At 35.6% G+C, this 144,179-nt stretch overlaps 2 protein-coding genes across 5 annotated transcripts; one reads left to right on the top strand and one right to left on the bottom strand.

The window, feature by feature from the left end:
- The first annotated feature begins 72,365 nt into the window (after positions 1-72,365).
- LOC137394025 (uncharacterized) lies at positions 72,366-74,229 on the top strand. The gene is made up of 3 exons (XM_068080740.1): positions 72,366-72,456; positions 73,353-73,712; positions 73,820-74,229. The coding sequence occupies exons 1-3, from the start codon at positions 72,366-72,368 to the stop codon at positions 74,227-74,229; spliced, it is 861 nt and encodes a 286-aa protein (XP_067936841.1).
- A 14,276-nt stretch (positions 74,230-88,505) lies between these two features.
- LOC137392735 (acyl-CoA synthetase short-chain family member 3, mitochondrial-like) lies at positions 88,506-139,008 on the bottom strand. 4 transcript variants are annotated; one of them, XM_068079053.1, is made up of 14 exons: positions 138,891-139,008; positions 137,862-138,085; positions 137,083-137,227; positions 136,124-136,312; positions 133,945-134,082; positions 131,166-131,387; positions 128,450-128,656; positions 122,405-122,445; positions 121,113-121,312; positions 117,007-117,149; positions 114,502-114,624; positions 110,353-110,452; positions 103,331-103,503; positions 88,506-89,028 (listed from the first exon to the last, which is right to left on the bottom strand). In XM_068079053.1, exons 2-14 carry the CDS (start codon positions 138,071-138,073, stop codon positions 88,930-88,932), a joined length of 1,992 nt encoding a protein of 663 aa, XP_067935154.1. In that variant the 5' UTR covers positions 138,074-138,085; positions 138,891-139,008; the 3' UTR covers positions 88,506-88,929. The 4 variants fall into 4 exon arrangements, with proteins under 4 accessions (XP_067935154.1, XP_067935155.1, XP_067935157.1 ...); XM_068079054.1 differs by having other exon boundaries at positions 138,920-138,937; XM_068079056.1 differs by lacking the exons at positions 137,862-138,085; positions 138,891-139,008 and adding an exon at positions 137,577-137,589.
- Between the last annotated feature and the right edge of the window lie 5,171 nt (positions 139,009-144,179).

The raw sequence follows: 144,179 nt of genomic DNA, 5'->3' as shown, positions 1-144,179 counted from the left end.
AAATTTTTGGAAGATAAGACTGCTCCATGTCCCTGGTCTATTTTCTTGTGCGTGGTTGGTGCTTCAGTTTCTTCCAATATGCCATCGAGTTCAGTCAACAATTGCTGCAGCTCTTTATCTTTGTAGGTTGAACTTCGCGTATCCATGTGGCTAAGATAATTTCGAACTGGTTGGAGCAGAAAGCTATCTCGGAGTGACGCGTGAATGTACTGGCTAGGAGCCGCGCTGTGTTTGAATGAGGGTAATGGCGGCCAGTTCTCGGTGAGACCTCGTCCTTGACCCTGGTCAACTACGTCGCCGGTATTCCTCGGGCTAGATCGTGCCTGGCCGGAAAATCTCTCTGCCTCCGAGATCTCCATGGCCTCTGTGATCTTCGCCTCCTCTTTCAGGATCGTTTGTCCTTTTTCTCTCGTTCCTGCGGTTTGGCCTTTGGTGGTCAGTGCCCTTTCTAACACCTCCATCGAGTCCTTCAGCGTTCAATACTGCAGCTCTCCTTCCTTGTCGAGGCTAATGCTTCCTCCCTCAAGTAGCTTCTCTATGTCTCCCACCCGGGTTCTTAACACCTCGTACCTTTCCCTGGCCGCTATGTTGCTCCTAACCTCTTCAGGGAGCCGGGAGCTGTCCATGTCTCCATTCTCGGGATTGACCTGGTGGCACACTGCCTGCCCATACCGTATGGGCGGTCCTGTTGTGCGTCGAGGTCTTCCGTCCCTTCTGATTTCTTTGGGCCTTTCTGTTCCGGTGGGCTCCGGCTCCACCTGAGTCTCTTCCCCGGCCGGAACCGGTCTAGAGTCAATGGAGGGTGCCGGATCCACTCGCTTGGGTCCTCTGAGGGCCTGGGGCCCTGAAATCGCTGCCTCTTTCATCCCATCTCCCATGGAATTGGGCCTGATAGGCTCAACGGGGGCTATTGGGTCGGACTCGGTTCCTGGGTCGTCCTGCTCTAGTTCTGAGGTATCTGTGGGTTCCGGAACGTCGTCGCGCTACCCCCAATACCGTTGTCTACTGGAAGAGGGCTCTCCCCTTCCGTCAGGGCCTCTAGCATTCGTCTCCGGAGCATTTCCCTATTAATCGGGGCGGGGAGAAGGTCCATGTCTCCGCGCTGCAGGGGTGGTTGGGGAAGAGGTTCCCTTCGCGGAACTCCAGTGTGGGCAGCAGCTCCACCAGCTCTCCCCTTCTTCTTCTCCTATTTCCGTTAGCCCCTCGCATGTTGGGGCGCCGAGCAGGCTCTTTGGTGGCCGGGGCCCTACCATCTGCCTCTGGGCACGCAACATATGGCTTCAGGCGTTCTTCATTCTGCACGGACACCTGACCCTGCCGCTCCACTTGGTATGTATTGTTGGTGTGACACTTGGTAATTGTATATGGCCCCACATATTTGGGTTGGAACTTGGGATTCTCACCCCTCCTTTGCCTCTTGTTTACCAGCAACACCAGGTCTCCCACTTCAAACAATGGCGGCTCCTCCTCATCCTTAATCCTGACTTTCATCTGTCGTTCCCGAAGGATTTCGTACGTTTCTTCCAGTCGATTGGCCAACTCCAACACGTAGGGTTGTATGGACCAGCTGTCCGTGGCCACTGGTTCTGAGAGCTAGTCGGGCAGTCGTAGCTCCCTACCCATTATCATAAAATTGGCGGTTTCTCCCGTGGTGGAGTGGGGTGTGCCTCAAAAAGCCCTCATGATTTGGGGTAGCAACAGATCCCATTCTGTTGGTCCTCGGCGGAGAAGTAGGGCTCTCAACGAGTCCCCTAGGCTCCGGTTGTTCCTCTCTACGACCCCATTTTCTTGGGGGTGGTACGGGGTGGTCCGCGTCTTGTTGACATTCCATAGCCCACACAACTCGCTCATGAGCTTGGACTCAAACTGGGCTCCTTGGTCCAAATGCAACTCCTCCGGTAGGCCAAAATAGCAGAACACCCTCTCATCCAGGGTCATGGCCACCACCAGAGCGGTTGCATCCGGAATTGCTATGGCATCTTGCCATCTGGAAAAGTGATCACTAATTACAAGGATCCACTTATTTCCTCGGTCCGTCTCTGGCATCGGTCCCACAAGATCAATTGCCAACTTCTGCCAAGGTCGCCCGGCATATAGCCGGTGCCTGCTCTTGGCGGCGGGATTTCCTCCGGCCCTTGCTACTTGGCAAACCTCACACGTTTTGATAAGGCGTCGCACGTCTGCGTTTAATCCCGTCCAGTACCAATTCAGTAGGATCCTCTTTGCCGTCTTGTGCACTCCTGCATGGGCCAGTCTATGTGTCTCCCAAATCATCCGGTTCCGGTCTGCCCGGGGGCATAGGGTACACCATCGAGGGTGACCATCTAGCCTGACTTCCAGTACCCCGTTAGCCGACAACCGCATGGCTTCCCGCCTTCTGTGTAGGATTCGGAGCTCATTACTCCCCAGGGTTAACTCTTCCTCCGGTAATTCCTGGTCGTTTTGTATAGCCCAGTACATTCGAGCCACGGCCTGGGTTCCTTCCATCTGGCTCTGCACCAACTGACGGAAGTTTTGCTCCCCGGGCAGCTTGATGGCTGCCACCTTGTTGGAACCTTCCTTCAGCATGGCCTGCTTGCTCGGACCCCCATCCCTCTCCTCTATTCGGGTGCACTGCCGGCAGTCCTCTGGGCAGGCTTGCCGGCTCAATCCGTCGGCGTTCCTGTGTTTGATCCCCGGTCGGTGCTCCAATGAAGTGGAAATCCTAAACACAACTTATGGCATCATGCTATAAGATTGTGTCACTTCTGTTTGTGTTGGTATGAGTGCTACAATAGGCTATGTTCATGTAAAGAGATACGCATATCATACACTTATAATTTGTTTCTACCTCTACCTATAAATTCAACAAAGGTGTTTATTAACATTCATAGAATTTCATCCATAATTATATCACCACAAGCATGTTCAAGACTCATCACCGAGGACAAATATTAAGTTTAGAAAGTAAGATATTGTGAAATTACAGATCACCTACATGTATGACAGTCTACAGCACCTAATCAATAATACTGATATTAGCTAATGATCTGAGGACATTCATTTAATATGGAAAATTGAACCATTTCTGGACACAGGAAGCCAATGGAAAGGCAGCAATAGAACAAACCTTTATAGGCTTACTTGCCTTGGCATGTTGGGTCAAGGATGTTTAGCTTATAGCCTGTGCTTTGTAGTAAGACATCTGTAGTAAGACTATTCACACCCCTTATGGCCTACGAGGGACTAACAAGGCTATGTCAAAATCAATTTAAAAGTATAAGTCTAACCACATGAGCTTCTAAATAAGCTGGTGGCAGAGCAAGTGAACAGAAGTTTTGCTACATTTTATATATATTTTATATATATTTTATATATACTTTACTTGCTTTATTTACTACAAATAGGATGAATGTCATGGGTACAAATTTAGTGTCTAGATTCTAATCTAACACCCCGAAGAAGTCGGGGAAGTCTGGTAGTTTGTACCTTGACTAGGTTATAGGAAGGTACAGAGTTGGGTGGTTTATAGTAGGGTCTGTTGCTTGTAGCTGACTGCATGCGTGTTGGAGGTTGGTATTAGGTACTAGAGAAATCTGTTGTTAGTAGCATGTACAGTGCACCCTCAGGATACGATGTTGATCCATTCCAAGGTTGGCATTGTATGGTGATAAAGTTGTATGTAGGGTATATAAACCATTGTAATTATACAATGCAACCATCCCTGAGTAAAAATCATCAAAATTTTATAAAAAGGCTGTACATATTGAAAATTGGTAACAAAATATTATGTTAATTTTAGCAACTATAGTTACTTGCAGTAACTGTATTGTATCAAATAGTTATGATCTGCAATAAAATGCAACGGTATATTGTGTATACCAAATTCAGTTTGTATGGTAAGGAGTTCTTACTCTGAAAACGCCCGTACATATAATATAAACTGTGAATTCAGTTCAAATAAGTTTGAACTAAACACACGGTTAAAGTTAAGTATTAGCATGTATTTTCAACTATTTTACTGAATTTCAATTTTTTACCACAAATATTTTATCATTTATCAGTTTTTGTCATCACTTTCACTATCACTTTTACCGTGAATGGTTAAAACCTTTTTTAACCTAATTTGACAAAAAAGGCCGAGCGATGCAGTTTTCGAAAGCGGCCTTTTGCACATTTGACCATTTGATAGCCATCAAAAAGAAAAATGAAATTTTATTTACTAAACAGTATGTTCATACCTTTGGAGTAATGTTACTTGAACTGGTACATTTAGCGAGTAAAGCAGAAAAAAGGTAAAAACAAATCATTGCTAATTATGTTACTGTACACTTGAAAATGAATTTAATACGTTTTGAAATGGAATTTTTAGCAGATTAGAAGAAGTTGTCTAATCCTGTTGGAGGGATCGCGACTCCAATTTCTCTACTGATCTTTAGAGAAAAAGTTTAGCGATTTATGGGTCCTGAAAAGCCAAAATGGTGAGGAAGACACAGCTTTTTTGCTGTTGCAGAAAACACTTGAAGAAAACAAGCTAACATGGTGCAATGTAGAAGATAGTCTACTTGTTCACCTATTATGGATGATGTTTGCTGGTGCACTGTAAATGCTGGTGTAATGCAGACAATTGCTAGCAAGCTACATGTACTTTACATAGGAATAAAAATAATTAAATTATTTGTACTCAAATTAAGCTTTCACATATGTAAAACGCTTGACACTTTTCACTACAATTGTGTACATGTATTCCTCCATATTACCAAAATATAATTGTTACCCTGTTAACAGCAAAGATGTTTGAAATAATACAGCATGAGGACTCAGTCATGGTGGAGTTGGGCATGCTCTACAAGATGGATACAATAAAATGGTTGAGGTTGGTAAATACAGCTGTCATATTATACAGAGCACCTCCTAATGAATGTCACTCAAGCAAGTACATCAGGTTTAAAGTTCAGTAGAGTGTGTGTGTGCGTGTGTCCAATGAAGGTATGTTTATCTTGATCATTTGATAATTTGTAATATCATGTATAATATTAGAGTATTAACAGTAGCACTGGTGAGTTCAACTACTGTTTCTTTTACCAACAACTCATTTCTCTAATAGGTTGTTTCCATAAAGGTTTGACTGTGTTTGATATGTTTCAGCTGTCGACAGCATGGTGTGTGTCTGCCATGGCGATAGATGGTAAACAGATGAGTATAGATGATGCCATTATAAAAGCTAGACCAAATGACTCCAGGTGTAAGTAACATCTACTTTACATAGGAATAAAAATAATTAAATTATTTGTACTCAAATTAAGCTTTCACATATGTAAAACGCTTGACACTTTTCACTACAATTGTGTACATGTATTCCTCCATATTACCAAAATATAATTGTTACCCTGTTAACAGCAAAGATGTTTGAAATAATACAGCATGAGGACTCAGTCATGGTGGAGTTGGGCATGCTCTACAAGATGGATACAATAAAATGGTTGAGGTTGGTAAATACAGCTGTCATATTATACAGAGCACCTCCTAATGAATGTCACTCAAGCAAGTACATCAGGTTTAAAGTTCAGTAGAGTGTGTGTGTGCGTGTGTCCCATGAAGGTATGTTTATCTTGATAATTTGATAATTTGTAATATCATGTATAATATTAGAGTATTAACAGTAGCACTGGTGAGTTCAACTACTGTTTCTTTTACCAACAACTCATTTCTCTAATAGGTTGTTTCCATAAAGGTTTGACTGTGTTTGATATGTTTCAGCTGTCGACAGCATGGTGTGTGTCTGCCATGGCGATAGATGGTAAACAGATGAGTATAGATGATGCCATTATAAAAGCTAGACCAAATGACTCCAGGTGTAAGTAACATCTACTTTACATAGGAATAAAAATAATTAAATTATTTGTACTCAAATTAAGCTTTCACATATGTAAAACGCTTGACACTTTTCACTACAATTGTGTACATGTATTCCTCCATATTACCAAAATATAATTGTTACCCTGTTAACAGCAAAGATGTTTGAAATAATACAGCATGAGGACTCAGTCATGGTGGAGTTGGGCATGCTCTACAAGATGGATACAATAAAATGGTTGAGGTTGGTAAACACATGTTTTATATCATACAGAGCACCTGCTAATGAATGTCACTCAAGAACTCAAGCAAATACATCAGGTTTAAGGTTCAGTAGAGTGTCTGTTACATGAAGGTATGTTTCTCCTCTACAGGAAATGGTACCCATCGATGCTGAAGAGTCTAGCAAGAAGAAGAGAAATGCTATAAGAGCAGCCAACTACAAATGGACCAACTAGAAAATTCCATATGAGATATCTTGTGAATTTTGTAAGTTAAAATATGGGAACAGTTTTACTTTATATCACTTCATTATCAAGTCACAGCTACCAAGTTAAGATAATCAGAATAGACTTTCAGGGTCTTTAGAGTATTTATACAAAAACTTTTTGGTTGTAGCTACCAGTGACAAAACTTTGGTATATCAAATACTTGTAAGGCACTTTTTATACTTGTGGAGTTTGTTTTTATTTACAGCTGCCAGTGACAGAACTACAATAACTTCTGCCATAAATGATTACCACAAATACACCCGTTTAAGGTTTGTACCTGCAACCAGTTCTGACTACAACAAAACTAGATTCTAGAATGGTGGGAGTTGTTCTTTCTATGTGGGAATAATTGGAAACACTCAGCCCATCAGCTTAGCACCTGGTTGCGGACTTGTTACAGTTTTACGATAAACAATATTCGTAGTTGTCTTTATGTCAACTTTAAAAGTTTGGTTTACCAGTTGATACCCACCTTGAAGCTGTTTCTGTTGTTAACATTTGTATAAAGCACAAACCTTCCAATCAAAGACATTGTATAATTTTGTGTACACGTTTAAACATATAATGGTTATGGTATGTTAAGGAATAGATATACTCTGGCTATATTCTTCGTTAACCACAACTCTCTAGTAAGTATAAACTATTGTTCAATCTATTAGAGTTTGTATACTTTTAGGTTTACTATACTATTACAATTACTATTAGATCTGCTATAACGGTATCAATAATGCTATGTACATCGAGTGTATCTCATAAGTAATACACAGGGAGTAATAACTCCATCTTGCTAGTCTTTAATATAAAAGGAGCCATGTCAGTCCATTTGAAGCCACGCTTAGAGCTTTAGTAAAAAGTAATGCTTTGCATGAGAGACAACCTCAGATATTCAACTTCCAGCCGAGTATGCTACTATTTAGACCATTCAATCACCTTCTCACACCTAAGAATAACATGACAGATGTTAATACACATAACAATCTGTCAGGGCGCACAGAACTACCAGAGCGCTAGTATTAGTGACAACTGTCAGCATCGCCACTTTATGCAGAGAAACTAGTTGAATTTTTCTTGTTCAACTTTGGCTAACTTCCCTAATTTTTGCAGAGCCTAGTCCACACAGATAGTAGTTCACGTGTAAAATACATATGATATAAACAGAAATGTTTAACCAGACCAAACAGAAATCAAGGTACAGGAAACCCTCAAGATACCTTGAGGGACTACCCTGATTACCCTGATATACGATATTTTTCATCGTACGAAATTGAACATTGTGTGGTTTTCACCTTACTATACAAATTTTATTTCATCATACGAATTCAAGAAACTTATCGCCCAAATTCAAATTTGACAGTTGGTGTGCTTTTTATGCACTTTGAAATAACAAAGACACCCAAATGCTGTTTGCCGAAAGCATTTTCACAACGTTTGGAAAAGACACGTTGACCATTTTTTTAGGTTGGCTTTCTACATGGAAAACTTTGTAAAAAGTACATAAGCGAGAGCAAATATTCATTTTAGCATTATATTCATATTTATTAAAAACTTTTATTCGGCATACGTATATAACTACCAGTATCTACGTATATTAAATTTGATAATTATGGATTCTGAGACCAACACAAAAGTTACAAGTCGAAGGGAAAAATGATTTCCATGACAACAAAGTTAAAGATCATAAATAAATATGAAGAAGGCACCCGTATTGTTAATATTGCCAAGGATTCTGGTTGCAGCCAATCAACAATTGCAACTATTACTAAAAGCAAAAAATCTATTGAAGCAAACACAGGGTAAGCAGGGCAGTACTGCTTACCACTGACGACATGAAGAAGTTGGCGGCCATGCACGGCATCAGCATTCAAGAGGGGCAACAATTTAGTCGTGGCGAGGAAGTAGAAGAGATAGAAAATTTGTCTATCGGCGGAAATAAAGGAAGCTATACGTTGGTATGAAAACCTTACTAAGTTCATTAAAAATAAACATACAATATAAAAAACGTTGTCGCAGGTCGTGTTATGGACAATTTTAATGAAAGGTGCATGAGCTATTTTAGAGAAATTTTGAATGAACAGAAACAGTCTTCATTGGATATGAAGGATTATCGCATTGCTTAAAAAAGTCTTCAATAGTAAAACTAGAGCTGACTAAAATCAAGTTTGAGTAAAAGTTACCAAAATGGTTAAAGCATTTTACTACTAAATAGTTTTGTGCATAGTAGGTGCACTGTTCAGGTGAAAATGACCAAAGGTTGGTAAAATGTATAAACGCAAGATTTAAGCAATTATGGGTTTAAATAAGATTAAAAGACACCATAAATAAATGATGTATGGAAACAGAATTCATATTATGTGACCCAGACTGCTTTCGTGCATGTCTACCTGTCGATATCATTTCTACTCTGTTGTTTAATGTTGATAACTGTGCCTCGTGAACCATATAAAACTTTTCCCATTGACAAAAGTTGCAGAGTTTTGTAGACCGATTAAAAGAAGATGCATGCTTGAGAATTTTCCAGCTTGGATAGATTTGATAGATATCTATCCAATCATCATTGGATAGATAATTTTTCAAAAGAAGCGTCAAAAAGCACAGATAATAACAGTAAATATAACAAAAAAGCTAAAGATGAAAGTGTACCGGAAGAAATGCTATTAGATTAAGTTTTTAAAAGAATTTTTAATTGTAAATGTTTAATTTACTGATGTGGACTGGTACATAGAAACAATACTGTACAATGCATGTATAGTGTTTATCATTATTTATTTTTATTTCATGTTTAATCATGTTTTTGTAGGCGGGCTTGTTTCTTACTATGTAAATACAAATCATCGTATGGATGTAGCTCATATATAACTAGCTACTCAAGATAGTTGACCCATCCATGGCAACATTATCTTCTAGAACTTGCTGAAGCCCTGCCTTCAAGGGAAAAATGCGTACAAACTTCTGTATGTAAGGTTACATTGACTTTTTTGCACATATTGGACAAGACAAACTATAACCTTCTCTGAATCTTTTTTATAATTACATGTAGATGTTACTTACACATGGAACCATTTGGTCCAGCTTTTATAATGGCATCATCTATACTCATCTGTTTACCATCTATCACCATGGCAGACACACACCATGCTGTTGACAGCTGAAACATACCAATCATGGTCAAACCTGTATGGAAACAACCTATTAGAGAAATGAGTTGTTGGTAAAAGAAGCAGTATAGTTGAGCTCACCAGTGCTACTGTTAATACTCTAATATTATACATGATATTACAATCACTGTTATTATAGCAGTTAGTAAATGTTATGCCTTGTTAGCTGACTCCTTTGATGATAAATGATAATTTCTACTGCAGATCCTGCGTTTATATGGCCGCTACTAATAACCTTTGATCCTATGACTAAGGACTCAGTCTAACTCTTCTTGATGATTTATTAGTATCCAATGACGTAAAAAGACATAATCATATTCTCTAAGTAAACATATGAGGAATTTACAAAGATCTTTTCAAACACAAAGAAGTATTTTAAAGCAGTCACCAAAAGTGCCCTAGTAAACTAGTTAGTCCATCAATACAAATGGTTAATCATGAGAAATCAAATGTGCAGAAGGCATGTGTTCTAAGGCTGGTATCTTTTGAATCTTACCAGGCACCAATCGAGATGAAAATCTATAAGCACAGCTTTAGCTTTAGTAGTGAAATACATACTGTGATGCTTTGAGACTTCGTTGGAGTACTCATCAAGTTCTGACATCAATGATCCAACTAAAAAGGTCATAAGTTTAACGAGTGACTATTCTAATTAAAATTCATACTGGAATTAGCCTTAGTTTTTAATAAATTTTAAGTTCATTTCATGTTAAGGAAGTGCAATTTAATTTTGTTTTAAAATGTGTAAAAATAGTGTGTAGAAAATTCATACAGTCCGTATTACCCCTTATTTCTGCCACAGTTCCTTCCTCTTCAATGCATTTGCTGGTGTATTTGCTTGACTTGAAGGTAAAAATATCATATTCACTGCGACGATAGTAGTTCGAGGTCGCTGATAATATGATTTATTTATTTCTGTTTATGATAGTCTCTGCGAGACTAGTATGCAAAGCATACTATTCAATTGTATTCAATTCAATATTCTATTCAATTCAATTCAATACTAATTCAAGCATGCAAAATCAAAGAGGTTTCTTTGCAAAAAAATTAGAACATTACGTAACGGATTATTTGCTGATGCAAACGTGAATGGCTCTGGGATAGTGTGAACATCGTTATCATCGACGATGCCTGAAGCATTGTGGGATAATTTGGCATCATGGCCAAAATACAACGATTTATTGTGAGCCAGTCTATAATGAACATAATTAACATGTAAAACTAAAGTATATCATGCATCTTACATGTATAGACATAGTAGGAACTTACAACTAATAACTCATACAACTTCCTAAAGTCACCTGAATGTTTGTCTCTCTAACTTTCTCTACCAATGCAGGTACAAGTCACACACTGCATATCAATATATCTTCTGACAATAATAACATGAGTTCCTTGATGGGGGCTCACTTTTCTTTGTGATCATCAACTGATAAACCGTTGAAGTTTGACCTTCAAGCTTGAATGACTTACTCACAGTTAGAGTATGTTAGATGCGCAAACGCATACGATGGCATGGCGGGTTTTACCCATAGAACAACCGCGCATGTGCACAATCTTCAATCAATATCAGTGGTGATGTTATTTAATGTTTATGAAATTTTATCGCTTCGTCATTTGCATATTATTGCAAAAGACCAATCACACCTCATATCAATGTGAAGGACCAATCACTACCAACACCTATTTTGCACTGAGCCAAAGACAACTAATCATACAGACCTCACACTTACATTTAAACTGAGCAACTGAGAAGACCTGTGAACAGGAGTCCTGCTCTGTGATAAACTCAACTACAGTTGAACTGTATCTATATTCAGAGGTTCAACATATCAACTGCCTGTATAACACTAACTGCTGCCAGTCATGTCAGGAGAAGAAACAAATGAGGTAAGAACTGGGATGATGGGTATAATATATTTTAATTAGACAGTAGAATTGTCTGATGGTTTATGTTTTATTTTCAACTTTATGTTAAATATCCTTTTATGAGACTTTTATTTCTTCTTCTGTTCTTCGAACATCATATTTTAAATGGCTTTAATTTTCAACTGTTTCTCCATGTTTGGTCAAGCTTGTCTACCTGACAACATCAGAATTTTCTTCTATGATCACAATATTGGCAGCAGTACTCTATATCAATGCATAAAATACAGCAGCAATTTAACAGACAGTTACTCTTTTCAGCAGCACAAACACAATCATTACTGACATTAGCTGACCTAAGTAGGCTTAGTTCGATGATGAGGCAGCAAGGTACTGACACCACTCAAAGATCTCTGTACCTTCCAGAGTCATCCTCTCTTGTGGATCCTTTCACCTTGACACAATTTTCTTTTACCTCCATGAACTCTCCGCTCTCACTCTCTGGGTCATTTCATGTCTACCACCTGATCAACTCTCATCTGTTCCATATAAGTGTATGACCATTAATTGTAAGACAATCAAAGTCTGGTTATGGCTACTGTGTATGAATTCTAATACTTTTAACAAGTGAAAAGTTGATTCGCTATTGAAAACTGCTACTTTTCACTCAACAGTTTTTCCAAACAAACAATATAGCCCTACGGTAAAACCTCTATTGAAACACCACCTCTATTTGAATGCCCCTTCTATTTGACCGCTTCTATTTAACATTCTTGACATTTACGAACCCATAATATCAAGCGATCAGTAGACAGGTGTCTACAAAATCGTACAAATAACGATTTGATTACACCAAGAACAATTCATGTGTTCGTTGTTTCCGTCCGTAGCGAAGACCGTTTTCAAACTCAAAGTTTTCACGGTTTTCTTGTTAAAACTTTTAATGCAAGACCATAGAAATAATTAATAACTACAGTATATCAGGCTAATACCAGTTCTTTTTTAGTTTGCAGATTTATAGCATATTATTTGATAGCCCCATAGCGATTATCTAATTTCGGCTTACAATGGATCAACACTCATTACTCTTCTATTGCACAAGAAACACCAGTTTTGGCTGCAAACTGTAGCAAACATATCATTGAGTGCAATGAGCTTATATGCAACATTCTTAAATATAGTTATAAAATAAAAATAAGTCTACAAATGTGGAATAAAATAAAAAATTGAAAGCACCAACAAATTGAAATGCAGGCTACAAGATCATCATAAGTTAATTGCAAGCAATAAACATCAACTGGTAGAGATATCACTCACCTTCCTAATGTATATTTATTTAGAGATTGTTGTCGTGATAGTTACTACAAATTGGAGGTAAGTTATAGTAGATCTATTGCATCCAAAAGGGTTAATATCGCTCACCCGAAGGAGAATACAAAATACAGGTGAAATTTGCTTAAGCCAAAAAAACTTTGAATTTATCTTCTCAAAATGCTTGCAAAATATTTTAAAAATACAACGCCACCCTCTACTTAAACATTACCTGTAATAGAGCTCCATTATAAGAAAAGGGTTAAAAAATAGAGTGCCTTGACATTGAACTAGGGGTTTTATGGTTTATTTAAAATGTTAATATTGAGCTATAACAATCTAACTATCTAATCTTGTAACTATACTATCTGTAACCACAGACTTCGTGGCTAATCTTTTACAAATATATATTTTGGAGAAAGTTGAGTTTTCTATAGTCCTTATTTCCTGTGAACATCAACATGAAGATGAAGTTCCCTTTATCAATAGCCTGTGTACCCAAATCTGTAAACTCAGTGGAGAAGTAATAACATCGTGATAAACCCTAGAACTGTGTCTGGTCTATAGTGGAATGATATCAGATAATGGTCATTACATATACAGGTAGAAGTTTTGCAACGATATAATCCTTGTCAGCAACACCCTGCTGACCTATCCAGTGATGAGGAGGAGGATTTTGACAGAAGTAGTCACCAAGCCAATCAAGATGGTGATATGAACAATAGCCTTAGTGTGGCTGGTGTTGGATCAGCCATTAGAGAAGAAAGTATAGATGCTGCCAGAGCTGCTGTGAGTGGAGATATGACAGAATTAGGGAATACACATGGACAGGTTACTGAGTTATAGATATGACTAGATAGCAAACATTATCATCCATATACCCCACTCTTTTATATTACGTTATATTTTATACAGAACTTCTCTCACATTTATATATTTCTACTGACTATTTTACCATGCAAAGTGCAGTACAACTATTCCAGTACTTCCTCCAAGAATCAACTGATTAGTGAGAAAATATATAACTAATTTATATATAATATATATATGAATAACATATAAATATAATATATTTTGTAAGGTAAACTGGTAAGATAGCACACATACATGATACATGTATAACTTGATATTTATATATATAATATAAACCAATAAAATTAGAGAACTATCAGGAGCATATTATTGTCGTATCAGGAAGTAAGTTCTTCATCAGATCAATTGATGAGATCCACCAGACTAACATCAGAGTAGATGGAGAGTAAGACTGTCTACATATCAGTGTATAACATAAATAAAAACAGTGTGTATTCAGTTGTAAATAAACATATGCTATTATATACACATTCTTACTATTTGATTTGAATTAGTTGGAAGAGCCACCAATATAAAGACCCGCTGTTTCTCTACCAGTATGATTAGTTGGAGATAGACATTCTACTCATGCCATATTCCTATAATTACTGTTGTACCTATAAACTATTTAACAACAAATACATGTATTCATTATCAACAAGAGTGTTGGAATTGTTGATTGGAAAGTAAAGACTTAGGGTCCTAAAAGTCTGCATCCATGGGACAGGCTTAAATTCCTTTACAACATAGCCTGAGGGCAAGCTCTGTTAAATAGAGACAATCAAGCAAGATTGTTCCAATCAATATTAGAAAAATGTAATCTGACTGGTGACAATTATAGTATAGTGTGATAAACTTGATAATATTGAGTTGTCCTCTCTCTGAGTGATAGCGTTGCTAACTCCAGTATCCATCAGAGTATGCGTAGAACTTTCCTGAATGTTGCCTTGTAGGCAAAAAATTGATTCCAGAATGTATGGAACACACTTTTTAATTGTTACAAGTAGCAAGTACTTTGGTATTCATCAGACACCATTGTGCAGCGGTTATTTATTTTAGTCAACCAGATATTTTTATAACATTTATTATATGTATTATAACATATATTTAGCATAAACATGCTCATTTTAACGTTTATTTTAAAAATTTCTTTTTTTATTTGCTCTTCATCCATTAATATTCAGTGTGCTATTTCATGTGCCACATTCTACATGAAGACTTTACTGATTGTAAAGCATTACTTATTACCAACTTATATCAGTATTCCAATATTACTAACACTCGAACTCACAACTGTCAGTAAAGTGAACTAACACACTAACAAGTGCACCAATCTACCAGCTCATGCTGCTCCAGAATCACTGTACGCATTGTTATTACACCAGACAATCTCTCACGGTGTACGAAAAAAGTGCCAATTAAATAACCAAACTTAAAATTTGGTTTAAAGACTGTTTCAATTTACTTTGTTTTAATTTCAATTTTATATTTTTCACCTTACACTCAGCTTTGTCAATCCTTTTGATCTGATTAATTTCCTTGACCTCTTCAATCTCACCAACATCTTCAATTGGAGATAATAAAGATGCTTGATGATAAAATAATACTTGATGCAAGCGGAGTTGTCTTTTTAAAAGTCTAGTCTCCATTTTCTTATCATAGTTGTATCTAAATAACACAATAAAATTTTAAGTCATTGTCACAACTATATAAGCTGTATTAGCTATGTGAGAGCAACAAGGAGTTATCCTCACTTTGTTGTAATAAGTTAATTTTACCAGTTCGTTAAAAACTATCATTTCATTGTTACTTAACCAAAATACTATTATTTGCTTAACCCAACAATAAAGATTTTCTTCTCTCGTGTAACAGATATTAATATTGTACAGCATGATGTTCCTTTGATATGATGTTGTGGCAATGATGTCATAGAGAAGGTCAGCCTACACTGGCTACTGATACGTAGGCAGCTGCTTTTTTTTATTTTTGTGCAAGCGTTACATATTCAGTAAGTTTTTCGCAGTTACACAAAACAAGCCTAAGTAAACTACGATCATTTTCAGCATCACATTCAGCAGAACATAACTAGTGTTACGCCCAAACCGCTGACATATTTAATCAGATGATTATAAGCTAATATAAACTTTCTGTTTGATGACATCATCAATGTAGGGAATGGTAGATCTATAAAGCAACATGCCTTATTCTATCACAGCTGTTACAGGAGTGTTCAATGTTATAGAAAGTTCTTTATTGTTCTTTGCTTCTGAATAGTAGGTTGCATACTAATTGTTCTTGGAAGAAACAAGAAGAATGAAATATTAGCCTCATTCCTATAAGATACACACAGTGTATCTAGTAGGTGTATCTTAGTAGCTAGACCACTGTAAAATAATTTCTTATCTAAAAACTCAGGCTATCTCATAAATATCGACTAACATATTCAAACAGCGTAAGCCCAAGTAATGCTCTACTCACCTCAGTATGAATATTATGGGAGGGCAGACAACTCCGAATATAATAAGTTGCCCTACCATACTGGCAACCATAGTGCTAACAGAGGAAGGCATGAATAATGCAAAGAGGAAAATACAGAAGAGAATGTCTGTCTGAGCTTTGAATGAGCACATCTTGCTTGTCGCATACTAGAATCTCGAGTGAGTTTGATTGTTGGCACAAAGTAATTATGTCCTAGTCGATTGTGGAACAATTTAAATTCAGGCTTTATGTACTCCATATTTCAGTGTTGTAGCTAGTAATATGTTTTAATGTATACTGCTAACATATAGTTCTTAATTTCGGTTAGGATATTCAGTATTTTAAAATAGTGAAAGCAGTTATTCAAATCTGGATATAGTGTACAGGAATATGCCGTGTTACATAGATTGATTTACACTATCTATTATTTGTTAAAAAGAAAACACAATTAAATGGTTTAGTAATAATTTTATGTCTGTCTTGCATGAGTCAAATTATATTCTATGTATTAAAGCACATCAATTTCATCAGTACTTTTATCATATATTTCAGTACTTCAGAGTCTTGGCTTTCGAATGAGCCTATATTCAATACACAAAGAATAATAGAACCATGAAAAACAGGGTGTCAAAAGTATGTACTGCAATAAAAAAACACTTGGTTGTAGTTCCCACAATGTGATGTCATAATTAGCATTTAGCCATTCGCTGCTATTGAGACTGCGCTCTTCTGTGACAATCGGTGCTCTTAAACCCAGAAAGCGCTAATAATAAACTAGGATTCTAAATAATCAACAAGGCCTAGGGATCGTGCTAACGCCTGACCAATATAAACACATGTTCAGGGTTAATAGATTTTGGGTGACTGCTAAAGTTTGCTTTTTTCATCCTTAGTTATAGTAATATTATTATCTAAAAAATTCGTGTATATTTCCATGTTGCTTTCTAAATATGATTATGCTTCAAAAAATATACTGTCGCTGATAGAGGTAATGAAATCACATCAGTTAAATTGTGACCTGCAATGACATGGCCCTCGGACTATATGTAAACTGCCCTCTTGCAAGATCACGCAATGCTTGAAATTAATTAGCCTCAATCATGCCCCTCAATATCACAATAAAAAGGGAAGGCTAGTGCATAATATCATTGGGAAAACATAGCATGGTGCTTGGAATCTGAGCTATTTATCATAGAAATAATCTGTACATGGAGAGCTAATGACACTGATTCCTTTGTCATTACAATTGGTTCTCTGGAGTTGTCCTATCTTTACCTGCTACTAGCGTCATTCTCGTAGTTGATAAATATAAGCGGTGAGCGATAAAAATAAGCGATAATAGCACACAACACCGAATATCAAAATTGTGACACCATAATTTGCGAGCCTATACTATTGAACACTTCTGTGGTAGAGCTCTAGAGAAATCTTATAAACACCAACTATATACCCCCTTGTACAAACTGTAGTGAGCACTAAAAATTAGAACAATTGTGTGAATGAGAAAAATACACAACACATTTTGGTCTTATGAACAATTATAAACTATTATAAAGCCTGCCACAGTAATAGAGCAGTAGCAAGTACAGATACACATAATCTAGTATTATATACTAACTTGCCTCAGTACCAAAAAATGAAATAAAATTGTCTTTCAAACATTCATTTTATACTTTGAATGATATCAGCGAGGCTCATTTCAATCATGCGCAGATAACTTCTTAATTTCGCTGCAAGATTAAATACAGCCTGAAACCTAAGTTTTAAAAGTAGGTAGTTATATGAACTAAGATATTCTATCACTTGTTTAAAGACAAACATGTTTGGTGAGCCCTAAAAACATTCATTAGTAGGTACAATTATGCACCAAAGAGTAATTACAGTATCAATCAAATCTTACTGGAAGCACTGAGTAGAGAGGATAACTCCAAGTTTATGAGTACAGGTAGGCTTCAATGGTTCTTCATCACAGACCACTGCTAGTGACAGATATTTCTCATGCACACGTTAATCTTAATTGGCAGAATGACAAATTTTTAATTAAAGAAGAAAAAGTTGCCAAATGCTTTTGAAAAACTAGTTATAAAATGTTGAAATACTCAGAAGTCACCAAAGAATGTTGGAAATCACGTTTTTTTATGAAATACTGGTGTGCTACCTGAAACCAATAAAAAAATGCAACAAATTCTGAATCATTTTATAAACATTCTTATCAACTTTAACAAAATATGTATAATTTAAAACTGAGTTAATCAATCACTTCCCTTTGCTATGTTGATAGAATTACTTTAACCGTAGTGGAGTGTTGTGACTTGCAGAAGCCATGCTTTAGCTGGCTAAAGTCAGAAACTAGGAGTTGTTCTATCTATGAAGGAACAAGAACTCATAGAACTATCCTGAGTTTACTAATGCCTGTAAAGAGCTAACTCACCCACAGGACAACTCAGAACAGAACTTGATGAAATTTTTATAAAGCAAAGTTCGTGCAGATTTATTTTTAATAATATGGAAAAATAAACAACCTTTTCATTGTAAGATAATACTTATTAACGAGAAGAGAATATAATCCTGCATAGATTACTGCTAAATGTAGCTCAAAGACAACAGTTAGATAAATACTAATGAACATTTGTAAAAGACATCCCCAGTTGTGAACAGATGTTACTGACATAGCAGTTCACGTTCCTCTCAGCATATTACCTTATATAATGTTATCAACTCTATAACAGAAAGTATATTTCGCTGAATTCAAAAAATTGATAGAGTAATTCAGCTCTTCCTATTACATGAAAGACTTTATAGTTTAGTCAAACATGGAGTTGTCTCTCATCTCATTTCCATATTAGTAGACAGAAGTACTTAAGATAATCAGCCTGTGAAGGGCATCATAATGCCTATTATAGTTAGGGTAGTAGTTGTATTAACATTAATAATATTTCTATGTTTACTACATATACTGATACACTCTACCTTTCACTAACTGTAATTGAGGATTTACAGCTCAATAAAGATATTACAGTAGTGGAAAGTGAACTCTACACATCCAACACTAAATAAGAATGCCACAGAAAGATCCAGGATTTTCTTGGAACCACCATTGCTCCTACTTTACACTTGACTGCTCTTAATGTACAACCATTGTTTTGGGTTTATGTCTTATGTTTGCTGTTTAGGCTCTAGTGAGTTAAGGTTACTTCATCTACGAGTCTGCAACCAGAAACTGAGTTTAAAGCTGGTTAAGAATATGGTTAAAGCTGTCCATTATGACTTGACCAAACTGTAGCTGCTTGGCCTTATATACCTTCTGAGCTGAAATTAGATTCTTCAGGGCCACCCACTCTATCGAAGAGTTGTCCTCTCCATTAATCAGTTTTGTTTATTTTGTTTTTGTTTTCAAAATAAACAAGACTTAAATATACATTTGTACATTTTTACATTTGTATATTGTATATTTATACATTTGTACATTTGTACAAATGTACAAATTTAAGCTATTTGTGCAATTCAACTTGTAGACAATAGAGTGCATATTGATATACCATTTGACAATAACATAATACTGTAAGTTCCTGAATAGCTGAGGATTTACAGCTCAATAAAGATATTACAGTAGTGAAAAGTAAACTCTACACATCCAACACTAGATAAGAATGGTACAGAAAGATCCAGGATTCTCTTGCAACTACCATTGCTTCTACACTTGACTGCTCTCAATGTGCAACCATTGTTTTGGTTGTACATTGAGAGCAGAGGAGCAGAGTTCCTTTGATATGATGTCGTGGAAATGACATCATTTCCACGACATCATATCAAAAGAACACCATGCTGTACAATATTAATATATGTTATTCGAAAGAAAAAAGGTTTACTGTTGGGTTAAGCAATTGATAGTATTTTGGTCAAATAACAATGAAATGATAGGTTTTAATTAACCAGTAAAAGTTACCTTATTACAACAAAGTGAGGATAACTCCTTTTTACTCTCACATAGCTAATACAGCTTGTACAGTTGTGACAATGACTTAGTATTTTTATGGTATTTAAATACAGTTATGATAAGATAAAAGAAATTAGAATTTTCACAAGACAACTCCTCTTGCATCAAGAAAACTCCTCTTGCAACTACCATTGCATTTTTACACTTGACTGCTCTCAATGTACAACCATTGTTTTGGGTTTATGTCTTATGTTTGCTGTTTAGGCTCTATTCACGTGAGTTAAATTACATGTGATTGGGTGAGTGATCAGCCAAACGTGAAATATGAAGTGACTGGGTTACGGAAATCGAAGTAAGCGCTGAATGGAGCGCTGAATCCTTGAATGGAATTACCCTCTAGCAAGCGCGCATAAGCACAAACTGCTTATCAAATCTCAGAATAAAACAAACATATGCTCTCTCCAAGTCAGTCATTAAGCTAGCATTTGATTGGCTACAGTTAAGTATGATATTATAATGAGATTGTCGCACAGCATTTACACTCCAACTGACCAACTGACAAGACCTGTTAACAGGAGTCCTGCTCTGTGATAAACTCAACTACAGTTTAACTGTATCTACATTCAGAGGTGCAACATATCAGCTGCCTGTATAACACAAACTGCTGCCAGTCATGTCAGGAGAAGAAACAAATGAGGTGAGGACTAGGATGATGGATATAATATATTTTAATTAGACAGTAGGATTGTCTCATTGTGGTTCATGTTGTATTGTTAACTCTATGTTAAATATCCTTTCATGAGACTTATATATCTTACTCTGTTCTTTGAACATCTTATTTTAGACAGTTTTATTTTTCAACTGTGTCTCCGCTTTTCTCTAGCTTGTCTACACGACAACAGCAGACTTTTATAGGTATGATAGCAATATTGACAGCAATATTTATATCGATACATGAAACACAGCAACAATTCTTCGGCAGTTACTCTCTCCTGCAGCACAAACACAATCATTACTAACTACTGCTAACCTAAATAGGTTTATATAGATAGTGAGGCAGCAAGGTACTGACACCATCTACACATCTCTGTACTTTTTAAAGTCATCCTTTCTTGTACATCCTCTCAGCCTGACGCAACTTCCTTATTACCACTCTGCACTCTCCTCTCACACGCTCTTGGTCATTTCATGTCTGTCACCTGATCTATTGTAAAACCTCTATTTGAACACCATGACATTCTATCCTTTAACCTTTCTCCTATGGTGGCACTTTACTAGAAGTCTCATTCAAATGAAAAGTGGCGTTGCATTTTTCAAATAGCTCGTCAAATAAATTTAGCCCTTTTATCGTGAAATGAATTTGCCTATATTTTGCACTTTCCTTCGGGTGGAGCAACATTCATCCTTTTGGATGCAAGAAATCTGCTAATTTACCTCCAACTTGTTGCAGATCTACAAATATGCAGTGGGAAGCTAAGAAATTTCTCTACCATTTGAAGTTTATTGCTTGCAATAAACCTGTGATAATAGGTTTATTTCATTTCTTTTTATTTCATTCCGAATTTGAAAGCATATTTTTGTTTCATAAGTATATTTAAGAATGCTGTGTAAAACTCATTGCACTCATTACCCTACAGGATGAAAATATTCGTTGGTCATAAAAATTCGCGATTTCGCGAACAGTCAATCCCGCGAATTATTAAATTCAGTGAATAATTAGTTCTATTTTTAATCACAAGAGAGAATAACTACTGCATCAAATTGAAAACTAGTCGTTAGCCTAGTTTTTATTGTAAATATTAAACGTAATTGAGTTCCAAAACATTTTTAAAATCATTGCCTGAGCTTTGAGCTAACACATTTGGCAATGCATCACATTTATTTACAAAATTATTCGAGGTTGTCACAAGATATGCAGAATGGCGTCATCGCGAAAATAGCCGCGAGGCAGAAGTACTAAACGTAGCCGAGTTCCAAAACTTCTTTAAAATCATCGCCAGGCTTCGAGCTTTATTGCCATTGCGTTAAACTTTACAAAATTATTCAAAATTTTTACAAGTTATTCGGCATGGCTTCAGCATAGCAAAAAAGCTCTCCTAGTCTTTCTACATTAAAATCAACTTCATCAATCTCTAATACCGAAATCAAGGACGATCATGATCCGGACATTATGGTATGTATTTGATTTGCAGTGCAGATACGTTTTTCCATAATCAACTGCATTAGTTAATTATTTTGTTTAAAAACTGATCGCTTTCATCAAATACTTCAGCTATTGTTTTTGTACTTCTTCAACACTCGTTAATATTTTTTTCTTTTTTGTGTTTACTGCAGATTGAGAATGAAACAACCTACTCCGATTACGAAAACTAGAGACAAGTAGTAATATTCATCAAGGCAGGAATATTGGCAGAGGCAACCAGTCAACCTAGACCCCTTCATCAACAACTCCTTGATATCGCTGTAGCAAACATGATCAAATTATATATTTTATTTCATGTACCACCAGATATATTATATTTTATTACAAACTTGTGTGTACAAATAAAATATTTCAAATACAAATAAAATTTTACAAACGATGAATGGAGTAAATATAAACAGTTTAGTCCACGTGGCGGTTGTCTAGCAATAAAATTAAACTGGTGTTCTTGATATGTGAATACTAGCGTGCAATGGTGCTTTCTGACTAGCAATTTTACTAATAGCAGATCTGTCACTGTCTTGGGGGATGTTGAAGGCGATTCTCTCGCTACTACATGGCTGGTAAGGAAGTTATCATCAGAACTCTCCTCGTGGCTTACTTTTGCAAAGTTCTGCCGATTGGCCAAAGATTTGTTGTCGTAGAGACGTTTTTGTTCCTTTTTTAAAAACAGATATATTCTTCTCGTAAGTAGCTGCGGTCACTTCAACCTCAATTTCCAGACCTCCCTGAATGATTGGTGATCTTCTACGAATGACATCTACCACCCTTGCAATCATTGTTCTTCGGTGTATGATGAAAAATCTCTCTCTCACACTAAAACAAATAATGAAGCAGTAGGGATGGAAAAAAATACGGTAGTATTGCGTTTTACCAAAGAACCAAAGTAAAATTCAACTAATTTAGTAAATGTAAAAACTCATTACTTACCACAAGTTGTTGGCTTATCAAAGGCCTCCAAAGCGATGAATATTCGTGAAAACCTCTGGATGCAGCAAAAATTGTTTACCGTAGAATAGCATGATCGCCTCGCAGTTGTAAGCTAAATATAAACCGGAACACGCGGTGTGCGCGTGCGTAGTAATAACGGACCCGTAATAACTATTCCTAGCCGCAATAGAGTTAACTTTTCCTAGAGAGCGGCAGTTTTCAGCCGCGAATAAATTCATCCGCGAATAGGCATGAAAAGACATTTTTCGCGAAATATAACTCCGCGAATAAATTCATCCTGTAGGGATACGTTAATATGTTTGCTACAGTTTGCAGAAAAAACTGGCTTTTTATGCACAATAGAAAAGGAGTTATGAGCATCGATCCATTGTAAGCCGAGCTTAAATAACCGCAATTATGTTATCGAATAATACGCTATAAATCTGAAAATTTATAAGTTATACAAATAAGCTGCATAAATAAAATACAGTAAGTCATTGACTTAAGACTCTTGCGAAATACATCTACCCAACTTTACTACCACATCCATGAGAAGGTCAGGTAGCTTAGTGCGAGGCATATAGCAAAAGCCATTCTTCGTTATTTTCGTTAAGAATTTTTGTTATTTCTTCGTTAGGGCAAAACTTTTCTGCTACCTGATGTCAACAATAATTTCTTTCAAAATTATAATTTGGTGATTTGTGCGCTGATTTTATACGTTATTAAAATATATACGTTGCTCGCCATGGCAAGTTCAGCGTTATCCGCTCTGGTAAAACTGGATTTTATCATTTATACGTTCGCAACTCTGGTATGGTAAAAATGGATTCGCAAACAGATAAACGATAAAATTTTAGTTACAAGTTTGAAATTTACTAAAATAGATACTAAAACTTTTTTCAAGAGTTAAATTCATTTAAGCAACACGTAGATCAAAATATACAGAATATACAGAATCAACTGACGTTCAAATCGATTTACGACCAGCCGGCTGTAACCAAACGAGGTCGTAAGTTGACGACTTACTGTAATTGATTAAATGCTACAAATATATGTTCAAAAACAAGTGACATAAACAAGCCATACTTATTGTACAAACAGCAACAAAAATTACCGTTTTTGAAACAAAAGCATTTGCACCGTTTCTATAGACAGGTTGTGTTCTGATTGTTGCTTTCGTAAGGAATAATTTAATGTTTTTCTGACTATTAAATACCTTCCACGGTATCTGTTAGCCTCAAGTTTTCCTCCGCATGACTGAACTATTCATAATTAGTGTCCAAAAAATTGTTTTAGCAAAGCAAAGCTTTTACGCGTTGCTTTTTGCACAAATAATGAGAAACTTTTAGCCGCATTCGCTCAGCATAACTTTTAGCCTAAAACTGGTCGCATGTATACCATCACTAGGGAATGTGTGACGTTTTCTGGGTAATAAAGAAGTCTTTTGACAAAAAACTTGTTTTTATTCAACATACAACATTTACCAGGTTAAATTTTAAACTTCATATCGTGAGAAAAGTACTTTTGTGCAGGTCGAATGAGTTAAAAGAAAAAATAAAACAGCTGTAAAGGTTTTCAAACTTTTTCAAACAACTGTAAATTTTGAAATTCACATCATGAAAGAAGTGTTTCGTTGAAATTAATTAGGAAGAAAAATAAAGATGTAATTGTGTTTAAATGTGAAATCATTAGCAAGTGATGGCTAAACATAGTCTGTTTTGCTCCAATTGCAATGAAAAGTTATTTGGTATACAATTATATTATTTTGGTTCGTTTCAGTGAGGGCATGCAAACATTGGCATGCAAATTTTCGCATGTCAATGTTGACAGTCAAAAAAATCGTAGGCTATAGACGTACATAGAGTGGAATAGAAGTTCATAGTGATTATCTAATGCAATCAACTGCTAGTAAAAATCATCACCATTAAAAATAGTAACAAAGCAATATGTTAACCTTAGTAACTATTATAGGTACCTACAATGACTTTAGTGCATTTTGTAGTTATGATCTGCAAGATAATATAACATTACAGTGTACTATGTAGAGAGTTCTTACCTTCGAGACAGACGCGTAAATTAAACCCTGAATCTAAGTTAAATGAATTTAGCTTACTAGAAACTTGAAGGAAGTTTTAGTATGTATTTTAGTAAACTTTTAACTTTTAACTAAGACTTCATTATTTATTTGTTTGCAACTTTGTTGTTACCATAATGGATACTGCTGAACTCGCCATGGTGCCATAGTGAGCAACGTATATTTCTTAATAACCTACACAATCAGTACACAAATCGCCAAGTTTTAATTTCGAGGTAAATTATTGTTGATATCGTGCTGCAGAAAAAATTCGCCTTAAAGAAAAAGCATCTTGTTTCATAGAGTTAGGGAAAAATATTTTATAAAAGAGAATCGTAAAGTGTGGGCACAATACTCAAATAATAGGCCAATTAGTGTGCGCATATGGTATATATACAGTATAGGATAATGGATAGATTATTAAGACATGTGTAACCCAGTCGTTAAACGCATGGTTTGAAACTTGGGGTTGTAATTTTTGTAAATTAAACTCCAGTACCCAGCGAGCTTTTGATTCCAGATTTTTTACAGCTGTAGCTGGACAAACCACAGTACAAACTTTAACATTTACATATATAGATAAAAGGTAAAGGACAAATGTATACTGTTTTTCCACACAAACAATATAATATATTAATATATATATATAGCAATATAAAGAAAGTAAGTACTATTTGCCTGATACAATTATTAATTACTGCATTTCTATGAAGTTGCTTTCAGAGTGTTAATGAAGAAACTGATAAGCTTTAGAGCTGGGACATGAACTTTAATACGAATAGAATCAACAAAATAATTATTAGTTATTGATTTAACCGAGTCATTATTCACACAACTTTATGGACACATTTTTACTGACCCCTTGTTACTATGGGTTCGTAACGATCAAATAATATTAAAGTGGTGGTCAAATAGAGGTGTCGTTCAATTAAAGGGTGGCAATTTATTTTTGAACTCTTCTCCTATAGCGGCTGCCCAATAAAGGTGGCATTCAAATAAAGGCAGCGTACAAATAGAGGTTTTGCAGTAATTATTTTTATATTTACATATAACCATTTATTGTAAGACAATCACAGTCTAGTTACATCTAGTGTACGGCTACTGTGTATAAATTCTAATATTCTTAACAAGATGAAAAGCCAATTCAATTTTTAAATATTCTAGACTTGGTTCATCAACTATCTAAACAACTACCAACATACTTATAATTAGTATGTTAATTCTGTAGCTATACAATTAATATGTTACAAATAATATATTTTATAGAAGGTTGAACTTTCTTCAGTCATTGTTTCCTATGAACATGAACCGCCAGAAATATACTGACATATTCTTTTATTAGTAGCCTCTGTAACCAAATCTTTAAACTCAGTGGAGGAGTTATAACTTCATAACAAACCTTGTAAATGTATCTACTCTATAGTGGAATGATATCAGATATTGATCATTATTTATACAGGTAGAAGTCATGCAAAGGTATAATCCTTGTCAACAGCACCCAGCTGACCTCTCTAGCGATGAGGAGGATGAGGAAAATGAAGACGAACTTGACAGAACCAGTCACCATGACAATCAAGATGGTGATGTGAACAATAGCATAGGTGTGGCTGGTGCCGGATCAGCCATTAGAGAGGACAATATAGATGCTGCCAGAGCTGCTGTCAGCAGAGAAATCACAGAAGTGGAAAATACATATGAATATTCTACCAAGTTATAAGTGTGACTAAATGTCAAACATTATCATCCATTTATTCATTGTATTATGTTATATTTTATATATGTTTTATCTCACTTTTATATATTTGGACGATTTTGCCATGCACATTGCAGTACAACTACTCCATGCTACTTCCGAGAGCTATATGATCATTAAGAAAAGATATAATTCTTTTATATTATTCTATCTTTTTTTATACTTTTATATAAATAATAAAGTTAATACATAAATAACGTATAGAAATAAAATATTTTGTAAGGTAAACTAGTAATGGAATACACATACACGTTTAACTTGATATTTATATATATAATCTAAACCAATAAAGTTAGAGAACTATCAACTTACATATTGTAGTCGTATCAGGAAGAGAGTTCTTCATCAGATCAATTGATGTGATTTACCAGATTAACATCAGAGTAGATAATATGGAGTTGTTCCCTGTTTGAAAGAAAGTGATGCTGCCCCTGATATTCTTTTGAACATCATGGAACCTTTCTCAGCGTCAACTTATTTTTATAAGCAGCCAACAGATTTTAAAGCACCCTAAACACATTTTGTAATTATTACTAGTGGTAAACAGTTTGATATTCATTACAGACACTACTGTGCAGTAGTTATACATTTTAATCAACCAGATATTTTTATAGCATTTATTATACATATTATATTATAGCATATATTTTTAAAGGCCTTTAGCATAAACATGTTTATTTGAACCTTTATTGCCTTTATTTTAAAACTTTTTTTTCATTTGCTTTTTGCCCTTGAACATTCAGTGTGTTATTTTATGTGCTACCTTCTACATAAAGACTTTACTGATAGTAAACCATTACTTATTACCAACTTATATTAGTATTCTAATAATTGTGTTCTTTATCGTCTGAGTTTAGTATTGTAAGTATAGCTTGTAATCATTATTTTAGAAAATCATCAATTTCTGTTAAAAGGTTTTAACACCTAATATTTGACAAGTAACAGTGATCATGACTCAGACTCGAAAATGTGTGTTTGTGAGGTTTCAGCAGCGGTGCTGTCAGCAGCAATACTAACTCTTGCTAGTTACACATTTGACCAAAGGATGAAAGATAACTATATGTCTATAGCAGCTGTTAGTTACGGATAAACTAGTAATTCTTGTAACAAAATAAGATAATACCTATTATTTAGGCATAACTAAAATAATATTGAAGTTATTTTGAACCAAAAAAGAAGTGATTGAAGGAATTCCAGGGCGTCTTTCATTCAACTTTGGCTTCTTCACAGCAGAGTGAGTAGTTGAAATATCAAGGGAGCCACTCCCTAAAATGTTTCTTTGTCTGGACTCTTCTTAGTTGATGTCCACTAATCCTCTCTTTATCAAGCAGCATCTTATTACGCATTTCATGTGTTTCTTTGGAGTTGTCTTCTTCCATAAGGTCAATAGTTATCACCAGTACAGGAAGCTGTAATGCAATAGTACTTTAGTATAATAGTAATACAATCATGCTATTATTAATAAATCCTAGTTAATAACTTTACTAAAACTAGTACAGACTATGATATTATTTGATGAAATAATTCAAATTAATTAGTTATTACCGACTTGGAAATTGATATGGACTTGGGCATGGACATAGTCGTTGGCATTTGCAAGGGGAGTCGTTATGGGTATGAGTATAAGCATAGGCATGAGCATGGGAACTGGGTTGTGGATTTTGATAGGGAAGTGGAAATGACCATTGACATGCATGTGGGCATGAAAGTGAATGTAGATCTGGACTTAGACAAAGACGGAGACATGGACAAAAACATGGACAATGACATGCAAACTAAAAAACACCAACTATAATGGGAGTTGATATTCAATATCTCTCTGATCAGTCTACCTTAGTGTTATATATACTTACTACAGGTCTGTTTGGTGTTTATTATATTTTTTATATTTATATAAATTAAACCTCATTTATCTATAAAATTGTTACTTCATAATATGAACCATTTACCTATATTATATAATTGATAATTTTCTTGTCACAGTAATATTCATCTATTGTTATTAGGTGGCATCTACAACCACTTATGACATTGAATATCTCAATATATTCAAAGTCTCCCTAATGTTTATATATACAATCTTTCCTTTATATTTTATACCTACTAATCTACAAAGTCTATGATACCTTCTTTAGCTGTTTTTATAAACTCCTGTCAAACCTATTGGTTATATTGTTGGATATATTGGTTATTACAAACCTATATATTGGTTATAATAAATGTAATATACTTGGAGACTACTGATCTAGTAACAATAAATCTAAACATACTGCAGGTAAATTGACATTCTCAAAATGTTTACAAAGCAAAGTTATCTATATGATGACAAGACTACAGGTCATAAAGTGAAACCTGGTTAATTTCCACCCTTATCTGGTCAGTCCACTGACTGAGGAACTAAGGTACCTGTCCATGCTAAGGTACCATGCTATTTCCTGAAACCGCAGACTGCTGTCAGAGTTATACAGTAGAGTCAACCAACAGCACAGAGTAAAAGTCATCATGACTTCCTCTACTCACAGAATATATCAGTACTATTAGTATAGGTTAGAGTTAGGCTGAGATTGTTAAATGTGTGTACTTTTAGTGATAAAATACATTATCTACAGTCTAGTAAGTTTGAATGTTCTTGTATTCAAGTCTAAATTTTATGGTTGCATTAAGCAAAAAATGTCTGTGTGAGCTCATTTTATGTAATAACCTACTTTAATTCTATTGATTAGTATTAAATTCTTTGGGAGAAAAACATCATCTCCTATAAGTTTAAAACCATCCAATAACATTAGGTATATACATGTACTTTATGGAGCCAATAGACAGCAAGTATAACTAGCATGATTAGTCACATGATAGATCACTTGACTGCTATGAGACTTCTTACTGGTTGATAAAACTCTGGAGGTGAGTTGAAATTTATACAAATTGGCTTTAACTTGTTTGTATCTTGTTCCCTAGTTACAGAGACTCAGCTATCATTTGTCTTATCTCGTTCAATGTTGGTGTAGACAACCCCCATTTATGTAAATATTGACAGTTCACTACTTTAAAGTCAATTTTTCTCGTTGATTTTATGAATGGAAAAATTAAACAACCTTCAATACTACGAGAGTTGTGAGTTTATGTCCATTCCATTTTTCTGAAGTTTTTCCCAATTATAAAACCTCTGTTTCTATCTATGGAGTCAGTAAATCTAAAAACACTGTTTCATTTTAAAATGGAAAGGCAGAGTTGAAGTTCGGCAAACTGTTGAGAACATATGAACTTACTAACCACAAAAACACTCATTGTGTTGATGCAGCAGTTTTTGAAATATGGCCATTTTTAAAAATTTGCAGAACTTCCAAATTTTTAATCTTATAAATCTCCTGTACAGATGAATATTGAATGAATTAAATACAATACGCTTTGCGCAATTACACATTGTTGTACACCTAGTTGTTCAAAGAGTATTGTAACTGTTTAGTACACAATTTCTAGAAGAGTATAATATACTCCTCTATATATTATATCAACAATAGTCTTTGGCAGAAGTCCAAGATTGTACAAGTTCCTAATTATTTTAATAGCTTCATTTAAAAACAGTTCAGATGGTTACTTGACGGGATGTGTACAAGTATATAAACAAACCTATATATTATCAATGTAAGCTTTTACACTTTGAGCTCTATCGACCATTCGCAAATACACTTCATTTCACTTTCATTTCACTTCTTTGTCAATAGCATAGTTTATTTTCTGCCAAAGTGTTTACAATTTCTATTTGCTGGTTAAATCTCCCAACAATTACTTCGCTCGTGTTTGGTCATGGGATTAAGTGTATATACATAGTTCTATTAGACGTAATGCTGGACTTTTTACCTGGATATATATAAGTCTAGTTGAACCAATAAGTGCTAGTAACTTTACTATCATGATAACTCTATTCATAGATATAACATAACTTATATGTATTTGATTTCTCCTGTGCGTAACAGTTTTGGTTGTGGGATTACACATGACCATCTCTCCCAGCACACTAGACTGTCAAGGTACAAGGGCTTTATAAAAGTGCTAATTAAACAAACAATCAAATTTAAATAAACTCTGGTGAAACTCCTTTTGCATGACTGTACACTACTTACTCTATTTTAATCTCAATTTTATATCTTTTACGTTTACACTCAGCCTTGTCAGTCTTTTTAATCTGAAGAATTTCAGTGACTTCCTCAATCTCTTCGTCCTCTGTAATTGAAGACAACAAAGTCACAAACCTTGTAGTTTGTGAATGCGATGGAAACTGTACTTGCTGCAAGCGGAGTTGTCTTTTGAAAATTTTAATTTCCTTTTTCTTTTCATAGTTGTAGCTAAATAACATAATAAAATACAAAGTCATATCACAAAGATAATTATAAATTAATATAAACTTCCTGTTTGATGACATCATCAATGGAGTGAATGATAGATCTATACAACAACATGCCCAGTTTTATCAGAGCTGTTGCATAAGTGTTTAGTATTTTAGAGTATTCTTTATTGGTCTTTACACTGATAAGAACAGTAAGTTGCAACTAAATGTTGTTGGCAGAAAAAAGAAGAATGAAATTTTAGCTTCATTCCTATGAGACACACACAGTACATTAACTAAACCATTATAAAACAAAACCAGTCTTATCTACAAACTCAGGCTATCTTATGAATATCTACTAATATGTTCAAACAGCGTAAGCCTAAGCAATGCTCTACTTACTTCAGCATGATCATTATGAGAGAGCAGACAACTCCGAATATAATGAGTACAATAATTGCCTTATCATACTGACAACCATAGTAATAATAGAAAATAATAAAACTCACAACTTTCAGTAAAGTAAACCGACACAGTAACAAGTGCACCAATCTCCCAGCTCATGTTGGTAGGATAGTTGTACGCATTGTTGTTACACCAGGCGATCTCTCAAGGTGCACGACAAAGGCGTTAATTAAATAACCAAATTGAAAATTTGGTTTTAAGGCTGTTCTATTTACTCTGTTTAAATCTCAATTGAATATTTTTTACCTTTACTTTCAGCTTTGTCCATCATTTCAATTTGAATAGTTTCCTTGACCTATTCAACATATTCGAACTCTTTAATTGGAGGTAATGAAAGCACAAACCTTTCAGCTTGTGGAGAAGATGGAAACTCTACTTGATGCAAGATGATTTGTCTTGTGAAAATTCTAGTCTCCTTTTTCTTATCATAACTGTATTTAAATACCATAAAAATACTAAGTCATTGTCACAACTGTACAGGCTGTATTAGCTATGTGAGAGTAAAAAGGAGTTATCCTCACTTTGTTGTAATAAAGTAACTTTTACTGGTTAATTAAAACCTACCATTTCATTGTTATTTGACCAAAATACTATCAATTGCTTAACCCAACAGTAAATATTTTTTCTAATATAACAGATATTAATATTGTACAGAGTGGTGTTCCTTTGATATTATGTCGTAGAAATGATGTCATAGAGAAGGTCAGCCTACACTAGCTACTGATATGTAGGCAGCTGGTTTTTCTGATTTTTGTGCAAGCGTTGCATATTCAGTAAGTTTTTTGCAGTTACACAGAACAAGCCTAAGAAACTTATGATCATTGTCAGCATCACATCCCGCAGAACATAACTAGTGTTACACCCAAACCGCTGACATATTTAATCAGATCATTATTAGCTAATATAAACTTCCTGTTTGATGACATCATCAATGTAGTGAATGATAGGATCTATACAGCAACATGCCTTATTCTATTACAGCTGTTACAGGAGTGTTCTAGTGTATCTAGTAGGTGTATCTTAGTAGCTAGACCATTATGAAATAAAGTCTTATCGAAGAACTCAGGCTATCTCATAAATATCTACTAACATATTCAAACAGTGGAAGCCAAAGTAATGCTCTACTCACCTCAGTATGAGTATTATGGGAGAGCAGACCACTCCGAATAGAATAAGTTGCCTTATGCTGGCAACCATAGTGCTAACAGAGGAAGGCATGAATAATGCAAAGAGGAAAATACAGAAGAGAATGTCTGCCAGAGCTATGAATGAGCACACCTTGCTTGTTGCATGCTAGAATCTCGAGTGAGTTTGATTGTTGGCACAAAGTCATTATGTCAGAGTCGATTGTTGAACAATTCAAATTCATATTTTATGTACTCCAGCTTTCAGTGTTGTAGCTAGTAATATGTTTTACTGTATACTACTAATATATAGTTTTTAATGTTGGTTAGAACATCAGTATTTAAAATAATGAAAGCAGTTATTCAAATCTGGATATAGTGTACAGTAGTGGTTCCCAACTACCTTGGAGTCTAGGGCCCCCCTGAGCTCCTTATCTAAAAGTCACGGACCTCTTTATAAACATCATAATAAATGGTGTTTATAACAATGCATTGTAAATTGGCGTACATTATAAATTAGAATAATAGAAGAGTCAGTAGATTTGACATGTTTCTATTTATTTACTTATATAAAGCAATGCTATACTAAGCTGCTTTGACTTTTAATTTTCCGTAGTCAGTTTGTTATTGGGATGGATTGTACTGTTGGCTAAAGCACTCGGTATTTAAAATAATGAAAGCAGTTATTCAAATTTGGATATGGTGTACAGGAATATGCCATGTTACATAGACTGATTTACACTATCTATTATTTGTTAAAAATAACACAAGTAAATGGTTTTATAGTTATTTTATGTCAGTCTTGCATGAGCAAAAGTATATTTCATGTCTTAAAGCACATCAATTTCATCAGTGCTTTTATCATATATTTCAGTACTTCAGAGTCTTGGCTTTCGAATGAGCCTATATTCAGTACACAAAGAATAATAGAGCTATGAAAAACAGGGTGTCAAAAGTACATTCTGCAATAAAAACACTTGGTTGTAGTTCCCACAATGTGATGTCATAATTAGCATTTAACCTTTTGCTGCTATTGAGACTGCGCTTTTCTGTGACAATCGGTGCTTTTAAACCCAGAGAGCACTAATAATAAATTAGGATTCTAAATAATCAACAAGGCCTAGGGATCGTGCTAACGCCTGACCAATATAAACACATGTTCAGGGTTAATAGATTTTGGGTGAATGTTAGAGTTTGCTTTTTTCATCCTTAATTGTAGTATGTAGTATTATTATCTGATTATTATTAGTACTATTATAGCTTTCCATGTTGCTTTCTAAATATGATTATGCTTCAATGAATATACTGTCGTTGATAAAGGTAATGAAACCACATGTATTAAATTGTGACCTGCATTGGCGTGGCTCTAGAACTATATGTTAATTGCACTCTCGCAAGATTACGCAATGCTTGAAATTAATTCGCCTCAGTCATGCCCCTCAACATCACAATGAAAAGAGAAGGCTAGTGCATAACATCATTGGGAAAACATAGCATGGTGCTTGGAATCTGAGCTATTTGTGATAGAAATAATCTGTACATGAAGAGCTAATGACATTGATTCCTTTGTTATTATACTTGGTTCTCTGGAGTTGTCCTACCTTTGCCTGCCATTAGCGTCATTCTCGTAGTTGATAAATATAAGCGGTGAACGATAAAAATAAGCGGTAATTGCACACAACACCGAGTATGACAATTGTGACGACATAATTTGCGCGCCTATACTATTGAACACTTCTGTGGTAGAGCTCTGGAGAAATCTTATAAACACCAACTATAAACTCCCTTGTACAAACTGTGGTGAGCACTAAAAATTAGAACAATTGTGTGAACAAGAAAAATATACAACACAGTTTGGTCTTATGAACAATTATAAACTATCATAAAGCCTGCCACAGTAATAGAGCAGTAGCAAGTACAGATACACATAATCTAGTATTATATACTAACTTGCCTCTGTACCAAAAAAAACTGTAATAAAATTGTCTTTCAAGCATTCATTTTATACTTTGAATGATATCAGCGAGGCTCATTTCAATCATGCGCAGATAACTTCTTAATTTCGCTGCAAGATTAAATACAGCCTGAAACCTAAGTTTTAACAGTAGGTAGTTTTTATGAACTAAGATATTCTATCACTTGTCTTAAGACAAACATGTTTGGTGAACCCTAAAAGCATTCATTAGTAGGTACAATTATGCACCAAAGAGTAATTACAGTGTCAATCAGATCTTACTGGAAGCACTGAATAGAGAGGATAACTCCAAGTTTATGAGTACAGGTAGGCTTCAATGGTTCTTCATCACAGACCACTGCTAGTGACAGATATTTCTCATGCACACTTTAATCTTCATTGGCAGAATGACAAAACTTTAATTAAAGAAGAAAAAGCTGCCAAATGTTTTTGAAAAACTAGTTATAAAATGTTGAAATGCTCAGAAGTCATCAAAGAATGTTGGAAATCACGTTTTTTATGAAATACTGGTGTGCTACCTGAAACCAATAAAAAAATGCAACAAATTCTGAATCATTTTATCTAATCACTTCCCTTTGCTATGTTGAGAGAATTACTTTAACCGTAGTGGAGTGTTGTGACTTGCAGAAGCCATGCTTTAGCTGACCAGAGTCAGGAACTAGGAGTTGCTCTATCTATGAAGGAACAAGAACTCATAGAACTATCTTGAGTTTACTAATGCTTGTAAAGAGCTAACTCACCCACAGGACAACTCACTCAAACTGGTTCACATAGTGATTCAATAGGGTCCAACTTGTTTTACTACCTTTGAAATATATTCTTGTAGTTATTATAAGTGACAAACACTTTTATTACATTTCAGAAGACATTTAGTTACTTGACTTATTTGATGCATTTTGCATCACGGAATCAAAATTACACTGTTTCTTTTAAAAAATAAAATAAATTAAAATGTTACTATGATTGAAAATTATTTTTTTAACTGAAATACAAAATCTTATTCGCTCAGAAATGGTACAAGCTGAATGTAAACTTATCAACATGTTGTAAGGGTGTCTCATTAAAGCAGACAACTCCAAAACTTTACATTACTACTGAGAGTATTATTATTCCTTGATCCATATGATGCACTTGAACATGTCTTTTTACATCAACCTTCAATATTCTTGAGACATAAAAGTCATTAGAATCTATGAAGACATGTAAAGGTCATAAAAGATAAACAGAACTTGATGAAATTTTTATAAAGCAAAGTTGGTGCAGATTTATTTTTAATAATATGGAGAAATAAACAACCTTTTTATTGTAAGATAATACTTATTAACGAGAAGAGAATATAATCCTGCATAGATTACTGCTAAATGTAGCTCAAAGACAACAGTTAGATAAATACTAATGAACATTTGTAAAAGACATCCCCAGTTGTGAACAGATGTTACTGACATAGCAGTTCACGTTCTTCTCAGCATATTACCTTATATAATGTTATCAACTCTATAACAGAAAGTATATTTCGCTGAATTCAAAAAATTGATAGAGTAATTCAGCTCTTCCTATTACATGAAAGACTTTATAGTTTAGTCAAACATGGAGTTGTCTCTCATCTCATTTCCATATTAGTTGACAGAAGTACTTAAGATAATCAACTTGTGAAGGGCATCATAATGCCTATTATAGTTAGGTTAGTAGTTGTATTAACATTAATAATATTTCTATGTCTACTACATATACTGATACACTCTACCTTTCACTAACTGTAATTGAGGATTTACAGCTCAATAAAGATATTACAGTAGTGGAAAGTGAACTATACACATCCAACACTAGATAAGAATGCCACAGAAAGATCCAGGATTCTCTTGCAACCACCATTGCTGCTACTTTACACTTGACTGCTCTTAATGTACAACCATTGTTCTGGGTTTATGTCTTATGTTTGCTGTTTAGGCTCTAGTGAGTTAAGGTTACTTCATCTACGAGTCTGCAACCAGAAACTGAGTTTAAAGCTGGTTAAGAATGTGGTTAAAGCTGTCCATTATGACTTGACCAAACTGTAGCTGCTTGGCCTTATATACCTTCTGAGCTGAAATTAGATTTTTCAGGGCCACCCATTATATCGAAGAGTTGTCCTCTCCATTAATCAGTCTTGTTTATTTTGTTTTTTTTTTCAAAATAAACAAGACTTAAATATACATTTGTATATTTTTACATTTGTATATTGTATATTTATACATTTGTACATTTGTACAAATGTACAAATTTAAGCAATTTGTGCAATTCAACTTGTAGACAATAGAGTGCATATTGATATACCATTTGACAAAAACATAATACTGTAAGTTCCTGAATAGCTGAGGATTTACAGCTCAATAAAGATATTACAGTAGTGGAAAGTAAACTCTACACATCCACCATTAGATAAGAATGGTACAGAAAGATCCAGGATTCTCTTGCAACTACCATTGCTGCTACACTTGACTGCTCTCAATGTGCAACCATTGTTTTGGTTGTGCATTGAGAGCAGAGGAGCAGAGTTCCTTTGATATGATGTCGTGGAAATGACATCATTTCCACGACATCATATCAAAGGAACACCATGCTGTACAATATTAATATATGTTATACGAAAGAAAAAAGGTTTACTGTTGGGTTAAGCAATTGATAGTATTTTGGTCAAATAACAATGAAATGATAGGTTTTAATTAACCAGTAAAAGTTACCTTATTACAACAAAGTGAGGATAACTCCTTTTTACTCTCACATAGCTAATACAGCTTGTACAGTTGTGACAATGACTTAGTATTTTTATGGTATTTAAATACAGTTATGATAAGAAAAAAGAAATTAGAATTTTCACAAGACAACTCCTCTTGCATCAAGAAAACTCCTCTTGCAACTACCATTGCATTTTTACACTTGACTGCTCTCAATGTACAACCATTGTTTTGGGTTTATGTCTTATGTTTGCTGTTTAGGCTCTAGTCACGTGAGTTAAATTACATGTGATTGGGTGAGCGATCAGCCAAGCGGGAAATATGAAGTAACTGGGTCACGGAAATCGAAGTAAGCGCATTGAATGGAATTACCCTCTAGCAAGCGTGCATAAGCACAAACTTCTTATCACATCTCAGAATAAAACACACACATCCTTGCACAAGTTTCCTCGACTGGCAAGTTTCCAACTACACTAACATTTGATTGGCTACAGTTAAGTAAGATATTATAATGAGATTGTCTCATAGCATTTACACTCCAACTGAGCAACTGACAAAACCTGTTAACAGGAGTCCTGCTCTGTAATAAACTCAACTACAGTTAAACTGTATCTACATTCAAAGGTTCAACATATCAGCTGCCTGTGTAACACTAACTGCTGCCAGTCATGTCAGGAGAAGAAACAAATGAGGTAAGTACAAGGATGATGGATATATTATATTTCAATTAGACTGTAGGATTGTCTCATTGTGGTTCATGTTGTATTGTTAACTCTATGTTAAATATCCTTTCATGAGACTTATATATCTTACTTTGTTCTTTGAACATCTTATTTTAGACAGTTTTATTTTTCAACTGTGTCTCCGTATTGCACTAGCTTGTCTACACGACAACAGCAGACTGTTATAGGTATGATAGCAATATTGGCAGCAATATTTATATCGATACATGAAACGCAGCAACAATTCTTCGGCAGTTACTCTCTCCTGCAGCACAAACACAATCATTACTAACTACTGCTAACCTAAATAGGTTTATATAGATAGTGAAGCAGCGAGGTACTGACACCATCTACACATCTCTGTACTTTTTAAGGTCATCCTTTCTTGTACATCCTCTCAGCCTGACACAACTTCCTTATTACCACTCTGCACTCTCCTCTCACACGCTCTTGGTCATTTCATGTCTGTCACCTGATCTATTGTAAAACCTCTATTTGAACACCATGACATTCTATCCTTTAACCTTTCTCCTATGGTGGCACTTTACTAGAAGTCTCATTCAATGAAAAGTGGCGTTGCATTTTTCAAATAGCTCGTCAAATAAATTTAGCCCTTTTATCGTGAAATGGATTTGCCTATATTTTGCACTTTCCTTCGGTTGGAGCAACATTCATCCTTTTGGATGCAAGAAATCTGCTAATTTACCTCCAACTTGTTGCAGATCTACAAATATGCAGTGGGAAGCTGAGAAATTTTTCTACCATTTGAAGTCTATTGCTTGCAATAAACCTGTGATAATAGGTTTATTTCATTTCTTTTTATTTCATTCCGAATTTGAAAGCATATTTTTGTTTCATAAGTATATTTAAGAATGTTATGTAAAACTCATTGCACTCATTAATATGTTTGCTACAGTTTGCAGAAAAAACTGGCTTTTTATGCACAATAGAAAAGGAGTTATGAGCATCGATCCATTGTAAGCCGAGCTTAAATAACCGCAATTATGTTATCGAATAATACGCTATAAATCTGAAAATTTATAAATTATACAAATAAGCTGCATAAATAAAATACAGTAAGTCATTGACTTAAGACTCATGCGAAATACGTCTACCCAACTTTACTACCACATCCATGAGAAGGTCAAGCAGCTTAGTGCGAGGCTTATAGCAAAAGCCATTCTTCGTTATTTTCGTTAAGAATTTTTGTTATTTCTTCGTTAGGGCAAAATTTTTCTGCTACCTGATGTCAACAATAATTTCTTTCAAAATTATAATTTGGTGATTTGTGCGCTGATTTTATACGTTATTAAAATATATACGTTGCTCGCCATGGCAAGTTCAGCGTTATCCGCTCTGGTAAAACTGGATTTTATCATTTATACGTTCGCAACTCCGGTATGGTAAAAATGGATTCGCAAACAGATAAACGATAAAATTTTAGTTACAAGTTTGAAATTTACTAAAATAGATACTAAAACTTTCTTCAAGAGTTAAATTCATTTAAGCAACACGTAGATCAAAATATACAGAATATACAGAATCAACTGACGTTCAAATCGATTTACGACCAGCCGGCTGTAACCAAACGAGGTCGTAAGTTGACAACTTACTGTAATTGATTAAATGCTACAAATATATGTTCAAAAACAAGTGACATAAACAAGCCATACTTATTGTACATACAGCAACAAAAATTACCGTTTTTGAAACAAAAGCATTTGCACCGTTTCTATAGACAGGTTGTGTTCTGATTGTTGCTTTCGTAAGGAATAATCTAATGTTTTTCTGACTATTCAATACCTTCCACAGTATCTGTTAGCCTCAAGTTTTCCTCCGCATGACTGAACTAGTCATAATTAGTGTCCAAAAAATTGTTTTAGCAAAGCAAAGCTTTTACGCGTTGCTTTTTGCACAAATAATGAGAAACTTTTAGCCGCATTCGCTCAGCATAACTTTTAGCCTAAAACTGGTTGCGTGTATACCATCACTAGGGAATGTGTGACGTTTTCTGGGTAATAAAGAAGTCTTTTGACAAAAAACTTGTTTTTATTCAACATACAACATTTACCAGGCTAAATTTTAAACTTCATATCGTGAGAAAAGTACTTTTGTGCAGGTCGAATGAGTTAAAAGAAAATATAAAACAGCTGTAAAGGTTTTCAAACTTTTTCAAACAACTGTAAATTTTGAAATTCACATCATGAAAGAAGTATTTCGTTGAAATTAATTAGGAAGAAAAATAAAGATGTAATTGTGTTTAAATGTGAAATCATTAGCAAGTGATGGCTAAACATAGTCTGTTTCGCTCCAATTGCAATGAAAAGTTATTTGGTATACAATTATATTATTTTGGTTCGTTTCAGTGAGGGCATGCAAACATTGGCATGCGAATTTTCGCATGTCAATGTTGACAGTCAAAAAAATCGTAGGCTATAGACGTACATAGAGTGGTATAGAAGTTCATAGTAATTATCTAATGCAATCAACTGCTAGTAAAAATCATCACCATTAAAAGTAGTAACAAAGCAATATGTTAACCTTAGTAACTATAGGTACCTACAATGACTTTAGTGCATTTTGTAGTTATGATCTGCAAGATAATATAACATTACAGTGTACTACGTAGAGAGTTCTTACCTTCGAGACAGACGCGTAAATTAAACCCTGAATCTAAGTTAAATGAATTTAGCTTACTAGAAACTTGACGGAAGTTTTAGTATGTATTTTAGTAAACTTTAAACTAAAACTTCATTATTTATTTGTTTGCGACTTTGTTGTTACCATAATGGATACCGCTGAACTCGCCATGGTGCCATAGTGAGCAATGTATATTTCTTAATAACCTACACAATCAGTACACAAATCGCCAAGTTTTAATTTCGAGGTAAATTATTGTTGATATCGTGCTGCAGAAAAAATTCGCCTTAAAGAAAAAGCATCTCGTTTCATAGAGTTAAGGGAAAAATATTTTATAAAAGAGAATCGTAAAGTGTGGGCACAATACTCAAATAATAGGCCAATTAGTGTGCACATCCGGTATACAGTATAGGATAATGGATAGATTATTAAGAGATGTGTAGCCCAGTCGTTAAACGCATGGTTTGAAACTTGGGGTTGTAATTTCTGTGAATTGAACTCCAGTACCCAGCGAGCTTTTGATTCCAGAATTGTTACAGCTGTAGCTGGACATACCAAAGTATAAACTTTGAAATTTACATATAAAGATAAAGGTAAAGGACAAATGTATACTGTATTTCCACATAAACAATAAAATATATTAATGTATATAGCAATATAAAGACCGCGTTAATAAAAGAAGTACTATTTGCCTGATACATTTATTAATTACTGTAATTCTATGAAGTTGCTTTCAGAGTGTTAATGGAAAACCTGATAAGCCTAAGAGCTGAGACATGAACTTTAATACGAAATAACAAAATAATTATTGGCTATTGATTTAACCGAGCCATTATTCATACAACTTTATGGACACTCTACTACTGATCCCTTGTTACTATAGGTTCGTAACGATCAAATAATATTAAAGTGGTGGTCAAATAGAGGCGTCGTTCAATTAAAGGGTGGCAATTTATTTTTGAACTCTTTTCCTATAGCGGCTGCCCAATAGAGGTGGCATTCAAATAAAGGCAGTGTACAAACAAAGGTTTTGAAGTAATCATTTTCATATTTACATATAACCATTTATTGTAAGACAATCACAGTCTAGTTACGTCTAGTGTACGGCTACTGTGTATAAATTCTAATATTCTTAACAAGATGAAAAGCAAATTCGACTCTTAAGTATTCTACACTTGGTTCACCAACTATCTAAACAACTACCAACATACTTATATTTAGTATGGTAATTCTGTAGCTATACAATTAATCTGTTACAAAAATATATTTTAGAGAAGGTTGAACTTTCCTCAGTCCTTGTTTCCTATGAACATGAAAAACCAGAAATATATTGACAAGGTTCTTTATCAATAGCCTATTTACCCAAATCTTTAAACTCAGTGGAGGAGTAATAACTTCATAACAAACCTTGAAAATGTATCTACTCTATAGTGGAATGATATCGGCTAGTGATCATTATTTATACAGGCAGAAGTCTTGCAAAGATATAATCCATGTCAACAACACCCAGCTGACCTCTTCAGTGATGACGAGGATGAGGAAGATGAAGGCGAACTTGACAGAATCAGTCACCATGACAATCAAGATGGTGATGTGAACAATAGCATAAGTGTGAGTGGTACTGGATCAGCCATTAGAGAGGACAATATAGATGCTGCCAGAGCTGCTGTCAGCAGAGAAATCACAGAAGTTGAAAATACATATGAATATTCTACCAAGTTATAAGTGTGACCAAATGTCAAACATTATCATCCATTTATTCTTTGTATTATGTTATTTTTTATATATGTTTTATCTCCCTTTTATATATTTGGACGATTTTGCCATGCACATTGCAGTACAACTATTCCATACTACTTCCGAGAGCTATATGATCATTAAGAGAAGATATAAATCTTTTATATTATTCTATCTTTTTTTTATATTTTTATATAAATAATAAAGTTAATACATAAATAACATATAGAAATAATATATTTTGTAAGGTAAACTAGTAATGGAATACACATACACGTTTAACTTGATATTTATATATATAATCTAAACCAATAAAGTTAGAGAACATCAACTTACATATTGTAGTCGTATCAGGAAGAGAGTTCTTCATCAGATCAATTGATGTGATTCACCAGACTAACATCAGAGTAGATGGAGTGTTAGACTGACTACATATCAGTGTATAACATCAATAAATACAATGTGTATTCAGTTATAATTAGACATGCTATTAAATACACATTTTTACTATTAGTTTGGAACTAGTATGAAGAGCCACCAATATAAAGACCTGCTGTTTCTCTACCAGTATGATTAGTTGGAGACAGACATTCTACTCATGCCATATTCCTATAATTATTGTTGTACCTTTAAATTATTTAACAACAAATACATTTATTCATTATCAACATGAGTGTTGGAGATGTTGCTGTGAAAAGTAAAGACTTAGGATCGTATAAACCTGCATCTTTGAGACAGGTCTAACATCCTTTACAACATAGCCTGAGTGCAAGCTCTACTAACATGGACCTGCATTTCCATAGTGTGCCAGCAAGATTGCTTCAATCAATATTGAAGATTGGTGGAAGGCTTAATTGATTTACTAATAAGGAGTTGTTCCCTGTTTGAAAGAAAGTGATGCTGCCCCTATTATTCTTTAGAACATCATGGAACCTTTATCAGCGTCAAATTATTTTTATAAGCAGCCAACTGATTATAAAGCACCTTAAACACATTTTGTAGTTATTACAAGTGGCAAACTCTTTGATATTCATTACAGACACTACCGTGTAGTAGTTATACATTTTATTCAACCAGATATTTTTATAGCATTTATTATACATATTATATTATAGCAAATATTTTTAAAGGCCTTCACCATAAACATGTTTATTTGAACCTCTATTGCCTTAATTTTAAAACTTTCTTTTCATTTGCTTTTCATCCATTAATATTCAGTGTGCTATTTCATGTGCCACCTTCTATATGAAGACTTTACTGATTGTAAACCATTACTTATTACCAACTTATATCAGTAATCTAATAATTGTGTTCTTTATCGTCTGAGTTTAGTATTGTAAGTATAGCTTGTAATCATTATTTTATTGTAACCTAATATTTGACAAGTAACAGTGATCATGACTCAAACTCGAAAATGTGTGTTTTTGAGGTTTCAGCAGCAGTGCTGTCAGTGCTGAGTTAGTATAGCAAGAGCAATACTAACTCTTGCTAGTTACACACTTGACCAAGGGATGAAAGATAACTATATGTCTATAGCAGCTGTTAGTTACGAATAAACTAGTAATTCTGGTAACGAAATAAGCGAATACCTATTATTTAGACATTAACTAAAATAATATTGAAGTTATTTTGAACCAAAAAAGAAGTGATTGAAGCAATTCCAGGGCGTCTTTCTTTCAACTTTGGCTTCTTCACAGCAGAGTGAGTACATGTAGTTCAAGAAGCTGTAATGCAATGTCAACCTAGTATAATAGTAATAAAATCATGCTATTATTAACAAACCCTAGTTAATAATTTTACTAAAACTAGTACAGACTATGATATTATTTGATGAAATAATTCAAATTAATTAGTTATTACCGACTTTGAAATTGATATTGACTTGGGCATAGACATAGTCATTGGCATTTGCAAGGGGGGTCGGTATGGGTATGAGTATAAGCATAGGCATGAACATGGGAACTTAGCTGTGGATTTTGACAGGGAAGTGGACATAGCCATCGACATGCATGTGGGCATGAAAGTGAATGTAGATCTGGACTTAGACAAAGACGGGGGCATGGACAAAAGCGTGGACAATGACATGCAAACTAAGGAACCCCAACTATAATGGGAGTTGATATTCAATATCTCCCTGATTAGTCTACCTTAGTGTTATATATACTTACTACAGGTCTGTTTGGTGTTTATTATATTTTTTTTCAATTATATAAACTAAACTTCATTTACCTATAAAATTGTTACTTTATAATATGAACCATTTACCTATAGCCTATTATACAATTGATATTTTTCATTACAGTAGTATTCATCTATTGTTATTAGGTAGCATCTACAACCACTTATGACATTGAATATCTCATTATATCCAAAGTTTTTCAAACGGTTATAGATACAATCTTTTCTCTATGTTTTATACCTACTAATCTACAAAATCTATGAAACCTTCTTTAGCTGTTTTTATAAACTCCTGGCAAACCTATTGGTTATATTATTGGATATATTGGTTATTGCAAACCTACATATTGGTTATAATAAATGTAATATACCTGAAGGATACTGGTCTAGTAACAATAAATCTCAACATACTGCAGGTAAATTGTCATTCTCAAATGTTTACAAGAGAAATTATCCCTGTGTTGGTAAGACTAAATGTCATGAAGTGAAACTTGGTTAATTTCCATCTCTATCTGGTCAGCCTGCTGACTGAGGAGATGAGGTAACTGTTTATTAAATGCTATTTCCTGTAACGCTGACTGCTGTCAGAGTTATACAATAGAGTCAACCAACAGCACAGAGTAAAAGTCATCACGACTTCATCTACTCACAGAATATATCAGTACTATCAGTATAGGTTAGACTGAGATTGTTAAATGTGTCTACCTTCAGTGATAAAATACATTATCTACAAAATGTTGAGTTTAAATATCCTTGTACTCAAGTCTAAGTCTCATGATTACAAGAGACAAAGGATTTCTGTGTGAGTTCATTTAATCTAATAATCTATTTTAATTCTATTGATTAGCATTAAATTCTTTGGGAAAAAAGCATCATCTCCTATAAGTTTAAAACCATCCAATCACTTTAGGTATATAACTTATGGAGCCAATAGACAGCAAGTATAACTAGCATGATTAGTCACACGATAGATCACCTGACTGCTGTGAGACTTCTTACTGGTTGATAAAACTCTGGAGGTGAGTTGAAATTTATACAAATTGGCTTTAACTTGTTTGTATCTTGTTCCTAGTTACAGAGACTCAGCTATCATTTGTCTTATCTCGTTCAATTTTGGTGTAGACAACCCCCATTTATGTAAATATTGAAAGTTCACTATTTCAAAGTCAATTTTTCTCATTGATTTTATGAATGGAAAAACTAAACAACCTTCAATACTACAAGAGAGTTGTGAGTTTATATCCATTTCATCTTTCTGATGTTCTCCCCAATTATAGAAAACTCTGTTTCTATCTATGGAGTCAGTAAACCTAAAAAACTATTACATCTTGAAAGGGAAATGCAGAGTTGAAATTCGGCAAACTGTTGAGAACATATGTACTTACTAACCACAAAAACACTCATTGTGTTGATGCCGCAGTTTTTAAAATATGGCCATTTTTAGAAATTTGCAGAACTTCCAAATTTTTAATTTTACGAATCCCCTGTACAAATGAATATTGAGTGAATTAATTATAATACGCTTTGTGCAATTACACATTGTTGTACACCTAATTGTTCAAAGAGTATTGTAACTGTTTAGTACACAATTTCTAGAAGAGTATAATATACTCCTCTATATATTATATCAACAATAGTCTTTGGCAGAAGTCCAAGATTGTACAAGTTCCTAACTATTTTAATAGCCTCATTTAGAAGCAGTTCAGATGGTTACTTGAAGGAACGTGTACAAGTATATAAACAAACCTATATATTATCAATATAAGTTCTTACACTTTGAGCTCTATCGACCATCAGCAAATACACTTCATTTCACTTTCATTTCACTTCTTTGTAAATAGCATAGGTTATTTTCTGCCAAAGTGTTTACAATTTCTATTCGCTAGTTGAACCAGAGGATTTGATCTAATATTACTCCTAAAATCATGATATTTGTTACAATGTATATTTCTTTTTTTTATTCATTGGGCTCTGAAATATTTTATTCAATGGGACACATTTCCTTGCTGACTATTTTGAACTATTTTGTTGTTTCATTAGATCTCTTGAGCAACAGTGGGGCTGCTGCCAGAGCCATACAATTTAATAACAAACTATATGTTGGTTCACCTACACCAAATGATTTATGATTTCACTAATGACGCGGAGTTGCATTCTCTCTTTGCTATAGACCTGAAACATTGAACATCATTTCACCTTGCTAGCTGGAAAAGTATTAAGGTCTTCCTTGGCGTCTTTTAGTCATGATAATGTTTGTTTTTGACCCGCAAACTGGTATTTGTCCTATGCATACCTTGAGCTAAGAAATTCCATTTCATGTTGAGTAAATTTCGTAGGGCCTGTTCCTGCACTAACTACCAATGGTATCCTCCTTATCAGGTAGTTTGGGAGGTGCAAATCAACTCGTAAGCAGAGTCTAATTGATTTTATATATGTGAGGTATAGTCACTTTGTATTATCATCTATATCATGTGTACCAACTATTAACTGGTCAGGTTGCCTATGCTCCTGCCCTAACACCAACTAGTTTTTATTCCTTCTGCTGCTGTGTGTGGGGATGTTATAAAAACTCTCATGATCTGTGGTAGCAAAATGTACCACTTCTCACAAGCTTCCTTCTGACAAAGTAGGGGTTAGTGAAGGGAATTGCTCAAAGTCCTCCTGCCTCACTCCGTCACTCTATAACATTAATGATGCTATACTGTTGCGGGCTATGTTATAGTAGAACACAGGCTAGGAGCAAAACTATACATCTGATGCGTAAAACAACTGTTTTTATAGCATCAGTCCTGTCATTTTACACTTTGGGTTTGTATAGCAAAACAAACAGTCTATTACAGACTTAAACGGATGTAATCAACATGACAAACTCAGCTAAGACATGATTATGCAGGTGCTTGTGTGATGACTCTTGTGTTTAAGAAAAGGATTTGAATTGTGAATGACCAGTCAGCTGAACGCGGAATCAGTCGAAGTGTGTACAAGCGTTAGTGGATGGAATTAGTAAGAGCGTAAAAATTAAAAGTAATCCTCCTTGATAATCTTGATAATACTATTAGCAGTTTTAGTGAGACTAAGCAGCTGAGAAGACCTGTGAATAGGAGTCCTGCTCTGTGATAAACTCAACTACAGTTAAACTGTATCTACATTCAGAGGTTCAACATATCGGCTGCCTGTGTAATACTAACTGCTGCCGGTTGTTTCAGAAGAGGAAACAGATGAGGTAGGAACTAGGATGATGGATATAATGCATTTTAATTAAATAGTCAGATTGTCGAGTTGTGGTTCATGTTTTTTAATTGCATGCTAAACATTTTTTTGACACCGTTATATCTGACTCTACACTCTACATTTTAGACAGTTTTAGTTTTCAACTGTTTCTTTTTTGCTTTAACTTGTCTACATAACAATATCAGATTTTTCTGGCAGCACCTTTTTAAGATGAAATAAATGTAGAGAAAGGGGGGCTACCTGGAACAAAATTAATTATTTTAGCTTTCTCTGGCATGTTTTTAAGTTTATTGAGTAAAACTTGTGATTGATTCACACTAATATATGTTGCCAACTTACCGTATATCAAAAGCAAAAATTTGTAGACCAAATGATACTAAAGTTTTATTAGCGGATTTCATAGCTTTGTCAGCTGTCCCATGGTGCCTCATACCCGAGCTCAATTGGGACGGTGGTGGGCCATTCTGGGAATATAATATACTAACACAAAGAATAACTACATATTGTGATTAATATAACTTAATATAACTTTTATATTTTAAATAATTTTAAAATGTTTATTTGACACTCTCACAACCATTTACAGATAAAAGAACTTTATTACATATGTTAAAATATATTACAACATATTATTTGCAAAAAACGATTTGCGTCAGTGATCACAAGTATTCTGCATATCTACGGAAATATTATTACTTAAACTAGCTGACTAGTATGACCAGTTTGACACTGGGGTGGTAAACGAATCACAGTGCCACTTCCAACCACTTCCTATCTATCTTCTGGTTCAGGCTTAACAAATGTCGAGTGTTTATTAGACATAGTTTTAAAGAATGAAACCATCCCGAGTAAACCAACTCGATCCATCTCCACCACAACTACAAAATGCTTTACCAGTTTCTTCTTGCAAGTGTATTTCACTAGCGCGCAATCACCTACAGTTGTACGTTGGTTATCAGTAACATCTTTATGGATCAATTGCAAACTACTCTTATGTTTTTCTCTTTCTAACTGCGTGGCCAAGTCTTTTTCATCTTTTCCATCGTTATTCCTTGCCAAGTTCGGCATTTTCAGATGTAGCTGTCTCTTTGAATTCTCTTTTTTTCATCTCCTATAGAAGTTGGTTTTTCGCCAGTGCATTTGTTAGGATAACCAATTTTACTTTTTTCTTTTGTTATTAATATTTTTTCTCAGAGCTGCCTTCCGACATCGTCATATTTGTAGAGGAGTAATATTTGTCCCTACACATATAGTCGTATTTGTAGGGAAGTAGTATTTGGTGTTACTCTGCTCTGAGTTTGTATCTGAGATGAAACATAGCAGGAAGTAATCGCCTCTTCTAAACATGACCTAGCAGCTATTGTTGATGGTAAAGTTGGAGAAAATGGCATGAAATTTTCGTTGACTAAGGAAAAGGCATCATCGAATGCTGTGCAGCTCAGTCAGTGAGAGCACATGGTAAGAACTCGCTACCACCAAAAATATTTGGATTGTATGGGGCAATTCCTGATACACAAAAGCCTAACGCATTGTTTGTGTAAAAGCTTTGTGAAAGCTTATGCCAAATAGTGCTATAATTTCATGAACAAAAATTGGCTAACAAGAAATGTATCGTCGACTCATGCATGTTGTTCAGCATCCCCTCTAGCCTGTCTTGACAAACAGTTGTTTTTGCTGAGTTGTCTCCCCGTCTAGCGGGCGAGCAACACAACAGCTTGTCACAAGACGTACAGCACCTGATGCATCAGCTGCACTGAAAGGGAGTTGTTCTCTTCCGTCTATGCGGCTCGGCTGCAATGTTATGTCGGTCGCTCTATTGGTAATCATAACGGATTTTGCGCAAAAATCTATGTAGAAAAAATAAGATTACAACATTTAACCAAAGACCAGGCTCTGTTGTAAACTTTAGTAGAACTTGAGAATAAAGTAAATTGAAAATAAAATCCATAAGAACAAATAAAACTGACTGATACAAAAATAGAAATAAAACTGATTGAGCGCACAAATAACGACATGTTTAGTCGCTGTTGTTGCCTAAGTTCTCAAGTTCTACTAGAAGTTTACCGCAGAGACTGGTCGCTGGTTAAACGTTGTAACCTTATTTTTTTCTACATAAATTTTTCCGCGAAATTTGTTATGATTACCAATGGAGCGGCTGACATAACATCGCAACCAAGCCGCATAGATGGAAGAGAACGACTACCTATGAGTGCAGCTGATGCATCAGGTGCAGTACGTCTTGTGACAAGCTGTTGTGTTGCTTGCCTGCTCGATGGGGAGATAACACCGCAAAAACAACAGTTTGTCAAGACAGGCTACATCCACTCATGCATGCATATTTATAATAGTTCTTTTGTGGCCCATGCATAGCTCTGTCGAGGGGGTGCGGTTTGTGGCTACAACCATAGAGTTATCTCCCCCTAGAGTGATAACTGTGCATTCAACAACACGAGCGTTTCCGGTGCCAACAAGGAGCGTTTAGGCCACGCCTCTTTTTTGTGCTAGTCAATCGTAGTGATCGACAGAACAATAACGTCAGCCATGAGAATGATCATGAATTTCCAGTTAAGATAGTAATTATTGCTCATATTAAAGAAATGATGATTATAGTTTATTACTCTAATATATGCTTATTATTTAAAGCAATTCAATACCTACATGCATTGAAAAGGCACTGAATAGATGGTGTTAAGTAAGTGAGTTAATGCAATCAGTTACTCCAATGATATACAGCCCCCACACATGAGGGGCTGTATATCATTGGTTATTCATAGATAAGATAGATAGTCATACTGGGGTTGTATTACATTGGTGTGATGGGAAGCTAATTGACTGCCATCAACTGAAAGTATTGACATTGTATGGTGATAGAGTGATTCATTGTCACCTCAGTTCACAAACAGCCCTTGCATATAATCTTAGATTTCAATACATATCAATCAAATACATAGACTAGCTTGAAGCAAAGATGTCCACTAGTTAGTGGACATCTTTGCTTGATGTAAGCAAGCAAAAAGTTTGAAAGTTAGAGTGGCAAATGTTGTTATATGTTAGATAAAAATAAATTATACTTAATTATACTAAATTATAATTATTTAAAAATAAAATAGACTTTTTATTACTTTATTTATTAAATAAAGTAATAAAAATTAGCTATGATTACAATAATTTTTTATTGTAATCATAGCTAAACAGATTATAATTAGCACTACTTGCTAATTAATTTACATTTAAACACATTTGCAGTTTCATTTTTCTTCCTAATTCATTTCAACAAAAAACTTCTTTCATGATATGAAATTTAAAAGTGGTAGTTGTTTGAATAAGCTTGAAAACATTTACAGTTGTTTTTATTTTCTCTCTTCTCTTCATTTATTTCAATTGCACAAAACACTTTTCATAATATGTTGTTTGAAAGTTAAAGTGGCAAATGTTATATATTAAATAAAAATAAATTATACTTAATTCTACTCACTATAATTATATAAAAATAAAATATACTTTTTTATTACCTTATTGATTAAATAATTTTTCATTGTAATCATAGCTAAACAGATTATATTTAGCCATTACTTGCTAATTATTTTACATTTAAACACATTTACAGTTTTATTTTTTTTCCTAATTTATTTCAACAAAACACTTCTTTCATGATATGAAATTTAAAAGTTGTAGTTGTTTGAAAAAGCTTGCAAACCTTTAGGGTTGTTTTCTTTTTCCTCTTAATTCATTTAAACTGCTTAAAAATATTTTCTTATGATATGAAGTTTAAAAGTTAGAATAGTAAATGTTATATAAAAATAAATTTTCTGTCCAAATACTTTTTTATTACTCGGGCAACACTGGGTAGTACAGCTCATAGTTGATGGCAGTTGATTAGCTTCCCATCACACCAGTGTAATACAACCCCAGTATGACTATGTATGTTATCTATGAGTAACTGCTTGCATTACCTTCACTTTCACTCACTATCAATTCAGTGCCTTGGCAAGTCATGTAGGTATCAGGGATTACGTGTATGTCACAATTTCCATTTTCATAATTCATTTCCATATTATTTCCATTTCCATAATTCATTTCCATTTCCATATTATTTCTATTTCCATATTATTTCCATTTCCATATTATTTCCATTTCCATATTATTTCCATTTCCATATTAATTCCATTTCCATAATTCATATCCATATTATTTCCATTTCCATATTATTTCCATTTCCATAATTCATTTCCATATTAATTCCATTTCCCTACTTCATTTCCATAGTATTTCCATTTCCATATTATTTCCATTTCCATAATTCATTCCCATTTCCATAAAAGTTCCATAATTCATTTCCATATTAATTCCATTTCCATAATTCATTTCCATATTATTTCCATTTCCATAGCATTTCCATAATTCATTTCCATATTATTTCCATTTCCATAATTCATTTCCATTTCCATATTATTTCCATTTCCATAATTCATTTCCATATTATTTCCATTTCCATATTATTTCCATTTCCATAATTCATTTCCATATTAATTCCATTTCCATAATTCATATCCATATTATTTCCATTTCCATATTATTTCCATTTCCATAATTCATTTCCATATTAATTCCATTTCCCTACTTCATTTCCATAGTATTTCCATTTCCATATTATTTCCATTTCCATAAAAGTTCCATAATTCATTTCCATATTAATTCCATTTCCATAATTCATTTCCATATTATTTCCATTTCCATAGCATTTCCATAATTCATTTCCATATTATTTCCATTTTCATACCATTTCCATACTTGTGAAATAAAATTTCCATATCCATTTCCCTAAAATTATGGAAATATTTATGTTTATGGAAATGAAAAAGTAAACATTTCCATAATATGTTTAGCAATCCCTGGTAGGTATTGAATTGCTTTAAATAATAAGCATATATTAGAGTAATAAACTATAATCATCATTTCTTTAATATGAGCATTAATTACTATCTCAACTGGAATTCGTGATCCTTGTTTAACCCTTCTCATGGCTGATGTTATTGATCTAGTCACTACGATCTGATTGATCTGATCACTACGACTGACTAGCACAAAAAAGAGGCGTGGCCTAAACGCTCCTTGTTGGCACCGGAAACGCTCATGTAGTTATCACTCTAGGGAGAGATAACTCTATGGCTACAACAGGTAGAAAATGTCAATAATTGAATTCCATATTTTTTGGCATAATCGATAGCAAGAATAACAATATGGTGAAAGTGGTTATCCAATGACAGCAAGGCTTAATATCTTTTAGAACATTTTCTATATTTTACAAAATGCTGCAACCATCTAAGAAATATGTTTTAATTAATCCAGAATGTTCAAGCGTCTCCAGTTCAACCTTTATTCTTTAAAATTAACTCTAGGCATAGTCAGGTAAACTATAGGGGAATATATCTTCCTTGGGTATTTATGCATCCATCCATTGTTACCAATGTCCTTCCTTACCACTGATGTTGCAATTTCTACTTGTTTGATGTTCTTTTCAGCTAGTACCTTGGGGGTTCATGTACGGTGGTTGGGGCAGTTTCATCACCATTCCAGATGCCTACCGCTGAGAACTTTCTCTTCGCTAACACTCTCTCAAGATTGGTAAACAGGTGGTTACATTTATTAAAACTAATGGTTCGACTTAAACTGGTTGCTTCCGAGGTTCTTACAGTGATCCTGTTGTGTTACTTTAAAAATCTACAGATCCAGTCTTTACCTGTAAAAGCTATTAATAACAAATTTCCATCATACATACTACATTATTTTCCATGTAAAATATAACATCAACCATAAACACATACATGTAAATGAATAACTGCAATTGGACAAGCTTGCTACTTAGTTTGTTTGTTTGTAATATAGCCATACATATTCTTCTATTATAGGTTTTGAAGCTGGTTTTCTTTTACGAAACAAATTGACTATATACAATAAGACATACATGTAATATAGCAAGTTGCCAGTTTTCAAATTCAATAATTTACTGTTTAGTATAGACTTCTGAATAGAATACAAATCAATAACATAAAACTGACGATTATAACTAGACCAGGCCCAGTAGTACACGTTCCACTGTGCCCAGTGGGACGGGTACCATTGTGTCCGTACGGGCTGAAGGCTTAGGCTGAAGGCGTGTAGGCTGAAGTTTTACTAAACGCAACTTTCCAAATACAAAAAAGCTTTCAAGGATACTCATTATATAATAGGATTATCACTACCTACTAATAAGAATAAAAGTTTTATTGTTTATGCAAGTTTAAACCATAAATAAAAATTTAAAAATTTGGAAAAGTGATAAAATTACTTTATGGGTCCAGAATAATGTTTTACTCACAAATCTTTACAGTTTGCACCAGGTTCGTGAACTCAGTATAGTGGATGGAACACATGCCTTCCTGTTGGAATTCCAATACAGAAGTGATGAAAAGGAAAAACACTTCCAAAATTTTACACTGCCCCCACTTTATCCCTGTCCCAGCCGTCCCCTGTCTAACTACTTGTATTTTATTAAAAAAGGCAAGGTTATAAATTCAACTACATATAATAATAAATAAAGTTTATCACTATAGAATCACACTAAAGTCAGTCTAATTGAATACACTCTATTTGAGGTGAACTCTGGGTAATCCTGCTATGTGTTTGCATGTATGTAGAACATGTAATGAGCGTGTAAGGTGTGCTCTGGATAATCCTGCTAGGTGTTTGTATGTATGTAGAACATGTAATGCTTATGTAAACTTAATCCTGGGTAGGCATGCTATGTGTTTGTATGTGTGTAGAACGTGTCACGTGTATGTAAGGTGAGCTCTGGGTAGGCCTGCTTTGTGTTTGTCTGTGTGTAAAACATGTAATGTGTATGTAAGGTGATTGCTTGGTAGGCCTGCTATGTGTTTATATATTTGTAAAACATGTAACGTGTATGTAAGGTGAGCACTTGGTAGGCCTGCAATGTGTTTATGTATTTGTAAAACATGTAATGTGTACGTAGGATGTGCTCTGAGTAGGCCTGTTATGTGTTTGTATGGGTGTAAAACATGTAATGTGTATCTAAGTAAATACATATGACATATTAAATTGTTGATAATTGCAACTCATATGTAATACAGCCACTAGCTTAAGGCTGCTCTGTACAAGTTCTAATATTTTTAGAAGGGGAAAGTATACTAAAAAGATCTTACAATTGCTGCTACAGTTTTCTAAACAAACAACAACATACTTATATTCACTATGTTAATCCTGTCGCTATACAATTAATCTGTTACAAAAATATATTTCAGAGAAGGTTGAACTTTCCTCAGTTTTTGTTTTCTGTGAAAATGAGCAGCCAGAAATATATCGACAATTTGCTCCGTCTATATCCTGTGTACCCAAATCTTTAAAATCAGTGGATGAGTAATGACATCATAATAAACCTTAAAAATGTATTTACTTCATAGTGGAATAATATCAAATAGTAATATTTATGTGTAAAGGTAGAAGTCCTCCAAAGATATAATCGCTGTCAGCAACATCCTGCTGACCTCTCCAGTGATGAGGAGAAACTTCACAGAACTAGTCGCCATGACAATCATGATGGTGATGTGAACAATAGCATAAGTGTGATCGGTGCTGGATCAGCCATTAGAGAAGTCAGTATAGATGCCGCTATAGCTGCTGTAAGAGAAGAAATGTCAGAAGTAGAGAATACATATGAACAGGTTACTGAGTTATAAGTATGACTAGATGTCAAATATTATCATTCATATACACTACTCTTTTATATTACGTTATATTTTATATAAAACTTCTCTCACTTTTATATATTTATACTGACTATTTTGCCTTGTACAGTACAGTACAGCTATTCCTAAACTATTCTAAAATTATATGACTAGTAAAAGAGAATATAATTATTTTATATATATAAGCAATATATAAAAACATGAATAGATAATGTGTTTTGCTAGATAAACTGGTGAAAGTCTTCTTATACGTGTGTAACTTGATATTTATATGCATTGTATACAATATAAACCAATAAAGTTAGAGAGGTATTAAGAATTTTTTGTAGTCGTATCGGGAAGTCATTTCTTCAATAATTATTAATTATTGAAGAATTAATAATTATTAATAATTATTAATTATATAATTAATTATTGCTCAACTGATGTGATTCACTAGACTAACATCAGAGTAGAGGAGTGTTCCACTGACTACATATCACTATATAACATCAATAAATACGGTGTATATTCAGTTGTGAATAGGCGTATGTTAATATATACAACCCAGTTTACTATTTGATTTTTTACTATTTGGTTTTAATAAACGATAAGTAGTTACACCTCTAGTAAGAATATATCTAAAGGTAAGTCGATATTCTCAAAATGTTCGCAATAGAAACTTATCTCGATCATAGTAAGGCTACATGTCATAAAGTAAACGCCAGTTATTTTTCAACTTTATTTCAGTCTGCTGACTGCTGACTGAGAAGATGAGGTTGCTGAATATTTAACATGTTTTTCTGTAACAACTGACTGCTGTCAGCGTTTTACAATCGAGTGAACGAACAGCATAGTGTAAGAGTCATCATGCCTTCCTCTATTCACAGAGTATATCAGTACTATGAGTATAGATTAGACTGAGATTGTTAAACGTGTGTACCTTCAATGATCATATACATTATCTACATTATGGTGGGTTCCAATACACTTGTACTCGAGTGCAACTTGTCTATTTTCATTAGGTACAGAGAGACTGTACAACTGTACTACATAGAGTCTGTACAACTGTACAACGGAGAGTCTGTACAACTGTACGACAGAGAGTCTGTACAACTGTACAACAGAGAGTCTGTACAACTGTACAACAGAGAGTCTGTACAACTGTACAACAGAAAGTCTCGACTCCAACCAATAATAGTTTGAGAGGGAAAAAACATCAATGCTTTCCTGTTAACCAACTTAGTGCACATTTTTAAAGGTCTTACAAACATAGAATTAGATATTGCAATGTATCATGTAACCAGTTTTGTGTGTGTATGTAGACTCGGTGAGTGAATATTGTTTGAATTTGTAAAGCCTCTCTAGCTAAGTGAATAAGGAGCCTTGATTAAAATGGATTGTTATTAAACGTTTAAAGATATAAGATAGTCTTTAGAACATACATATGATTGACTGATAGAATAGAATTAACTAATTGTATCTAAGACTAGCGTGTTCTCAGATATAAAAGCATATCAGCTGATCACAAACAATGAATAATTGAGCTGACATAAGTTTACCAACCACAAACATCAAGCAGTATGCCGTTACTTTTTACAGATATACAATATTCATTATAATTGAAGAGTATTTATGAATATAAATAGAAATACAACCTTATTCACATGATGAGTGTTTAGAGTGATATATTATAAAGTGAACTACAGTTCTGTAGTCTACAGAGAGTTGAGTCAATAACGGAAGTCTACTAGTAAGGAAGCAGTTATACCTCATAAACAAGTACCAAATATCCCACCTGGTGCAATAGACAGCCATTATATGCCTATGATAACTCTCTCCTACACTGTTTTCATGCTAATGATATAGACATATGTGTGGAGAGGCGGAGTTAGTTGTAAAGGCGGAGCTTATAAACAGCTGATTTCTCTTGTTGGCTAGCTACAATCACTATGTTTCCATGATGCGCAGTGCTTCGGAGTTGCGCTATCTCCGAATCATGGAAACAGCGTCTTCGCACTGAAATCACTGCGCACTGATCAGTGCGAAGCCAGTGCAAATTCGCAGTAAGGAAACAGCGACTGCGCAGTGGCTGCGCATAGCTCTCATGCCGTGGAGACGAATTCTTCGAGGACCATAAATTAGTACAAAGGTTGTCCTGCTAATCTTGTTTTCTTACTATTCTTCCGATCTTCTTTCACCTAAATTTAATTATGGTCTGCATTCACGAGGATGATGAGGTGATTACTTTCCTGGACTTTGTCATCGATGCCAACACTTTTCGAAAAATAGGTGGCAAGTCCTAAATTAACGTTTAAATAATATATTACTTAAAAATACTTATTAAAAATATAATACTATGTAAAAAGTGTGTTAAGATTTGTAAAACCTTGTGAATGTGAATTGTAAATACAAGTATAATGACGACAGAATCATAAAAACACCGTTTATGACGTTCGGTATCCGTGATCATTTATATTTCTCCATCAGGCGATTCGATTTATACAATTTCTCTTCTCTGGCTAATTTGCGGTATTTGCTGAAAACCACTGCGCAGCATGGAAACGTACAATCCCCTCGACTTCGGAGGGAGCTGCTTCGCAGTACTGCGCACCATGGAAACATAGTGAATATCTAGTTGATATCAAATAACCAAGTGAGAGCCATCATAAAAAAGCGTGCATCATATACAGTGTGCAATCTAGCTTATGGAGTAGCTATGTGTGTGGCCTGGACTATTGTTTATCTGTCTGTGTTTGGCCCTAATTGACAAACTAAGTGTTAACCAAGGCAGGTTTGGAGATGAGACTTCTGTAGCCACATCTCATCATAAAATTGGATGGAAGCTGTTGAACCTACAAATTCCTAATATCTGAGCCAATAGTTATAGTAAATGCTGCCTTGAAATATTCATATGATTACATAAAAAACATGGAGACAAAATACTTTCATAATAGTATTTTTGTATCCAGGGTTTTCTGAACTGCCTCCATATGAATATTTTCCTATTGCATATGTAGATGCCTATAATTATATAATGACACTGATGTCTATTATACACTGGCACATCAACATCTGCCTCAAGCACTGACCAAGCAGGAATACAGCAGTTATCATTCGTGGAACAAGTCTTCACCTTTTCACTGCACGCTTTAGTCAAACGTGGAGTTATCTCTAATCTCATTTCCATACTAGTGGACAGAAGTACTGAAAATAATGAGCTCATGAAGGACAACATAAGGTCAATAATGAGAATAGTGGCTCTATTATTAGCAATAGTATTTCTATGTTTTCTACTCATACTAATGTACTTTACCTGTCATTAACTGTACGAAGAGTTTACACCTACTACTACTTCTTATATATAATGACATACCGTATAATAATCGTGTAGATAAGGATGCGTCACTAAAGAATCAAGGGCTCTATTGAAACAATATTATTGGCACTTGTACAAATCAGTGTGCCTGTCAATCAAATCCTTATCAAGCTATCCCAGTTTTGATAACTCTTACCTGGTTATCAAAAGAGCGCATATGCGCGACTGCCTTAATGTGATTGGTTGGCTCTATTGGATTTCCTTAGCCAGTGCTTTGTTCTAGCCCCTGTTACAATGGACATGTCATTTACACCCCGTTCATTCTGTTTATAAGGGTTCTGTGGCCCTAGGTGCCCTAGGTTTCGTAGCTCACAAGTTTCATTTAATATGCAAGTGAACAGAAGCCTAGCCGTGAGACCATCTTAACTTCTGCTCCACAATATCTACACTCAACACATTATTTGTCAGAGGAACATTAACTGCTGTCAGTGATGTCAGAGTTTGGCAGCACACAGTATCCAATAGATGACTCTAAAAGTGTGGAAAGTTTTGAGGTAAGGAGCAGCATGAGGATTCAAGGTAATAGAATTATCATCAAGTTCACTCTATGTTAGTATTATTCTTCTTTCTTACTCTTTCTCTTATTGATCTCTTCTGTGAGAGATTTAGAGTAATTCTGTATTTCCTACGAGTAGGAGGTGTGTTATGGAATTCAATGTCTAGATTCTAATGTTAAACCTCCAAAGTAGTTGGTGAAGTCTGGTAGTCTGAACCATGATTAGGGTAAAGGAAGGCACAGAGTTGGGTGGTTTGTAGTAAGGTCTGTTGCTAGTAGCTGACTGTATGTGTGTTAGAGGTTGGTATTAGGTGCTAAGATAGCATGCTGGTAGTATCATGTACTTTTGTTCATGTTTGCTTAAATATTTCTCTTTGTATCCTATGCATCTTACATGTGAACAGCTATCAATGGGAACCAGGCTCTGTGTGAATTAAGGAACTTAGCAAAAAATTAAACAAAAAAATTCAACTAATTTCTTTGCGTCTAACAGCGATGCTGACTGTTGTTGTTAATTATATATAGTAGTACGCTGGTAGTTCTGTGTGGCCATGAGGGATAATCCGTGTGTATTAACTAGCTGCACACCTATTCTTAGATGTGTGAAGGTGGTTGAATGGTGGAAATGGTAGCATGCTTGGCTGAGAAGTTGAATACCTGGCTTTGCTTTTCGTATGAGCTATAATTTTTTACTAATGCTTATGTGGGGCTGCAAACAGATGAACACTGATTTTATCAGAGTAAAGATTTGCAATATGGAGTTACCTCTCCTTGTGTAATACTTGTGCAATACACATGATGTCTTTAGCATTATTGACACCAATATAGAAAAAGTGAGTTACATACTTGGCCTTACTGTTATGCCTAATTGGTATAAAACTTTGGAGTAATCCGCACTTCAAATACTGTTGTTATTACATAATACATAAGTCTTTAGAACAAACTGGTAAATGTTTGGATACTGCTGCTAGAGCATGCTCATAACTATGCAACTATGTTCTCTATTGATAAATAATGAGTACATGCAGCAGTCAGCAAGTGGCCAATAAAATTGTTTGGTCAAGGTCAATCAAGCAGATCAAACAATCAAGCATGGTCAGTTTGTTTTTATCAAAATACAATAGATAGGCCTACATTGGTATGGTTTTAGTTATACCTGTCTAAAAGTTTCAAAAAGGTAAAAACTAGACTCGACTTTAAAAGATCCTACAATTGGTTCACCAACTCTCTAAACAAGTACCAACATACTTATCTTTAGTATGGTAATCTTGTAGCCATACAGCTAATCTGTTACAAAAGATATTTTAGAAAAGGTTGAATTTTTCTCAGTCCTTGTTTCCTGTGCACACGAACAGCCAGAAATCTACTGAGTAATTCCTTTTTTGATATCCTGTGTACACAAATTTTTAAAAACCAGTGGAAGAGTAAGCCTACTAACATCACGATAAGCCTTAGAAATGTATCTATTCTATAGTGTAATGATATCAGATAGGGGTTTTTATGTATACAGGTAGAAGTCTTGCAAAAATATAATCCTTGTCAACAACACCCAGCCGACCTTTTTAGTGATGAGGAGGAAGAACTTGACAGAACCAGTCACCATGACAGTCAAGATGGTGATGTGAACAATAGCCTTAGTGTGGCTGGTGCTGGACCAGCCATTAGAGAGGATAGTATAGATGCTGCCAGAGCCGCTGTCAGAGAAGAAATGTCTGAAGTAGAGAGTACACATGAACAGGTTACTGAGTTGTAGATATGACTAGATGGCAAACATTATCATCCATATACCCCACTCTTTTATAATGCGTTACATTTTATATAGAACTTCTAAGAAGTTCCTCTTAGCAAACCCTGAAAATATACCTAATCTATAGTGAAATAATATCAGATAGTGGTCTTTGAATCTACAGATAGAAGTCCTGGAAAGATACAATCCCTCTCAACAACACCCAGCTGACCTCTCTAGTGATGAGGATGGAGAACTTGACAGAAATAGTCACCATGACAGTCAAGAAAGTGATGTGAACAATAGCCTTAGTGTGAGTGATGCTGGGTCAGCCATTAGAGAGGATAGTATAGACGCTGCCAGAGCTGATGTCAGAGAAGAAATGTCTGAAGTAGAGAGTACACATGAACAGGTTACTGAGTTGTAGATATGACTAGATGGCAAACATTATCATCCATATACCCCACTCTTTTATAATGCGTTATATTTTATATAGAACTTCTAAGAAGTTCCTCTTAGCAAACCCTGAAAATATACCTAATCTATAGTGAAATAATATCAGATAGTGGTCTTTACATCTACAGATAAAAGTCCTGCAAAGATACAATCCCTCTCAACAACACCCAGCTGACCTCTCTAGTGATGAGGATGGAGAACTTGACAGAAATAGTCACCATGACAGTCAAGAAAGTGATGTGAACAATAGCCTTAGTGTGAGTGATGCTGGGTCAGCCATTAGAGAGGATAATATAGATGCTGCCAGAGCTGATGTCAGAGAAGAAATGTCAGAAGTAGAGAGTACACATGAACAGGTTACTGAGTTGTAGATATGACTAGATGGCAAACATTATCATCCATATACCCCACTCTTTAATAATGCGTTATATTTTATATAGAACTTCTAAGAAGTTCCTCTTAGCAAACCCTGAAAATATACCTACTCTATAGTGAAATAATATCAGATAGTGGTCTTTACATTTACAGATAGAAGTCCTGGAAAGATATGATGCTTGTCAGCAACACCCGACTGACCTCTTTAGTGATGAGGATGAGGAACTTGACAGAAACAGTCACCATGACAGTCAAGAAGGAGATACGAGAAGTAGCCATAGTGTAGCTGGTGCAGGATCAGCCATTATAGAAAGCATTATAGATGCTGCCCAAGCTGCTGTCAGCAGAAGTATGACAGAATTAAAAAATACATAAGAAAGTCTACACATGCATGTGTAACTTGATATTTATATATATATATATATATAATATAAACCAATAAAGTTAGAGAGCTCGCTATCAAGAACATATTGTAGTCTTATCAGGAAGTGAGTTCTTCATCAGATCAATTGATGAGATTCACCAGACTAACATCAGAGTAGATGGAGTGTTAGACTGACTACATAACAGTGTGTAATATCAATAATGTTGTATACTGAAGAATACTGGTATAGTAACAATAACTCTCAACATACTGCATGTAAATTGTCATTCTCAAAATGTTTACAAAGGAAATTATCCCTGTATTGGTAAGACTACATGTCATGAAGTAAAATCTGGCTAATTTCTAATTCTGTCTGGTCAGCCTGCTGACTGAGGAGATGAGGTACTTGCCAATTAAATACTACTTCCTGTAACCGCTGACTGCTGTCAGAGTTATACATTAGAGTTAACCAACAGCACAATATAAGAGTCATCATGACTTTCTCTACTCACAGAATATACCAGTACAATCAGTACCGTAAGTCCTCATGCTCAAGCCGCGCGGCTTGTCGTTGGGTGTGGCTTCTAGTTCAAGGCCATAGACCACGGCTTAAGGTCATTCTTTTGAAACTTACGTGAGGCTCAGGGCTGCTTCTCAATAAATGTGGTCTTTGCTCATCTCCCGCGCTATAACCATAGAACCGCATTTATGATACACTTTCATGTACGGGGGTCTTGGCGACCTAATCGTTTATTTTCAAGGTCATGTTTATGGAACACTTTAGACTAAAAAAGAAATTATCGCTCTAAGATGAGATGAATTCGTGATACACGAGTGAGAGACAGTGGTTGGGAGCGTGTTAATACCTGCTGACATCGAAGCAGAAACTATGGACAAAACTGAGTGCAAAACAGTTTTTCTTATTCAAGAGGACGGGGGTATAGCAAAACCCGTCTCAACACTCACGTTCCCGAAGGGGTCAAGGACGACAAAACCTCAGTCGTTAGCCATGGTTTGTGGGCATATGTGGCTTGTTGGTAAGGGCGGCTAGATACCACAGACGGCTTGTTGGAGGGTTATTTTTTCCTTTGTGAGTCATCTGTTTGTGAGCACAAGCCGCGCGGCTTGAGCATGAGGACTTACGTTATAGGTTAGACTGAGATTGTTAAATGTGTGTACCTTTAGTGATAAAATATATTATCTATAGTATGGTGGGTTTGAATATCCTTGTACTCAAATCTAACTTGTTTATCTTCATGAGGTACAGAGAGTGCTAGGGCTTCTCCGCTCTAAAATCTAACAGAACTTAAGCTATTGTATTCAAGAATCACCATGACTTGCTCTTTTCACAGATTATAGCAATACTAACAGTGCTACTACTCCTGACGAACCTCTCCACTCTAAGCTTCAGCAAATACAAAAGAGCATTGATCACACAACTTCTACGACCCTACTCATAACTCATAATATTTCATAATTCTCCATGGTACTCGATAGATACACATCCTCTGTAGTGCAAAGTAATAAAGCTACTATGGTGACAGGTTTTAGTGCTCACTATGATGTACATAACTAACATAAAAGGTTTCAAAACATGTATAACATTTGTTTTCCAATAGCCATAATCTCTCGCATTTTAGAAGTCATTTCTCTAAACCATTTTTTCTCATTAATATGGAATAGAAAAACTTAGTGTACTTAACTATTTGATATATCATTAGAAATGAGATTTTATTTTAAGTAAGACACAATTTTTAGTTTAAAAAACTATCAATTACTTCTCAAGCTATGAAAGATTATATATGGCCATGTTAACTTTTAAAATTGCTTTTAAAATTAATTCCAACTTTCAAGAGTTAACATAATATAACACTAATATGTTTAACGACTTACAAAGTAGTACGATATCTTTGATTGGACGGTTTGTGCTTTTAAAGATCTTAACAACTGATTTTCAAAAAGTAAACCGACTGGTAACCAAACTTTATTACTGTATACATGTCAACATATATAATCTTTAAGATATCGTACAGCTATTAATATACATTTTGCTTTAAACATACCATGTCTGCCCTACAAAGTGTACTATTCAATTTCTAGACTATATACAGTGCATATTGATATACCACTTGCCAATAACATCATACTGTAAGTTCCTCATTAGAGACTCCCCATTCATAGTGATGATTAATGTCTTAGCCTTTCACGCCGTGACCGATCACTCACTAAATTAACAGACACAGTGCAACAAAGTAGCTTACACATACATCACTTGCCGTGGAAAAAACCCATAGAACAAGCGCGCATAAGCGCATAAGTGCAAACTGCATTCATGATTAGTATGTTTATATATCATGTATTTTTGTTTCACTCTGACTGTTTAGGATTGATTTGCATTTAGGTTACCCTATGTGGTTCGCATGTTGCTTGTCTCATGTGAAATACCAATCACAATAGATGCTCGCCTTTGCTCGGAGCGACTGACAACTGTGATAATAAAGCCTTCCTTCACACTGGCACTCGGCACTTGGCACTGAGCAACTGACAAGACCTGTTAATAGGAGTCCTGCTCTGTGATAAACTCAACTACAGTTAAACTGTATCTACATTCAGAGGTTCAACATATCAGCAGCCTGTGTAACACTAACTGCTGCCAGTCATGTCAGGAGAAGAAACAAATGAGGTAAGAACTAGGATGATGGATATAACATATTTTAATTAGACAGTCAGATTGCCTTGTTGCGGTTTATGTGTTATTTTAACTCAAATATACTTTTATGAGACTTTTTTTTCTCTGTTCATTGAAAATCTTATTTTAGACAGTTTTAGTTTTCAACCGTGTCTCCGTATTGCACTAGCTTGTCTACATGATAACAGCAGACTTGTATAGGTATGATAGCAATATTTGCAGCAATATTTATATCACTGCATGAAGTACAGCAACAATTCTTCAGCAGTTGCTCTCTCTGGCAGCACAAATGCAGTCTTTACTAACTCTAGCTGACCTAGGTAGATTTAGGTAAGTGGTGAGGCAGCAAAGAACTGACACCACCTACACATCTCTGTAACCATCAGAATCATCTTCTCTTGTGGATCCTCTCGGCCTGACATAACTTCCTTTTTATCATCTTGAACTCTCTGCTCTCACTCTCTTGGTTAATTCATTTCTACCTCCTGATCTACCAATATCTGTTCCATATTTGTGTATAACCATTAATTGTAAGACAATCAACGTTTGGTTATGGCTACTGTGTATGAGACCTAATATTTTTAACAAATGAAAAGTTGACTCGCTATTGAAAACTGCTGTTTTGGTTCAATAGTTGTCCAAACAAACAATATACTGTAAAACCTTTATTGGAACGCCACCTCTATTTGAACACCGCTTCTATTTGACTGCCTCTATTTGACATTCTTTGTATTTATGAACCCATAAAAGCAAGTGATCGTTAGAAAAGTGTTTACAAAACCGTACTATTAATGATTTGATTACATCAATAACAATTAATTTTCTCAGTGTTTCTGTTCGTAGCGAAGACCGTTTTCCAACTCCAAATCTTGATGGTTTTTCTATTAGAACTCTGAATGCAAGACTATAGAAATAATTAGTAACTGTATCAGGCTAGTAGTAGTTTCTTTTTTAACGCAGTCTTGATACTTCGATGTATGTGAAAAACATTTTTGCTGTTATGATGTTTTGGATGACTTGTGCTCATCCTTGGAGTGCTCATCCTGCTGAAAGTTTCTCATTATTTTTGTGAAATGTATTTCAAATGTGTGTAGCGACGCGTAAAAGTTGTGCTCTGCTAAAAAAATTGTTTAAACATTAATATCAACTAGTTCAGCAATGTAGAAAAAAAATAGTTCAGGTCAGCAGACACTGCGGAAGGTATTGAGCAGCTAAAAGATGATGAAATGGTTTCATATGAAAGCAACAATCATAATGCAACCTGCCGAGCAAACGATCCAAATATTTTTGTTTTAAAAGCGTTAATTTTTGTTTCTGTGTGTATTATAATTATTGTTTGTTTATGTCACTTGTTCTTGAATACATGTTTGTAGCATTTGCTAAATTATTATTATTATTAAACTTATAAATTGCAAAGTTATAGGATACTAACTATACTATCCGGTGTTGCCAGGGTAATATAAGGTCTTTGGTCCGAAAATTGATTTTTATTCAACATATAAAAATATTTGCCATTGTAACTTTCAAACTACATATCATGAGAAAAGTGTTAGTTGAAATAATTTAATAGAAAATAAAAACCACTGTAAAGGTTTTCAAACTTTGTTAAACAACTTTTAAACTCATTTCCTCATATCACGAGGATTATGCTTCGTGCAGGTCAAATAAATTACAAAAAAATAAAACGCCTTTAAAAAGGTTTAGATGTAAATGTAAAATAATTAGCAAGTACTAGCTAAATCAAGTCGGTTTTGCTACGATAATGATACAATTAATACGAACTGAGAAAACAAAATTAAAAGGCCTGAATATGCAGAATTAATAATAATAATTCTTGCATAGAAGTGCGTGCGTATAACAAAGGTTACTGTGCCATCACAAGCTATCCATTAAAATTTTGAATACGGAGACACTCTTATTCTATGGCGACTCTTCTCACGAAGGCAATGTAAGTGTCCGCATGGAAAAAATTGGCCTTAACCCAAGATATAGTTTTGAACCTTACGAAAAATATTTCTTAACGGGGGCAACGTAATGCGTGATCGCATCGGTAAAATAATCAGCGTGTTATAGCGGTATCTATAGCCAGAATGTCAAACGGACTTTGAGAAATATATATATAAATAGATTATTTGATAGGATTATAGCGGTAATCTTAACTCGGCTTACAATGGATCTATGCTCATAACTCTTCTATTGCACATGAATCACCAGTTTAGCTGCAAACTGTAGCAAACATATCAATGAGTGCAATGAGCTTTTGTGCAACATTCTTTAATATAGTTATAAAATAACAATAAACGGAATAAAAATAGAATAAAAATAATCCTACAAATGTGGAATAAAATAAAAAAAATTAAATGCACCAACAAATTTCAACGCAGACTACAAGATCATCACAAGTTAATTGCAAGCAATAAACATTAACTGGTAGAGATATTATTCAGTTTCATAATGCATATCTATTTACAAATTGTTGTCGAGATAATTACAAAAAATTGAAGGTAAGGTATAGTAAATTTTTTCTTTAGTCTTTGTTTCCTGTGAACCTGAACAGCCAGAAATATATTGACAAGTTTCTCTATCAATAGCCTGTGAACCCAAATCTTTAAACTCAGTGGAGAAGTAATAACATCATGATAAACCCTAGAACTGTTCCTACTCTATAGTGTAATAATATCAGATATGAGTCATTATGTCTACAGGTAGACATTCTGCAAAGATATAATCCTTGTCAGCAACACCCAGCTGACCTCTCCAGTGATGAGGAGGAGGAACTTGACAGAAATAGCAACCATGACAGTCAAGATGGTGATGTGAACAACAGCCTTAGTGCGAGTGATGCTGAGTCAGCCATTAGAGAGGATAGTATAGATGCTGCCAGAGCTGCTGTCAGAGAAGAAATGTCAGAAGTAGAGAATACATACGAACAGGTTACTGAGTTGTAGATATGACTAGATGTCAAACACTATCACCCATATACAACCACTCTTTTATATTACGTTATATTTTATATAGAACTTCTCTCACTTTTATATATTTCTACTGACTACTTTACCATGCACAGTGCAGTACAACTATTCCAAAACTTCTTCCAAGAATTAAATTATTAATAAGAGAAGATATAACTAATTTATACATCAGGTATATATAAATAAAATTTTAGAGATAGTATATTTTGTTGGGTGAACTGGTGAAAGTCTACACATACATGTGTAACTTTGTATTTATGTATAGAATATATACTAATAAAGTTAGAGAACTATCACAAACATATTGTACTCGTACAGAAAATAATTTCTTCATCAGATCAATTGATGTGATCCACCAAACTAACTTAAAGGTAGATAGAGTATTAAATTGTCTACATATCAATTCATAACATCAATAAAAACAGTGTGTATTCAGTTGTAAATAAACATATGTTATTATATACACATTTTTACTATTTGTTTTGAATTAGTTGGAAGAGGCACCAACTAATTAGGACTTGCTGTCTCTCCGCCAGTATGATCAGTTGATCAGAGATCCATTCTACTTGTGCCATATTCTTGTAATCACTGTAGTACTTATAAATTATTTACCAACAAATACATTTATTCATTATCAACTTGAGTGTTGGAATTGTTAGTTTGGAAAGTAAAGACTTAGGATCCTAAAAGTCTGCATCCATGGGACAAGCCTAAATTCCTTTACAACATAGCCTGAGTGCAAGCTTTATTAACTGGAGGTCTCCTAGTGTGCCAGCAAGATTGCTCCAATCAATATTGAAGAAATGTACTATGACTTGTGGCCATACTTTATAGCATGATAGATTTAATAATATTGAGTTGTCTTTTCTTTGAATGATAGTGCTGCTAACTCCAGTATCCATCAGAGTATGCGTATAACTTTTCTGAATGTTGCCTTATAGGCAACAAATTGATTCCAGAGTGTGTGGAACAAACTATGCTATTATTTCAAGTAGCAAACACTTTGGTAATCATCAGACAATTAACAATTTAACATCTTTTGTTTAACTTTGGCTTCTCAGCAAAGTTAGTAGTTGAAATACCAAGGAGGTAACTATTTAGGTCAGCGATAAAATTAAAGCTAGCTGCACGGTCCTCAATAGCGTTAACTGTTATACTGTTAAAGACTTTTTCCTGGTGATTAAGATGTTCCTTTGTCTGAATTCGTGGCAGTTGATGTCCACTAATCCTCTTCTTACCAAACAGCATATTTAGTACAGTAGGAACATAAACTTATCTTTCAGCTTTATCCTTCAGAGGGTTGGCTACCCAAACAGAGATGTCTCATAGTCAGAAATTTATGCTGAAATCAATTATAATGTTTCTACACTTATGCGTTTTGACATTTCTGAGCTAGAGAGCAATTTCGAAATGGGAGGGGCCAACTCCAAGTTTGCTTGGAAAACCTTACATATCAGACAAAGAAAACTATTTTATAATTTCAAAAAATAATAAATTTGTTTATTTGAGATTAGGTGAGTTATTTCTCAGCATTTCTTAATCAATGCCAAGTATGCAGCAAGACTGCTTGTTTTGCTGTCTTGATCAGTCTGTAAATTAAACCCTAGTCAGAGTGACTAAAGTTCAATTTGAGACAGCCAAACAGTATTCAAACAGATGGCCGATATTGGAGGAAGAAAGCATTCAATGTGAAATTGCTCAAAAAGTGCTAAGCATTAAGAACTCTGGTGAGAGTTCAGACTTGTTATGTCATTATGCCTGTTATAAAAAGTATTGTAAAAAATTCGTTATGGAAAGAGCTGAGAAAAGACATGAGAAGTGACAGAAAGAATGTGATACAGCAAAAGAGGTGGGGCTAGATATTTATTTCTTCAAAAATTTATGATGATTACTTCCTGATGATGGTACTTTAGTGGGAGAAAAAAACCTTTTCAGTTTTGTCTGCACATTTTGTGAGCAGCAAAACTAACCCTTCGCAGTTTACATGACGTGTTATAGCCTACAATTTGGACATAAATGTATAGAGAAATTACATGTATGATCTGGAAGGTAAAAGGTGGTCAGATTTGAAGAACTACGTGTCATACCTGTGCCAATCAGGTTACAGTATTGCACTATTTTTTTTAGTCTGCCACTAGGCGTACCAGGTCTACTGGTGTCCGAGGCAAAGGTCCAATCCTGCCAGAAATATGTGTCACCTGTTTGAAGAAAGACAGATTTAGCAACAATGCGACCAAAAAAACAAGTTCGAGACACTCTAAGTAAAGCACAAACTATAACTGCTGGTCAGTAGGCCTTGTAGTGTACAGAGCAGTTTTTGTAATTGGTGACTTAGTAGCTTCTTACTCATCTTCTTTGAACTCGCTTAAAAGCAGGTGCCTGCAATAAATATTTATTTGCACAGGTTTATTAACAGAAAGTGCTAAGATGAGATCAGATGGTAAGAAAATGTTAGACTTTATTGGTGCAAATGATAACCTAGTTGCCTGCAAAGCAATATGCCACAGATCCTGCTTCAGGGAGTTCAAAGAAAACAAAAGGTTAGTGACTGAATGTTTGTGACATGTCAGGATGTCAATTTAATTTCATCATTAGGTACATATAAATGCTTAGGCATCTTTACTAGAACATTTCATCTATTTTGAAAATAATTAAAGCCTCATGCTCTTTAACTTCGCAAATGAAACCTATGATGCAACTGAGGCATGGACTTGTTTGATATGTATTTTGTCTTAACTGGTTGGCCTAGATGATAACTGATGTTAACTTGTTTTTGTGTTTCATTTGAAAAGTGTTTTATGCTTTCTATTTGTTCTTCACTATGGAACAATCTGATTTGTATGAGCAGACATACAAGACTCACTTCAAGCCGCTGGTAGAAAGATGGTTGATTCAGCAGAAGAAGATGTGTCACCTCGTTTCTCTAACACGTATGTTTACAGCTGTGGATGAGATAAGGTTTGTTGAATTGATGTCTTTGCATTCAACGATGTTGGTAGATTTTGCCAAGTTTTTTTTGTTTTCATTATGCTACACATTTTAGAATTTCAGTTTAGGTCAAGGTCAAGGACTTATGAGTTATATAGCTATCAGGTTATGATAAACATAGTTCTAGGAGGCAGTAGTGAATTTCATCTATCTGCCTTTTGTTTTCCATGTACAGGTCTGATTTCCTTAAAAGAAGGCTATAGCATGACTATCCAACACTGATCTACCAAACTCAGTCAAGAAAAGAAGGGGTCAATGTATACCATCCAGCAGCTGTTTGCCAAAGCAGTGATGCAGATACAGATGTTGAAACTTCTGAATGGGAACTTTCATTTCCAGTCCGATGAAGATTGGTAAAATTGTGATGAATCTTACAGCAACAGCATATTACACTCAGCTCATGCTGCAGAGTTCGATTCAGAATCATCCCTATGAAATGCCATGGCCCTTGAAATCCTCATTCATCAATCTGGAGTCGTTTGATGATTCTGTTCTAGATGAGATCCTTGAATTTGTAAGCTCACTACTGCGATCTCGGTCTGGTATGCCTCTCCTTCATGCTGAGAAGTTAACTGCCATCACAGGAACTCGTTTACTTATGTAGTATAAAGGAGTGGTTGAGATATGTAAACATAGGCTGTTTGTCTACCGTCATCCCACCTGAACGATGCAAAGCACTGCTCAGGCTTCATGCTTTAAGTGGATGCGACAGTGTAAGTGCATTTTATTCCAAAAGGAAAAAACTTTCTTCAAGCTGCTAAAGAACGATCCTGAATTTTTTAGCACACTGAAATCATTGGGTACAGATTTTGAAATTGATGGTGCAATAAGAGAATCTATTGAGACATTCATATGCAGATTATATCGTGAAAAGACAAAGTCCATCAATGAAGCATGGTATAAGATCTTCTGCTCACCGTCTCGCACATCACAATCAAACCTACCACCCACACTAGATGAGTTAAATCCCCATGTATCTAGGGCTGCCTATCAGGCCGCGATATGGAGAAGAACCAAGCAAACCATCATCAATGCCCCATCCCCCAGCAACATGGATGGTTTATGGAAGGTGGAGAGTTTAAAGCTAGATGGATGACACAACCAGCACCCCCTGATGGGCTCATGGACGTTTTTTCGATGCAAAACTGGGTGCCAGTCTCGTTGCTGTCAGTGCAACAAGACAGATCTCATGTGTACGGATATGTGCAGATGCAGCACCTGTACTAATGGAAATAAAGAGGATGGAGATGAAATTAGTGATGCGGAAGACTCAGATGACTGTGAATTAAAAGGTTAGTACTCGAGTGGTATTGTAACCAGAGGTATGCTTCATGTTTGATTAGAATACATATACATGTATGTCATACGGTATAAAAGACTGACTAATTGCGATTTCACTTACATAATAAAGTAAACGGTTCAATAGAATAAGCATTAATGAGGAATACATGTATATGTGTACTAAAATATTTTATACACATTGTCTGAGTCTTTAAAAATACTTTTCATTCTGTTTTGCAGATCTGTAATGATATAGGATTTGTGTAATAACAGGGACAAACTGTAAAGCTGCCACAATATCAACCAAACTTGGAATACATAATATTATTTAATACAATTATAATATTATTCTAATATTTAAACAATAAATATTTTAGTGTCATCAGAATTGATTCCAACTTGGGTTATTGCTAATCATTTAGTATTTATATGCCATTTTCATTATCACATCGATGATGAAAGCACATAAAGCATTATATTTTTATATTATATTGCTCAAAAATGGAGAATCTGAAAGGTGTAGAAACCAGATATTTGAAATCAGATTGAAATTTTGATCTAGATGCCACTCTTATCACATAGCCACCTTCAAAAGAAATAAATCGCTTTTTTTACTGCTTTTTGATGCCCTCCAACTGTACTAATTATTACTCATTTCATTTGTTTCCTCCGAGTTGTCTCCTTTCATAAGGTCATTGTTATCATCAGCACAGGAAGCTGTAATGCAATCGTACTTTAGTGTAATAGTAATAAAGTCATGCTAATATTAATAAATCCTAGTTAATAATTTTACTGACACTAGTACAGACTAAGATACCATTTGATGGATTAATTTAAATTAATTAGTTATTATGAAAATGGAAATTGATATGGACTTGGACATGAACAGTCGTTGGCATTTGCAAAGGGCTAGGTGTGGGCATGGGTATAAGCATAGGCGTGAGCATGGAATGGGCCATGGATTTTGATATGGCAGTGGGCATGGATATTGTTATGAATGTGGGCATGGAAGGGAATGTAGACACGAAGGTGGACATTGATGTGGACATAAACATGGACATAGATATTGAAATGGACATGAACATGTACGTGTATATGGATCTGGACGGAAACATAGACATAGAAATCTACGTGGACATAGACATGAACGTGGACATAGATGTACACACAGATATAGATGTGAAGATAAATGTTGGCATAGACATAGGAATAGATGAAGACTTACATGTAGATGCAAAAGGATGTCAAGAAAGACTTAGACATAGAAGTATATGTAGATATAGATATGAACGTGCACACAGAAATGGAGAAAAACGCAATCATAGACATAGATGCAGATAGATGCAAGTGTAGGCATAAACACAAATATTGAAGTAAAAGGTGGCATAGGCGTAGAACTTGATGCAGGCATAACCATAGACATAGATGTACGCATGGATGTGAACATAGATGTGAATGTGCACACGAAAGGGAACATTGGCATGAATGTGAACACAAACATGGACAGAAACTGGGGCATGGACATAGATACAGATGTGCACACAAGTATAGAAATAGATGTAAATGTAGACATAGACATAAAGAGGGAAATAGATGCAGATTTGAATTTGGACATTTACATAGACATGGACACAATGTACACAGTGAATGTACTACGGATATGCCCTATGAATGAGGATATGAACAAGGGCAGGGACATAGGCAGGTACATTGACAGAGACATGAACATAGACATGGATACGAATGTACACAGTGAATGTACCACGGATATGCACTATGAATGAGGATATGAACAAGAGCAGAGACATAGGCAGGTACATTGACAGAGACATGAACATAGACATGGATACGAATGTACACAGTGAATGTACCACGGATATGCACTATGAATGAGGATATGAACAAGAGCAGAGACATAGGCAGGTACATTGACAGAGACATGAACATAGACATGGATACGAATGTACACAGTGAATGTACCACGGATATGCACTATGAATGAGGATATGAACAAGAGCAGGTACATAGGCAGGTACATTGACAGAGACATGAACATAGACATGGATACGAATGTACACAGTGAATGTACTACGGATATGCACTATGAATGAGGATATGAACAAGGGCAGAGACATAGGCAGGTACATTGACAGAGACATGACCATAGACATGGATACGAATGTACACAGTGAATGTACTACGGATATGCACTATGAATGAGGATATGAACAAGGGCAGGGACATAGGCAGGTACATTGACAGAGACATGAACATAGACATGGATACGAATGTACACAGTGAATGTACTACGGGTATGCACTATGAATGAGGATATGAACAAGAGCAGGTACATAGGCAGGTACATTGACAGAGACATGAACATAGACATGGATACGAATGTACACAGTGAATGTACTACGGATATGCACTATGAATGAGGATATGAACAAGAGCAGGGACATAGGCAGGTACATTGACAGAGACATGAACATAGACATGGATACGAATGTACACAGTGAATGTACTACGGATATGCACTATGAATGAGGATATGAACAAGAGCAGGGACATAGGCAGGTACATTGACAGAGACATGACCATAGACATGGATACGAATGTACACAGTGAATGTACCACGGATATGCACTATGAATGAGGATATGAACAAGGGCAGGGACATAGGCAGGTACATTGACAGAGACATGAACATAGACATGGATACGAATGTACACAGTGAATGTACCACGGATATGCACTATGAATGAGGATATGAACAAGGGCAGGGACATAGGCAGGTACATTGACAGAGACATGAACATAGACATGGATACGAATGTACACAGTGAATGTACTACGGGTATGCACTATGAATGAGGATATGAACAAGAGCAGGTACATAGGCAGGTACATTGACAGAGACATGAACATAGACATGGATACGAATGTACACAGTGAATGTACTACGGATATGCACTATGAATGAGGATATGAACAAGAGCAGGGACATAGGCAGGTACATTGACAGAGACATGAACATAGACATGGATACGAATGTACACAGTGAATGTACTACGGATATGCACTATGAATGAGGATATGAACAAGGGCAGGTACATAGGCAGGTACATTGACAGAGACATGAACATAGACATGGATACGAATGTACACAGTGAATGTACTACGGGTATGCACTATGAATGAGGATATGAACAAGAGCAGGTACATAGGCAGGTACATTGACAGAGACATGAACATAGACATGGATACGAATGTACACAGTGAATGTACTACGGATATGCACTATGAATGAGGATATGAACAAGAGCAGGGACATAGGCAGGTACATTGACAGAGACATGAACGTAGACATGGATACGAATGTACACAGTGAATGTACCACGGATATGCACTATGAATGAGGATATGGACAAGAGCAGGGACATAGGCAGGTACATTGACAGAGACATGAACATAGACATGGATACGAATGTACACAGTGAATGTACTACGGATATGCACTATGAATGAGGATATGAACAAGAGCAGGGACATAGGCAGGTACATTGACAGAGACATGACCATAGACATGGATACGAATGTACACAGTGAATGTACTACGGGTATGCACTATGAATGAGGATATGAACAAGGGCAGGGACATAGGCAGGTACATTGACAGAGACATGAACATAGACATGGATACGAATGTACACAGTGAATGTACTACGGGTATGCACTATGAATGAGGATATGGACAAGAGCAGGGACATAGGCAGGTACATTGACAGAGACATGACCATAGACATGGATACGAATGTACACAGTGAATGTACTACGGATATGCACTATGAATGAGGATATGGACAAGAGCAGGGACATAGGCAGGTACATTGACAGAGACATGAACATAGACATGGATACGAATGTACACAGTGAATGTACTACGGATATGCACTATGAATGAGGATATGAACAAGGGCAGGGACATAGGCAGGTACATTGACAGAGACATGAACATAGACATGGATACGAATGTACACAGTGAATGTACCACGGATATGCACTATGAATGAGGATATGAACAAGAGCAGGGACATAGGCAGGTACATTGACAGAGACATGAACATAGACATGGATACGAATGTACACAGTGAATGTACCACGGATATGCACTATGAATGAGGATATGAACAAGAGCAGGGACATAGGCAGGTACATTGACAGAGACATGAACATAGACATGGATACGAATGTACACAGTGAATGTACCACGGATATGCACTATGAATGAGGATATGAACAAGAGCAGGTACATAGGCAGGTACATTGACAGAGACATGAACATAGACATGGATACGAATGTACACAGTGAATGTACTACGGATATGCACTATGAATGAGGATATGAACAAGAGCAGGGACATAGGCAGGTACATTGACAGAGACATGAACATAGACATGGATACGAATGTACACAGTGAATGTACTACGGGTATGCACTATGAATGAGGATATGAACAAGAGCAGGGACATAGGCAGGTACATTGACAGAGACATGAGCATAGACATGGATACGAATGTACACAGTGAATGTACTACGGATATGCACTATGAATGAGGATATGAACAAGGGCAGGGACATAGGCAGGTACATTGACAGAGACATGAACATAGACATGGATACGAATGTACACAGTGAATGTACTACGGATATGCACTATGAATGAGGATATGAACAAGAGCAGGGACATAGGCAGGTACATTGACAGAGACATGAACATAGACATGGATACGAATGTACACAGTGAATGTACCACGGATATGCACTATGAATGAGGATATGAACAAGAGCAGGGACATAGGCAGGTACATTGACAGAGACATGAACATAGACATGGATACGAATGTACACAGTGAATGTACTACGGGTATGCACTATGAATGAGGATATGAACAAGGGCAGGTACATAGGCAGGTACATTGACAGAGACATGACCATAGACATGGATACGAATGTACACAGTGAATGTACCACGGGTATGCACTATGAATGAGGATATGAACAAGAGCAGGGACATAGGCAGGTACATTGACAGAGACATGAACATAGACATGGATACGAATGTACACAGTGAATGTACTACGGATATGCACTATGAATGAGGATATGAACAAGGGCAGGGACATAGGCAGGTACATTGACAGAGACATGAACATAGACATGGATACGAATGTACACAGTGAATGTACTACGGATATGCACTATGAATGAGGATATGAACAAGGGCAGGGACATAGGCAGGTACATTGACAGAGACATGAACATAGACATGGATACGAATGTACACAGTGAATGTACTACGGATATGCACTATGAATGAGGATATGGACAAGAGCAGGGACATAGGCAGGTACATTGACAGAGACATGAACATAGACATGGATACGAATGTACACAGTGAATGTACTACGGATATGCACTATGAATGAGGATATGAACAAGAGCAGGGACATAGGCAGGTACATTGACAGAGACATGACCATAGACATGGATACGAATGTACACAGTGAATGTACTACGGATATGCACTATGAATGAGGATATGAACAAGGGCAGGGACATAGGCAGGTACATTGACAGAGACATGAGCATAGACATGGATACGAATGTACACAGTGAATGTACTACGGATATGCACTATAAATGAGGATATGAACAAGGGCAGAGACATAGGCAGGTACATTGACAGAGACATGACCATAGACATGGACACAATGTACACAGTGAATGTACCACGGGTATGCACTATGAATGAGGATATGAACAAGAGCAGAGACATAGGCAGGTACATTGACAGAGACATGAGCATAGACATGGATACGAATGTACACAGTGAATGTACTACGGATATGCACTATGAATGAGGATATGAACAAGGGCAGAGACATAGGCAGGTACATTGACAGAGACATGAGCATAGACATGGATACGAATGTACACAGTGAATGTACTACGGATATGCACTATGAATGAGGATATGAACAAGAGCAGAGACATAGGCAGGTACATTGACAGAGACATGACCATAGACATGGATACGAATGTACACAGTGAATGTACTACGGATATGCACTATGAATGAGGATATGAACAAGAGCAGGGACATAGGCAGGTACATTGACAGAGACATGAACATAGACATGGATACGAATGTACACAGTGAATGTACTACGGATATGCACTATGAATGAGGATATGAACAAGGGCAGGGACATAGGCAGGTACATTGACAGAGACATGACCATAGACATGGATACGAATGTACACAGTGAATGTACTACGGATATGCACTATGAATGAGGATATGAACAAGGGCAGGGACATAGGCAGGTACATTGACAGAGACATGAACATAGACATGGATACGAATGTACACAGTGAATGTACTACGGATATGCACTATGAATGAGGATATGGACAAGAGCAGGGACATAGGCAGGTACATTGACAGAGACATGAACATAGACATGGATACGAATGTACACAGTGAATGTACTACGGATATGCACTATGAATGAGGATATGAACAAGGGCAGAGACATAGGCAGGTACATTGACAGAGACATGACCATAGACATGGATACGAATGTACACAGTGAATGTACCACGGATATGCACTATGAATGAGGATATGAACAAGGGCAGGGACATAGGCAGGTACATTGACAGAGACATGACCATAGACATGGATACGAATGTACACAGTGAATGTACTACGGATATGCACTATGAATGAGGATATGAACAAGGGCAGGGACATAGGCAGGTACATTGACAGAGACATGACCATAGACATGGATACGAATGTACACAGTGAATGTACTACGGATATGCACTATGAATGAGGATATGAACAAGGGCAGGGACATAGGCAGGTACATTGACAGAGACATGACCATAGACATGGATACGAATGTACACAGTGAATGTACTACGGATATGCACTATGAATGAGGATATGAACAAGGGCAGGGACATAGGCAGGTACATTGACAGAGACATGACCATAGACATGGATACGAATGTACACAGTGAATGTACCACGGATATGCACTATGAATGAGGATATGAACAAGGGCAGGGACATAGGCAGGTACATTGACAGAGACATGAACATAGACAAAGGCGTAGATGGTGATATGAGCATATACATAGACACAGACATAGAAGTTGATATAGGTAGTAATAAGAGTAAGGCTTAGCTAATCTTAAAATCAGGTTACTAGCGCAATTATACAATGTCAATATTTCTAGTAATAAAAGCTGTGTCCTTCTGTCTGTTGGTCCACCTATTCGTCGGTTAGAAGTTTGAAAAAAAGATTGCAATGTAAAGCATTCAAACTCACGGCTTTCAGCAAAGTACGTTGACACACTATTGACAGCACCAATGTTTTGACCACCTAGTGTTCTAGAATACTTGTACACATAGCTATTACACCTGACTATCTCTCACAGCACACCAGACTGTCAGGGTACTAGTAGTTTAAATTAGCGCTGATTAAATAAACACCCAAATTTAAACTAACTTTGGTGTAACTCGGCTTTACTCCTTTTTCAAGACTGTTTCTAGTAATTCGAATTTAATCTCAATTTTATATCTCTCACCTTTACACTCAGCTTTAGCAATTTTTTTAATTTAAATGATTTTTCTTGACTTCCTCAATCTCTTCAACCTCTTCAATTGGAAATAATGAAGGCGCAAGCCTTGTAGTTTGTGAAAAAGATGGAAACTATATTTGATGCAAGCCGAGTTGTCTTTTTACAATTTTACTTTCCTTTTCTTATCATAGTTGGACCTAAATAACATAATAAAATACAATGTCATGTCACAAAGAGAATTATAAGTTAATATAAACTTCCTGTTTGATGACATCATCAATGTAGTAAACAATAGATCTACACAACAACATGCCCTATTCTATCAGAGCTGTTACAAAAGTGTTTGGTATTCTAGAATATTCTTTATTTTTTTGGCACCTATAAGAACTGTGGGTTGCATACTAAATTGTTTTTAGAACAAATAAGAAGAATGAAATTTTAGCCCTAATCCAATAAGATACACACAGTACGTTAGCTAGACTATTATAAAATAAAGTTTTAACTACGAACTCAAGCTATCTCATGATAACTACTAATATACTCAAACAGCATAAGCTTATGGAATGTTTTACTCACCTAAGCATGAATAATATGGGTGAGCACACAATTCCGAGTAGAATAAGTTGCCCTAATATACTGACAACCATAGTGATGATAGAGGAAGGCATGAATAATGCAAAAAAAGCAGAAGAGAATGTCTGTCTGAGCTTTTAATGAACACATCTTGCTTGTGATAGGCAAGAGTCTCAAGTGAGTTTGAGTGTTGGCACCAAGTCATTACGCCATAGTCAACTGTTGAACAAATTTAATTCATGTTTTATGTACTCCACTCTCCATTGTTGCATCTAGTAATATATCTTACTGTTTACTACCAAAATAAAATGTTTCATGTTGGCTAGAACATCCAGTATATACAAATAATGAAAGCAGTTATTCAAATCTGGATATGGTGTACCACAATATGCCATGTTACATAGACTGATTTACACTATTTATTATTTGTTAAAAAGAACTCAAATGAATGTTTTATAGTTATTTTATGTCTTTCTTGCATGAACTAAATTATACTTCATGTCTTAACACTAAACAAGAAAAGAACCCATTCTGTTGGTCAGTTATTAAAATGGCTAGTTCCACCTGTTAGCACATGCTGACAGCTGTCATTCTAGTAAGACATCTATTCTTCCTTCTGCTACTCATGCTGCTCAGCCCTAAGTCTATTAAGGAACACCAACTATTATTAGAGTTGATATTCAATATATCCCTGATTAGTCTTCCTTAGGGTTATATACACTCACTACCAGTCTGCTTAGTGTTTAGTATATTATATATAATTATTTGAATTAGTTTCCTTTATATTCCTTCATAGAGAGAGCAAATTTTAGTTCCTGACTCTGGTCTCTGAATCTTTCTTTGGTTTTAGGTAACAAACTAGCAGTTGGTAAGTAAAGGTCGTGATTTCCAGCATCGTTCGATGAATTCTGAGCATTTTGTGCCATCATAGCGAGTTTTTAAAAATTATTTTCGCAACTTTTCTTCCTCGAATAAAATTTGATAATTTGTCAAAGGAAATTGAAGGGTGCATGAAAATTATCTGTCACTGGCAGCAGTCTGTGATCAAGAATCATTGACGCCTATTAGTACTCTTGAACTTGGAGTTATCCTCTCTTCAGTGCTTCCACTAAGATTTGATTGAGACTGTAATTAATCATTGGAGCAGATGTTAACCTACAAATGAATATTTTTAGGATTTACCAAACATAGTTGTGTTATAACAAGAGATAGAATATCCTAGTTTATAAAAACTACCTACTCTTAAAGATTAGGTTTCAGGCTATATATGATCTTGCATTGAAATTTATTTCAATCATGAGAAGTTGCCTGCTCCTCATGATTAAAATTAACCCTCCTACATGATATAAAGAATGTTTGTAAATTACGATTTCACCCCAATTTTTATGGTTTTGAGACAAGTTAGTATATAATACTAGATTATGTGTATCTGTACTTGCTAATGCTCTGTTACTGTGGCAGACTTTATAATAGTTTATAATTGTTCATAAAACCAAAATGTGTTATTTATTTGCTTTGTTCACACAATTGTTCTATTTTCTTAGTGCTCATTACGGTTTGTACAAAAGAGTTAAAGACCCACCAAAATTAAAATTTCTAGCTATTCAAGAACTAAAGAGAACTTTAAAGGTTGACTTGTAACAAAATTCACATTACAGTTATTTGGTATCAAAAGATTCACCATGTCTCACTCTGCTGTGTTGTAGGTGCAAAATATGTGAAAATGTGATTACAAGCTCCTAAAAGCTCGAAAATGAATAGTTAATTGCAGCCATCACGACAACGCCGTAGACCATCTAAAGTGACTTGAAATGGTAAAATAAATCAAAAGTCTAATTCCATCCTTTGTTTGTGACTACCAAAAACTTGCAAGGACATTTGTGTCAAAAATTTCATAGAGTGAACAACAGTTTATTTTTATGAAATTTTGCTTCACAAGGTATATTTTTCATAGCTCAAAACACACACAACAACTGGTTATATTGCTACATTATGAGTTATCTTAGTCTAGTTAAGAGCAGGCTCTATCTTAGTTACTTATATTAGTAGCTTATCATCACTTAGTAGGATCATGTTTTTTGAAGACATGGTAGGTTACCTGATGAGATGTCTGTAAGTGAAGAGGCACTTACAGATAAAAAGTCTTGCAATAAAAATTAAAATATTTTAATGCTAATAACATAATAGTGGCATTTTTGATCTTTAACTATCAAGTTTACTATCTCCTGATTATCTAATAAGAGAACTCGTGCTAGCTGAGGTGATTGTGAATCCCTTACATGTACATCAGACTTTCAATCACTAATACATTCCTACATGTTTATATGTATAACTTTTTATTGGCATTGGTAATCATCAATGCTTATCATCAAATGCTATATCTGGCTTCAATCCTTGTGGAGAGATTCTCTCTCTCCTTTCTCTCCTCTCTCTCCTTTTTCTCCTCTCTCTCCTCTCTCTCCTCTCTTTCCTCTCTTTCCTCTCTTTCCTCTCTTTCCTCTCTTTCCTCTCTCTCTCCTCTCTCCTCTCTTTCCTCTCTCTCCTCTTTTTCTTCTTTTTCCTCTCTCTCTCCCTCTCTCTCTCTCTTTCTCTCTCCTCTCTTTCCTCTCTTTCCTCTCTCTCTTCTCTCTCTCTCTCTCTCTCTCTCTCTCTCTCTCTCTCTCTCTCTCCTCTCTCCCTCTCTCTCTGAATATATATATATGTTTACATGTATTTGTATAACTTTTTATTGGCATTGGTAATCATCAATGCTTATCATCAAATGCTATATCTGACTTCAATCCTTGTGGAGAGATTCTCTCTCTCTCCTCTCTCTCTCTGTATGTCAGATTTTCAATCAATAATACATTCCTATATGTTTATATGTATAACTTTTTATTGGCATTGGTAATCATCAACAATACTATGTTTTTCGTTAAATGTCAAAAAAGGAGAAAAATTATGGATAGTTGGTAGCATTCGAAAGGTTGGCTCTGTTATACATACTAGTGCGCTGACCATCTGGTGTAATAACTATGTGTACAAATATTCTCTAATTTGGAAAGGTAATTGGGTGGTGCAGTTGGTAGTTTACTGTCATGTACAATTGACAATCGTACATGACTCTTATTTTACCTGTAATAATGATTTTCATTAACAAAAATGGTTTAATATTTTAGTAAAGATTCACTGATAGAAGCTGAGTGAAAAAACAAGTTTATTAAATTATTTCTGATGATGCTATTGGCTTTATTTGCAAAAAAGATATTGATATTTAAAAATTAAAAGCACTACGTTAAGTTGAGATTCGAATATGGCAAATTTCTAGTTCACGTTAAAATCATTGGCAAGATGAGAGAGTGGTACATGTTAGATATATAGCATTGCTGGTAATTGGCAAGATGAGAGAGTGGTACATGTTAGATATATAGCATTGCTGGTAATTTAAAATGATAAACAGGTTGTGAAAACATTTAGTATGACTATGTGGTTTAGTCTTAGATCTTAATTACTCACAATTGTTTTGCTTCTAAAGAAGGATGAATACAGTCTTTTCATAGACATCAAAAGCAGTTAGTTTGCATTTTGAAATTTTACAAAAAGTATTTGGTGTCATTGGCTGGCCGTATAGTCAATCCGATAAGACAGTTTTGGCAAATTGAACAATGTTTTTTGAACAATTTGAATTTGAACAATCGTACTACCGGTGAAGATTAATCTTATTTTTACTGGTAATAATAATTGTCATGCCATAAGGTGTATTAATATTGATAAATCAATTGACTTGGACATGCTCACAGTCGTGGCAAAAATGGTCGAAAATTTGTTCGAGCTGTTCAACACATTTGTGGCATTTTTTATGGCTTCATCAGATGTAAAATTAAAATAAAAAGTTTGTATCAAAACAAAACTTATAGATCAATGTGTTCAAAAGTTATGACAATTTAGCAGGTTTTACTGAATATGTAATTATCCCCTGGTAAAGTAATTAATTTGGTAGCGTAGGAGTGAGACACACAGTCTTCATGTATTACAATCATCATATGTTGAAGCAAAGATTTTAATGGGAATATACAGTAGCTGGTATTTAATTTACTTAGTTCTTTAGCTCAAAAAATTAATGAGAGTTAATTCAGAAAATTAGTTACAAAGAGCATTAACACAAATGCATCACCTACTGCTATGTAAAATAACTGCATCATACGGTGGTCAGTCAATAAGTATCCGGAGTTTGGTAATAACTTTATTTTAAATTTAGATAGAGACATAGTTTTTAACTTTCTCAACGTGTTTTTTCTATCTCTTTACAATGTCATTAATTCCCTCAGCATAGAAATCTCTAGGCTGTCTCTGAAGCCATTCTCTCACAGCATTAAAAACATCTTTGTCACTAGCGAAGTGCTTTCTCTCAAGTGATTTTCAAACAGCTATAAAAGATGAAAGTCAGAGAAGGCTAATTTTTGGTTAAATAGGCTAAATAGTTTGGACTATTGAATGAGTGTCTGAGTAAGTCCCAGTAAGTTTATTAATTTTAGCCAGAGTTCTGTTGGCAGTACGGGGACCATGCATTATTCTGGTGAAAAATCAAACATTTTGCCTGAAGTCCTTTATGTTTGTTTCTGATGTCTTCCTTCACCTGATCTAGTAGCTAGTAGTAATTATTAGAGTTTACTGTTGTACTTCGACTTTTAAATTTATAATTATTGACCCATAAATATCCTAGAACACTGTAAGCATAACTCTCTGTGTCATTCTCTGGGTTTCGAACAGTTTTTCCCCAGTCATGTCTCGTGCTTCCATTCAAATAACTGCCTCCTTTACTCAAGCTTAAAATGGAGCACACAAGTTTCATGTTGTGACAATTCTTTTTAAGAAGTTGTACCCTGCCTTTCTAAACCTGGCAAGACTATACCTTGCTGTCATCAAATGCTGTTGGTTTTTTTCATAAATATCTGTAAAATAAATATAAATCTTTGAACGCCAAACAAACTTTAAATCAACATTACTTTTTTTACATTTTTTTCATTCTATTTTTGATCTTTTTATATGTTGCTATAATAAGCAGTTTCATGGTTTTAATTGTGCTTTCTCATTGCGCTTTCTCATTGCGCTTTCTCATTGCGCTTTCTCATGGTGCTTTCTGAAAGCTTGTTGCTTATTGATACCCATAGCTTATTCATATAAAAGTATCACTTTTGTTCCCAGCTGTTAAGATGAACGCAGCTAATAAAGTGTCTGTCAATAAACTGAATACCCAAACTTTATAACCAACGTTACATGTATATAAAATCTTTAATGTTTCCATCCAGACTTCACACCTTCACTCATTTCTGACTTTTCTTTAAACATTTCATGCGAAGGTTTTTTTGTGTGACTTTTACATTTTTTCCTCATGTAAACTGCTAGATAACTTTGTAGAATTTTTAAAAGATTGATCCGAAAATGTTTGCTCCTGCATTTCTATTATTATATATTTTAACTCTTCTTATTCTTCTGTATGATTGTTTGTTTCAACTCTTAAAAAACATACTACAATTTCTCTTTTTCTCGAAACTTTAAGTCTATAACAAAAAGATAAAAATTTTTTAAGGATTGACCCAAAGATGTTTGCTCAAGAATTTTTATAATTAGCGTATATGTTTCAATTCTTAAAAACATATTATAATTTCTCTTATTCTCGAAACTCTAAGTCTGTAATGGAAAAGATACGTTCAATATTATTTAGTCGTCATAGAGCTATGTGAAAATATGTGCTGATTTACAGAACTGTAATATTTCGATCAACTTGGAATATCGTTTGCTGAAATTTTATATTGTATGTAGATAAATACTAGGGATAATGCGCTACAGTAATATCTCACTCACAATTATGAAATGAGGTCTTCAAATGAAATGTAATAAAATACATACGAGCTATCACCTATTCATGGTTTAATATTTATGGATGACCATTTAGCAACAGAAAATTTTAGATAGTAATATTGGTCATAATCATAAATGCATTATTTGTCTTGGACTACAAGAATCTTGTAATGATCTGTGGTGCCTAAACAATATCAACTCACTCCACTTATGTACAGCATCTGTTAGAATGGACAAGCCTCTATAGCTAGCTGATGTGCTACCAGAGAGGCAATCACTATGTTTCCATGATGCGCAGTGCTTCGGAGTTGTGCTATCTCCGAATCATGGAAACGGCGTCTTCGCACTGAAATCACTGCGCACTGATCAGTGCGAAGCCAGTGCAAATTCGCAGCAAAGAAACAGCGACTGCGCAGTGGCTGCGCATAGCTCTCATGCCGTGGATACGGATTCTTCGAAGGCCATAAACTAGTACAAAGGTTGTCCTGCTAATCTTGTTTTTTTTATTCTTCCGATCTTCTTTCACTTAAATTTAATTATGGTCTGCATTCACGAAGATGATGAGGTGATTACTTTCCTGGACTTTGTTATCGATGCCAACACATTTCGAATAATAGGTGGCAAGTCCTAAATTAACGTATAAATAATATATTACTTAAAAATACTTATTAAAAATATATTACTTTGTAAAGAGTGTGTTAAGGTTTGTAAAACCTTGTGAATGTGTATTGTAAATAAAAGTATAATGATGACAGAATCATAAAAAGACCGTTTATGACGTTCGGTATCCGTGATCGATTCTATTTCTCCATCAGGCGATTCGATTTATACAGTTTCTCTTCTCTGGCTAATTTGCTGAAATTCTGAAAACCACTGCGCAGCATGGAAACGTACAATCCCCTCGACTTCGGAGGGGGGCTGCTTCGCAGTACTGCGCACCATGGAAACATAGTGAATATAAAGCATGTGACTGGTAAGCATACATCACAATTATGCTCTTTGTTCTTTGTTCTAGTACCTGTCACGATAGACACGCCCGCCGCTCCGTACACCCGCACCAAATTGTGAATGGGCAGTGAGCTATTAAGAATCTAATATGAATCATTGAAAATGTTGCAGTCACTTTACCTGCATGGAATATTCCACTTATCTCAGCAAGTGAAAATCAGTGGCTATATAGCGGAAATCACACATCAGCGGCCTTAAATCTCTGAGGTAAACAGAATACATTACGCAATTGCAATGACTACGCGCTGCTGCGCAACGACATGCGAAACTATTATTAGATTGCACTCCTGATTGGCTGTGGATCATAAAACAACTGTTGACCAGAGTCGTATAGGGACCCATACGAAACTGCTGTTGACAGGCTTTAGATTTTGTGAAGTGGCTCTAGGATGGGCACACCTTGTCTACCCGCTTTACAAAGCTCCTGTAGATTGTGAAGCTATAGTTTTTAGCCGAGTTCAAAAGTTCCCCAGGATTTACATCGCTGTCATACAACTCACAATATTACAACTACAGCTAATATCTGGGTAAACGCCTTCCCATTTATCCATACTTGATCATGCTAACAGGAACCCAAACCATAACTGTCACGCAGAACTTTTATTGTACTTCCTAGGTAAATCAGACACGCTGATTCCGATTTTGTACTCAAAATAAAGATTGGTCCACTAACTTTCGCAGTAATGAAGGCTTTTTACAGCATTTTAATATCAGTCTCGAAAACAACGGGATCGGCACAACAAGCTCCGCCCATACATATGTGACATAACCTAGCTTTTAAGGAAAGGAAGTTAGGAATGTTTAGTCCGATTTAGAAAGATAGAGATGGGTGTCTTACAACCCATTATCTATATTCAGCCTGTAAAGCCTGCAAAATCGGGATCAGCGCGTCTGATTTACCTGTAAATACAATAAAAGTTGTACGTGACAGTCTAAGTATAATAGAAACTGACAGGATACAGCATCAGTTATGCTGACTGAAAATAAACAGTTTATTGGTATTCACTTTGTTGACAAATATAATTGATTGTATCGAAAGTATTACAATATATTCTGATTACACCAGATCTTACTGACAATAGATTTGTCTTATTTCATGCTAGCACCAAGGCATGCTAAAAAGAAACAATAATGTTCCATAGAAATGCATCAAAACAGACTAGAAGTAAGAATACATCATGAAATGTACACACTACGTGTCAAATCTGAGAGTTACCTCAATTACCTATAAACTAGAGTTTCAGTTATACTGCTGCTGTAGAGAGTGTCAAGTGCTGCCGAGACAAAATGAGACAAACAAACAACTATCACAGCGCATGAACCAAGTTTATCAGTGACAATAGGTCAGACCTTCAGACAGATTAGAGCATAAAGTCAGCAAGCTAAGACTATGTTTAAGGTGTCATTGGCTGCCGGTCTGTGCTCTCTCTGCTAGACCGATTTCCTTGAGCTCCTTTTCAATAGAAGTGTACACTGTCTCATCTTCAATGGTTGGGGGCACCTGCAAGCAGGGACAGAGTATCGGGCGTCAACAAGCGCATACAGTTTAACCTTGAGTTATGACTACTTCTATATACAACATGAGCAAGTATATGTCTCGGCATACAAAGTTATTTCCAAGATAGGATAATAATGAAAAATCAAGTATAAAAATAATAAACAACATATACAACTACATTTAGTATAAGTTAGAGAAAGCTATGGGCTGTATTCCTATCACCACCACTAAACCTATGTACATGTATTGCATCTTTCGTTCCATTCGCATGCCTTTAAGATACACATTTGCAATAAAATCCTCCTTTTACCGATTGTCAATTTATCAATTTTTACATATAATTCACTTTTCCACACTTTGTTTTTCTATAAATTTATATAATGCACTTGTGTTAATACTATATGTAATTACTAAAAGTATTTCTCAGTGTTTTTGGGTCCTAGAATAAAGTGAATAAAACACAATACGTTCTTATAAAAACACTAACAGGCGGTCCCGTGTGCAGCGAGGGATTTGTATGTGTAATAACTGTGTGCACAATTATTCTTAGACATAGAAAAGTGGTAGAGTGGCGCAGTTAGTAGCACACTTGGCTGGGAACCTGAATTTAAGGGTTTGATTTCTGTGTGGTGGAATAATCTTCTTAACACTCTTGGTTTGGTTTCAGACGCTGGCGGTCCAGCACGCTGTGACAGATTCTAATGTGTAATAACTATATGCATAGTTATTCACAGATGTGAAAAGAGGACAGATTAGCCCAGGGGGTAGCACACATAGGCCTATCTGAAAACCTGAACACCCGGGTTTGATTCCCATGCTATGGAATCGGAAACAGATGAACACAGCTGTTATTATAGTAAAGATTTGCCCCAATGTACAAACACTTGATATACAAATCAAATACCAGGATGACTTGCTCAACTGTATGCACATTTGAGTGTGTATATATGTATATATATGTGTGTATATATATACTCATGCTACAGACAGTACTGTTTCGGCTATTGAGACATCATCAGTGCAGCTCAAAACCGGCCAATCCGGCATATACGGTATATGTATATACGATATACGGTATATATATATATATACATATATATATATATATTGAATATGTATATATACAAGGTTTTATGGTGCGTATTTACATATACCGTAAAACCTCTAATTGAATGCCACCTCTATTTGAGCGCCATTATAAAGGAAGGATTGAAAAATGGCAAGGCATCCAATTAGAGGTTTTACGAGATATATATTAGATATACATGTATATATCTCGTAAAACTTAGATAATATATATATATATATACAATAAGTCGTCGACTTATGACCGCTTTTGGTTTCGGCTGGTCATAAGACGATTTGGATGTAAGTCGATTCTGTATGTTCTGTCGATTCTGATGTAACTTAAATGAATTTAGTGAATAATGAATAGTTATACTTAATGAATATTCTGGATTTTTATTTTGATTTCTCAGTTTGTATTAATTGTATCACTACCGAATTACTAAATGATCTTTTATTGTAATCGTAGCAAAACTGACTTAATTTAGCTATTACTTGCTAAATATTTCACATTCATATCTAAACCCTTTCATAATTGTTTCAATTTTTTAATTTATTTGACTTGCTCAAAACATTTTTCTCATGATATGAAGTTAGAAAGTTACAGCTGTTTGACAAAGTTTAAAAACCTCTACAGCTGTTTGTATTTTCTTTTAAACTAGTTGTAATTTCTTTTAAAATGTAGTTTGAAAGTTAGAATGTCAAATGTTGTTATATGGTAAAAACAGATGAATTTTCTGTGCAAAGACCTTTTTATTACCGGTATCGTCGATTCAAAGTTTTGGCGGATAGCTTCTGATGGAACAGTAACTTTTTTTATACACACATTTCTATGCAAGAATTGTTATTATTAATTCGACATATTCAGGATTTCTATTTTGATTTCTCAGTTTGTATTCGTTGTATCATTACCGAATTACTGAATGATCTTTTATTGTAATCGTAGCAAAACCGACTTAATTTAGCTATTACTTGCTAATTATTTCCCATTTACATTTAAACCTTATTATAGTTGTTTTATTTTTTAAAATTTATTTGACCTGCTCAATACATTTTTCTCGTGATATGAAGTTTAAAAGTTACAGTTGTTTGACAAAGTTTGAAAACCTTTACAGTTGTTTTTATTTTTCCTCTCAATTTATTTCAACTTCACAAAAAACTACAAAAAACAACTACACAATCGATACTGGTGCAAATGTAAAATGATATATCGTGCTGTCTTTGTCTGACCTCACTGAGAGAGAATGTCAAAGCTCTTACTATAAATATCTGCGTAAGAAGAATTGGCCTTGACTCCATATATAGTAATTGAACATTACGAAAAAAAATTTCTTAACAGGGGTATCGTAACGTGTGGGTGCTTTGCTATATTAATTAGCATGTGGTTATGGTATATCAAATATGATAGAGCCTTAGATCAAAATTTCCTAACAGGGGCTTCGTAACGCGTGGGCGCAATGCTAAAATAATAGCTATAGCTGAACAAATACAACGACAAATACACGAATACACATATGACCAACTTTGAGAAATATATATATATACAGTGAAACTCGGATAACTCAAACTTCAGGGGACCGAGCAAAAGTGTTCGAATTATTAGAGCGTTCAAGTTATCAGAGCACTGTCACAAGTCCATGTATTTACTTATTTATTAGTAGATACATGTACATATACAATCTATAATATAAATCAAAAGCACAAATGACTTGTTTCAAATTAAATGCTTCTAATGTAAAGTTTAAAACGTTTTATCCAAAAGTATAGAGATTTTTCTATCACTTGAGATTGGTTTGTTGTTTGAGGTGATGTTATTGCCAGGACGTTTTTTAGATTGACATTGGCAAAACTTGATCGTTGTTGAAATGCTCAAAAGAAAAGACATCAGTACATATACAAACTATAATATAAAGCAAAAGCACAAATGGCTTGTTTCAAATTAAATGCTTCTAATGTAAAGTTTAAAACATTTTTATCAAAAAGTATAGAGATTTTTCTATCACTTGAGATTGGTTCCTTGTTTGAGGTGATGTTATTGCCAGGACGTTTTTTAGATTGACATTGGCAAAACTTGATCGTTGTTGAAATGCTCAAAAGAAAATACATCTTTTTCTTTTGAGCGTTTTACCCACGATCAATTTTGCCGATTTTTCTTGAAGTTTATGCAAAGATAACCTCACTTTACCTCGCTTCCGAAGGGCGTTCGCTACGCGGATGTTTGATATAAATCAAATTTCACCAAACCTTTAGAAAAGTCGTTGACAAAAATATTTTGCCGATGATGGTAATAACGACGCTTATGAATTACGAAAAGTTGAGGTTTACCTCTATGGCTTGGAATAAAGTGATTTTCTAAAGCGATAGCAGTCGTTTCGGTAGCCGTTGGGCAAAAAACAGTTCGGATTAACAGTGTTGAGTTCGAGTTATATAGAGCCATTTATCATTGCGTGGGAACGGACCAAGCAAATCCATTCGAGTTAACCATGTGTTCGATATATCCGAGGGCGAGTTATCCATGTTTCACTGTATATATATATATATATATACACATATATACACACAGTATATATATGTGTATATCTATATACTCACTATTATGAATAGCTAACCGCTGCTGATACAACTACACTATCATTTCAACTAAAATCTAAATTAAGTTTGAAAGTTCACTGGCAGCACAGCAGTTGTCTTATACAATGAACAATATATTTAGCTTCTGTAGTTAATCTGGTTCAGCTTCAGGTTCAATTAATCAAGAAAACAAATGTATAGTATTAGTATAATATTGAAAAAAGACACAAATGCCTGAAAAGTTGTTAAGGTAGGGCCACATGAGACAAAATTCTCACGAAATCGGCAAAATTTGGACGAAACGATTCATACGAATTGACATTTGGACGAATTCGTCCATTGTTGGTTGCGCACGATGAACGAATCCTGAATTGGACGAAACGTGAGAAATTCCTACGAACCGTTGTTTGATTGGTCGGTTGAAAAGGTTAGTTGAATGTTGAAGGTCATTTTCTTTGGCGCATATCTTTTTTCTTGGCGCATATCGTTTTCTTTGGCGCAAATGATTGAAACGGAATCGGCTTCAATTTATCACCGCGTTCTGATTGGCTAGTTGAAAGTTAGTTTCGTACGAATCCGTGGTGGGGAAACTCCGTGTGGCAGGTCAGAAATTTCGTACGAATGGAATTTCCCAGATTAGTTGAAATTACACGGTACGTGTGGCCTTCCCTTTAGAGATGAGATCAGAAAAGATGAAGTAAGATCTGGATGAATGTACTAAAGGGTTAACAATACAGGCCGAAGTGTCATGGTAAACATTGTTAAACCACGCTATGTTACTGCCTTACGCTGAATAATAAATTTGCAGAAGTTTCCTTCCTGATTTTTCGAGACAAAACTACTATTTTAGGTAATGATTTTAATCGAGTTAAATACTTGCTAATAAAGTTTATTTGTTGATTATCATGAAACAGTCTTTCCTTTTTATGAAACGAAATGAAATTTTATCAAAATCTACTTGTTATGTATTTTATTTTTGTTCTTAATTAATATCATCAACAGAATCATACAAATGTTCACAGCATGATGCTTCATTTTATTTTTGTTATCAAACTTTTATGAAACTATTTTTACACGCAACAGAATAAAATTAAAAATATGCGCATTTCTTTTGCCTGGTTTGCATACATTTCTTGAGTCAACAGGGCATGGCATGTGAAAGAGCAGGACAAACACACAAATTGAGACAATGAAGAGAAACTCCTAAACACAGCTTATGACAACATGCTCTAAGATTGTGTCACTTCTGTTTGTGTTCGTATAAGTGCTATAGTCACTTGTACTCATATAAAGAGATACGCATATCACACACTTCTTATAATTTGTTTCTACCTCTACCTATAAATTCAATAAAGGTATTTATTAACATTCGTCATAGATTTTCATTCATGTACCACTACAAGCTTGTTCAAGACTCATCACTAAGGACAACTATTATGTTAAGAAAGTAAGATATTGTGAAATTACATATCACCTATGACAGCCAACAGGGCTTAATCAGTATTACTGATATTAGATAATGATCTGAAGACATTCACTAATCATATGGAAAATTTTACCATTTCTGGATACAAAACAAATCTATGTGATATGATAACCTACAGAGAGGTAAATAAATGTCAGAAGCTATAACTGTGAAAAAACAATAGAAAACTGTTGAGGTGACTGCAGTTGGCAAGTTTCAGCTAACTTACAGTAGATTAACTGTTAATATACAGTGGAATTACTAGAGTTAGTTCATCTCATTATCAATATGTCGATAATAAAATTCAATAAGCATCATAAACTAGAGCTATATGCATTATATCTACTATTGCATGCAGTACAATACATACACAGAGCTATAGAAACTATTTATAGCTGTTGATTTACAGCGACAACAATTAGTTGTTGTCATCCGTTAGTACCTACATTAATCATTTGCTGCTGATCAGTAATCTAAACATTCCCGATTACAATCAATACAATTATATAATAAATTGATATGAATAGAAATTACAACGTAACTGGATAGGACTTATAAAGTGTTCTAACAATAGAAATATTTCAATAACCCATTCATCAAAGGACCCTTTCTAGGATTCATCCTTTAATTGTTTTAGGATAAGTTCGCACCAGCGTTTAGCAATGACTATGTTAGAGAAATGTTACTACTATATGCTAACAGTTGAAGTATGATAACATATTAATTATAAGCTATAGTGGACCCGCCATGCAACATTAATTATCGGCATCATAAGGCAAAAATGTCATGTGAAGGGGTACAGAAACCCATAGTAATTATCTTATGCGAACACCGCTTTGTAAAAAACATCAAAATCTTTTTGTATACATAGTGTACATGTACATATTAAAAATTAGTAACAAGATAATATAGTAATCTTAGTAGCTATGGTTAACTTATAGTTATCATAGTAACTCATCACAGCTAACGGGTTAAAGTTATATAGATCTGTAGTTACAGAGTTATCTACTTATTATGAATAAGAGTTAATAGTAAATATTACATGTAAATGCTAAAATACACATTAAATTTTCACTTTCAGTAATTTTTGTTTCACTCCTGCAATATCAGGCATTTACGAAACGCGATGAATCTGAGAGGGGGAAAGAGCAAGTATCATATCTATTTCAGGCATTGTGGGAGGGATTTTGGCGACTATCAAATTGTCATCTTCGTGATTCCAACGTATTCAGCAAACCGACCGCCAAATTTAAATTTCGAGAGGCGCTTTGTTGGTGTCATACGACGAAAGAAATGCCGTAACGAGGGGACAAAAATACATATTTTTCCACATCATAAGGTGAAAGAAAACGTAAAACTGAGACGTCGCAACCCAAGGGTACACCGTATTGAGGAAAAAACATAAAATACAGAATAACATCACCATTTATACAGGTAAACAGCTAATTATTTACACAAGGTTTATTTTGTAATCTGGTTTCCTAACTAAATAAGGCTGTAGTATCAGAGCTAATAGAGTTATCTCTGTTGAACAAACAAACATGCAACATTCTAGGGCCTATGTCACCTGAACATAGACATGTTTGGATTGTAACTGTTTGGACAAAAGAGAACAAATGTGTTTGATTGGTCAATACCTGAAAGAAGGGTTTGATTGGTCAGAATGTAAGAAATGTGTCTGATTGCGTTAGACAAATGTAAATTATTGCTTTTATAAAAAGGCAAGATGCTTCAAGAAGATGTTCTTTATAGGTCTATACCAAAGAAATTTATTGTACTGTACATAATAACTGAGATGGTGCTGTCATAAAACTGAAAGCAACAGGACGTAGTAAACTACTAGGCCACTATGTCTAGTCTATACCATGACTAGGTGTAGACATTTTTTAAGTCAGTGGAGATAGCTACACCCTTTTACTCAATTGTACACCTTTTCTACCACGTTTTCATCACTCCTTGATACCGTAAAGTACAAACAAATAGAAGCTATTTTATTTTAATAAATAAAACTGATAAGCCAAAGTGGTTCGGTGAGGGCAGAGGCTACTTGGCCGACATATAGAGACCTACGATGGAAACATTGACATGTGAATAACTTAACGAAAGATGAGATTGAAGCAGTCTAATATATGTTTTCCCACGACCAAACGAGCGGATGCGAAGTTTGAGAGTTTTTATGATAAATGCATGTGTACACAACTTACGAAAATTATTCATTAACAATGAGACGAACCCTTGTCTCGAAATCTCATCAACAAATTTAACCATCGTTTTGAAGAGTCGTTAAAGTATAATAACGATACAAAACACATATAAGCCTATTTAAATATGTTACCAAGTTTTTGTAAATTGTCGAAATTCTCTAAAGACTTACCCATCTGAATGGATTATACACAAATAGACAAATTAATTTGGCTGGAATCCTTCACAAAACGCTTGAAAAGCTTGGTTTAATAAAAGTTAAGACCGGAAATAGAAACGCCGAGCAACAGAGAATAGAACGATTAAGTTGTGCGCATTTCACGAAAAATAACGTGCACATTTCACCAGTCTATAGCATTGTCGAATTACCGAAGGTTTATGTAATTAACGTAGGAGCACTGAAATCGTTTCATTTTTGCCGATTTCAAAGTAACTGACATTTTAGACACTTTGAGTACTTTGGTATTCTAACTGATGTCCAACGCAGTGTAAGTAAAGGAATTGACGATGATTTTTTTCTAACGATCCTCATGAGGCTATTACAATATTTAATTATAAGTTTGGATGACTACAGAACAATGACTACGTAGTACAGATTTTCGACAAAATTATATAAATATCACAACTTCTTGATATTGCTAGCTATGACGTTTTGAAATATCAACAAAATTGTGCATTGGTTTTATATTATTACTATATTAATAATATTGGTTATTCTAATAATATCAGTGCATTTTACTTCTAATATTGGCCAATATTGCATGTCTCCTATTGCAGGGGGAGAGATATAAACATATAATCTTTTCCTTTCATTATTGCTGTTTGTTGTATATAATAACACCCACACCCAGTACATTACAACTACCATTGCAGTTATCCTATTGCACTGCAGTGCCATTTGACTGCTAATTTTGCATTTCTCAACTATCAGTACCCTTTCTTTTTTTCAATATCTCTTTGGTCGTGGGCTGTATGACAGTGGAATTTCTAGTATAGTAGAGCAAAATTTTTTGTTGGACGAGAAGTCCCATTAGTTGGACGAGAAGTCCCAGTCATACTACCTCTCTTATAGCTATGTCTTTGCTACCACTATGTTGCCATGACTCGCATGATGCACATTTGGAGTTGTGCGCACGTTGAGTTACTTTACAATCGAGTGTTTCAATAAACATCGGCCGATGCGCATTTAAAGAAAGCGCTTGACCCCGTAGGTCAAGTCTTAACATAACTAATGGCTCAATAAATAGCTACGCAGTCTTGTCAGGCTATGCTTAGCAACAATTGTTCGAACATTCAGACATTCATTGAGACTGCTGAAATCGAAATAAAAAACGACTGAAGCATGAAAATGTTTAAAATGGAATAGTCACGATACTTGATGTACATGATTCGCAAGTGCCGTTTCCATGATTCGCAAGCGTGATGGGTTCGATAAAGGTTTGCGAATCGAAAAACTAGCTTAGCTAGCGGATTTATGCCGTTCCTATGATGCGGTTACTTTGCATTGGCTCAAATTTGCTCATCATGCGAGTCGTGAAAACATGGTGATGTCTGATTCATTCACTATGTTTCCATGATGCGCAGTGCTTCGGAGTTGCGCTATCTCCGAATCATGGAAACGGCGTCTTCGCACTGAAATCACTGCGCACTGATCAGTGCGAAGCCAGTGCAAATTCGAAGCAAAGAAACAGCGACTGCGCAGTGGCTGCGCATAGCTCTCATGCCGTGGATACGGATTCTTCGAAGGCCATAAACTAGTACAAAGGTTGTCCCGCTAATCTTGTTTTTTTTTATTCTTCCTATCTTCTTTCACTTAAATTTAATTATGGTCTGCATTCACAAGGATGATGAGGTGATTACTTTTCTGGACTTTGTTATCGATGCCAACACATTTCGAAAAATAGGTGGCAAGTCCTAAATTAACGTATAAATAATATATTACTTAAAAATACTTATTAAAAATATATTACTTTGTAAAGAGTGTGTTAAGGTTTGTAAAACCTTGTGAATGTGTATTGTAAATAAAAGTATAATGACGACAGAATCATAAAAAGACCATTTATGACGTTCGGTATCCGTGATCGATTCTATTTCTCCATCAGGCGATTCGATTTATACAATTTCTCTTCTCTGGCTAATTTGCTGAAATTCTGAAAACCACTGCGCAGCATGGAAACGTACAATCCCCTCGACTTCGGAGGGGGGCTGCTTCGCAGTACTGCGCACCATGGAAACATAGTGAATATGTTGTGCAGGGTCGCTCGATGATTAGATAATAGGCTATTATAACAGTGCAACAGGTGAAATCATCACGCTTGGCTGCTTGGCGGGTGTAATCATAACGCTTGGCGACACTCAGTTAGCCTTTGGAAAAACCAACAATGCTGAATGTAACTGACAATGTCTACTGTGCCCGCCTATGTAATGTGCCCCCCTGTGCTTCCACCTGTGCTTACAGATTCCTAGCGGGCATGCAAAACATTCAGTACTAGCAAAAACTTCATTGAAAGCACACGTTCAACTAGCTGACAGTCTACATACTAATAGAGGATAATAAAAACTAGAGGCATGCCAGAGAGTGACAGAATACAGCAAGCATATGATGATTCTAGCAGCGATGAAGAGATAACAGAGGTAGGTAATACCACACACAGGAGAAATCAAATACATGTAAGTTATGTTATATCTACTATTAGAGTTATCATGATAGTGAAGTTACTAGCACTTGTTGGCTCAACTAGACCTCTATATATCCAGTTACAAAGTCCAGCATTACATCTAATAGAACTATATACCCTAGGACACTTATGTATTCGCGGCATCTAACTTTCGCGTTTTCGCGGCAACAGCCTCTCGCAAAAATTTCATGAGCGAAACTAAACTATCATAACGAACGAGCGAAACTAAACTATCATAACGAACGAGCGAAACTAAACTATCATAACGAACGAGCGAAAACGGGAAAATAAATGGCTTTCTTCATTGATATTCACAATAAAATCGTCATATTAGAAATGCAGGCAATTTTCGTGTGTGGTTGACTCATTGGGCAAGTTTTGCTAAACTCATTATAGCTAATACACCGACTGAGCAGCTTGGCAAAACAAATTAAGATAATATGTTTTTTTGTAAAAGCCTAGACAAATGAAGAAGATGATGATATTAGTTTAGTCATTGAATTTGTAACTGATGAGGATGACAGTCTGGTAGGGAAAGTCATAAAATTGAATAATAATTATTGTGGTGATGAATTTTATTACCAACCAAAAGCAATAACAACCCGGGGCCATGGCCACCGCGGCACCGCGTGATATAAATACTTGAATTCTAATATTGGTACAACATCAGTCACTGCTGCAGGGACCTTGACGATATTGATAGTCCAGGAGACAAACTGCAGCAAGCTGTGGCAGATTTGTTACTCCTCGTATTATACAGCTCATTTCAAGTGCATGCTTACATTATTAGTCAACCCCGCGTCATTAACCCGTATATGGTCATTATTACCATATATAGTCATTATGCCCTTATATGGGCGAGCTGCAACCTATATAAAGGAAGGCATAGCCGCAGTGGAGAGAGTTGTTTTGTAATCTAGTCAATACAATTAAAAACACACACACTCTCTCTTCATTTCTTGCTTGAGCGGTCAGCAAGAATTAATGCCGGAAGTCGACCAGTATAATAGGCATCATCGGTCAGCTGGTTGACTACGAGGGTCAGCAGCTAAAAGTGCCCTGACTGGGTCGACCTAAGCTCGACCAGAGAGGTCGATCTAAGCTAATCAGACGACGGACCTTAGGGTTGACGTGGTCTTCTATAATCACATACAGTTATAGGCACGGCAAGCTTAATGTAAGCTGACCTGATCAGGTCGCCATTAGGTACACTGGTAGACCAAGACAAAAACCAGTACCAAAGCGATCAAATTGTATTATTGATCTCGCCTACACATTTCTACCTGCGGTTCACAAATACAAACTACCGTACTTTTCTTACGATTAGCCGCTACTTTTTTCTGATGATTTGAGCCATGCGGCTTATAGGTAGGCCTACAAGGGTGCGGCTAATCACTGGCTTATTCTTTGGCTTTTTCTTTCACTAACGCTAGGGCGCACTAACGGAAATCTCCAATTAGTACACGTCTAGCTGTGAAACAAAATACGAAACAATGCCTCACGGTACTGTCCCGTTAGGCACTAAGTTAAAAAGCGTCGGATAATACGAAACTGTGCCGTTCTGCACTGTTCCGTTTTAAATGGCAAAGTTTCTGCCACGTTAAAAAGCACAGTCCTTAGTTCTGCGGCCTATAGTAAGGTGCGGCTTATGTATTGTTTTATTATCGTTTTTGGAAAATAAAGCACATGCAGCTTATATAGAGGTGCGGTTTATAGTCCAAACAGTACGGTAGTCCCAAATTGAAAAATATTTCGTACCAGTGAACTGGACCTGAGGAATCTAATGTTTGTTCCACTGCATTTATTTTCACATCACTATATTTTCGCACTCATCAGAGCTGCGAAATTAAGTTCCAACGAAATTTTACTCTGTATGCTACTCACGAAACTAAATACTAGCGAAATATAAGTGTCCTAGGGTACACTTAATCAATATGATTGACATGTAAAACTAATGTAGATCACATATCTTACATGTATAGACATAGTGGGAACTTACAACTAATAACTCATACAACTTCCTGTGAATCACCTAAATGTTTGTCTTTCTATTTTTCACTACCAATGCAGGTACAAGTTTCACACCAATATGACAGGAATCAGCAACAGCCTACAGACTACGACAGCGATGAGGATAACTGATTTCCATAATGTATCCTCCGTCATAGCAGCGCAGATGCTGTTAACTCGGAGAAGGGAAAAGTAACACTAGCAACAACCACAGCAAACGAGTAATACCAAAGAATAATGATGGTACAGGTATAGTGGCACACTGTGTCATGTCAACAAGTAGAGGACAGAAAAGCAATAGAAGTACCTATTACATTGATAATACTTGGCAATTTATGTGCGTGAGAAGACAAGCCCGAAAAAGACAGCCATTTCTGATAAAAAAGATCAAGGAGCTTCTAATAAGAGCTAATGCCCTTCAGAATGACCTAAGAACAAAATGTACTCAAATTCTACGTAAGAACAGCCCTTCAGACAACCTAGAAAAGTCCACTAAGTTGATGGTCACAAGCAGACTAAAGTCAGGCCCATGCTCCAATATTGAACTATATTCCAGTGTTTCTCATAAACATACGGCTGCTTTACATATCACCCACTATTATAACTAAACTTATAAAACTCTACTAACTTGTTATGTATTTTATTATCATTCCTAATTAATATGGTCAACACAATCATACAAGTATTCCCAGCATATTGTCATGTTGTATTTGTGTGATCAATTAATTGTGTTTCATTAATCACCTATGAACGAATTTTGCACAGGACAAAAGTGTTTTGCGTACAAAAAATGCTATTCAAAGTATTATGATAACTGACATACACCTTATCATAAAGCTGAATAGACAGCTTTGATAGTGTTTCACCCTATTTATAAACTTTATATTGGCATTATTTACAGCAATTCATGAATACATCACCAGAAGCGTGTTCAAAGCTCCTTACCTAACTCTACTATTATGTTTACAATGAGAGAAATTGTGACAGTTAACTAGGACAGTTAATAGTGCGTAATCAATAACCAATAATATTGATACCAGAGTGATGTTTTGGTAATATTGACAATAGTAATATGTGAACCTAACACAGGGGTTAGCAACCTGCGGCTCCGGAGCGGCATGCGACTCTTTCATCCCCTCGCTGCGGCTCCCTCTGACTTTGGATTTTTTTCCTTTATCACCATATGTCAAGTAATTCATAATACTACAGAAGTTTTATCGCTAAATTTTGTAAGATAATTAGGCAAAAATGTCATTATGGTGATAAATCAAACATTGTCGCTTGTTACGTGCCATTATTTACGTTCTAGTATTATTATTAGTACCTTATCACATGATCGTCACGTGACTTTAACTTTAACATTAATGTACAGAAAAACGTACTACAGGATTTGCGCAAGAGGGCCAGATCACTACGAGATACCTTATAATAGGTCAACAAACAAAATTGTCAACAAACAGGTTAAACAATTATAAATCTAGTAAGGCTGGCCAGCCACTTAGGACCGCAATATTGTCAACAACACTACTGACAAACAGCAGCACTAATACAGGTAATACACCTTATAACAATTTATGCGCCAATAAAACAGCCAAAACTTTTTTTTGCAAAAGTTTAATTTTGTTTTCTCAGCAGTAAAATCATTATACATGCCACACCATTTTGTTTTATGGTGTAAACATGGTATGAAAGCATTAAAAGCTAAACAAAAAAGTTACATGTCGTATTTATTTATTTGTAATTAAAAATATCAAAAGAGGTTTGTGGATCCCACTGCAGTCTTTCCTGGGGAAAACGGGTCCAAATGGCTCTTTGAGTGGAAAAGGTTGCCGACCTCTGACCTAACACATTATGTTGTCTGCCTGCACTTTTGAACAAGTAATTTCCGAACATAAAATGGGATTGACTTCACCGGTTGATGTGCCACAAGAAGCAAACGAATGCTCATTCACTTACTTTAGCAAACATATCTAGTTTAAGGAATGGACGCCTAGATATCTGTTAGTCAACATGACATCAACAAATGTTCTGTGGTCAAGCATTAGCAAGACATTCCGTTCCGTGTTGGCCAGAAGCCAAGCAAATAATCGCTCAATTAAGCTTATTCCAACAATGAAATTCGCCCACATTCACAGCATAGGGAGAGCATCAGCATATTCATGCACTGAAAATATGAGCCGATATATTTGAGAGGAGAGATACATGTACAACACCACTGGTAACTTATCAGCTAGATCAGTAAACAGACTCCTGTTTACTCATCTCATAGCCTTTTCCAATAGTCATTTTAGATATCCCTAAACCTATAACATACCTTGTAAGGTCTGCCATCAGCGAGTGCAGCCAGTGTTGCTCGCGCAATTTTCCCTGAGCGAGTTTTGGGGAGTCCAGGAACAAAGACGACTAGTTTGAATGCTGCCACAGGGCCAACATGCTCTCTCACATGCGCGATGATATGTTGAGTCATGGACTGCTTATCTGAGACTGCTGCAAGTTACCAGAAGCACAACTAAAATATTCTTCATAGCATTTATACATTTCATAGCATTAACTATTATAAGATTGTGTCAATTCCTTGGATCCTTGTGTCACTTCCAAGAAAGATCCTGATAATGCTTTACTACTCTTTTATTCACTCTAAATTATGCTACTCTAGAATCATGGGGAAATGCTTCTTGGGTTCACCTTGACAAATTAATTAAGTTTCAAAAGAAAATATTGCGTATTATATTGGTTACCCAACTTTTGATTTATTTCACGACTAAGATTTTGACTGCTGATAGAATGTATCATTACAAATCACTTATTAGAGCACACAAACTGTATCATTCACAAACATTTCAAAAACCTTCACATTATAACACCCGATTTCAATCATCCTCACTTCCTACTCCTTTTTATTCTTCATCTGCTGGTCAACGAACATCTAACTTTGTGATGTCTGCAGTGTGGAATAAATTGCCAGCGTCATTGAAATTAATAAACCTATTGGTGAGTTTAAGACAGAGATAAGGTTCCACCTCAGCTCTGCTTGGTGAACATTAATGTCTACGCCTTATGCTGTCGACTTGGGCCTGCGACCAGTTTAGCTCTGCTATTTCGCACTGGCCCAATCATTTCTACTTTTGTTTGAATTTTGATATACATATACAATTGTTTGAACCTTTTCCTTGTTTTTTTTTCATATGTATGCAATTGTATGTACTATGTATTTGACGCATGCACACACACACGCACACACACGCGCGCACACACTTCTGTTTGTGCTGGTATGAGTGCAATAATCACTTGTATTCATATAAAGAGATACACATATCATACACTTATAATTTGTTTCTACTTCTACCTATAAATTCAATAAAGGTATTTATTAACATTCTTCATAAAATTTCATCCATATCTCACCACAAGCATGTTCAAGACACATCACTGAGGAGAACCATTATGTTTAGGAAGTAAGATATTGTGAAATTGCATATCAGCCAGGACAGTCAACAGCACCTAACCAATAATCCAATAATACTGATTTTAGCTAATGATCTGAGGACATTCACTAATCATATGGAAAATTTAACCGTCTTTTGAAACTCCTAAACACAGCTTATGACATCATTCTATAAGATTGTGTCACTTCTGTTTGTGTTGGTATGAGTGCTATAGTCACTTGTATTCATATAAAGAGATACACATATCACACACTTATAATTTGTTTCTATCTCTACCTATAAATTCAATAAAGGTATTTATTAACATTCTTCATAAAATTTCGTCCAAATATCACCACAAGCTTGTTCAAAAATCATCACCTACGACAGCCAACAGCGCCTAATCAATAATAATGATGTTAGCTAATGATTAGAGTTAATTCATTCAATATGGAAAATTTAACCATCTCTAGACACAAGCCAAACCTATGTGATATGATAAACTACAGAGAGATAGATAAATATCAGTTGCTTTCACTGTGAAAGACAAGAGGAAACTGTAAAGGTGACCGCAGCTGTTCTGTTTCAATAAGATTACGGTGACTCTACTGTCGATTTACGGTGGAATTACTAGTTCCTTTAAGCGCATCTCATTCCCATATTAATCTTACACACTAAACTCTGTCAAAAAGACCTAATAATGAAATGTACTGAATTTCTACATATGAGCTGCCCTTCAGACAACCTAAACAGGTCCCCATGCACACATGCACACACACACGCATGCACACACACACGCACACACACGCGCGCACACACTTCTGTTTGTGTTGGCATGAGTGCTATAATCACTTGTATTCATATAAAGAGATACACATATCATACACTTATAATTTGTTTCTACCTCTACCTATAAATTCAATAAAGGTATTTATTAACATTCTTCATAAAATTTCGTCCAAATATCACCACAAGCTTGTTCAAAAATCATCACCTACGACAGCCAACAGCGCCTAATCAATAATACTGATGTTAGCTAATGATTAGAGTTAATTCATTCAATATGGAAAATTTAACCATCTCTAGACACAAGCCAAACCTATGTGATATGATAAACTACAGAGAGATAGATAAATATCAGTTGCTTTCACTGTGAAAGACAAGAGGAAACTGTAGAGGTGACCGCAGCTGTTCTGTTTCAATAAGATTACGGTGACTCTACTGTCGATTTACGGTGGAATTACTAGTTCCTTTAAGCGCATCTCATTCCCATATTAATCTTACACACTAAACTCTGTCAAAAAGACCTAATAATGAAATGTACTGAATTTCTACATATGAGCTGCCCTTCAGACAACCTAAACAGGTCCCCATGCACACATGCACACACACACGCATGCACACACACACGCGCACACACTTCTGTTTGTGTTGGTATGAGTGCTATAATCACTTGTATTCATATAAAGAGATACACATATCATACACTTATAATTTGTTTCTACTTCTACCTATAAATTCAATAAAGGTGGGGGTCCTCCCATGTTTTGTGACGATTCTGACGACCCGACGACAGGGATATTTAAAAAGTGACAGACGAGACGACCATTTACCAATGTAGGTGACGAGGATTGCGTAAATAGGATTACTAAAGGTACGGCTGCACGTAACGAATTTTTCGTTGGTTCGGAGTTCTGGCCGAAATCACGAAAAACGCAGAATTAATCGGTCAAAATTCACAGAATTATTTGAGCTGTGCATGCCCACCAAGTTCGTCGACGAACGCTTTTAACAGATTAAACAAATTATTAGCGAGCACGATTCTAGCGGCTTTAGCAATTAGTATAGTCCAAGACATGTACCGTGACACACAATAAAAATACGAAAGCATTTCAACATAGAACATACGATAAAACTGTCTAAGTCGCGCTATTTTTAGTTAGTGAACACGACTTGAGCAAATTTTAAGATATATGTAGTCCGAAAACATAATGCGACACACAAGAAAATTATTACAGAAAGTTATCATAGTAAATACGATGCAACTGACTTGTTTGCGCTAGAGATGTCGACATTCTCTACCGCAAAACTTTTGCTGCTAAAAAGGAAATATAATTAAAAAATAAACAAATTGTAGCTATAGCGTCCAAACAATAAATGCATTCAATAACGCAATCTAAGCAGTTGCATCGTGTGTACTATGTTGATTTGCACTTATACTTTTACTATTGTGTGTCATTATACGTCTCTTGGACTATACTAATTGCAAAAGCTGCTGAGATCGTGCTCGCTAGCACGATTCTAGCAGCGCAGAATAATTCTGTGTGTTTCAATCATTTCGTGATTTTGGTTAGAACCAACGGAAATTTTGTTACGTGTTGCCGTACCGTTACTAACTTATTATTTGTTCATAAATCACCACGGTCAACCGAAACTTCACTAGTTTTGGTTTGAAGCATCTGGCCCAGCATTTATAGACTGCCAAATAATTAAAGCAATGAAATGCCACGACATTGACAGCAAATCCGTTTCCAAGTCTGTGACTGACAGTGATTATTAAAGGCAATCTCGGTCTATTTTCAGTACAAGAAATATAGCTCTAAAAACCTAAGACGGCTGTCACTCTTCGCGGAGTAATCAGCAACGCTCCCAAACATCACTAATATGTTTGTGAAGGTCGCTGGTTGAGCCATGCTTTTGGTTAGCAGAAGTTTAAACCTAGCGAGTTTCAGATTTTTAACGCAACCCAGTGCCACCAGTATAGATATTTGTATTAAAATAACGAATGTGAAGAAAGAGGTTGTTTTGGTTACCAATTTGAAAAAGGTGACAGTGATTTTAAAAGTGACGACAGTGATTTTAAAAGTGACGACAGTGATTTTTAAAGTGACTATTCTGACGACAGCTTTGTGTGGTAGGACCCCCAAAGGTATTTATTAACATTCTTCATAAAATTTCATCCATATATCACCACAAGCATGCTCAAGACACATCACTGAGGATAAATATTATGTTTAGGAAGTAAGATATTGAGACAATTGAGACAATGAAGAGAAACTCCTAAACACAGCTTATGACATCATTCTATAAGATTGTGTCACTTCTGTTTGTGTTGGTATGAGTGCTATAATCACTTATATTCATATAAAGAGATGCACATATCATACACTTATAATTTGTTTCTACCTCTACCTATAAATTCAATAAAGGTATTTATTAACACTTTCAAGTCTGGCCGCTTTAGTACAATCCTCCCCCCAGTGGCTGGCTGCTTTTGAGGTTTTCTATTTATATAATATGTCTACCATAATGCTAGTAAAGCTAGGTATGAGCACACCATTGTGGAGCTGAAAACATGAGCTTTCATATCATACTAAATATGAGTTTATTCTGATAAATCTAATCTATGTAACTTCAAGACAAAGAATGCCTTTTCAAAACAAAAATGATATTTTTCGTAAACAGAGTACAAGGTATTGCTCATTGCAGTAAATACTTTGATTGTATTATATCTACTTTTATTTATGTCTGACATGACATATTATTTCACATTAAGCCTATGATAAGACAAAAAACAGTCAACACATAATAGTCTGTTTCAAAATTGCTCTCGCTTATTCCCAGTTCGTGGTGATCATCATCATTCATATCCATAGGCATATCACTATCTGAATTGGATCAACCACCAATTCTCCTATCCACTTCATCAGTAATCTAATACAATTATAATGGTTTTGTAGCTATTATTTATAAATGTATGAATAGCCCACAGTTTGCTTTCAAAATCGGTCGGTTGGGGCAGAGGTGGATTGGAAAAGGAGGATTATCCCCCCACAACCCACCCCTTCAATCCCCCCACACCCCACTCTTCCTATCCCTCCATACCCCTGACTTCCTCTCCCCAACAGAGAGGAAGGGTGGGAAATATTTGCTTGTAGAATGTAAAACATCCTACTTTGCAGCAGTATACTCTATAGAAGCAGTTTTAGAACTAGTCTAGTAATCTACTACTATTAGCCAGTAGTCACTTACATATCTAATAATAGTTTGGCCAAAGCAACTAATCATATGAGATGTGAGTGTGACCAAAGATTGGACTAACAAGATGAGTTACAACCATCAGGAGTCTATCAATGAGTGTCTCTAAATCATCCATTAGTCAAGCCATTTCTTGACACACTAAATAAAGTGAAACCGCACTGACATCTTTTACTCACTAAAGCTGTGATTTTCTTCTACTGTGACTAATTCTGAGAGTATTTTCAATTTTACTCACCTTCCTCATCATCACAGTCATCTACATCTACTTCACTATCACTTTCATTTACCAACTCATCAACATTTGCAGCTATTTCTTTGATGTAGAAAAAAATCCTAGCAGTTTTCTCAAACTTTTAAAAAAACTTGAGAAAGTTACAATTCTGACATAGCCTGAGGTTTTTGCTAATATTTCCAGTTTTATTTAAGCTAATGGCAAAATTTTTTTTGTACACAAAGCTAAAACTCACGGCTATCAGAATATCGGCAACATTAGCCGATCCAAGGTCAAGAACTAGTACCATGAACTAGCATAACCGCGATCGAATTATTTCGATGTCAGCCACTTGGAGAGGGCAACTCCAATCGAAATAATTCGATGTCAGTCTTGAAAGTGTTAACATTCTTCACAGAATTTCATCCAAATAACACCACAAGCATGTTCAAGACACATCACTGAGGAGAACCATTATGTTTAGGAAGTAAGATATTGTGAAATTGCATATCAGCCAGGACAGTCAACAGCACCTAACCAATAATCCAATAATACTGATTTTAGCTAATGATCTGAGGACATTCACTAATCATATGGAAAATTTAACCGTCTTTTGAAACTCCTAAACACAACTTATGACATCATGCTATAAGATTGTGTCACTTCTGTTTGTGCTGGTATGAGTGCTATAATCACTTGTATTCATGCAAAGAGATGGACATATCATACACTTCTTATAATTTGTTTCTACTTCTACCTATAAATTCAATAAAGTTATTTATTAACATTCTTCATAAAATTTTGTCCAAATATCACCACAAGCTTGTTCAAAAATCCTCACCTACGACAGCCAACAGCGCCTAATCAATAATACTGATGTTAGCTAATGATTAGAGTTAATTCATTCAATATGGAAAATTTAACCATCTCTGGACACAAGCCAAACCTATGTGATATGATAAACTACAGAGAGATAGATAAATATCAGTTGCTTTCACTGTGAAAGACAAGAGGAAACTGTAGAGGTGACCGCAGCTGTTCTGTTTCAATAAGATTACGGTGACTCTACTGTCGATTTACGGTGGAATTACTAGATCCTTTAAGCGCATCTCATTCCCATATTAATCTTACACACTAAACTCTGTCAAAAAGACCTAATAATGAAATGTACTGAATTTCTACATATGAGCTGCCCTTCAGACAACCTAAACAGGTCCCCCTAAGCTGATGATGGCCACAAACAGTATAAAGTCATGTCAGTACTCTAATAATGAAATATATTCCAGTGTTTCTCATAATCATAAGGGCTGCTTTTACTCAATGTGTCAGAACTCATCAAGTTTTGACAGATCACTCCAGAGTGACAAATTGTAAAATGTAAATGCCAAGATTCACCTACAATTTACGGGAATCGCATGTGAATCCTTTAATTATCGAGGATATCTATTATATACATATTTGTATTCATAGCCTCGCATTCTAGTGCCGCGACTTTTCTATAAGAGAAAAAAGTTTTCTCTCAGGTCTCCGATCACTTACGATGTCATCATAGTTATATTTCCTCTAAGGTGAAATCACGGTTAAAATCACATCTGCTACAGAAGCTCTGTGCCTTCCTGTAGCGGATAAGACCATTAGGAAAGCATTGATAAGACTAACCTTGCTTCATAACGCATAACCCTAAGGGGACTTGACCTTTCAACTTGTCTTTGATACCAACCACTGCACACTCCGCAACCGCCTCCTCAGCCATTATAGCCTACGAGTAACCAATCATAATGTCCTAACAAATTAAAGAAAACAAGCTTTCACTAATGACTCACTCATAAATAAACTACAAAAGTATTGGCAGCTAGGAAGCAGCGGTTTGTTGGTTTAGTGAGGACGGTTCGTTGGTTTAGTGAGGACGGTTCGTTGGTTTAGTGAGGATGGTTTTTTGGTTTAGTGAGGACGGGTTGTTGGTTTAGTGAGGACGGTTTGCTGGTTTAGTGAGGACGGTTTGTTGGTTTAGTGAGGACGGTTTGTTGGTTTAGTGGGGATGGGTTGTTGGTTTAGTGAGGACGGTTTGTTGGTTTAGTGAGGACGGTTTGTTGGTTTAGTGAGGACGGTTTGTTGGTTTAGTGAGGACGGTTTGTTGGTTTAGTGGGGATGGGTTGTTGGTTTAGTGAGGACGGTTTGTTGGTTTAGTGGGGATGGGTTGTTGGTTTAGTGAGGACGGTTTGTTGGTTTAGTGAGGACGGTTTGTTGGTTTAGTGAGGACGGTTTGTTGGTTTAGTGGGGATGGGTTGTTGGTTTAGTGAGGACGGTTTGTTGGTTTAGTGAGGACGGGTTGTTGGTTTAGTGAGGACGGGTTGTTGGTTTAGTGAGGACGGTTCGTTGGTTTAGTGAGGACGGTTCGTTGGTTTAGTGAGGACGAATACAAATTCTATTGTAATCTTATAATCTTCAAGTGATTGATACATGATGGCTTTGATGTACAGTAGGCGCCTGTACAACGTAAATTATCGTTCTGAGAATGTTTATGTTACAGAGATTCTACATTATAGGCTACATAAATACGTTTAAATTGTCAAATCTGTTCCAAGATCTTCCAATACTCATCCCTTTCAATATGAAAAAAAGTTAACTTCCTAATTTAATGACGGTACAGTAAAAGGGGGTAACAGGTTTGTGTTGACAACGTTTCCCTTTTTCTTATCAGTTGCGCTTGCGTTAGGGTCCATAGTTACGGTAACTTCACATTATGGGGAATACCCACCTTCACTATCAATTTAAATCAATTTTTTCATTTTTTTTCTCTACAGCACGCTCTACACTGCAAAAAAAAGGAGAAAAAGTATTTTAAATGTCTAAAATGAAGTAAAAGCAATATATCTTTATAATAAAAGCAGTATCTGTCAGTCCATCTGTTCCAGCATTAGAAGTTGTGATAAAAGATAACTTTTAACTGGACTCCAACTCGTGACACTCAGCTTGAGTCAATCGAGCACCTTGCAGTGTTTCCAACTAACTGTGCAGCTACTTGTTCTCTGTGCTTTATCGGGGCGGCTGACGATCTCCAATGCCCCACTAGACTGTGAGGTTACACGTACATAGGATATAGCCTATATATATAATAGGTAATATATATATATAACCTATATATAATAGATACTCCCGATAGGTTATTTTTTCTGCGCGGTAAGAAAACCGATACTTTGAAGGCTATAGCTATAGGGTACGCGTACATATATATAATAGATACTCCAGATAGGTTATTTGTTCTGCGCGGTAAGAAAACCGATACTTTGAAGGCTATAGCTATAAAACTTTTGTTATTCACATTGGATTTGAGAACTTGCACTGACTTGATGTTTTACGTTATATGGAATTTCTTACATGATACGATGCAAAAACTTTACATAAATCTTTTACGTTTAGTGAAATTTACGCAAAAAGAGATTCACATTAAACCATAACTGTCACGAACAACTTTTATCGTATTTACTAGGTAAATCAGACATGCTGATTCCGATTTTGTAATCAAAATAAAGATTAGGCCACTAACTTTCAGAGTAATAAAGGATTTTTTATAGCGTTTTAATATCGGTCTCGAAAACAACACGATCGGCATAACAAGCTCCGCCCATAAATACTTGACGTAACCTAGCTTTTTAGGAACAAAAGTTACGTAGGGATGTTTAGACCGCTTTAGAATAATAGAGATGGGTGTTTTAAAATCTATTAATATCTAAATCCAGCTTTAAAAATAATATCAGTCTTTTCTGAAAGGTAGATAAGCTATTTAGCATTGCATATTTAAAAAGCGCGATAACAACGCTAGCTCGTGATAAAACCGCGCTTTTTGAGCTCCTTTTTCTCGGCGTCCAGCCCATTTAAACGTCATGTAACAAGCTGCGAGCAATTTTAAATAGTTTATATCCCTTTCATAAAAAACGGAAATTATTTTACAGGCTGGATTTAGATAATAACGGGTTATAAGACACCCATCTCTATTATTCTAAATCGGACTAAACTTTCCTAACTTCCGTTTCTGAAAAAGCTAGGTTTCGTCACATATTTATGGGCGGAGCTTGTAATGCCGATTGTGTTGTTTTCGAAACGGATATTGAAACGCTTTAAAAAAGCCAAAATGACTTTGAAGGTTAGTGGACTAATCTTTATTTTGAGTACAAAATCGGAATCAGCGTGTCTGATTTACCTAGTAACTACAATAAAAATTGTTCGTGACAGTTATGGTTTAAAGCAGCCTCTAGTATATGTATAAGAATAATAGCAAAGGAGCCAACAGTAAAGTAAAGCCAACAGATGATATACACGAATACAATAGCAACATACAAGCAATGCAAATATATTATTTCCATATCATCTCAGCTGCACATTCTTTGCTGACACAAGATTGATGTTCTCAAATTACAACATTAGCAAACAATTAATCTATATACAGTCAAACATGGATAACTCGAACTTCAAGGGACCGAGCGAAAGTGTTATCAGAGCATTCAAGTTATTAGAGCACTGTCACAAGTGCATGTATTTATCAGTAGATACATGTACATATACAAATTATAATATAAATCAAAAGCATAAATGGCTTGTTTCAAATTAAATGCTTCTAATGTAAAGTTTAAAACTTTTTTTATCATAAAGTATAGAGATTTTTCTATCACTTGAGATTGGTTTGTTGTTTGAAGTGATGTTATTGCCAGGACGTTTTTTAGATTAAAATTGGCAAAACTTGATCGTTGTTGAAATGCTCATGAGAAAAGACATCTTTTTCTATTGAGCGTTTTAATCAAGATCCATTTTGCCGATTTTTCTTGAAGTTTATGCGAAAGTTACCTCACTTTTCCTTGCCTTCGAAGGGCCATCACTAAGCGGATGTTTGGTAAAAATCAAATTTCACCAAACCTTTAAAAAAGTCGCTGACAAAAATATTTTGCAGATGGTGGTAATAACGCTGCCTATGAATTACGAAAAGTTGAGGTTTACCGCTACGGCTTGGAATAAAGTGATTTTCTAAAGCGATAACAACCGTCTCGGTATCCGTTGGGCAAAAAACTGTTTGAGTTAACAGAGTTGAGGTGGAGTTATCTAAAGCAATTTATCATTACGTGGGAGCGGACCAAAGAAACCGTTTGAGTTAACCATGTGTTCGAGATATCCGAGGGCGAGTTATCCATGTTTGACTGAATATACTAGCTGAATTCGGGGAGTTGCACGGGTGGTGAAAACAGCTTATAGACAGTAGCAGATAATTTAGTTGCCAATGGCTAATATGAGTAAGCTAGTATACATATTGCTAAACATATGTACTAATAAAAGAGACACAGCAAGCTTTAGTGACGTTGTGTGTAAAGCAGAGTCGCTATGAGTATTTTAATCCAGATAATGACTCATATCTCACCAATGAATCCATTGCATCCTGTGTAGCCAAATGGGTCAGCTTGGGTGCATGTTCAGCCATAGCTAGACATACACCGAACGACGACAGACAATGGCAACCTTTGAGATTTATAAATAGATGTCTATCCAACAATATATCTCATCCCATACCTTGCTCATGCGTATCCCACACAATCTCTTGCCCATATATATATATCATGTACAGTCCCTCACCCATTCCATAACTTATCCGAACCTTACCTGCATCATATCTCACCTAAACACTTCCTTTGCTCTTGCAGTTTTGCTTTAGTACAAGTAAAACATAAAAAATAAAATATTACACTGCTTCTAACCCTCCTCAGATGTCCGAATCTTTGCGAAAAAGTTTTATATTCTAGAAGCATGGGAAAACTTGCAAACCTCTTCAAGTGCTGACGTTGATAGCCTGTGGCCTGCCACATTAATTATATCATCAGTGCGGGCCATGACAGATATGTAGCCCTCCTTGTCTCTAAACCCAGAGTCTGCTGTGTCATAGTAGCCCTGTGATATAAAATGATATTTCAAGCATAGCCTTATAATCTTAGCTGCCTAACAACGGGATGATCAAAAATACCCTAATTAGTGTGCACTTTGACCACAAACTCAACTTGTCTGCTAATTTCACTTCGGTAAACAATCAATGCAGCTATGCATAAGTTACTCATGCCATAAATATTTTGGCACGATGAACACTGACATAGCAGTTATTGCAGAGAAACCAGGAGGTAGCTCTACCATTTCTCTGGTAAAGACATTACAGTCATACTTCAACTTACGAGCTTAATGCGTTCCGAGACTGAGCTTGTATGTCAATTTACTCGCATGTTGGTGCAATTTATTTATATATAGAACAATTAAATATATATTTATTGGTTTCCATACTCTGAAAAATGCAAATAAAACACTCAAAACAAGATATTGTAACAGAAAGAACATGTTGGTTATTGTCCTATCTTACCACTTGCTTTCAAAAAGCAACAAATAAAAAATAATGCAAGGAAATGTGTTAAATTAAAATGTAAAATTAAATACATACAATAGCAGCTAACGCTAGCATTTGCCAGAGAGAGATATATAAGTTATCCTTCATTACAACAGTTGACTTTGATAAATTTGTAGTTTATCAAAGTCTTAAAAGACAAACTTAGAAGCAAATCTAAAAGCAAACTTTCATTTTTAACTTAACGTAATTAAAATTTATTCGGCGTTCATAGTTTGAAGTTTCTCACTAGTTAGCTGATTTTTCCTTTGTTTCGCTATCACGACTAGCCGCCCGTTTTAAGATGAACCTCTCTTAAGGACGTTTGCCTTTGTCGCCCTTTCAACATGTTGCGATTAGGACGAACACAGGTGTCGTCACAAAGATTTAATGCACAACCACTAGCCAACTTGTCCGAATGTCTATTTTTATAGTTTTGATGGATAGCACCGGCCTTTTCAAATAGCGTCGTTTCAGTTACGCTGTCACCGGCCAATTGTTTATCTTTTATCCAATGCCTGAGCGGTCTCTCCATCAGCGGTCGTGAAGATCGCAGCGCCGTTTAGAAACTACGGTTAGTCATTTTGCGAGCAAAAATGCCCTGAATATAATCCTTCTGTTTGATAATTGAGGATGTATTTCTGTCAAATTGCTGAGCTAGCTCAATCATGCATACACCTTTCGCATATTTTTCAATAATTTTCCGTTTAATATCAATTGTTATCATTTGCTTTTTCTTTGCATTATTTTTCATTTTACTGGCAAACTTTCGGTCTACGCAGAGTACTTTTAATTCACATAATTCTGCACTGAAAAGCGCGCACAAAAACACGGTACAAAAGTATAACCTGTGCAGTTGAAAAATACAGATTGATGCTGTTGTCATAAAACACATCCGGCATACTTGGCAACTGACTCACGTGCTCGTATCTCAAACATGGCTCGTATGTTAGTGCTAAAACTTGCTTAAAAGCTGGCTCGTATCTCAAGTTTCTCGTACGTTGGAGCACTCGTAAGTTGAAGTATTACTGTACATCAAACAAAGTTTACAACTGTGAGCTGTTTTGTGTAAAAATCAATAGACTATAATTTATAAATTTGGCACACCATGTTGCCTTACTAGAAAACTGCATAGGTTGGTTTGTTGTTAATCCTTCCAACGGAAAAGCAATTGCTGTAAGAAGACCATGTGGCCAAAATAATTCTTGTCAGTAATTATTCTATCTTTGATCAGCTACCAGATTGTATAGCCTTGCTTCCCAAATTTAATTGTTAGTCTAGGAAGCTCAAGGGCTAATAGCTCCTTTCTTTTTTGCTAGATATGTTGACAAATCTAAGTTGACTTCATCCCCTTTCTTTTATGCATAATATACATGTAAATATGCCTATTAAAAAATCCACAATTCACTGAAATTGTGAAAGATGACGAACGGAGTAGCACAAGATTATTGCATTCTGCCAAGCTAATAGGCAACATGGATGGTGAATTGAGGCTTGGCGAGACAGGTTGGAATTCAATTCCCAAAAGAGCCCCTAGTGGTGATAGGAATGATATCCAAACTTAAATTCCTCTCTGCAACTGGACATGTCTCCAGTTGTTCAGGTTCCCTTACCACTAGACTTAGACATGCCCAGTCACGACCATAGAGACATTGTTTGTGCAACGATGCTCTTAAAAACACACACAGCCTCTGCTTGCAATAAATTATACAGACATCATACTTCATCTTTGAGGGATTTCACGTACACATGAGACTTGGTGAGACGGTCGATAGCTATCGACAGGTGAATTACTGTAGGACTTTCTCCAAACAAAAACTTTCTCTAGCAATCAGCAGTGAGTAACAACAGTACATCATATTAAGAAGTCCCATGATCTACATGTATAGTTACTCTATAGCAACCTGATATTTAGTGAAGTACTCCTCATACTTCGTGTCATTAAGATAGAGGGTGTTTGCAAATCCTGGTGGCAGCGGGAGCTTGACAGTAATATTGCCTAGTTCTCCGTCAGCCGTCTCCGTTAAATCTGGTCTCAGCACCTTCACTGCAGAAAACCATCATTCTTTCTTAACGAATCAACTTTCGTAGGAGTTCGAATTGAATTAGCTATCAGACAAATGAAAAAGTCATGGCTGACAATTGACCACATACTAAACAATATTGATCACTTTGGGTGAAAAAGGTGGAGCAGAGACAATTCTTTAAAGAGAAAGCTCAACAAACCCAGTCAAGTAAACAACGTGAATAGTGTCTTGAATAGTTGTCTTATCTGATAATACATATTCAACTCATCGTACAATAAACTATGCTACTTTCCTATGATGATCATACTGCTTAAAGCTCAATGAAGCAGTTCATTAAAAGTGATCTTTACTATAAGAGCTGCATCCACCTATTTGAAACCACACTAAAAGCGTTAGGAAAATTGATTGCCTAACACAAAAACCCATCTCAGATTTCCGCTTTATACCCAAGCCTGCCTGTTTTGTACCCAACTGCACCACCTTGCCAAGTCAAAGAATAATTGTACACATAGTTATTACACTTGATGATCACTCACACTGCACGGAACAGCCAGCAAACTAGTAATAATAAAACAAATCGGTAATCAGTTAGCAATTTCAAATACCAGTTTAATGAAAGTTCTATTATTGCATTTTTTTAGTAATAGTAATGAATTGTTATAGTTCATTAGATTCAGTTATTTTGTTTTTCTAGATCTTGGAAAATACGATGATTTTAACAAATTACATTCCTAACTTAAAGCAGCAATCAGAATTGTTGGAGTGTATAAAGGACCTTTACTATTCGTAACCTTTACTATAAGAGCCGTGTACATCCTTAGGCCTGTGCGAAGCCACAGTTGGATGTTAGGAGAAAGATTGCACAATACAGGATTCGAACTCAACGAGCTTTCGGCATGAAAGACCGAGACTGGAACAAAGGAGCAAATCCACCACCTACTGGCATTCCGGTGTCGTTGTATGTATAGTTATTATATCTGAAGATCTCTAGCAGTGCCCTCGACTGCCAGGGTACTAGTATATTATGAAACTTAAGTATTAAACAAGCAGAATATACATTAAAATATGATTGATGATAAATATTTGAACCTATATAACATTTGAGCATATGTCAAAAATTTCGTTATAGCAGCTTACTGCGAAGCTGATAGCGAAAATCAAAATTCAGTTCAGCATCGACTTGTTAAATCTAAAAAACATTTCAAATGATCTGTCAGCTCAGCCTTCAAAATATTCTTTCAAAAGATTTTAGTTCTTTTACAAAATAAAGCAATTAAACTAGAACAAAATTATCCACCCAATGTTGAGGAGTTATTCATTCTGTTCAACAACCAGCTACAGCTGAAGAGGCGTGAAAAGAAAGACAAGAAGAGATGTTATGTTTTTAGGAGCCATTGCTCTAACTAGGAATAAATAGTCTGTAGTGGTAACAATTGCTACTAATTTTATAAATCTTTTTTTTCGAAATGCTTGTCTAAAATATTTGTAATAGCCAGACAATGTATATTTAGGAACTAAGCGGACCTAACTTCATACCATACATCTTACTATAGCATTAAAATATGGCATACTTGTGTGCGTGTCAGTAACTTTCAGCCTTCCTTTGCACAATACAGAAGCTTTCAGGGTGTTAAATGTGATATTACTAAACTTCTAGAGCAGCTACCATCTGCAGCTGTCTACATTGTCCGTCAGCAGTATTTATTTCACAATCAAGAAACTTTAACATAAGACCGTGACTTGGGAATTAGCGCTTGTATTAAACAAGTGTCTTTAATGCAATACATCAACAAAATTGATATATTGCACAAAGGTACATATTATACATTTTAAAATTCTTTTATTCACTTTTGGCATCATTTAACAAGTGAGTCATTTTTAAGATACCTAATTGACCGGCGGGCCACGAGAGTATTTTAGCTTTTCTCGAGTTGCTAAAATCTATTTATCCAAAGATTGATGAAAATATGTCACAGCTATCATTCAATAAAAAAGTCTTTTTAACTAAACTGTTGTCGCCATAGCAAATCAGCGCAAACAACTCGACATGGAAAACATGACAAGAAATTAAAGACATCAGTGAAATTGACAGTCTAGTCAGCCAGCCACTCAAGTGAACAGCAGCTTGAGCAGAAAAGAAAAACACAAACTTATGCCAACTTGAACCATACCTATGATTAAGGTTCAAATTACACAGTGTTTACATTTCCAGGAAAATCAAATGTTAGGATAGAAAAAGTGAGCAAACATCCAACAGGTTATGTCCAAATAAAATGTCTGCTTCCTTTGTCACAGTTGCCTTGATTTGGACATGGCAATCATTTAACTCTAAAAACATTCATCTCACATGCAGCAGATAATGTCTAAAATGAATTGCTTAAACTGAAAGACCCATTTGTTCGTTAAAATAAAATTTAATATACAGTCATACTTCGACTTACGAGCTTAATGCGTTCCGAGACTGAGCTCGTATGTCAATTTACTCACATGTTGGTGCAATTTATATATACATAGAACAATTAAATATATATTGATTGGTTTCCATACTCTAAAATATGCAAATAAAACACTCAAAACAAGATATTGTAACAGAAAGAACATGTTGGTTATTGTCCTAACTTACTACATGCTTTCAAAAAGAAACAAATAAAAAATAATGCAAGGACATGTGATAAATTAAAATGTAAAATTAAATACATACAATAGCAGCCAACGCTAGCATTTTCCAGAGAGGGAGATATAAGTTATCCTTCATTACAACAGTTGACTTTGATAAATTTGGATAAACTTGATAAACTTTGATAAACTTTGGATTTTATCAAAGTCTTAAAAGACAAACTTAGAAGCAAATCTAAAAGCAAACTTTCATTTTTAACTTAACGTAATTAAAATTTCTTCGGCGTTCATAGTTTGAAGTTTCTCGCTGGTTAGCTAATTTTTCCTTTGTTTCGCTTTCACGACTAGCCGGCCGTTTCAAAATGAACCTATCTAAGGACGTTTGCCTTTGTCGCCCTTTCAACATGTTGCGATTAGGATGAACACAGGTGTCGTCACAAAGGTTTAATGCACGACCACTAGCCAACTTGTCTGAATGTCTATTTTTATAGTTTTGATAGATAGCACCGGCCTTTTCAAATAGCGTCGTTTCAGTTACGCTGTCACCGGCCAATTGTTTATCTTTTATCCAATGCCTGAGCAGTCTCTCCATCAGCGGTTGTGAAGATCGCTGCGCCGTTTAGAAACTACGGTTAGTCCTTTTGCGAGCTAAATGCCCTGAATATAATCGTTCTGTTTGATAATTGTGGATGTATTTCTGTCATATTGCTGAGCTAGCTCAATTACGCATACACATTTCGCCTATTTTTCAATAATTTTCCGTTTAATACCAATTGTTATCATTTGCTTTTTCTTTGCGTTATTTTTCATTTTACTGGCATACTTTCGGTCTACGCAGTACTTTTAATTCACATAATTCTGCACTGAAAAGCGCGCACAAAAACACGGTACAAAAGTATAACCTGAGCAGTCGAAAAATACAGATTGATACTGTTGTCATAAAACACCTCCGGCATACTTGGCAACTGACTCACGTGCTCGTATCTCAAACATGGCTAGCATGTTAGTGCTAAAACTTGCTTAAATGCTGGCTCGTATCTCAAGTTTCTCGTATGTTGGAGCACTCGTAAGTTGAAGTATTACTGTACTACCATGCTAAAATGAGCCCCATTTTGTCAGTTGTCTTTTCAATTTTTATGGATGAATTTAGTAGGAAAGACAACTACCGTTTGAAGACAAATGGGCATAGACGCTCTAGAGATACATAAACGGAAATGCAAAACCAAACTAAACAGCTATATTCAACATAAAATTTGCAGTTCATTTCAAGCTATTTTTCATCCCTTTGCCACACTACATCATAATTATAACTATAGCCATTTTAGCCTGCCATGCAGGTAAGTCTCTAATCTTTACCATGCTCATACCATTATAACCAGGCACAGGGAGCCCAGTAGTTCCATCAGGTGGGGTGATAGTGTTACCGAGCCCGATGTTATGACACGTTATAGCCCATCCAGTTTCTGTCTGCCACCAGTTGTCTAAAACTGGTACTCTAAATGATTCTTTCGTCCAATGAGCTGTCTCCACATCGCAGTGCTCCCCAGCGACAAACATAGTTCGGAAACTGGAAATCAAGAGAGGACAATACAACCATAAACTTGTTTTGTATCCAGACATGACAATATGTGACAGGTGTATGTATACCATTGATCCATATGTGTTGTTGAAAAACTAAACAAAAGCTATTTGAGTGTATCATTTTGTATGTTGAGAAAAAATCGAGATATCTCATTAACAGCATAAAGCATCACCTATAGTTGTAACTTACACAACAGATGCCCTCACCCACTGGCAAGGTTTTCAAATATTCAACATTTTGGTAACAAAATGTCTGTGTACGAGACTAAAACACATATACAGTGAGACTGCGGGATAGGCGGCCTCGCCATACGGTTGTTTTGAGGTTATGATGTAAAAAACAACATTTTTACAGTTCCTAATGATGGTATTTTATTTGCCTACTGTAACAGACAAATTAATAAGATGCCGATACACTATTGGCCGAAATCTTCCCACAATACCTGAGAGACATATGAGAGGCTATCCTCTGTTTCCCACTAGCTAAGTGAAGAATCCGTAAAGGTTGCATCGTGTTTATATCGGATGAATGTTTACGATATCGCATTTAAATTGTGCCAAAAGGCACAACGTAAATATTTATAGCAAACATTCATTAACTCATCGTAAATTGGTCTTTATGTTACTAGTGAAAGGGAAAAGCAAGAATTTTTTTTTAATAAAAAGCATTTTAAAGAGAAAAGCAAAAAGAATTCAAAGAAGTGGTGGCCGAACAAACGTCATCAGTAGGGATAACTAAAGATATGGGCTGGTTTGACGATCTTATTAGATTTAAGGCACAAAAAACATCAGAAATAATTCGCACAAGTCATCTTATCAACAGTGTTAATGACAGGCACGGGTCAATTCATAAATATTTTAAGCAGTCAACGGAAACAGGTTTCGTTGCCTAAGTAGTCCTCTAAAAAAGAATCATCAGAGAGCATGGGTGTTAAGAAGGCCTCAATCCCAACCCCGGAACAGATTAATACCATATCCCGGAACAGATTAATCCCAACCCCGGAACAGATTAATACCATATCCCGGAACAGATTAATACCATATCCCGGAGTTCCACTGTATCAAGAAATAAACTTACTTAGGCAGGGGATATTTCTTTCCTATCTCCACATCTGGGTCCTGCAACAAATAACGTTATTTTATCATTTAAACTTATGGTATAAAAGAATTAATAATGAGCTACCTGCTGTCTACTGTAGTGAGTAGTCTGGGTACAACAGTACAGTTGTCTACTGTAGTGAGTAGTCTAGGTACAACAGTACAGTTGTCTACTGTAGTGAGTAGGCTAGGTACAACTGTACAGTTGTCTACTGTAGTGAGTAGGCTAGGTACAACTGTACAGTTGTCTACTGTAGTGAGTAGGCTAGGTACAACTGTACAGTTGTCTACTATAGTGAGTAGGCTAGGTACAACTGTACAGTTGTCTACTGTAGTGAGTAGGCTAGGTACAACTGTACAGTTGTCTACTATAGTGAGTAGGCTAGGTACAACTGTACAGTTGTCTACTGTAGTGAGTAGTCTAGGTACAACTATACAGTTGTCTACTGTAGTGAGTAGTCTAGGTACAACTGTACAGTTGTCTACTGTAGTGAGTAGTCTAGGTACAACTGTACAGTTGTCTACTATAGTGAGTAGTCTAGGTACAACTATACAGTTGTCTACTGTAGTGAGTAGTCTAGGTACAACTATACAGTTGTCTACTGTAGTGAGTAGTCTAGGTACAACTGTACAGTTGTCTACTGTAGTGAGTAGTCTAGGTACAACTGTATAGTTGTCTACTGTAGTGAGTAGTCTGGGTACAACTGTACAGTTGTCTACTGTAGTGAGTAGTCTAGGTACAACAGTACAGTTGTCTACTGTAGTGAGTAGTCTGGGTACAACAGTACAGTTGTCTACTGTAGTGAGAAGTCTAGGTACAACTGTACAGTTGTCTACTATAGTGAGTAGTCTAGGTACAACTGTACAGTTGTCTACTGTAGTGAGTAGTCTAGGTACAACTGTACAGTTGTCTACTATAGTGAGTAGGCTAGGTACAACTGTACAGTTGTCTACTGTAGTGAGAAGTCTAGGTACAACAGTACAGTTGTCTACTATAGTGAGTAGGCTAGGTACAACTGTACAGTTGTCTACTATAGTGAGAAGGCTAGGTACAACTGTACAGTTGTCTACTATAGTGAGTAGGCTAGGTACAACTGTACAATTGTCTACTGTAGTGAGTAGTCTAGGTACAACTATACAGTTGTCTACTGTAGTGAGTAGTCTAGGTACAACTGTACAGTTGTCTACTGTAGTGAGTAGTCTAGGTACAACTGTATAGTTGTCTACTGTAGTGAGTAGTCTGGGTACAACTGTACAGTTGTCTACTGTAGTGAGTAGTCTAGGTACAACAGTACAGTTGTCTACTGTAGTGAGTAGTCTGGGTACAACAGTACAGTTGTCTACTGTAGTGAGAAGTCTAGGTACAACTGTACAGTTGTCTACTATAGTGAGTAGTCTAGGTACAACAGTACAGTTGTCTACTATAGTGAGTAGTCTAGGTACAACTGTACAGTTGTCTACTGTAGTGAGTAGTCTAGGTACAACTGTACAGTTGTCTACTATAGTGAGTAGGCTAGGTACAACTGTACAGTTGTCTACTGTAGTGAGAAGTCTAGGTACAACAGTACAGTTGTCTACTATAGTGAGTAGGCTAGGTACAACTGTACAGTTGTCTACTATAGTGAGAAGGCTAGGTACAACTGTACAGTTGTCTACTATAGTGAGTAGGCTAGGTACAACTGTACAGTTGTCTACTATAGTGAGTAGTCTAGGTACAACAGTACAGTTGTCTACTATAGTGAGTAGGCTAGGTACAACTGTACAGTTGTCTACTATAGTGAGTAGGCTAGGTACAACTGTACAGTTGTCTACTGTAGTGAGTAGTCTAGGTACAACTGTACAGTTGTCCACTGCAGTGAGTAGTCTAGGTACAACTGTACAGTTGTCTATTGTAGCGAGTAGTCTAGGTACAACAGTACAGTTGTCTACTATAGTGAGTAGTCTAGGTACAACAGTACAGTTGTCTACTGTAGTGAGTAGGCTAGGTACAACTGTACAGCTGCAACATAAAATTAGTTGAAATTTATCTACACTCTAACAGTATAGTATGACCAGACCAAGGGCAATTCTTCTAGGAGACAAAACTTGAATCAAAAAATTACTACGATGTACGCGAGTAAAGTACACAGCACAACATTGGTTTCGAATGTTGCAGATTTCAAAGAAAACATTTGAGAATTTTTGCTTCAGTTAATGAATGAAAATTTGGAACTCAATGCTACCCAAAAAAGCTGATGAAACTAGAGGTGCAATGAGACAGGTTTTTTAAGTTCGAGACGAGACTCAAGACACTGTCTTGTAAAAATTCGAGACTCGAGACGCGAGACAGTCAAATAATGAGCATTTGGTGATGATTTCACTACACAAGTACTAGCTACTTGGTATATATAAAATTAATAAAACTATTTTTAAATTGAATTTTCACCTGGTGTAAACGATTTAAATACAACATTTTAATAGTGATATGCATGTAGTTTTTGTAAACAAAAGTGACACAAACAGCTCTAAAATACCGAAGTTATATATTCTAAGAATTTTGAGCTTGATTGATCATAATTATTATAAACATATTGCTTTGTACATGTATATTTTTACCATCTATTGAATAGTTTTTACTTTTTAATGTAATGAGTAATGAAACCGATAGCCGTCGCTCTACAAAGAAATACCGCAACTAAAAGAACACACGATAACACTTTTATTCTTATCGTTTCATTAGTGTTAAGTTTTGTTTGTGTATTAACTGTAGTATGTGAATTATATTTAAATTGTACTCATGAAATTATATTAATTACTGTATACATGCACATGTATATTCTTATATTGAACTAACAAAACGTCATTGTTAACCGAACACGGACTATGGTCGACACGGCCTTTCGTTCGTTTCTCCGTGTCCGGGCAAGTTTTACCCGCGATTGGTAGTATATACGTAAAAGAGGCTCGAATTTTATGAAGGGCAGTTGGTGTTTAGACACGATACGATAAAATTCAGACATTTTACCCGCAAAAGTCTTATTTATTAAATTGGATTATCCGAAGAGTAATTACATGTAGATACGACGCGGTATCTGTTTTAAGGACACAGAACCGAACTAAAATATAACAGGGCCGTTGTCCGGACTACATGATTAGACTCAGTGGCCAACATAATCAATAGCAACATGTAGTAACGGACCGGGTATAACTTTAAAGGCAGTTGCCCGCAATCCATTACAATATATGGAGTTGTTGCTACCGCAAGAAGCCATGTTTTAACAACCGTGCGCAGGCGCTTTGGTTCTATTTCCTGTCTCGAGTTTGGCAGTAGTTAAGTCGAGACGAGACCGATACGAGACAGGTCGATACTCGAGACGTCTCGTGTCTCGTTCCACCTCTAGATGAAACCCACCGCCTCAGCTCAGTTGCGAGCTGGTGCTATCTCTCACTACCTTTGATATCCTGACAGTATTTTGTGTTTTGCTTAGTGAAACAGTGTACTATTTTCTTATTTATATTTTATTAGCCTAACATACAAACTATTTCTACTTTATTAGCCTAACATACAAACTATTTCTACTTTATTAGCCTAACATACAAACTATTTCTACTTTATTAGACTAACATACAAACTATTTCTACTTTATTAGCCTAACATACAAACTATTTCTACTTTATTAGACTAACATACAAACTATTTCTACTTTATTAGCCTAACATACAAACTATTTCTATTTTATTAGACTAACATACAAACTATTTCTACTTTTTTAGACTAACATACAAACTATTTCTACTTTATTAGCCTAACATACAAACTATTTCTACTTTATTAGCCTAACATACAAACTATTTCTACTTTATTAGACTAACATACAAACTATTTCTACTTTATTAGCCTAACATACAAACTATTTCTACTTTATTAGACTAACATACAAACTATTTCTACTTTATTAGCCTAACATACAAACTATTTCTACTTTATTAGCCTAACATACAAACTATTTCTATTTTATTAGACTAACATACAAACCATTTCTATTTTATTAGACTAACATACAAACTATTTCTACTTTTTTAGACTAACATACAAACTATTTCTACTTTATTAGCCTAACATACAAACTATTTCTACTTTATCAGGCTAACATACAAACTATTTCTACTTTATTAGACTAACATACAAACTATTTCTACTTTTTTATTTTACACAAAAGCCTGAGGAAATGAGGCTGGTGGGTGCGAGTTGTTACAGAAATGGCAATAAATTCCAAGCCAAGTTTTTTCTATTAGTAGAGTATTTATGAGAAAGTCGATAAACTTTATATGCTTTTTGGTATACAACAGTATATATGTTGGTATACAGTTTATGATGTAAAATAATGTGCTTCAAATTCGCTTCTAGCCTCGGAAAGAACTCAAATTATTTATGTTATTTGCAAGGAGAATAATGGTCTTTGAATTCAAACAAATTACCCTAGGACACTTATGTATTCGCGGCATCTAACTTTCGCATTTTCGCGGCAACATATTCTCGCGAAAATTTCATGAGCGAAACTATACTATTATAACGAACGATCGAAAACGCGAAATTAAATGGCTTTGTTCATCGATATGCACAATAAAATCGTCATATTAGAAATGCAGGCAAGTTTCGTGTGTGGTTGGCTCATTGGGTAATTTTTGCTAAACTCATTATAGCTAATACACCGACTGAGCAGCATGGCAAAACAAATTAAGATAATACGTTTTTTTGGAAAAGCCTAGACAAATTAGGAAGATGATGATATTAGTTTAGTCATTGAATTTGTAACTGATGAGGATGGCAGTCTAATAGGGAAAGTCATAAAATTGAATGGTAATTATTGTGGTGATGAATTTTATTACCAACCAAAAGCAATAACAACCTGGAGCTATGGCCACCGCGTGCTATAAATACTGGAATTCTAATATCGGTACCACATAGGTCACTACGGCAGGGACCTTGATGTCATTGATAGTCCAGGAAACAAATGGCAGCAAGCGATCAAATTGCATTATTGATATCGCCTACACATTTCTACCTGTGGTTCACAAATAAAAACTACCGTACTTTTCGAACTATTAGCCGCTACTTTTTTCTGGTGATTTGAGCTATGCGGCTTATATAAGGGTGCGGCTAATCTGTGGCTTTTTCTTTAACCGATAGAGCGCACTAACGGGAATCTCCAATTAGTGGCTTCTAGCGGTGAAAGAAAATACGAAACAATGCCTCACGGTACTGTCCCGTTAGGCACTAAGTTAAAAAGCGTCGGATAATACGAAACGGTGCCGTTCTCCACTGTTCCGTTTTAAACAGGAAAGTTGCTGCCACGTTAAAAAGCATAGTCCTTAGTTCTGCGACCTATTCAAAGGTGCGGCTTATGTATTGTTTTATTATTGTTTATTAGACAATAAAGCAGATGCGGCTTATATAGAGGTGCGTTTTATAGTCTGAAAAGTACTGTAGTCCCAAATTGAAAAATATTTCGTACCAGTGAACTGGACCTGAGAAATCTAATGTTTGTTCCATTGCATTTATTTTCACATTACTATATTTTCGCACTCATCAGAGCTGCGAAATTAAGTTGCAGCGAAATTTTACTCTGTATGCTACTCACGAAACTAAATACTAGCGAAATATAAGTGTCCTAGGGTACTTTCTCTTGCGGGATTGTTGTCGAAAACTAAGTCTGGCAATGCGATTCTCAGCCATGATAACACACTTTGCCTTTTCACAACATTTTCATATGCAATTCTTTGTGTATGACCTTTACCTGCTTACTGTAAACAAGATGTGTCCGTTGAAACTTTAAACTTGGTCCAATGCCTCTGTGCTCACTGGCAAGAGAGAAAAATCCAATTTCTGTTGAGACATAGAAATTTGTTTCCAGTTGACTTAGGAGCCACCTAAGTTTTAAAAACCAGTTTACGACGTGAGGCCGGCATCTTTTATATAGTACTCCACACAGGCTCTGAGTGAGCTGTACACTCGCCTCGATGAGATGAAACAGAAACCACCTACCACTTTACGAATAGCTCGCAGTGCTGTTGGAGCCGTGAACATTGATGCTACATTATGCTCGCTGAGTACCCTGAAGAATGAGCCACTGTCAGGTGTTCCCACAGGCTTTCCTTCGTATATAATCGTTGTATTGCCATGCAGCAATGGAGAGTAGCAGATGTACGAGTGCCCTACAATCCATCCAAGATCTGATGCCGACCACCAAACCTGAAACCATTTCAAATTGTCTAATAAAACTAACAACGTAATGATGATATACTATTTTAATCAAGTGAGGAATGCCAACATCCACCTCGCATGCTACAACTGAACGTGAGATAAATCTAAATATATCTATACTGAAGTTTCACTTCGCCATTGCGAATGACCTCTACATGGTCATTGACCTCTACTTTGTCATTCTTCTAGGAGACAAAACTTAAGTCTGTTAGAGTCTGTTAATATGTACAGTACATGCACATACACAATGACAGTCATCGGGTATGTACAGACTCAATGACAGTCATTGTGTATGTACAGGCGCATACACAATGACAGTCATCGGGTATGTACAGACTCAATGACAGTCATTGTGTATGTGCATGTACATACACAATGACTGCATTTCAGCATTTTCTGGCCAATTTTATCCAAAGTCCACAGGCCTATGCTCCGTGCCTCTTACCAGGTCATTAACAATGTGAGTGGAAATTTAGGAATTCCCTGTATCCGCCGGGCTTACTGAGAGTTAGCCTAAAACCACTGTAATCAGAACAAGAGTAACAGCAGTTCACTGCGTCTCTAGCACTACCCTCAAATACTCGACAGTGAGAAGAAACACTGCTATAACAAGCCTGATCTTGGGTTAGAATGACAGTCAATCATTGAACGCTGAAGAGAAAGCTTGGAGTTACATTTCAGTTAAAAGAAATACTACCAACTGTAAGGAAAGCCATTATAGATATTTAACCTACTGAATGTTAGACCTTGAGTTGTTGTATTTTATATCTTTTATAAGTATTGATGTTGTGCATGAGTGATACCATGCAAAACGATGCATGATATCACCCTATGGCTTAACAAACCGTGTTATGATTCATAGCATTACCAAGTTGACAGCATAAAGTTACTTGTGCAAGCCAAAAGGTACAATTGACAGAGCAGTGCTGGAATTCCAGCATTGCTGCTTATATAGCTTGGGTTTGTTGCAAGTGCTTTTCCTAGGTTAAGGTTTACATTTTTCAAGGTTGAAAAGAAATTAAAAACTCTGTGGACCACCCATATACCTCCACCAAAGCACTTCCTACGCAATTTATTAGCTTTAAAGCTACCAAAAAGCCAGCTAGTGAGATACTTAGTTTCATATTTGTTTGATTCACCCTGAGCAAGTGTGTTCACACAATACAGTAGAAGCATGCTGCATAGCGCAGGACCCTTTCAATGCAATTTCCCTCAATGTAATAGATTGACGCTTCATTGTGCAAAAATGCCACCATTGTTGCAGGCTTTGAATACACTAGCAAACTCATGCCTGCTTTAGTAACCCAACACGCACGCCTTTTACCACAGCGATGGCATGAGTGATAAAATATTTAAATATATATTTCGTAAAATGAATTATGCAATGAGCATTCATTAAATCATACGCATATCCATCATCTTGGAGTTATCTTCTAATGCTTGAAGTTAGCCTTGTCACGATGCCTTAAGTGATATGTGACCGACACGGTTATTACTCTATTAATGACTCTGGCATGAATCCAGCAACACATTTCGCAATCAGAAAACTTATTTGTTATAAGGTCATTGATTGGTTATCACAGCCTAAAAACTATAAACTATTTCTAAAGATCTCAGACCACAGCTTCCACTGATACACCACTATGCATCGGCTTATCCATTGTCAATGGACCCTACCAAACACGGTTATCATGTACCCTTGTGTACTTCAATCCAGTCACTAACTATTGTAACTATCCTACATATCTGAGGGCATGTGATTGGAGTCCAACTCCTCATCTGTGCTCCATTCATCTATCCCTATGACGTCAAGCAGGGTCAGCAAACTCCGCCCTTTAGGCCAGATACGACCTAGCCAGTATTCCAGTCAAGACAAACTGCTACTTGATTTTTGTTAACTGCATTCAGCCTAGCTGACTTGTAGCAGTTTTAACAGAAACAATACCTTTACAAGCACGTACAATAAAATGCGTCTCTTGTACTCGGGCAACCAGCTCATGTTCATTCGCAAGAGTTCTTCTTGCGCCCCTATTATTGAATTCTACCATCAATTGCCGCACTCTCAGGGTCCATAATTGTTGGCCCTTGCCAAGTGCGTGATCGCAATGTTTGGCAGCATCTATTTCAACAAGCAGATATTCTCAAAAATGAAAATTTGTAAGAAAAAGCCGAGATCTCAGTTCACAGACAGGCAACTAAATAACACTTAGTTGTTGAACGGTTTTTCAGTCTATCCTGATGTTGTTTCCACTCGAAAAAGCACATTTCCAATTAACCATGCCATATATTTTAATAATTTATATTTTCTTAGGAACCTTGTTTTCTTCAGCCAAGTGCATCTTCTTGTCTACCCAAAAAGGCCTAGAAGGCCTAAAAAACTTGTCGGCAACTGGCGTAAAAAGTCCAAAAGCACGCTAAAAGAACCCACAAACCTGCAAACAAACAGAAGCAACACACGTTGCAATTTAATATGAGAATACAAAACGGATTCTCCTACCTCACCAGGCTTGAGACCATAAAGCGCACCCATAGTCCAATTGAGAGCTACCGCATGGCCACCATGACTCCTTACTACCCCCTTAGGTTGGCCTGTTGTTCCTGATGTATAGAGTATATAAAGAGGATCCTGAGAGTCAAGGGGAACACAATCTACAGGTATAGCTTTACTCATCTCATCTCCATAGCAGTACTGGTGGCTCTTCAGTTCAACTTTGTCTAGCTGTACCATAGATACAGAACCATTATCGCTCATAAGGTGACATAAACAAGTAGGACAAAACCTCTACTTACAACCACATCTGCACACAAGCAAAACTTGAGTAAATACTTGACTTTACAACTTGAAGGAACTTTCAACATGCAATGTTCAGAGTTTCAACAAACATTACAGTTTTGATCGTGAAAAAGACGAAAGTGGTAAAAATACTACTGCTATAACTGTAGTATGAAAACTATAAAACTATGAAAACTATAAAACTATTAGCTTGGAAACTGTAACTTTGAAAGTTAGCTTAGAAACTTACTAGAAAATTGGAAACTATAAAACTATTAGCTGCATACGTTAATACTTTACCTGCCTAAGTTATAGTCAATAAAGCAGCACATCTCCATCACACCCCTTCACCTCCCAACCTGCACAGTGCAAAGTCTGCACTTCGGTTGGTGACTAACTACTGCTAAGTAATAATCAACTATTTTCATATACTTTAGTACGTTTACTTCTTTCTTTTATATATAATTTAGTTGTTTATATTTAGTTCCCACATGGTTTTATATAATGCATTTTCAATTTTTAGTAGAATTACCTGCAGTATTTATTAAAGAATGACCATAGGTTTTTTGAGTCGCGGAACAAATAAAATGAATTACAGTGTTTCTTATATAAATATTTCCTTCAACATAAGACGATTTTGACATATGAAAGAGATCTTGCAATCAATGAATTTCATATACTGAGGTTTGAGTGTATTTTTGAAAAATAAATGTTAAAATCTTACAAACAAATAGAAAAGTTACTTGTATTAACTACAGGCATCAAAACCTAATCTCAAATTGATAAAATCGTTTGACATGCACGTACATCACACAGACTAATTCAGTCTCGGCTTTTATCATGATTAACACGTGTACTACACTTTTCATGCCATATGTTACATAAAGATAATTACATGTTACGCGAATTATATGATATATTATATGACATAATATATATGATTATGTATTACAATTATATAAAGGCGAAGCATCCTATCTTGCAATAGATAAAACCATGAACTTCATCCATGAGAATTAGGTTCAATAGGTGTGTAAGTTTTAGATTTGGATTATGCTGACTGGCACTCTAAAACTGTATTAACAAGTCTAGAGTACTTAAATACACTGTGATGACTGTATGGTAAACATAATGATACGCGCCTAAAATCTAAAATACAAATTATTCGAGGCTCCCACAATGGCTTCCCCTAAGCCTGATTTGGATGTGGCATTTGGCAACAGCATAAATTTGATATCAAACATGCTTTCCAGGTTTTTAACACTTTGAGACGGAGCCTTGCGTATACAAGCAAGACCCCTGGTTCCAGACTGTACCAACAACTTTTCATTTCCATTGACTGTAAAAGAACCCGGAATACCACAATTCTTTTGAGGTGAATAGGAATAAGGCAAAAGAGTGATGGTTTAGAGCTAACTGAATAAACATAATGATTACATAACTCCAACTCTGGTAGTGTGTATATTTGTTATGAACAGGAGAACAAATAGTTTAACTGTAAAGTTTTGTTGCTGAGGAGAAGAAGCTTTCTAGTTTTGTCTAATTTTATCCTACATTACCAAAAACTTCAATCAGTGCTCCATTAGAAACTACCCTACGACAAGAGTTGCAAGAGATCATCATGTGTAATAAGTATCAGCACAAGTATTCCCATATAAAGCAGGGTGGTTGCGTGGCACAGATGGTGCATGTCTGGCTGTTGAGCCGAGTGTATGATTTTAAATATTATGGTATGCAAAATTGTTTTCTTATGTATGCGCCTCATCAACTTTCGCATTTTCGCGTAGTCATCTTCTCGCAAAAATTTCATGTGCGAAACTAAACTATCATGACGAATGAGCGAAAACGCGAAATTAAATAGCTTTGTTCATTGATAGTCCAAGAAACAAATGGCAGCAAGCGATCAAATTGCATTATCGACCTCGCCGACACCATTCTATCTGTGGTTCACAATTACAAACTAGTCCCAGATCGAATTTTTTTTCTTATCGGTGAACTGAACCTGAGGAATCTAATTATGTTTGTTCCATTGCATTTATTTTCACATCACTATATTTTCGGACTCAGAGCTGCGAAATTAAGCCGCAGCGAACTTTTACTCTGTATGCTACTCACAAAACTAAATACTAGCGAAATATAAGTGTCCTAGGGTAGTATAGCTGTCAGTAGCAATTATTTATTTCTCAGTCAGTTAGAAGTACCCTCAGTAGTTTGGCAATATCTCAAGAATTAGTAGCCCAATCTACTTGGAACTTCGTAATTACACCGAAAACGGTTTATGTAAAAAGCATCCGGAACTTCGTAGTCCTACATGAGCCAGAAGTGGAAAAAAGCATAACTACATAGGCAAGTTCACTCGTGCGTGGGATCACATGGGGTAACTATATTCCCCCAATTTAACTCAGACCCTGGCTTCAAAATGTGACGGGTGAATAAGCTTCTGCAGTTACTATATACATAGCCTGTAGCAGCAGAATTGCTTGGTGTCGCCATGATAACTTACCTGTGGTCTATTGTATATGATGACGTCTGGTTCCAAACCTCCAACAGAGAGAAGAGACAAGGCTTGTTCAACAATGGGAACATAAGCTACATTGCGGTTGGGTTCTATGCCATAGCTCGCAGTCACCAAAACTTTAGGCTAGAAATCACCGAATACTATCTTACTATATCATAAAACAATACCATATTATTATAGTACTAAACTGCAAGGACAATCTCTGAATAATAGCTTCCATCACAAATTTGTTAGTTAGTAAATCACATAGGTTTCCATGTCATATCACCCAAGAGCTCATCTCACTGCGCATAATCCAAGGACTACAAGGTTATAATCAAGAGGAGTGCATCAAGAGAACTCTAAAAGCTTGTTCACACGATATCGCCATATGTTGGTGTTAATCACACAACACTTGGTGTTTGTCCGTAATAACAATGTCCACACTATCAGTTCACATCCATGTTTACATCAGCGAAATGACCACTGTATAACGGTCTCATAAAATGTAGTCGTGGAGACGATAAAATACTAGTCCTGCAGGAACGGTTATAAAAGAAAATCTGGATTGAGCAATTCGTGACTACCAATCATCATCGCCGAAGTGGCACACATTGCACAGGATGTCGTGGATGCTCATCGAACTATAGGAAAAGTTTGACAATTGCAAATTTTCCCGAAGTAACTGCATTGTCTCCACGAAGACTTCGGTTTACAGTGCGCATAATCGACAAATAATCCCCGAGAGGACAACTCCGCTATATAACAAAATAGCCTGAACCAGCCTCAACACTCAAATCATGAAAGGGCCTTATTATTTGTCACAGGAGCATGATATAAAAATAGCAAGGAAGTATCATATCCTACATATGCACTCTTTTCATAATGGATCAACAGATATGAATTTATCAGTTTTACAGAACTATCATGTGCAAAAACTTTTTTCTAACCAGAGGATAATTGTTAGAGCCATAGATGTAACTGGTTAAAAAAAAGCCTTACGTTTGCGACAATACCAACCCACATGCATCACACTCATCTATGGCAGTAATCCACTTCCCATAACAAATGTTTTCATACGCATATATATCTATGACAATGATAGAATTCCAAGAATCCTGGTGAGCTCTCCTGCTAGGTTGACATTCAAATGTTGAATCTAATAAGCATGAATTGACCACTCATGAGAGCACAGAAAACTGGCCACATTAAAATAATTGCTTTGTATGTACAGAATTTAACTAAACAGTAATTAGAATAAATTTAGAAATTTAGTAACTTTATTAGAATAAATGATAGAGATAATTTTTAGTACATTATAATTTTTAGTACAACATGCTTTTTATTTAATGCAACAAAACTTTTAGCACAGCGTAATTTTTCGAACAGCATGCTTTTCAGACTAAAAACTCTAAAAATGACAAGAGAAATCAAATGCAAGTCATTTATTAAATAGTAATAACAGCATTCAAAGTTGGTGGCTATCCAGTAACAAACACTGTCACTGTGTATCTCAAACATCTATAAACAAAATTCCCTGCTACTAGAACAAGAGACAGAGATTATCTTTTCATGAATAACTCGAATAACTTTCATGAAGCAGGAATAGGAATAGGCGAAGGGCAGTCCTTGCTTTATGCTATTACAACTAGCCATAATGACGAGTGGAGTAAAAGAGAACTAACAGTGAGTCTGAACAACTACCACTCTATGATTTAGGTACTCTATGATTATTAGTAAAGCACGAGCCAGATGTTGGTTATCACAAAGAAAGTAGAATGCGATACCTTTCTAATAGATGCAAAATTACAAGAATAGCGAATATAAACCAAGAAACAGCAGACACAGTAGTGTATAAAAATGTAGAGAGAATACACAGACGCCACCAATTTAGTTTGACCAAAAAAAACAAATTAGTGCTGAATTTGTCTTCATCTTGTCAAAGCATGTAGCACTTCGATAGAGCACTTTTAATAGCACTTGAATGAGTAAACACTAACTGGTGGACCTCCTACATGATATCGTATTAATATTTCAACCAGTGGCAGAAAATCACCAATTTCCATTTTATGATTAGTTTCTATGTTGCTATTGAAAAAAACTTCATTCAAATGAGTCAGCTACAGTAAGCTACCCCATCACTAATGAGCTAGTCTGTAGTTAGTTAAATGCAGTAGAAGCTCACCTTGCAGTGTCCGACTCTTACAGAGAGCTCTTTAGCTGAAAATCCACCGAATACAAGGCAGTGTATAGCCCCAATTCTAGCACAGGCTAGCATAGACACGAGTGCCTCCGGTATCATCGGCATGTATATGATCACCCTATCGCCTTTCTCTACACCCCTTCTCCTTAGTACGTCAGCCATACGTGACACCTGAGAAAAAATAATTACATCTTTACCAGAGTCCAGAGGAAACTATAAAATAAGAATATTATTGCTATAGCTATTGCTGAATTTAGTTTCCATCTGAGAGAACTAACAAATCTATGTGATTTACTGTTATGGACTTTGAGGGAGGTGCCACCAACTAAAACTTGCATGCTGCCAAAATGTGACATTTAATAAAATGATAGGGTGTAGCTCTATATTTTCTAACATAAACTAAAAACCACCTGTTCCTTATGACAACAACACATCTCTTTTTTTATACCCTCAACAAACCACCTGCTCCCATTGGCAACAACACATAGCTTTTTCTTCATACCCTCTAGCAACCACCTGCCCCCATTTTCAACAACACATAGCTTTCTCTTCATTCTCTCAACAAACCACCTGTTAACTATCCTCAATGATCCGCTTTCTTCCGATGAAGACAATGCCTCACTTCCCACGGACAACTCACTTGCACCTTATGACAACAAAACACAACCACTTCAGCCCATAAACAAACCATCTGTCTTTTAACGCTGCAACACCATCTCTGCACTACCACAACAAACTACCTACACAAGCCTACAATATACCAGTCTTTTACAGCATAGAAACTCTTTCGCTTAGAGCAGCAACTGAGTACCAAATCAACTGAGTACTCTTCACTTATCTCTTCCTGCTTATTCAATGCACCTCAAGGTCATCTTCAAGGTCACCTCAATGAAATCACCCCTGCTTATAATACGAGTAATAAATATGAAGAGTAAGTAGACCTCATGTAATAGTTGCCTGTAAGTGTATGTAGTCTTAGAGTCCGTCACGGGACTGTCATGAATTATGGCGAGCTGATCAGCCCTCCCCTCTAATACATGCCTGTCAACAGCGTTGTAGCATGTGTTTATTTGTCCTCCAATAAACCTGTGCAACAGCATATTGTACATATGTTAAGAGACCGATTGCAGCTTGTTCTAATTCAGCAATGCAGAATTTCATTGGCACACATCTGTGATGTTGTTTGGTACACCGGTCCGAAACCGATGGACATCTACTAAAGAATGTACACAGACAGATACACTCCACAGACCTAATAGTAAGCTATTTTACAATGTACGTATACCCATATTATAGATTATGATGTTGCTCCAGTTTGCACAGTAATTCCAAGCAAGCATGCAGTGCATTACACAGACAACCAGTGAGGGAAAACTTATATAGGTGGTAGTCAAACAGTATAACGACAGATACAAGCGAACAAATCCATACTCACAGTATATGCAGCGCAGTTCACACTGCTTGTGCTATGTGTCTGGCAAAAATTGCACGTGAATTAGTCCAGCTCCATACAGAGAGAGTTGTATTCAGTTAATTCATTAATATATAAACAGATATACTGTAGCTAAGAGCTACCTTCGTCTACCAAAATGAAGCGCAAAGTTAAGCTAACTAATTGAGACTTTAATGTATTATAAAGACAAAAAACTGGTGGAGTTGTTACTCTAACATAATCTAAAAGCCAAGAGATAAAACAACATGTTTTAGTCTCACTACTTACCACCGTCCAGCAGGATGGGTGGATGTGTCCAGTACTCTGTTCCACTTTTTAAACCATGAAACCTTTTCCGCCTGCTCAGCCCAGAACTCTTGAGGATTTTGAGCAGCATCTCTGACTGTTTGTTCATACTGAGTTAAAGATCGGGTGGAGGCTAAATTACTCCGGGAAGATAAGATTTTTGAGGCTCGGCGTAGAAGTGAATTAGCTCCCATTTTATTGGCTCACTGGTTAACAGAACACATAAAACCTTCAACGAATGAAAACTTGCTCAGAAATACCATGATAGTATTAATAATAACAACTGTAATAAATAATATTTTTGAGCCCAAGCAATGATTACAATAATAGCAGGTCTGAGGTGTAGCATAAAACGAAGTCCTGTAAATTGCTTGTGGGCATTTCATTCAAGTTACAATCGATAAAACTTACAAATAAAAATGTGCTAGCTTCAACAAATCTTGAAACTTCATTTTTTGACTCTTGTATTATTGCTTCCACAAAAGATAAAAAAATTTGCAAAAATTTGTAAGACGCGTCATAAAAAAGAAAACAAATTTCAATTTTTGTAGTATTGGCAGACGCCAAAGATAGCGTCCATTAATCTATCAGAAATATAACAAACACTTATTCACACAGCCCGACGTGATCAGAAAAATCTGCTCAACACATATTTCTGCGTTCACAGCATGTAATTCCGTGCGACTTCAATTATCTTTTAGCATGTTTCGTTTGAGTGACCGACGACTTTGTACCAATGTATGAAATCTTTCGCATATGGATTTAGTCGCCTAAAATGTAAACGACTCACCAGCATACATACTTTTCTAAAATATTACCGTTAAGTCACACGACATTACAATAGATGTACGTATAAAATTTGCGAAGTCAATAAGTCACGACAGAGCACACCTACAACAACTTCTTGACCCGAAATATACATACATCTTCTAAAAAAAATAGTTCAATGCAGTGAAGAGGTAGATTTTGCTCTTTCCAACAAAGCCTTTTATACAGAGCTTTATCACTCACGTGTTATAAATGCACTGTTTAGATCTTACAGCGCCAGTCTGGAAAATATGCTGCACAGTCAAAACTCCCAGGGCTCAGCAGTCTTCCACAATAGGATCGTGCATGTACCCCTGGCGTGACATTATCGGAATATTGCGCGATTTCGACTAATAGTCTACGAATTCTACAAATAGATTGTCGGCAACAGCGGGTTCGACCCATAGAGTTATCTCCCCCTAGAGTGATAACTACACGAGCGTTTCCGGTGCCAACAAGGAGCGTTTAGGCCACGCCTCTTTTTTGTGCTAGTCAGTCGTAGTGATTGACTAGATCAATAACATCAGCCATGAGAAGGGTTAAACAAGGATCATGAATTCCAGTTGAGATAGTAATTAATGCTCATATTAAAGAAATGATGATTATAGTTTATTACTCTAATATATGCTTATTATTTAAAGCAATTCAATACCTACCAGGGATTGCTAAACATATTATGGAAATGTTTACTTTTTCATTTCCATAAACATAAATATTTCCATAATTTTAGGGAAATGGATATGGAAATTTTATTTTACAAGTATGGAAATGGTATGAAAATGGAAATAATATAGAAATGAATTATGGAAATGCTATGGAAATGGAAATAATATGGAAATGGATTATGGAAATGGAATTAATATGGAAATGAATTATGGAACTTTATGGAAATGGAAATAATATGGAAATGAATTATGGAAATGGAAATAATATGGAAATGGAAATACTATGGAAATGAAGTAGGGAAATGGAATTAATATGGAAATGAATTATGGAAATGGAAATAATATGGAAATAATATGGAAATGAATTATGGAAATGGAATTAATATGGAAATGAATTATGGAAATGGAAATAACATGGAAATGGAAATAATATGGAAATGAATTATGGAAATGAAATATGGAAATGGAAATAATATGAAAATGAATTATGAAAATGGAAATTGTGACATACACGTAATCCCTGATACCTACATGACTTGCAAGGCAATGAATAGAAAGTGAGTGAAAGTGAAGTTAATGCAAGCAGTTACTCATAGATAACATACATAGTCATACTGGGGTTGTATTACATTGGTGTGATGGGAAGCTAATCAACTGCCATCAACTATGAGCTGTACTACCCGGTGTTGCCCGAGTAATAAAAAAGTATTTGGACAGAAAATTTATTTTTATATAACATTTACTATTCTAACTTTTAAACTTCATATCATAAGAAAATATTTTTAAGCAGTTTAAATGAATTAAGAGGAAAAAGAAAACAACTCTAAAGGTTTGCAAGCTTTTTCAAACAACTACAACTTTTAAATTTCATATCATGAAAGAAGTTTTTTGTTGAAATGAATTAGGAAGAAAAATGAAACTGCAAATGTGTTTAAATGTAAATTAATTAGCAAGTAATGCTAATCATAATCTGTTTAACTATGATTACAATAAAAAATTATTGTAATCATAGCTAATTTTTATTACTTTATTTAATAAATAAAGTAATAAAAAGCCTATTTTATTTTTAAATAATTATAATTTAGTATAATTAAGTATAATTTATTTTTATCTAACATATAACAACATTTGCCACTCTAACTTTCAAACTTTTTGCTTGCTTACATCAAGCAAAGATGTCCACTAACTAGTGGACATCTTTGCTTCAAGCTAGTCTATGTATTTGATTGATATGTATTGAAATCTAAGATTACGTGCAAGGGCTGTTTGTGAACTGAGGTGACAATGAATCACTCTATCACCATACAATGTCAATACTTTCAGTTGATGGCAGTCGATTAGCTTCCCATCACACCAATGTAATACAACCCCAGTATGACTATCTATCTTATCTTATCTATGAATAACCAATGATATACAGCCCCTCGTGTGTGGGGGCTGTATATCATTGGAGTAACTGATTGCATTAACTCACTTACTTAACACCATCTATTCAGTGCCTTTTCAATGCATGTAGGTATTGAATTGCTTTAAATAATAAGCATATATTAGAGTAATAAACTATAATCATCATTTCTTTAATATGAGCAATAATTACTATCTTAACTGGAAATTCATGATCATTCTCATGGCTGACGTTATTGTTCTGTCGATCACTACGATTGACTAGCACAAAAAAGGGGCGTGGCCTAAACGCTCCTTGTTGGCACCGGAAACGCTAGTGTTGTTGAATGCACAGTTATCACTCTAGGGGGAGATAACTCTATGGTTCGACCATAAGTTTTTCGACTAAACCTCTATTTACTGTGTCATTTAGTACTAGATGTCTATTGTAAGGACAACAATTGTAAACCTAGGTCCTAATACAAAAAACCATCCGTAAAGGTATTTGTTATATCTATTAATAAGTTGTGTCGGTCATAGACGTATACAAACATTGAGGTATAAGCACGCCTTTCTGGAAATTTCGGTCGCGGGTCCACTTGAAAATGTTGAATATCGAATTGGCGAACGTGTATTATTGTTCATTGTGAAAAAGTTATTGAAAGTGTACTGTGGAAGTGTTTGCATAAATTTAATAGCTTCAAATGATATTATCTCATTAGGCTACATAGATTTTGTTTATTTTCAAAGAGTTTAACTTATCGGTTTATGTATACTTTAAAATTAGAACTTGCCAATGAGCCAATCAATAAAAATTGAATTGGTTTATTCTAGTCTATTTGTAAACCTTTTCTGTACACGGTGCTGAGACGTTTTTCTGTTCATTCGTCCGTTATTAGTGCGTTTCCGATTACACAAATTTCCATAATATTTGATTGTGTTTATGAGCTTTACCTAATGTTTAGTAGTATTGTTGTGGTGAAAATGTAGGTCCCAGGCATCTCCACCAGAAATGTTGTGGTTGCATATGGAGGAATAATGACAATTACTCCAAATTAGGGACAATTACCCCGAATTCCCACACAACATCAGTGTTGAATTTGCTTAGCAAGATGAGCCTGATTAGCTTTGTTTTTGCCAAGCATGTGCAAACTAATTTCACTATTACCAGTTCAGCAACTAATAAAGGTGTTAAGCTACTGTAAGCAATACTGATATTTATTAGTAAAGTTACTTCTTTATTCTATAAGTCAAACAATTAAACAATACACTGCTAACAAAATTTTAAGCAGTAATATTAATGACAAAAGGTTAAAATAGCCAATAAAAATTACACCCTTACTCGAACGGTCGTCCATGTTCGTCTGCTCAGTCCTGTGAGTAGTCTCAGCTGCGAGTATCGACAGTCAAACGAAGGTCATGGCAGGATACAGGTAGAAAGCCTCAGTGGGTAGTGAGGGAAAGATAGGCTCTACAAGCATGGGAAAAGGCTTTACTGGCAGAGAAAAGAGGCTTTGCAGACAGGGAAAAGAAAGCGACTCCAGAGAAAAGAGAAAGGCTCCACAGGCAGAGGAAACAGAGAGGCTCCACAGGCAAAGAAACAAGAGAGCCTCAGCAGGCAGAGGGGAATGTTTCTGAATCATCGGAGCTATTCTTTTTTATAGATGGTTCTGTTAACCTTTGAGATGGTGTTTAGACACTCGGGTTCTGTTCTTTATGTTGCAGAAAATTAGTATTTGAGTGGTGTTGTCTTAACTCATTCACTACCGCGCTAAATGCGCTATTCTGACCAAATTAATTCAATTATTTTTTTGAAAAATCGATATACCGCTCATATTTATGCATTAGGAGGATCAATGCAGATATTGTTTTGCTGTAAAATGCATCTTATTCAGAACAAAATTATCTACAAAATGAGTATAGATTTGTTTAGTGGATCACACTCTTGCAAAATTTCTGTCGCTTCCTTTGCGTTAAAAAAACCCGGTGAGTTTATTATTGTCGTGACGATAGCGATGTGGTTTTCCCGTTTTAAAAAATGGTTAGAAATGGAATTGCTCAGTAAAAATATTTACGATTAGTTGCACGTGATTGGCAACAAGGTTGTTTCGTCGGAGACAAAATTTGAGTCGCTTAGCTAATGTGTAGGCTTCGTAAGGAAAAGAAAAGTGAAACTTTATTGATCAGCCTATATATCGGCTTACGGTCTGTACTGCTATTACCGCAAAAGCCGATACATCAGCTTATGGTAGCGAAAGAGTAACGTATGTCATGGGAGTGTACGGAATGGAAATGATGACTAACTCCTATCGTTTTGGTTCTGTCTGCTACAGGTCTAGTTTCTTTTAGTGCTTTCCTGGCAGGCTAATTGATGTCTCTTTTCTCATGGATCATTTCCTCTGAAAGTTTCTAATCCGCTTGTAAATGAGTGTATGTTGACTGTTTTTTTCTGATGGCCCTTTGATGTACTAGGTGTTTTTTGTTCGTTGTAATATTGCGTATCTCTCCTACGCTATCTGCTTTTTCTAATACCTCCATATAACTATCTAACCAACATGAATAGTTGGTAAGCTTAAGATGGCCACCTACAATTTTCTAATAATCAAGTAATTGCCTTGTAAATAATAGCACTGTCAAAATATTTATTCTTACAACAAAACAGGCTACGCCATGACAATCATTTGCTAACGAGTCTTACGATATCTTGCGTATCGTTCAAGGCTATATTAAAGCAGTAATTGCAAAAATGTTATTTAAAATTTTTGTTGTGTTCTCAAAAATGAAAAGTTAAACGCAGCCATCACGAAAACGCTGTAAATTGGAATCCCTTTCCAAAACGGCTCAAACGATGACGTTTGTTTACACTTTCAGGCGACCTCATTCATCGAAATATTTTCACAAATATACTTCACGCATTCAATAAAACCATGTCTATGTCCTTGCGTATCTATTTCATCGTCATTGTATTGCTGTCACTTTGAGCACTGATGTCTCCAAAACTAATGTAAAAATTCGTTCAATTTTTCAACCTTTGCTCAAAGGAGGGCATATCCTCTGATAAACATGAGCCTGTTGGTCACCTGTGATAGTCGACAAATGCTGCAGAAATTGTTCGCGCCATTTGGTAAGAAGTATGGGTCACGTGATCAGATTACGACTAGATGATTAGACCAAACTACAACGAAACTGTATTGTAGCGAGCATCTATATTTGATAAGGGCTTTCCGGTAAAACCCGAAGTGTTTGTCATAAACTAGTGCTACGAAGCGTTTTATATTGAGCCTTTTATTGGCCTTTCATTTTACGTGATAATATCATGTCAAAACAATAACCACGTCGAGTTGAATATGCTGTCAAAGTAAAGGGATTCCAACCTACTGTGCTTTTGTGAAGGTTGCGATTAACTGTTCGTTTTTGAGCTTCTAAGAGTTTGTAATCACATTTC

Source organism: Watersipora subatra, chromosome 4, assembly GCF_963576615.1.
Source record: "Watersipora subatra chromosome 4, tzWatSuba1.1, whole genome shotgun sequence".
Lineage (NCBI taxonomy): Eukaryota > Metazoa > Bryozoa > Gymnolaemata > Cheilostomatida > Watersiporidae > Watersipora > Watersipora subatra.
This window is presented reverse-complemented; position numbering and strand designations above follow the sequence as displayed.

What these genes read in the sequence shown, in the direction of transcription:
- LOC137394025 (XM_068080740.1), top strand. Translation starts at nt 72,366, where the DNA reads ATGTGCAGATGCAGCACCTGTACTAATGGAAATAAAGAGGATGGAGAT. An exon ending in AGATGACTGTGAATTAAAAG is followed by an intron (nt 72,457 to 73,352) that starts GTTAGTACTCGA and finishes GCATTTGCAAAG; the next exon opens with GGCTAGGTGTGGGCATGGGT. An exon ending in AGAAAGACTTAGACATAGAA is followed by an intron (nt 73,713 to 73,819) that starts GTATATGTAGAT and finishes CAAATATTGAAG; the next exon opens with TAAAAGGTGGCATAGGCGTA.
- LOC137392735 (XM_068079053.1), bottom strand. Translation starts at nt 138,073, where the DNA reads ATGGGAGCTAATTCACTTCTACGCCGAGCCTCAAAAATCTTATCTTCC. An exon ending in TGCGAGCTATTCGTAAAGTG is followed by an intron (nt 122,446 to 128,449) that starts GTAGGTGGTTTC and finishes TATTTGTTGCAG; the next exon opens with GACCCAGATGTGGAGATAGG. An exon ending in CCCTGTGCCTGGTTATAATG is followed by an intron (nt 117,150 to 121,112) that starts GTATGAGCATGG and finishes GGTTTTCTGCAG; the next exon opens with TGAAGGTGCTGAGACCAGAT.